This window comes from Sciurus vulgaris (genome assembly GCF_902686455.1).
Source record: "Sciurus vulgaris genome assembly, chromosome: 2".
NCBI classification, from domain to species: domain Eukaryota; kingdom Metazoa; phylum Chordata; class Mammalia; order Rodentia; family Sciuridae; genus Sciurus; species Sciurus vulgaris.
Genome location: NC_136462.1, coordinates 49,722,714 through 49,844,609, shown reverse-complemented (window position 1 = coordinate 49,844,609; position 121,896 = coordinate 49,722,714). Strand labels below are relative to the sequence as shown.

Genomic DNA, 121,896 nt, shown 5'->3' with positions numbered 1-121,896 from the left:
TATTAAAAGATAGCCCGAGAAGCCCAATTCAAGAGACTAGCTATTCAAAACCAAAAATAATCCTGGGCCCCCACCCTTCCATGGTCATCAAAGCATGCTGAACAAATTGCTCAGCCACAGTAAGAGGCCATATTGTCCAAAGTCAATTTCAGATTTGGCCAAGGATAATAAAAATGGAAGGAACTCTCAAAGGGTAAAGCCAAAGACCATGAAGGACTATGCTCTAGGATATGTGCAGAAAAAGAACTATTTGTTAAGGATCTACAATGAGATAAATACAGAAATTCAGTGTAGGTGTTTAGAATCTTTTCCAGCAATTTCACATAATAATTTTGCATCTGTTGACTAACAATCATTTCCAAATATGCTTTGATATTTATTTTATTTGTCCCACAACTTATTTTTATTGTTTACCAAATATTCAAACTACATTCAATTTTTTAAAAAACTGCCCATAGAATGTAGGGAAGAAGTCGAGATCCCTAGCACACCTGCAAATTACTACAATCTAGAGTCTGGTATGCATTTTCTATTCTTACCCTCTCCATATGGGAACTTGTCTGTCCCTACATTATCCTATGCATTCAAAATGGAGTGGGAGATGATGTATGTCTAGACCAGGTAAACAAATTGTCACTACTGGGCATCACTCCAAAATCCTGAACATTAATTGTGACACAGTGACTGGAAGGGATTTTTGGTTTATCTCTACTGGGAAGAGTCAAGGATAAGTTACATGTAGGATGTAAATGATGTGTTGACTGAATGTTGGACTGTCCAAATGTTCCTAGTTATCTATACATGCTAAACTTATACTTCCCTGAGTTTGCACCAGCCATAACTTAGTTTTGTCACTGAAATGCAAAAGGTGACATAGCTTCTGAACGGTCTAAGAGTCAGTATACATGTGTCAAACCTGATATGCTTTCCTTCTGCTATGATGACTGATAATACTCAAAATGAGGCCTTCTTTGTCAACCTAAGTCCCAGAAATAAAACAAAATGGAGCAAAATTCCCAGTTGACTCATTATGAACATAAAACAGTTTTTTTTTTAAATCCCTGAAGTTATGGAGGTGTTATCGCAATACAACCTGCCCTATCCCTATTTGTACACCTGGTCTAAGTAACAGGTAAGAGGAGAGTGACTAAAACCCAAAATCTCCATTCTAAATTTCAAAGAATTCACAGGAAGTTACCCATTTCCATTATAGGAAGATTCTAAAAGGAAAGATACTTCAAGATGCAACTATTACCACAACAGGTGCCAACAGCAAAAGAAGGAAGATGGCACACATAAGTGTCACAGAACATTTGCCAGTACTATACACATACACCTCCAAACTTCCAGCCTGGGAAGGGGTCTTTAATTCTTCTCACTCCTAAACTCTAAACAAGTATGCATGCAAAGGTCATTTAAAAGATGGAAAGAATGGCTGACTTGAAACTAACAAGGTAACAAGCACTATATGAATGGGTCAGTGAGGCTATAGTACAAAAAGAGCTCGAGCTTGACCCCCCCCCCCAAAAAAAGCAAATGGCAACAAGAGGGGTTTTTGTTGTTGTTGCCTTGGTTTTCTGGGGATATTTTTTGTTTTGGTTTGGTTTGGTTTGGCACTAGAATATTAAGAAAGTCTCCAGAGGCTTAAAAGAGGAAGTACTTCAAGTGAAAGTGAAAACCACTGTCTTCCTATTAGTGAGGAGGCAGATGCAAATCTACATTTCTGTGTTCCTTAGGCAGGTGGAACAACTGGTACTCCTCCGTTAGCTAAATCAGTCCTATTTTGGGATCATATCCTATGTACAGTAATATACAGTTCTTCTGCTTTTAAAGAGTAATTTGCCCTCTCAGAAGTACAATATCCAACCTTTGTGCATTTGAATTCATTTAAATTTTACAATATCTGGCAGTAAGCTTTTCTAGGAGACTCTTGATGAATTTCCCCTTTGTAGGCCTAAAGTTCCTTCAAGATTAACCATAAAATTAATTGCTTTCCTTGTCAAGAAAAAGAGGAAGTTAGCAACTATAACTATTACATAAATTATGTCAAGATCTGTGTGTACCATTCTCTGGGAAGAGACACATTTTATATTTTCCAACAAATGGGGCATATAATGCTTACAAAGTTCCTATAAAAACATTCTGTCAAAAAATAGCTTACTTACAGTTTAATGCTGCTCCTGGAGAACAGAACCTGCTCACTGAACCAGCCCCTAATAAAATGTTGATTAAATCTCAATACAATTTATTATTTCATAAACCCAATGACCCAAAGGAGGCAATAAAAGCAGTCAACATCTTGCAGATAGGAAGAAAATCCTGTATTTATGCCCCCCAACTCATGCCCCGGCAAAAAGGGAGAAAGATGTCCAGACTTGCTCTTACACATGGGGAAAAAAAGTTTCACAAGCAAAGTCGTCTGGGTACTAACTGGAAGTTTTTTACCACCATTTCCAGCAGAGAATAGAGGAGGGAAAAAAAAAAAAAAAAAAAAAAAAAACCTCTTCCTGACCTTAAATTCACACTTCATTGATCATGGAAGATGCACAAATAGGCCATGCTGGAGAATAGGTGGTAATCTTGATTTTGACAAATGCTTAAAATCACATAACTAATTTTGTGCTTAAGTACACAACTGCATTTACCTTACTCCTGTCATGAGCCTTCTATCACCTGTTTTAAGGGAAACATGGACTACCCTAACCACATTCTCTAAGAATCCATGAGGTGATTCTCTTAAGTTGCAAATAATATGGGATCCTTCTTCAAAGTACTGATGCTAACTTCTTACAGTAAGTTGTAGCTTACTGTACCCTACACTGGTCAACACGCTCCACTGAATGTTTCATCTGAGAATGTCCACATATTAGCTCAGGCACTATGCATCCATCATTTTGTCATTATACCTAGAAAGAACCCACACGGCAGCAGTACCTGGTGCAGGTGAACTACTAGCCCAGAAACTGGAGTACAAAACAGTACTCCAGTTAAAGTCTCTGTGGACCACTTACCTGAGAAAAAAGGAGAGTAACACTCTTCCTGGGTAAAGTATAGGGCACAGAATAGGAAAGATTGTCTTGGTTGCTCCAGTAAATGTAGCAGTGCCTTTTACAAGGATACTGATTCTGTGATGTGTTGTTCGTTCCAAGAACACAAATTATCTCCTCTTAATTTCTCACTACTTTGTTCCCTTTATTTCCAAACACACACAAAAAATAAATACTATGTGTACAATATGTGTTGGGAGAACTATTTATTTCTCGCTTATAAATAAGCAGTAACAGCATTTATTTTGTAGCTCGCTTAGTCCCAGGAATAGCGCCACCATCTCCTATATTGAGGAATAAAGCTTCAACGCATGTGGGATTTAAGGAGCAGACTATTCTTCCTCTCTGGACAATCATCAGTTCTGTTTCTGCGCACCCGTCCCCCAACCCCCCCCCCCAAAAAAAAAAAAACCTTATGCCCGAGGCATCTTCCCAAATTCTGTTTCGAAGAACAACCTTCTCCTACTCACAGATCGCTTCTACATTCGTCTGATCCCACCACCATTCGTTTTTAAAGGCATTTCCAAGGGAAAAGGTCTTTTAACTCAGAGTTTTGGTTCACCCGTCACCTCATTCCACCCGCTCATGCCGGTTTCCTACAGTTCACACATGGAAAAAAGAAAGCAAAATGCCTTTCAAAAAGGTCCAGGTGAGGCCCCTCGGTGTCCCCGAAGCAGGTGTTTTTTAAGTCGGAATCCACAGTTCGGCTGTGCAACCCTTGCTAGAGGAAAGTCGCCAGGTATGAATGCCCATTTCTGCAGAAAGAAACCGCAGAACCACAACTGAAGAACCCGCGCGGCTACCTACCTGCCCAAGACCTGTAATATTTATATGTGCAAGACCTGCGGGGATGGACCCCGGCTGTACCCACGGACGACAATTCCTGCCTCCTGAGACCGAGGTGGAGGCAGAAAGAGGGGCAGTGGTCAGCTTTCCAGGCTGCTGGCAACCGCTACGCCTACCTGTGAGGACTTAAGGCCCGCACCCTCCCCGCCTGTAACCGCCACCCCCTCGGTGGAATCGGTCACCGAAGCAAAAAACAACGTCCGAGGCTCCTCCTTCTCCTCGTGCTTCTTACGTAAAGGACTCCCCAACCAATGGGAAGCGCAGGGGGCGGAGCGAGAGCCTCCCCAGGTGACAGACGACAACCGAGTCCTCCCGCCGGCGCGAGCCGGCGGTGCAGTTGCTGGGCCAATCAGCAGCGTGGGTAGGGAGTGAAGTGGGGGAAGAAATCGGAGAAACTGGATGCCCAATCGGATCTCAAGACCTCGGAGTGACGGGCCCTGCGGCCCGTGGCCTTCCGAGCGCGGCGCTCGGGGGGCGTGCCCGCATGGGCCAATCGGTGCGAGCCCACGGTGCGGAGCGAGCGCCTCAAATGCTCGGGTTTCTCAGCTGATTGTCTCCAGCCGAGAGTTGTTTTTTGCAGCTACGGAGCCGAGCCGCAGCAGGAGGAGCCGAGACCCCCGGGGGGGAGGGGGGGCGGAGAAGAGAAGGCGGGGTCGGGGGAGCCGCGGCTGCTCTGCGCGGGGCTCCGAGTCCTGTCACGGCGCTTCCAGGGGTTGGAGGCTGGGGTGGGTGGGGGGTAAGAGGGCAATCCTTCTCCCCCTCGACGGCGGCCCAGGATCCGACCCCTTTCTTCCCGCGCTCCCTCTCTCGTCCCCCAGCCCCCTCATGAGGGTGTCGGTGCCGGGTCCGGCGGCCGCCGTCGCCCCCACTGCCGGCCGCGAACCCTCGACGCCGGGCGCGGGCGGCGGAGGAGGCGCCGTCGCTGCTGCCTCCGGCGCCGCGGTGCCGGGCTCCGTGCAGCTGGCGCTGAGCGTCCTGCACGCCTTGCTCTACGCCGCGCTCTTCGCCTTTGCCTACCTGCAGCTGTGGCGGCTGCTCCTCTACCGCGAGCGGCGGCTGAGTTACCAGAGCCTCTGCCTCTTCCTCTGTCTCCTGTGGGCAGCGCTCAGGACCACCCTCTTCTCCGCCGCCTTCTCGCTCAGCGGTTCGCTGCCCCTGCTCCGGCCGCCCGCTCACCTGCACTTCTTCCCCCACTGGCTGCTCTACTGCTTCCCCTCCTGTCTCCAGTTCTCCACGCTCTGTCTCCTCAACCTCTACCTGGCGGAGGTAAGGCGGGAGGACCGACATGCGGGAGCCCAGGCGGGTAAGCGGAGCCGCCCAGATCAACTCCCGCCTAGGGCCGGCGGCCTGGGGGCGGGGGACAGTGAGAGGCGGACTCGAGACCAGCCTGGGTAAACTGAGGCGGGGCCCTTGGAGTGTGCACCAGTGTTTTCGCCCTAAACTTAAGCATCTGGTTGACTCGGTTACTGAAGGGCTTGGGGGCGTGCGAGTGCGAGAATGTGTGTTCTGTCAACTTAAAAACAGCAGGACAACCCCTTTTGTTCGATGTCCTAACCCTGTAAGGTAAGGGGTTGGTGGCACCAACAAAGTAGCATCGCCAGAAGTAGCAGCACCGGTAGCTCCGCCGAAGCTGGACTGTGTTGAGGGAGGTTGGATGCTGAGGTAGCAGCAGCTCTGCTGAAGCTGGACCGCTGCCAGCCATTACGTCACCAGGCAGAGCTGTTCCTCTGCTATTGTTGCTGCGTTTCTTTTATTAGAAGCTTATATTCCCTCCTGCATCTCCTTTCCTGTGGCTCAATAAGGCTAACACAAATTCCGTTCGATGGTTCCCAGTAGGGTTAACCATCAATAACCAATGCTGAGGGTCAGTCTAAGGACCTCCATAAAACCCTTAATGTTTGCTCCAGATGCTTCATGCTTTGGTAATTTATCCTACCTCTTACGGTATAGCTTTTTTTTTTTTTTTTTTTTTGAGCTAATTAAGAAAGAAAATACTAGTTTAGCCTGTGCCTATTGCAGAAACAAGCCACCAAACTGTTTTTGCAATAACTTGCTTAATTGCTGGAACCTAATCACACCCCCTTTCTCTTTTATGGGGAATTGCTGGTTGGATTGCATTGTTCTGCAGCGCTGAGTATTTGACCCATTTCAAACAGGTTTGGGAGTGTAAGGTTGTCAATCATGTGTGTCAGCTAGTGGTATTTAAGCCACAGTATTTTGGGAATTGTCCCAAAATATACCCCCTTCCCTCAAAAGAAACGCTTGAGGAGGGAAGGAAACAAGGTGACATCATATGCTTAATACTGACTAATATAGAACAATATTGGTCTATGCAGCTAATCCTCTCAAAGGCTTTTGGAGGTGATGAGAATTAACATAATTCCAAGCAAAAGCAAAAAAGAAAAACATTTGAGGCAGATTAGGTGTTTACATTTCCTTCGTAAATCAACTCTTTTCTCAATAAATAAAAAACAATACATACTTTTCAAATCATGCTCGTAACTTCAGCTATTTAGCACACTAAAAACAACAGTTAGGTAACAAAACCCATTTAACTTTAATTCTTTTTCATCTCAATTCTTTAGAAGTCCAAGCGATATAATAAAAAAAAAAACCCAAACAGCAAGAAGCAGAAATAAAAATGAGTTATCAAATGATCATGCTATAGTCATGTCACTTATTTGAGGATGTTCTAATCTTCTAGTTAAAGCTGTTTTAACACTTCTATAAAGAAGTTTAAGTTTGATAGCTTATTAGTGACTTATCATTAAAGCCATATGTAGCTTCAGATACAATTAATTTACCTGAAAGTGACTAGCAGTTCGCCTGCTGAGTATCCAGATTCATTTTTCCCCCATACATTTTGACTTATAATATCATATTAATGATTCATTGTAAAATAGTTGGCATTTCATTAGTGACTAAATGCTTTACTTCTTGAGATATAACTTGTACCATAAAATGCATAATCTTAAATGTACAGTTAAATTTCACACGTGTACACCCATGTTACCACCACCCAGAATATAAAGCATCTCCAGGGCCCTAGAAGATTCCCTGTACTCTCTACCAGCTAGCACCTCACTCCAAGATAAAGTAGCTAACATCACAATAGAAAAAAGCATCAGTATTTAAGGTCAAAATTCTAAAAAGTATGCTTACACAGCATAAAATACACAAAGTATCTAGATCGGGTTTTGATACTTTTGATTAATATTCGAAGGTATAAGGGAGAATTTTGAAGTTTAAAAGTCTTCCTAGTAAACGAATCTCATTTATGTTACGTACTTTTATTGAGAGCAATAAAACACTATTGACCTAGAAAACATAATTTGGAAATAAAATGAGCTAAAGCTTTTTTCTTTTGTAGTGTCTCCTAATAAAAATGAGTCATCTATTTTTTTTGTAATCAAACAATTTTAGAACATATAACAGTACTTAAGAGAATATATTTTCAACTTTTTGGAAATCCTATTTAAAAAGAGATATTTTAATCAGAAACATTTTCCCTTTTAGAGAAAAACCCAGAGGAACCTGTATTTAAAAGATTATCTGAATCAAATTTTTAATATCAGTTACACATAACTGGAAATGTACTTCCCATTGACCACTCTGAATTAATGAAGTTTTTTTTCTGATGAGTTTTTCATATTATAGCAAAGTGGTAGGAAAAGTCTGACCAATACAAAACTGATATTTGATTGTTTTAACCCAAGTTTTGTGTTTACTGTTTGTCATATTAAAAATAATTCCATTTTACTTTTGACTTATTTAAAGCATTTGTTGTACTTTTCTTACTAATTAAAAACATTTTAACTTTAAGAATTTAGGTAGAAAAACCATGGATCAGCAAAAAATGGTAAAGCAATTATTACTACTTTGAACACATTTTGGTGGGTCTTCCAAAACTCAAGGTTTTGAAAAGAAATGCCTAAACCATTCTTTCTTTAGGTGACAATATTTGGATGGAATTGAGATAAGTAGCCCTTTCTCAAACAATTAGGCTTTTCAACTTCTTAACCTCCTGGAAACAGACTATTGGAAGGAAAAAAAAAAAAAAAAAACAAACAAAACTTTACACTAATCTAAAAACACGTTGAACTTTGGCAAGATCAGTAGTATGTGAACATTACCAGACAAGGGTTTACACTCCTATACTTTCACTGAAAAACTCTTCTGTATCTAAAGCAGATTATCTGATAAAACTGATGTTCTCCACCATTAGGACATGTAAAAGGACTTAAAATGAGAGTTAGTACACTATCTTTGGAGCATTGCAATGCATGCCAAAATCAATGAGTTCATCTTTGAGGACCATATTGACATTTTTTCTTGCAATTTTGTATTATGAATGCCAGTTGCTTAGTCAGGATAAAATACAGTGACTTAATCATAATGCCAAAACACCTAGGAAAATTAAATTTTAAATCTTAACTCTTACATTCATTGATGTTGTTATTGTTCCTTCCAATGAATAAGCTCTTCCAAATATTGATGGGCCTTTAAATAACGAAACTCAACTCACAGGTATGTTGGTTTTGTCACGTTTGGTGATTGCCCACAAAAATATTTTCATTAAATTGGAAATTCCTTGAGGATAAGAAGTTATTTTATATTTTTTACCATATAGCAACTAGAACAACTGTAAATATATTATTGAATGATCTAAAAAGGTCAAAACCTAGAAAAGATTTACTCATTGAATGTGTGTGGATTAACTATTTTAATGAATATTTGAGGTGAATTATGGACTGTCTGGAATCTTTATATTTCCTGTCCAAAAGATTTCATGTTATAAATACTAAGATTCTCTTAGATTACCTTGGTTTGATTAAAAGGATTTTTATTCCTCTGGGTAAAATCTCACTAGTGAAACTACTTTTTTAGAGCTTTGTTAAGCAAAAATATTTTCATATCATGAAAAATGGCATATAATCATCAAGGTTTTGCTAATTTGGTTTCAACAAATTCTAAACAGAAAAATCTAAGTCTTATGAGTAGTTACTATTCTCTGGAAATAGTGGCTGAGTTCAGTGTTTGCCTTTTATTTGTAACTGTGATTATAAACTTTTTTTCTGAATCTGCTAAACTGTATTTTTTCCACTAATGTGATCCTGTTTTTCCTAAGACTAAGACCAGAATTTTAGATACATATAATTTGCAGAAAACATAATGCCTTACATTTATTGCATTTAATATTTTCAAAACATTTTATAGCTTTTATGTTCATAGCTCCTATGGAACAGATAGAAAAGGGATGTGATTTGTCCAGGGCCATATGGCTAATATGTATCAGATGTGAGACTACTGTATAGTTCAGATTCTGTAAAGTCTTGTCAAGTAAATCTTCCTCTACCATGAACTTTCCTGGATACCATTATTTAGTGCTTCTCCAACTTTTCCATTTCACATTGTTTCAAGCCTTTTCCTTGTTTAGAAAACCTTGTTTTCTGCTGTCATCTTCAGCATATGACCCTTACCTCCTAGTTTAAAGAAGTAGAAGCCGAAGCCATCTGGCTGACCAGAGATTCAGAGAAATGCTTAAAAATGCTTCAGAGGGTATTTATCTTTTTTTAATGCATGATTGAGCTTGGTAAGTAAAGAAATTCCTCAGAACCACACACACACACACACACACACACACACAAAAGTGCAGAATGATAAAATACCACACAGATGTTTGTCTTGGGGTTGGCAGTGTTTATCAACTGCTTCCTGTTAGCCCACAGTCAAAATTTTCATTTCATGTGCTGGGTATATAGGGAAGTGACATTGGAGGCCTATGCCTTGTGGGGAGGTCTTAGGTGAAATCTCTCCCCCACAGCATAATTCCAGAATTCTCAAAGTGTACACCTTCAATTGATGAACCAGGAAAATAAGCAGATCTTCAGAATTTGATAGTAGAATTTATGCCTGTCTCTGCCTTGGATCTGGGTGCAAGGGATACAAATTGGTGAAAGAAATGTTTTCCCTGAGAATGTGTGACCAACTAGTTATTGCATAAGTTTAAAGAGAGAGTTCACATCAGTTCTGTGATTTTAGTGGTCGGCAGGGAGGCACAACCTGAAAATGTGAAGTTATCCTTGCCTGGTAATAATCTCAAGCACCTGGAAGGAGCAAATGTAAACCATCTGTGAAGGAGTATTCTTTAAACCCACAATCCTAACAGATAAAATTCTAGGGAACATGCGCTCAAAATAAAAAATCACCTTGGTGAATCTTACCTACAAAGATCACAGATATCAGAGTTATCAAATGCATACAGGTTGAGCATTCCTAATTGAAAAACCTGTAATTGAAAATGTTCCAACATCTGAAAAATTTTGAATACCATTGTGACACCACAAGTGGAAAATTCCAAATATAACCTAATGTGATGGATTTCAGTCAAAACCCAGGTACAACAGTTTAGATAGAATTACCTTCAGGCCTTGTGTATAAGGTATACATGAAACACAAGTGAATTTTGTTTTTAGACCTGGATTCCATTCTCAAGATACATCCTTATGTCTCAATATTCTAAAACTGAAACAATCTGAAATTTATATTGTCCCAAGAATTTTAGATAAGGGATAGTCAACATGTAGTATAAAATATTCACTTACATGAATCAATAAAACTTTAAAATATAAAACTAATTCACACCTGTAATACCAGCCACTAGGGAGACTGAAGCTGGAGCACAAGTTCAAGGCCAGCCTCAGCAAATAAGCAAAGCCCTAAACAATTTAGCAAGACCCTATGTCAAAAAATAAAGGGCTGTGGATGTGACTCAGTGGTTAATATCTTCCTGGGTTAATTCCCAGTAACATTAAAAAAAAAAAAAAAAAGTCAACTTGTACATTTGGAAGTTCTGGGAATTGAACTCGGGGGCACTTAACCACTGAGCCACATCTCCAGCCCTTTTTTGTATTTTATTTAGAGACAGTCCGAGTTGCTTAGGGCCCCACTAAGTTGCTGAGGCTGGCTTTGAACTTGGGATCTTCCTTCCTCAGCCTCCTAAGCCACTGGGATTACTGATTTGTGACACCATGCCCAGCTAGAACTGAAATATGTGGCTAAACAAATACAATTAAAAAGAAATTGGTTGAACTAGAAGATCTTAGGGGGGAAGATCACCCTGAGTCTAAAGTATGAACAAGTGGTTAAGAGAGAGTAAGCAAGTCTAACATGTCTAATTGAGATTTCAGAGAGATATTCAAAGGGATAATGACTGAAAGTTAACCCAGATTTCACATTTAAAAAAAATCCAAAGCAGGATAAATGAACACTTACAATAAAACTTTTAAGATACCACCACCAATATTTTTTAAAGTAATTAAACACTACTGACAAAAGAATGAAAAGTAGAGTGTTGGTGCCTAAAATTCTACCTGCAGTGAAACTGTTAAACATAGGAGTGAAATACATGGAGATAAAAATCATTTAATAACCCTAACAAAAGGAAATCCTAAAGCACATGTGCCACAAAGTTCTAAAATATAAGAATGGTGATCAAAAGAAAATGTTACATGTATAAGTAAATTGAGACACAATAAATGTATGAGACAATTTCTAGGTATAAAAATAATTGAGAACCAAAATCCTATAAAATGGCAGGTAAACCAGGATGCTGGAGTAATGGGGTCAAAGCATTGTGAGTTCCTACTGTTGTTTGGAGGATTAACACATCAGTTAAATTTCAGGTCAAATATGCTTTTCCATATTTTTATTGGTGCATTATAATTGTACATAATGGTATTACCTATTTGTACATGCACACAATATAATTTGGCCAATATCATTGAATGTGCTTTTTCAAATGAAAAAGTATATAACTTTCAAACTATGGTGGGGTTAAGTTTAAGGATAGTAGGATGATGATAAAATTTATAAGTAACCAAAACCAAAAACATTGAGAAAGAGCAAATGATACAAAAAGTTTAAAAGAAAATATTTTGGGATTTGGGCTGTGACTGGTAGAGTGCTTACCAAGCATGGTTGAGGGCCTGGGTTCAGTTCCCAGCACCACAAAAATTCCAATTTTATGAACTTAATACTACAACATAATGAAAATATTCATTTTAAAACAAATTCAGCTATATGCTACGTACAAGAGACAGCCCTAATACAAGTACCTAAGACAAAATGCTTAGTAAAATGGTATTGTGCCTTGTTAACTAAAAGAAAGCAAAAATTAATAGAGCTGCAAAGAGAAATCAGCAAATGTAATGTTTTATTGGAAATTTTGACATACATTAGATAAAATTAACAAGGAAATACCAAATGGCCATTTATAGAAAAATTATCTTACAACAGGGTATACTTTCTTTTTATCAACACTAGAACATTTTTAGAAATTGACCCCATACTAGGATATTAAAGCAACACTCAACAAGTTAGAAGCAATGAGAAATACTTAATGCATCTCAGTGACCTAACAGCTGTGAGACCCATGCAAGTTTTGAATTCCTAGTTGTCTCTGAAACTGTGGATAACAATGTCTACCCCCATAGGATTATCATGAAAACTGAATTATCACAAAACCAAAGACACTATGAAAAACAAATTTCTCATGAACATGTACAAAAATCCTTAGCAACTTTAATCAACAATTAAAAGATTACAAATGTTTCATTCCAAGAGTGCTTTGATGGCTTAATATTTAATCAATTAGTGTATACACCATATTTGCAGTATGAGGGAGAAAATCCACCTCAACAGATGAGGGAAAAATTTAGGAAAGATATTCAATCATATTTTTTTTTAAATTGACTTCACAAACTAGGGGAAAGAAAGGAAATTCCCCAATCCAATAAAGAGCATCTACCAAAAAAAAAAAAAAAAAAAACTACAGCTAATGTTATACTTGATGAAGGATTGAAAGATTATTATGACAAGAACCAAGTGTTTCAAAACAGGGCTTGAGGTCATAGCCATTGCAGTAAGGCAAGAAGGGGAAAGGCTTAAAAATTAGAGGACAAATAGTGTCTTCATTTGTAAATGACAATTGCTAAGGTAAAAAATCTTAATCTACAAGAACTAATGAGTGAGTAAATTTACAGGATGTGACTGTTTATAAATACAATTAGAAAAGGATAAAAATTCCACTTACAAATGCCAAAAATTAAAATACTTAGAAATTAATAAAAGATACGTAAGATCTTATCTTTTTAGTGAAAACTTTAAGATAATATTGAGAGAAATTGAAGGACTAGGTAAATGGAAAAATGTACAGTGGATGATGATGCCTTATTTTTAAGATGTCACTTCTCCTCCAGTTTGACTTATACATGTAGTCCCTATTAAAATCCCTAGTATATATGGACATACAAAAGACTTAGAATAGCTGAAACAAATTTGTAAAATGATAACAAAGTTGGAGAATCATAATACCTGAATTTCAAGATTGATTACAAGCTCTTGATCATAACAGTGTACTACTGAGGGAAAGATAGATCAATGGAGCAGAACAGAGGATACAGAATTAGACACACACATAGAGCTATGTGGATAGTTGATTGAGTTTTTACAAAGATGCCAAGAAAATTCAGGAAAACAACATTTTGTCAAAAGATAGTGCTGTAATAATTTAGTACCTATGTGGGGAAAAAATGAACACTGATTCTTACACTGTAATTTAAAATCTGCTTGATATGGATCAGGGACCTAAATGTAAAAGTTAAATTGTAGGAGATAATCTGTTTTCTTGAAGGAAGCAAAGATTTCTCAGGAAACAATTATGAAACAAAATTGACAAATGAGATTTAAAAGTTTTTGTTGCAAGAGAAAAAAGATAAGTCACACTGGGAGAAAATATTTACAGCCCATACATTACAAAGTACTTGTCTGTAGAATATAGAAAAAACTCTTAGAATTCATTAATGAAAACCAATAAAAATGGACAAGAGTTAAGTAGACCCTTCACAAAAGATGTGTCCTTGGCCAAGAAATACATGAGAAGATGCTTAAGATCATTATCAGAAAAATGAGTTACCACTAAATACTAAAAGACTGGCTATACCATATATTGGCAAAATGTGAATTGTACTTGTCAACTGATGACAGAAGTGTACAGCCACTTTGGAAAACGGCACTTTTTAAAAAATGAAGCATAAACTTATAAAATCTAGGTGTTTTAATCTTAGTTTCCAAGAGAAGGGAAAGGTAATGTCCATATGAAACTTAAATGTTCATAGTAGCTATTTTCACAATATCCCAAAACAAATTAACCTAAATATTTGTCAAAAGTGAGTGAATAATATGTGCATTCATAGAAAGGAATACTACTCATAGTTTAAAAAAAAAAAAAAGGAACAAACTTCTGACAAAATGAGCAAATCTCAAAATCAGAATGCTGAATGAAGGAAGCCAGGTCAAAAAATGAGCTTTCACTATCATTCCATTTATATTAAATGTTAGAAAATGCAAACTAACCTTTAGTCACAAAAATCAAATGACTAGTTGCTGAGGGTCTGGAGTAAAAGGAAGAATGTACAACAAGGGGCAAGATGAAATCTAGTGGGTGTGGAAACATTCTGTATTTGTTGGGATGGTTTCATAGCTTAGACATATCTTTCAAAACAAACTTAGGTTTCCTAATAGCATGCAGTGTATTGTATGTAAGTAATTCCTCAATGAAATTAATCCCCACCCCCTGCAAAAAAAAAAAAAAAAAAAAATATATATATATATATATATATATATATAAGACTTCAGGAATAAAAGCTGAAATGAGAAATAAATGTAAAAAATGTAGCACTATCATTTATCAATTATGCTTAACTTGGTAAAATTACTTGGGTAAACTATTTTACTTCTTTGCATTACACTGCTTATAAAAATGAGATTAATAGTAGTATACCTGACTCATAATATTATTAGGATTAATTTATACAAAATTTTTAGAAGGGTACTTGGCATATAATGTTGGTCATTATCTATTACTAAATTTCAAATAATTGGAATTCTGTAGACTGCCTCTAAAGCACTTACCCCTAAGATATTAAGTTAGAATTCAGTAACAAAGATAATTTGTGGAAGTTCATTTAGAAAATTCAAAAACCCAAATGAACACACAGATGAAGAAGTTGCAGTGGAATTTAGAAAATGACAAAATATTATGTATCAAAACAAATGAAACCAGCTAAGTTGGCATGTAGAAATAAATTGAGAACCTTGAATCTTTACATTAGACAAAGCATCTGAAATTTAACAATTTAAATGTCTGTTAGAACATAATAGGATAAACCCAAAAGAAATAGTTAAAAACAAAATAGGAAATATGCAATTAGAGATTTGACAAAGCCAGACCTACGTCATACCACTCTTCATAATCAGATTTCTTCAGAGGTGACCATGCACACGTCACAGTTTTCTCACTTCTCCAGACATTCTAATGTGTCTTTGCCTTTCACTGTACAGATAATCTGTGGCTCACAATAATCTTCATGTTAACAAGTTCATTAGATGTTTTTTAGTTCTCTAATTTTTCAGCAGCAAATGACGACTCTTTCTCCTTAACGTTTTTCCCTTGCATGGTATGCTCTCCTGATTTTCTTAATATCATGCTAACTTCTCTTCAAGCTCATCTGCCTATGCTGTGCCATCAAAGGTTGACATTTCTGAAGACTTTAGCCTAGACCCACCCCCTCTTCTTCCCAAGTGATTGTGTCCACATTCATGGCATAATGCTACTTAAAAGTCAATGACTCACACACTTATCTGTGATTCTAACCCAGAGTGCTCCTCTGAGCTCTGGCTTTCTATAATCTACATCTCTTTGACATCCTCTCCAAAGATGTCTGAAGCACGTAGATTCAGTATGTCCCAAACTGAACTTAGGATCTTTTTTCCTTCCTCCCCACTCTACATCTATCTCTACCAAAACCTGGTTCCTATTTCAATGACTGGCATTGCTCTCCATTTATTTACATATTTCGGAAACCTCAGAGTCATTTGATGCTGCCTTCTCCCTCATACCTCACATTCATACCATCACCAAATCCTAACATCCTTAGTCCACTCCCCATCACAATCGCTGGTTCAAGCTACCACCATCTATTGTCTAGTCCATAGCAACCTTTCAACTGTTGAGTCTGTCTTCGCTGACCCCCACAGATCTATTTTCTACACTGTGACCAGATGATCCCTTTTAAACAAAAATCTATTGAATATTAAAAGCCCTACACCTAGATTCCTCCATGGCTGTAATTACTCTTTACAATAAAGATAGTTTTATACACGCTACCAGGCTGTTCATGGTTCCACCCTCATCTCTACTTCACTCCTTGTTCCTCATCACTCCAGCCACATTAAATGTTCTTTTAGTCTTTTGTGCCTGCCAAATTTTTTTTTTTTTTTTAATCACACAGCCTTTCCATATTTTTTCCTTGGTGCTTAGAATGTTCTTTCTTCCTTTAGTCCTTAGTTAACCCCCTCAATTCCTGGGTGACACTTCTTCAGGGATGCCTTAACCCAACTAGCCAAATAAATTACAGACTAACAGTTTTATGCTTTTCTTCTTCATGTCATTTACACAATTGTTGTTTATATTCATGTGAACCTACTAGACCATAAGCACTGTAAGAATAGGAATAAAGTCTATTCTTGCTATGTCCCTAGAACCTAATTTAATACCTGACATGTATTAGATGTTCATAAATATTTATTGAATGAATGAAAGTTTTGTTCAACATAATCCCAAATATTTTAAGGGAGAGGAATCCCTAATATATAATTTCACAGCAGAAATTTTTCTACCTTTATTTCCTTTTTCCCTTTATTTCCTCTTCTTAAAAAAAAAGGGGGGGGGGGCAAATTACTTTAAAACAGAAGTCCCAAACTCAGATGCCTGGAGGGGCTTGATGCTACTGTCTGAGAAGGAAGTTGTGGGGACTGAATCAGATCACATGTCTAAAGAGGACAGTTGCATTAATTCAATTCCAGCTGCAGGACAACATTGCCTAATCATCTGATTATTCAAGAGAATTGAAAATTCAGAAATTCTTAAAAGGAGAAATCTACTTTTTAATGATAGGGGATTAGAACACTACAATAATATTGGATTAGCCAAGCTAACTAAACATTTTTGTGGGTCAGACCCAACCCATGAACAACTGATTTTGACTTTTTCCTCTTCTTTTTCCCTCTTCCCTCTGCCTCTGTATTGTCTTCTTTAAAGGAATAAAATAAGTAAATCATGTATTTATAACTTTCATAAAACTTAATTACATTTAGTACTTATCAGTATTAGTTAAAATGAAGGTCTGGGTAACCTATATCTTATGGAAAAATTGTGGTCTAAGTCTGACCAAATATAAAGATACCACATGTCATGGCTGTACCATTGACATCTATCTGCTTTCTCCAGCTATACTGTAGAATACTTTAGGTCAACCAGTATTTTACATTTATTTTGAAGGAAATTTTGCATGCCAGTTACCTAGCATTGTTATATATGTGATCAATGCATAATGGCTTAAATAGTTAAGCAAATCAGTGGTAAAAGAATTCAGAAGAGACATTTCCATGTTTACGTTTCCCCCGAAATCAGAATCTAATTTAGCAACATGAAACTTTTCATCTAATTTGTTTAAAATAAAGATAATCTTTTGAAAAGTAAGTGTCCTTATGCCCAGTGTGGTGGCACATGCCTATAATCCCAGGGACTCAGGAAACTGGGAAAAGGATCACAATATCAAGCCCAGCCTCAGCAACTTAGCAAGATCCTGAGCAACTTGGTAAGATCCTGTATCAAAATTTAGAAAAGGGTAGGGGATATAGCTCAGAGGTAGAACTCCCCTAGGTTCAATTCCCCAGTACCAAAACAACAAAAAAGTAAGTGTCCTTGTAATCTTACTATTTTAACTATGTTAAAACGGTATGCTTAAGATACTATAATTTCATCAGTAGTCCTGAACTAGAAGTATGGGAACCTGAATTCCAGTTCAAGTTATACTCTATTTGGCTAATTGGTAGCTACCAAATCACTGCTTTTGGGGATCAGTTATTTAATTTGTAAAGTGGTTGATTTCAATGATCTCTGAACACCTTTATTATTTTTTTTTCAAAAAATTTTGGTTGTCAATGGACCTTTATTTTATTTATTCATATTTGGTGCTGAGAATCGAACCCAGTGCCTCACACATACCAGGCAAGCACTCTACCACTGAACCACAACCCAGCCCCCACCTTTATTCTTATAGTTTGACACTAATAAATCAATCTGGAGTTTGAGAACTTTTATTAAAGTCCTTTATTAACTAGTTCTGAGTTATACAGTGTGTGAATTCTCTCTTTGAAATTTGGATGCCATTAAAGTTATACACACCATGTTAAAACTAATAAATTAGTTTATTTGGGGCCTGGGTATCATCTGCTTTCTAGAATAAGATGTAGTTGGATATTTCAAACTCGTATGTTTTCACAATTCAATTATAGCTGCCATTTTTCGTTACCATATTAATCACATTTTATAATTTGTTTTTTAGCCTCAGTCTCTCAGTATAAAATTGCCTAATAATAGTTTCTTAGAATTTTGTACACAGCTTCTAAGACTGTCCGATTGCTGATTCAATTATTTCGGCTGCTTTGGGATGATGTGGTGGATCTAGGGAGGATATAAACTTACACTCCTTTATAGCCTGAGGAGCCCTCTCATACCCTTTCTCACTTTCTGAGGGGTTCTATGAAAGAGAAAGTTCATTGTGAGTGTAAAATACTGAAAATAATAGGTACCAAAACGTAGTAAGACTCAAATGTTAGCCATTGTTATTATCTTAGGGGAAAAAGGGACATGAGAGCATCTCTGAAATTAAGATTCCCTTCTGTCTGGTTTCATTCTTACACATAAACTTCAGACAGTAGAACACTTTTCCCAGTCTATGGTAATGTATGTGATACGTGGTGCCCTTAATTCCTTACTGTCTGATTAAGATAGGTTCTTAGATATCACCATTTTTCAAATGACTAACTAATGTAATGGATTTACACTAACCCACACTAGAAACTAGAAGATTTAGAAAATCAGGTCTTTGGGCTACACTGATGCTTTTTCTGTCATACTATGGAATTAGCAGGTTTTAAACTCATGTTAGTGATCATCACTACCTACATTCAGATTGTTGTTGTCCTTAAGAAATCAAGGTGAAAGATCAGTAAGCAGCATTCCTCTGCCTCTTTCTCCCCTGGGATATTCTATTCCTACTTCTAATACATTCTGCCCTCTTTGTCCCCACTATTATCAGTCATGCAGATATTCTCCAATGAATCTGGCTCCATATCCTTACAAAAAGTAATTCTGCTATCTTCCTAACTTAAAAAGCATGAAGGGTTTATCAGTAATTGCATAGTATAGTGTTGGAAAACTTTTTAAAGGACAGCATAATCGTAGCACAAATTCAATTTGAATCAAGTTTTCCAGGGAGTCTAAGTCTTTACTAAGACCCTTAGTTCAGACATAAGTCCTTTATATTCCTAAAGCATAGGCATGTAGGCAGCCTATGCCAAATGCATACAAAAAGTCCATACTCCCAGAAAGAAATCAGGTATTCATTATAAATATTGTTTTTGTAAAGTGTTTAGATACAGTGAAACACCCTGATCATTTAAGAAATTATCAAAAATTATTTTTAAGCAATTTGAGGGAAAACAGACTAAGCAAAGAAACTTAAATTTTTAAGGTATTAGAATATTAGGATACTAAGAGATAAAAGAAGATACTATATGCCAGAAACAAGAACAGACTGTTATAAAGTAAAAGATACTTAGAAGCTAAAAGTTCTTAAAAATGAAACAAATGATAGGCTTTGAAATAGAACACATAAAGATAAGTATGCTATTCAATTTATAGCTAAAGTATCTTAGAAATTTTATTTTATATATAGGCAATGGCAATGGTAAGCTTGGGAGTGATGTACTACTCTTCATAGGAACTTAAGCAATTGAGATGTAGATTGTGAAAAACTGCTTCTAGAAAAGCAAGATATGTATTTGGATGTGCCTGTTCACCATGGGGAAGAGACTATGTCTACCACAATTCATTTTTTAATGAATTTCAAATTTTATACCAATATTTTCTCCAGTAAAGTTTCCATTTCAAATTAACAAAACTGGGGAAATTAACTCAACAAAAATTCCACAGAAAAGCATTCATTCTGTTACTATTTTAGCACTTCAAAGCAATATAGTCTACATGTCATGGGGGGGAAATAAATGGTACACCTCCAGCGTAAATCCTTTGCTTTGTACATTCAGGCTGCTATAACAAAATGCCATGAACTAAATAACATATATAACAACAAAAAATTATTTCTTACTATCTGGAGGATGAAAAGTCCAAGATGCTAGCAGATTGAGTGTCTGGTGAAGACTCATTTGGTCGCTCATAGATGGTGCATTCCCACTGTGTCCTCACATGATGAAAGAAATGAGGGTTCTCTGTAGGGTCTCTTTTACAAGAATGTTAAACCCCCATTCATGAGAGCTCCATCCTCATGACTTAAGCAACTCCCTAAGGCCCCATCTCCCAACCATCACTTTGCCCACCTCCCAACCATCACTTTGGGGTTAATATTTCAACATAGGAATTTGGGGGAATCATAAACATTCAGACCATAACACCATCCTCAAGTTTTGAGGTATTTATACTAATAAACTTACACAGAATAACATTCACAAATACAGTTGCTATATTCTCACCTTTATTTGAGGAACTAAATAAAAAATAAAATGGAAAAATCATATTTTTTATCTATGGATTAGTTATTACAAAATAAAGTTGTTACTGATATTTTAAACATTAATTCAGAAATCCTAAATCAATATTTTCTAAATTAAAAGCCACTAGTTTATATATGGGATAAAGGTGGATTATATAATGAAAAACATTTTGTGTCCATTAATCCTTAAAATTCTTATGCAAAGAAAAATATAAAATGACCCATTTATTCAGTTTTCCTGGTATTCGGAAATATGGCCCATTGGACATAAATTAATATCAGTAAGTCTTTTAAATATATGTTGTCTTTCTAAACTTGAAATCTGCATAAAGCATGTGTTTATTTGTGCTTTATGAATTATTTTCATTATCTTAACAAAGATATATAATTACTTGCATTTTTTATATTACTATTTCCCCCCACTCAGGAGCACCTCCTGTTAGATTTATTCTATAAAATACTTAGAATCTATTAATATCAGATTATTGCTTTTAATCTTACTACAATCTGTGATTTAAGCACCTGTTTATGTTTATGCAGTGCATTGGAACATATTCTGCAAATTCAGGGTAGTAATTGACCTTTAATTCTTTCTTTATCCAGCTCAACTCCTGCTCACACCCATTATTCTATGACCTGTAATTTTATGAATTACCCCTCCTACCCCATGTACATTCTTTTCTTTATGTGATCCTTTTAAATGCCTTCACTGAAATCTAGCTTTTCCCAGATGACTTGTTATGCCTTTTGTGGAAAAAACAAGCTGCCCATTTTATGCTTCCCAGTACTCCTTACTGATGTTAGACCTTCATCATCTCTCTGAAATCTGTGCCATCTGATTAGGTCATCATTGGCTATAATAACTTCTACCTTCCTGGATGAATCAGCACTTTCTTCATTCTTTCCCTGTCTTCTGTGATATATGACCATTTTCAAAGCCTGTATTGACATTCCATCCAAAGTCTCAATTCAGTGGTTTCTCAGAACTCTAAAACCTTCCATTTCCATTTAAGCCATCCATTAGCATGACCACACCTTGGAACAGCTCTATAAAATGGAGCTGTTCTTTCTGACCAATGTCTTCCATATTTTTTTTTCTTGTACTTCTTGAATTCATCCTTTTATCTGTTTTTCATCCTCATCCTAACTTTCAGACACTCTCTCATGCTTTCCCACCCCATTCTCTTATTCCTAATCTCTTGACATTTTGTTGTGTCAACGTAGTTCACTTGTTAGAATAAGTTCTTTCTCTAACATAGTTCCCACATTTTAGTTTTTAATTAATGCAAGAAAAAAAACAGCCTAGTTAAAGTTGAACTTTATAATAGCATCCATTTTTTTTTCTTTAGATTGTTTCAATTTTAAAATCAAGAATCCTTGGTGACTATATGTACTGTCAACAACCTGATATTAAGTGAACCTCTCTATATCTTACTATATTATTTTGTAATGCTTCTACCTGTGTTTTCCATATTCCAAGTGCTTAAATCTAACTTTGCTTCCCAGGAGATGACCTTTACTCCTTTACTAGAAAAACAAATTAGAATTAATTTGCCAAATTCTCTCATCTTTCTTCTCTATATGAAAATGTCTGAATCCACACTGTGTCAGATTTTCTTATTTTAACAAGCAGCTGGTTCATGAATTATTTCGAATGTTCTACTCAGACCTACAGGTTGTTCTTCCTTCTTATTTAAAAAGTATGTCTTCCTTTTCAGGGCTAACTAACCTCTGCTAAAGCCCTTTTCAACAGCTGAACTCTCTTCCTTTCTCCACCTTCTCCATCTTCTGCCTCACCCTTTCTATTCAGTTCATTTCTGACCAACAGATATTTAAATCAGAAACTGTACAGGGTCTGTTACCCTACTTAAAATTTAACAGGTTAGTCTCTCACTATTTTATATACTGATAGAAATCATAAGTCTCGTGGGTCAGAGAGAAAGATCATTTATCACTCATGGCAAAGCAATGCCTTACATCAGGTATACCAGTTCCAATCCAGAGGGTAACACTGTGGGATCCAATGTCACCTACACATGCAGCAGGGTGTGTTACACTTGCCCTGGAATGGAACCAAATCATCACCAGGGAGGGAGAGACTTCAATCCCCTGGAATGTCCTCAGGGAGAGAAGTATTCTCTATTATTACTAGAGAGAAATAAATCTCCCTCTGACTTTAAGGTAAACACTATCTCTAGCTTTCAAAGAGGTTTGCTCTGCAAACCCTTTTGCTCAGAAGATCTGAACCATGCAAAAACATAAGATATTCATAGAGAACTGTCTCCTAACAGTGTATCCCAAGTTTCTTTTAGCTTCTCTCAGCTTATCTATACTCACTGCTTCTGTTGTCTTCCTATAACTCCTTATACTTCTGTGCTCTATCATTATGCTGAAAACCACTCTTTGCAAGGTACCAGTGACATACCAATCACACAATCAAATGGAATTTTAATCATTCTTGACTTTTTGCAAAATTTAACAAGGGCTATGCTTTCTTCCCTTTAAACTCTTCTACTGGTTTCTAATCTGATTCTGTTTCTCTCCTCTGCCCGTTTCTTTGTTCTTCACTGTTGTGTTTTTTAATTCTGTCAAATGTGAACATATCAGGGCTGGGGATATAAATTGGTAGTAAAGCATTTGCCTAGCATTTGTGAGGTCCTGGGTTCTATCCCCAGTACTGAGAAGAAGAAAAACAAAATGAACATATCAAGGGTTGACTTCTCATCCTATATTTTTTCCCTCAAGTGTCTTCTGCAGTTTCAGCTGTCCCCTGTGCAGATAATTGTAATTTCTTTCTTACATTCCAAAACTCACTTGTCTTTATTTCTGCCTATATGTAATAAGCTTTAAAAAATAAGAATAAATTCTATGACCTGACTTTTAAATTTTTTTGCAGTTGCATTGCTTTGAAACACGAGTCAAAACAGAGGAATACTATATTATACATTTTCAAAACTTTTTTATACTCTCTTTATAGGTTATATGTAAAGTCAGATGTGCCACTGAACTTGACAAACACAAGTAAGTTTCATGAGTATCAAAATCTCTATCTAAAAGATCTAAAGCATTAATTCATTAATATTAATGTTTAGTATCTAAAACATCTAAATAAGTATTTAACAGTAGACTGCTCAAGGTTAAAGGAAGGGGCTATTGAGGGTACCTTAGCAGTTTTATAGTAGTTAGATTGGTTCAAAGGAAGTAAATTGAGTAGCCCTCAGTTCTCTCCCTTCAGCCATGCTGCTAATACTTTTTTTTTTCCATCTCTGCTACTGCCTCACTTCAGATGTCAGATGATGCATCATAAAATCCACATATGCTACAAAGTTAGATTATGTCATTTGAAATGAGAATGTATAGTATAATTCCACGAACTACATAATGTTCCAATACTGATTAATCTCAATAGTGTGAATGCTAAACAGTCAAGTTAAGAGATGGGTTTCAGACCTAATTCTTCCACTGACTTACCAAGTGTCAAACTTATTTACCCTCTCCATGCTTTGGTTTCCTAAACTGCTCTAATTCCCTAGATATGTAATTTCAAGCTCCTTTTTGGATTTCAAAATATGTAACTCTTATTATTTAGTCTAAGGGAACATTAAAATTTAACATTTCAAACTAAAACCTTCGTGCTTTGTATTACACTTCAAGTTTTCTTGTTCAGATTACACATTACCTTCAATTTATCTTGTGTAAACTATTTTCAAGGGCAGATATCTATGATTTCCACTATTAAAAGTGATCCAAAATAGAAGATACTAAGATGCAAAATAAATTTCTGGATCATGTGTAGTTAACTTGGAGATATAAATATATTTGAACTGGGATTAGTTTCATACAGAGAGCTATGACTACTACTTCATGCAGATGGCCATAGCTATCTGGAGAGTTTTTATGAGGTGGTCTAATTTTTTTTTAAAGAGAAGGAAGTTAAGCATTTCATGTGCAAGCTGTGCTCTGTGCATAGTAAATATACACCTTTATAAGAAGATGCAGTAAATAAGTGCTTGAAATTCTACTTCTTGTCCTTATGTTCTTTAGTCAACTTCGAAAGCATTGTTTGCTAGATATAACTGGGGCTTCATTAAGATTAAATGTTGTTTTAAGATATTTCCTTTACCTCTTAATATTATGATTAGATTTAGATATAGCATATTAATTTTCTATGTAGTATTTAATAGTTAATTATCAGGATGGAAAGGTCAATGAAAATGTGCCCAATAAATATAAAAATTAAAAAATTCAAGATTGCTTGAAATAGTATTAAAATAGTCCTATATTTATCTTCCTGGTAGAAGCAACTGAATTCAAATTACTTCTGGTTTAATGCTTTAAAATCTATACCATCTTAAAATGATTTATATTCTAATTTCACAACACAGATAGACCATGTAACCCTAATGATTATTAAATTTATATTTAATGAAATTATAAATATTTTAAGCTGAGGATTCCCTGTTCTGTGCCTTACTAACTTCTCATTAGTTTATAAACATCTAATAAACTCTTTTTTTCTTTCAGAATTCTTCTGCATTTGGGCTTTATACTAGCAAGTCTTCTCTTTTTAGTGGTGAACTTGACTTGCGCAATGCTAGTCCATGGAGATGTCCCAGAAAATCAATTGAAATGGACTGTGTTTGTTCGAGCATTAATTAATGATAGCTTGTTTATTCTTTGTGCCATCTCTTTAGTTAGTTACATATGCAAAATTACAAAAATGTCATCAGCAAATGTCTACCTCGAATCAAAGGTAAGTATATTTCTTAAATTTGCACTTGAAAATCTAATTTCAAATTGCTTTTTACATTTCTCAACTATAGTCACATTTTTTAGCATGAAAGGATAGTCACTAGAAACTACAGGGTAGTCAAAATTTGGCCCTTACTAAACAATGGTTTGAATAAAAGAGTTTATACCAAGGATGTTGTTTTCTGTGATTTTGCATTGTTGGCTAGTTAAATGATATAAACCAGAATGTATGTAAATGGATTAAAAATAGTTTAAAATATAAGCTGCAATAGTAACTTAAGATTTTGTCCAGTAAGGGTAGCAGTATTGCCATTAAACAAATTTACCCAATTATATCTACTTATACTTAGATTAACAATATAAAGATGTCATATAGGTAAAGTGCTGTTTATTTATATGAAGGTTTAAAAATGTTACTTATAACCCTAAAATACAATGTCCTAAAATATGATATTTGAAACAGACATGCCTTGCTTCTCTCTTTTCTTATACTTGGGGAAAAAAGCCAAACGTTATCTCTTTAACAAAAGATGATGTAAGTTTCTGTTGTTGATGGACAGTGTGGTTGAGCAGTGAATTGGTCATCATAGTGTTTGTGGCACTGGGTGTGAGGATGTAGACATGTAATGTTGGGGGCGGGTATATACATACAGACATTTTAGCAATCACTGGCACAGGAGAGTTTTCTTTAATTTGGCATCATTGCCTATTCACTGAAGATAAGCAAGATAGTATCTTAAACTGAACAGTTCTCTGAAATATTTTTAGACTTCTACATTGTCATTATCCGTAACATAGTCCTAGTACTATAATTAAATATATGGTAACCCCTTGTCCTTTAAATTTAGACAGAGATTTTAATTTTACACTTTCAACATATTTCAGTGGAACACTGGGGGATACACATAACACACATATTGTTATATGTGTGTGTGTATAGTAAGAAAGAGGCAAACTTTCAAACTAATTTATCATACCTTAATTATTTTATTCAATTTCTATTCTACAGAGTTCTTAAAATTTAAATATTTTAGTTAATTCTGACTTCAGTTTGACTATTAAGAATAATACTGTCACTGTTATGGTCAATAATCTTGTAGGCAACAATAGCATCTTTACTTAGTATTTATATTATCATAGAATTCACCCTCTTGCCTGTCTAGTGACAAAGCATAAACAGATGTGATTGAATCTAAAGTGCCCCTTCTCTAGATAACTTAGTAACTTTCTAAGTTTGGTTTTACTTGTTTGAAATGGATAATGCTCTGAATATAGTTAACAAACTGAAAAGAAAAGATCATCTGATAAATCCTCCGGAGTTATTTCAAACATCTTCCCCTTACTATCATATGAAAGGTATTCACTTTTTATTATATTATTTTTTAAATCTTAAATTTAAAAGCTATATGGATTCAGAATTATCTAGGAACACTGCTGAGAGACATGTTCAGATAAAGTACCTAATAAGGCAGATGAGATATTAGATTATTTGTATATTATCCTGTTATGTAGTTCTTGATTTTTCTAACTAGGTTATAAACTTCTGTGTTCAAACAGCATATCATCTTGCTTTCACATTATTCTTATAATCACTAGACTCATTTTTACTTTGTACTTCTATAACAATACACAGTAATAAACATTTCTTTTATTCTGTTAATTGTTGAGCATCCACCTTTTCCACTTTCCAACTGATCTTTTTTCTTGCTATCCCTAAGAACATTTCCTTAAAGCTCAGACTTTGGTCTTTTATTTTCCTCTTTTTATTCTTTCTTCCTTCTTTACATTCTTTGTGTGAATAAGATCCTCTCTAATTTGCCTCAACCAAATCTTACCTACCTGGTTTCTGAATGACACATAGAACACCTTCCTTTCTCTGCATCCTCAGGCTGTTCACTATCCAAAAATGCATTTTCCCCTCCCTGTGCATTCTGTTCATATCTTACCCAAATAAGGACCTAACCCCAGTGGTTCCCCATTTATAATCTTAATTTGGTCCCTTCTCCCAAGCTCCAAAATAAAATTTAGAAATAACTCTCTGGATTGTCTTAAAACTGTGCTTGTTTCCTTTGGTGTGCTTCTCAATTTATACTAGATGCCATTTGTGGGTACATGTCTGATTTTCTGACTAAAGTCTAAGCTCCTAGAAGGAAAACTATTTACTATTCATATCTCTCTTCATGCCTCACAGTTGAAGATTACTGAGATTTTTTGAATGATGACTTACACATTTTTATTTATATTCAATTCTTTACCTCAACTGTCTTTGGGTTATTTCCACCAGCTTAAATACTTCATTTTCTTCCTCCCTGCAATCTGATCCTCTCTCTCTCTCTCTAATTTTGTCATTGTCCCCTTAATTCAGACTTACATTTGGAATATTTTGATATTTCTTCATTCCTTTTTTTCCTAAAACTAAACCATCAACTTTTTCATTTAGAAAACTATTTTTATCCATTTGAGAAACTCAATAGAAAACAAAGTTAATGAAGGAGCATAAATCACTATCTATTACGTACCAGACAGTTGCTTTTCACATTATTTCATTTTCTGGTTGCTTTTTGGTGTATTTCAAAATGATTCTGTTAGGTGGTCTGTGATATCATGATATAATAAAATATATATATTGAGTCTCTGTCCCTGATTCTTGGCACACAGGAACTAGAACCCTTGAAATTCTTAAGAGTGACAAGTGTTTTTTATATGCAAGTAAGGTAACATGTGACTGGGGGCCCTAGATAACTTCTTAATAGGGGGCTAGTCACCCAAAAGACTAAAGCAGGATTAGCAGGCTCGGGATTTTTAGCTCCACCCCAGCACCGATTTCTGGAGAGGGGATAGGAGCTAAAGGTTGAGTTTGATTACTAGTGGCCAATGATGTGATGATCAATCATGTTTACATAATGTAGCCTTGATAAAAATGCAAAAGGATGGGTTTCAAGGAGCTTCCTTGAATATATGAAGATGCTTGGAGGTTAGCAGAGAGGGTATGTAGTGCCTGGAGCCCCACCCCCTCGATCTTCCCCTATGTATATCTTCCATCTGACTTTTTATCTTTATCTTTTGTAATATCCTTTATAATAAACTAGTAAACATGTTTCCCTAAGTTTTGTGAGCCACTCTAGGAAATTAACTCAAGGAAGTAGTATTTGGAACCCCAGTTTGCAACCTGTTATTCAGAGCTATTGTTGACAACCTGTTCTTGTGATTGGCATTTGAAGAGTGGGGGTGAAGTCTTGAGGGACTGAGCACTCAACCTGTGTAATCTGATGCTGTCTCTAAGTATATCATGCCAGAATTGAATAGCACAATCAGTTGGTGTGTGTAGGAGAATAGTTTGGTGGGGGGAAATCCCAACACGTTTTGGTGACCAGAGGTGAAGTATTATATTGAGTGGTTAGTGGCATCTGAGAGTAGAGTAGAAAAATACTGTACTATTCTCCATCCCCCAAAAAAGGAGAGGGGATGGATCTTAAGAGGCAGAGGCACTGTGAACTTGACTTTTAATCTGACTTGTCTTTTAATCTTCCTGTTACTACCACTGTTCTCTTCCTGTTCCTGCCACACGGGCATTTATTTGTTTGTTTGGTGCCTTAGTTCCTTACCACAAAACACCTACTAAGTTTATCCAGCTATGTAACCTTTGTGTATTTTGTTCTGTCTGCCTAAATTATACCCCTATAGATATGTATATGATGACTTCTTTGTATCTAGGTCTCAGCTCAGATGTCACTTTGTCAAAGCTGCCATTCTTAATCACTCATATGAGGTTCTCATTCTGATTACAATATCTGTCCTCTTTATGGCAATTATCAATAGCAAAATTATTGTTCATTCATTTGCATGCTTATTTTTTGCTTCTCCATCCTAAAGTGTAAACTCCAAAAGTAGTTCTCTTGCATGTTTTGTTCGTTTTTCTGTCTCTTTTGTCTAAAATAATGCCTGGCATAAAGTAAGTGTTCAAAACATACTTGTTGAGTAAATGCATTCTGTGCTTGCATACAATCTTTGCCAGAGCAACTTTACCCTAATAACTGTAGGGAAGTTCAGACCTTCCCTCCGAATGTTTGGCAAACAAGTCTGCTTAGATAAATTAAAAGGAAAAAAGAAGGACTCTAAACCATTAGCTCAACAGGATTCCAAAGGCAGAGAGATCCAGGAGACAAAATTTCTTCTCTTTGTTGCCATTTCATCAGGTCCTAGGATCTCCCTACGGCAGCTTCTGGAGGAGCAGAGTGGTTTCAGAGTCCTACCAACTCTGCCAAAACTGGAGGGGCGAAAGGAGTTTCTCCCTCTCTCTCTGTAAATCTGCTGAAATAAACCAGCAACAGACAGATCAACAGGAGAAAAAGAATATAAATATATTCATGTGTACAGAAGCCATATAAAATACAAAACTCAAAGAAGAGAGATGGCTGAGATTTAAATATCATTTTTATAGGGGTGAAGGAAGTGTGGTATAGTATGGAATTTTATAGGGGAAGATTGAAAGATTAAATGATATTTAGGGGAAATGCACAGACCCAAAGAACAGACAGTGACCTGAGACAGAGTTCCTTGAAACTTTTAAGTGGTGTTTGATTTTCAGTACCTTCTCTAGTGGTCAATCCTTTCTGGCCAGTGAAATTTCCTGACAATTTCACACCTGAGAAGGAACCCTTTGTCAGATAAAGGAACTTCGTAGAAAACCTTTCCCTGACTTTGGAGAGAAAAGGGATCAAAGATGAGATAGGGTAGGAGAAAGTCAAAGAGACCTTAGTTCTGAGACTATTTCTCCAGTTCAGTATGTCAAAGTGCCACACTTCGGGTTGTCATTTCTGAGCCCCAGTGTTCCAAGTAGAACTTTCACAACTGAGTTGTGCCAAAGAAAACCGAATCAAAAAACATGCCCAAGATCACATAGTTTAACCAGCTTGAAACTCATGTCTGACCACAGTCCTCCTAGTGATCATTATTCTTTATAACCACATATTGGCTCCATTTAAATCATCCCATGTTTACTTATAATCTTTAGATATGTTTAAATGATTATAGCTTACATATATATTTGTATGCTTTCCTTTTTACTTTCTTCCTGTGTTGGGGATCAAATCCAGACCCTTGTGCATACTAAGCATGAGCTATGCCTCCAGTTCTGTCAATATACTTATCAATGACATTATTCCATGTAAACCTTACTAGATTTTGCCATACTATACTCCAAATGAATAAATCATTTTATAATGCTATCATCAGTGTATAGTGTATCATTTATCCTTCACTCCATCAGTATTTGCATTCAAATTTTACTAATTTTGATTATTTCCATTGATATACCTTAAAAGTTTTAATTTAGATTTATTCATATGCATATAAATTTCCACATAGAGAATTACTAACCATTGTTTCTGTATGTGTAAAATATTTCTCAATGACTTACAGAATAGAATCTGAGTATTTGTTTTATATGTATTTAGCATATGTTTTATGTTCATATATTAAAATGTTATCATTCTTTGTTAAGAATGATAGCCTTCAGAAGCCCAGCACAGTAGCACACACTCAGTAATCCCAGTGACAAGAGGCTAGTCGAGAGGATCCCAGGTTCAGGGCCAGCCTCCCTAACTTAGGCCCTAAGAAACTTAGAAAGACCTTGTCTCAGAATCAAAAATTTTAAAAAGCCAGGGGCAGCAGGGAGGCTGGGGATATCACTCAGTGATAAAGCACCTTTGGGTTTTTTGGGTTCAATCCCTAGTTCTTAAAAAAAAAAAAAAAAAAAAAAAAGGCTTATAAGTCATGTGTGTTTACTTAAGAATAGATGTTTAATCTTATGAAATATAATTTTTCTATTCTACGAATATAGTAACTTATTTGACTGCATTTCCTGAGGTTTGAATTTTAAGGATAAAATGTTATTTTGTTTCATGTTTTATTTCAGCTATTATTTGAAATTTGTTGACTCTAGACTTGAGTAAAATTAAACAATTTTTTTTTTCGATTTTCGGTGTTCTTGTGAAAATACAAGCATATTTCTCTCATAAACTGAGAAGGGTAATACACTAAGCAATACAAAGTAGTAATACAATTCAATCTCTAGGGTTGTCACCCAGGTTTTAATCGGAGCCCTGACATTTATTAACTCGAAGGTTTTAATCTCTGTCTGTGTTTAAACTATAGTTAACTATGCCCATCATCGTGTTATAAGGATAAAAAGGTACTATGTGGCAAGTCATAGTATACTACCTGGCACTAAAAATATGGACATTGTTTGCCATTATATTCATCAGCATATTTTAACATACTTTATAGAATAGACCTAATCTTAGAAAACTTGAATAAATCCTTCCATCAGCTTTTGCAGAAGGTTGTTCTTTGGTAAACATTGTTTCATTTTTTTTCCCTGTTACTGGTTTATTCATTGACTGGGTTTATTTCCACCAAATATATAGTTTTCAGTTTTATAGACAGTTTAACCATCTTAATGTTATTATATTTTAAAATTCTTTCTAATTATTAAGACTTGGCAATATGAAAAAATAACCTACCTCAGACTCAGTTTACAAAGCACATAAGTATCTTTTATCTTTTCTCATTTCTTATTTAATAATTTATTTTTTTAAATTTATTTTTATTGTAAACAAATGGGATACATGTTTTTCTGTTTGTACATGGAGTAACAGCATACCATTTGCATAGTCATACGTTTACATAGGGTCAAGATGTTTGATTCATTCCGTTATTTTTTCCTTCCCCCCACCCCTCCCACCCCTCTTTTCCCTCTATACAGTTCCTCCTTCCTCCATTCTTCCCCCCTCCCACCCCCCATTATGTGTCATCATCCGCTTATCAGTGAGATCATTTGTCTTAGATTTTTGAGATTGGCTTATCTCACTTAACATGATATTCTCCAGTTTCATCCATTTGCCTGCAAATGCCATAATTTTATTATTCTTTATAGCTGAGTAATATTCCATTGTATATATATACACCACAGTTTCTTTATCCATTCATCAATTGAAGGGCATCTAGGTTGGTTCCACAATCTGGCTATTGTGAATTGAGCCGCTATGAACATTGATGTGGCTGTGTCTCTGTAGTATGCTGATTTTAAGTCCTTTGGGTATAGGCCAAGGAGTGGGATAGCTGGTCAAATGGTAGGTCCAATCCAAGTTTTCTAAGGAATCTCCACACTGCTTTCCAGAGTGGCTGCACTAATTTGCAGCCCCACCAGCAATGTATGAGTGTACCTTTTTCCCCATATCCTCTCCAGCACTTACTGTTGCTTGTATTCTTGATAATCGCCATTCTAATTGGGGTGAGATGGAATCTTAGTGTAGTTTTGATTTGCATTTCTCTTATTACTAAAGATGGTGAACATTTTTTCATATGTTTATTAATTGCTTGTAGATCTTCTGTGAAGTGTCTGTTCATATCCTTAGCCCATTTGTTGATTGGGTTATTTGTAGTCTTGGTGTAAAGTTTTTTGAGTTCTTTATACATTCTGGAGATTAGTGCTCTATCTGAAGTATGTGTGGCAAAGATTTTCTCCCACTCTGTAGGCTCTCTCTTCACATTGCTGATAGTTTCCTTTGCTGAGAAAAAGCATTTTAGTTTGAATCTATCCCAGTTATTGATTCTTGCTTTTATTTCTTGTGCTTTGGGAGTCATGTTAAGGAAGTTTGCTCCTAAGCTGACATGATGAAGATTTGTACCTACTTTTTCATCTATAAAATGCAGGGTCTCTGCCCTGATTCCAAGGTCCTTGATCCATTGTGAGTTGAGTTTCGTGCATGGTGAGAGATATGGGTTTAGTTTCATTCTGTTGCATATGGATTTCCAGTTTTCCCAGCACCGTTTCTTGAAAAGGCTATCTTTTCTCCATTGCATATTTTTGGCACCTTTGTCTAGTATGAGAAAATTGTGTTTATTTGGGTTTGTGTCCATGTCCTTTATTCTGTACCATTGATCTACCTGTCTATTTTGGTGCCAATACCATGCTGTTTTTGTTACTATTGCTTTGTAGTATAGTTGAAATTCTGGTATTGCGATACCCCCTGTTTCATTCTTCCTGCTAAGGATTGCTTTAGCTATCTGCAAAGCTGATTCTGGGTTTCTTATTCTTCCAGATGAATTTTACAATTGCTTGCTCTATATCTGTAAGCTACGTCATTGGGATTTTAATTGGAATTGCATTGAATCTGTATAGCACTTTTGGTAGTATGGCCATTTTGACAATATTAATTCTGCCTATCCAAGAACATAGGAGATCTTTCCATCTTGTAAGGTCTTCCTCAATTTCTTTCTTCAGTGTTTTGAAGTTTTCATTGTAGAGATCTTTTACCTCTTTGGTTAGATTGATTCCCAAGTATTTTATTTTTTTTTGAGGCTATTGCAAATGGGGTTGTTTTCCTCATTTCCCTTTCAGCTGTTTCTTCACTTGTGTATAAAAATGCTTTAGATTTATGAGTATTGATTTTATAGCCTGCTATTTTGCTGAATTCATTGATGAGGTCTGGAAGTTTTCTGGAGGAGGTTTTTGGATCCTCTAAGTATAGAATCATGTCATCCACAAATAGTGACAGCTTAAGTTCCTCTTTTCGTATTCGTATCCCTTTAATTTCTTTGGTCTGCCTAATTGCTCTGGCTGGAGTTTCAAGGACAATGTTGAACAGAAGTGGTGAAAGAGGTCAACCCTGTCTTGTTCCTGTTTTTAAAGGGAATGGTTTCAGTTTTTCTCCATTAAGAATGATGTTGGCCATAGGCTTAGCATAAATAGCCTTTACAATGTTCAAGTATGTTCCTACTATCCCTATTTTTTCTAGTGTTTTGAACATGAAGGGGTGTTGTATTTTGTCGAACGCTTTTTCTGCGTCAATTGAAATAACCATATGATTCTTATCCTTAAGTCTATTGACATGATGGATTACATTTATTGATTTACAAATGTTGAACCATCCTTGCATTCCAGGGATGAACCCCACTTGATCATGGTGCACAATTTTCTTAATATGTTTTTGGATACGGTTTGCCAATATTTTGTTAAGGATCTTTGCATCTATATTCATCAAGGATATTGATCTAAAATTTTCTTTCTTTGATGTGTCTTTTCCTGGTTTGAGTATGAGGGTGATATTAGCTTCACAGAATGAGTTCGGTAGGGTACCCTTCTTTTCTATTTCCTGGAATACTTTGAGAAGTATTGGAATGAGTTCTTTGAAGGTCTTGTAGAACTCGGCTGAGAATCCGTCTGGTCCTGGGCTTTTCTTGGATGGTAGATTTTTAATGGCTTCTTCTATTTCATTGCTTGATATTGATCTGTTTAAATTGTGTATGTCCTCCTGGTTCAGTTTGGGAGGAGTATATGTCTCTAGAAATTTGTCAGTGTCTTCAGTAGTTTCTATTTTGTTGGAATACACATTTTCAAAGTAGCTTCTCATTATGTTCTGTATCTCAGTGGTGTCTGTCGTGATATTTCCTTTTGCATCATGTATTTTAGTAATTGAAGTCTTCTCTATCCTTCTCTTTGTTAGTGTGGCTAAGGGTTTGTCTATTTTGTTTACTTTCTCAAAGAACCAACTTTTTGTTTTATCAATTTTTTGAATTGTTTCTTTTGTTTCAATTTCATTGATTTCAGCTCTGATTTTAATTATTTTCTGTCTTCTACTACTTTTGCTATTATTCTGTTCTTTTCCTAGGGCTTTGAGCTGTAATGTTAGGTCATTTAGTTGTTGACTTTTCATTCTTTTCTGGAATACGCTCCATGCAATGAATTTTCCTCTTAGTACTGCTTTCACAGTGTCCCAGAGATTTTGATATGTTGTATCATCGTTCTCATTGACCTCCAGAAATTTTTTTATCTCCTCCCTGATGTTTTTTGTTATCCATGTTTCATTCAATAGCATATTATTTAGTCTCCAGGTGTTGGAGTAATTTCTCTTTTTTATTTTGTCATTGATTTCTACTCTCAGTCCATTATGATCTGATAGAACACAAGGCAGTATCTCTTTTTTTTTTTTTTTTTTTGCATTTCCTAAGGGCTGCTTTGTGGCATAACATATGGTCTATTTTCGAGAAGGTTCCATGTGCTGCTGAGAAGAAAGTGAATTTGCTCGTTGATGGATCGAATATTCTATATATGTCTATAAAGTCTAGGTTATTGATTGTGTTATTGAGTTCTATGGTTTCTTTGGTTGGATTTTGTTTGGAAGATCTATCTAGTGGTGACAGCAGTGCGTTAAAATCACCCAGAATTACTGTGTTGTGGTCTATGTGATTCCTGAAATTGAGAAGGATTTGTTTGATGTACACGGATGCACCATTGTTTGGGGCATAAATATTTACTATCGTTATGTCTTCCTGATTTATGGTTCCCTTAAGCAGTATGAAATGTCCTCCTTTATCCCTTCTGACTAACTTTGGCTTGAAGTCCACCTTATCTGATATAAGGATGGAAACCCCCACTTTTTACTGAGTCCATGTGTGTGGTAGGTTTTTTCCCATCCTTTAACCTTTAGTCTTTGGATGTCTTTTTCTATGAGATGAGTCTCTTGAAGGCAACATATTGTTGGGTCTTTCTTTTTAATCCATTCTGCCAGTCTATGTCTTTTGATTGAGGAGTTTAGGCCATTAACGTTCAGGGTTATTATTGAGATATGATTTGTATTCCCAGTCATTTGGCTTATTTTTGGTTTTTAAGTTGGCTTGGTTTCTCCTTTGAGTGGTTTTTCTCTAAGGTAGTTCCTCCCTTTGCTGACCTAAATTGTTTTTCAGTTCCTCCTCATGGAATATTTTGTTGAGAGCATTCTGTAGTGCAGGCTTTCTATTCGTAAATTCTTTTAACTTTTGTTTATCGTGAAAGGATTTTATTTCATCTTCAAATCTGAAGGTTAGTTTTGCTGGGTATAGGATTCTTGGTTGGCAACCATGTTCTTTCAGAGCTTGAAATATGTTGGTCCAGGCCCTTCTAGCTTTTAGAGTCTGGGTTGAGAAGTCTGCTGCTATCCGTATTGGTCTCCCCTATATGTATTCTGATGCTTTTCTCTCACAGCCTTCAAAATCCTATCTTTATTTTGAATGTTAGGCATTTTCATTATAATGTGCCTTGGTGTGGATCTATTGTGATTTTGTGCATTTGGTGTTCTGTAAGCCTCTTGTAGTTGATTTTCCATTTCATTCTTCAGGTTTGGGAAATTTTCTGATACTATTTCATTGAATAGGTTGTTCATTCCTTTGGTTTGTATCTCTGTGCCTTCCTCAATCCCAATAATTCTTAAATGTGGTCTTTTCATGATGTCCCATAGTTCTTGGAGATTCTGTTCATGATTTCTTCCCATCTTCTCTGTTTGGGCATCTTTATTTTCAAGATTAAATATTTCATCTTCATTGTCTGAGGTTCTGTCTTCCAAGTGGTCTAGTCTTTTGATGATGCTTTCCACTGAGTTTTTTATTTGGTTTATTGTTTCCTTCATTTCAAGGATTTCCATTTGGGTTTTTTGTTTTTGTTTTTGTTTTTGGTAAAATCTCCATCTCTTTGTTGAAATGATCTTTTGCTTCCTGCAGGTGCTTTTTCAGCTTATTGGTATTATCATTCATTGCCTGCATTTGCTCTCTTGTCTCATCCTTTGCTTTGTGAATCATCTTAATCATGTATAATCTGAAGTCCTTTTCTGACATTTCTTCTAACATACTGTCATTGGATTCTATTAATATGGAATGTAGATTTGTTTGGATCATTTTCTTCCCTTGTTTTATCGTGTTGTTCATGTATCTTCCCCTCTAGCAGTGCAGATCTGGGGTATTGCAGATTCCCGCCTATAGGCTTATAGTGGCCCTACAGGTTTCCAAAACCCTTTCTTTAAGGGGAGATCAATATTAGCAGTGCCCAATTTAGACACTATGCAATCCTAGACCAAATAGCCCCTATGAGGACAATAACAAAATTGTCACAATAAACAGAATGAGTTCAAATATTATCTTCAGTAAAACAAACAGGTTTGCAATAAGGTCTGCAGTTTCTAATGTAGGACAAAGAGGATGCAGAGGGATGTAGAATGTGTTAATGGGATAAGAAAAGAATATACAGAAGTTCTAGAAAATAGGGTGAGAGTGTAATCAAAAGTAATTGGATATTAGCATACAAAAAAGGGAGAAAGAGACTCTGAGGGAACAGGTAAACAAAAGGAAAAGAGAGCAAGAAAAGTAAAGAAATAAAAACAAATTTTTTAAAAAGGAGAAAAAAGAAAATCTACAGTATAACAGTCATATAGTAATGAATCCTCCCAGTGTTCAGTAGCCTGATGCATGAGAGGTACCTAACAATGAGCTTCAAGCCTCCAACAGGCGTCTCAGGATGGGTTTTGCCCCACCCAAAGATCGGACCTCCGGCTTCCAGGATTATCCAAGATGGCCGCTCTGGCTTCAAAGTGTGTTGGCAAATGGAGAGCTGCAGCTCAGGGGTGGACGTGGTCAGCTGGAGGTCCTGGAGACGGGATGCAGTTGGTCAGGCAGAGATCCTGGAGGTCCGGTGTGTTTGGTGTGGTTGTGGGATCCTGGATGCTGGGTGCAGTCAGTCTGGGGTCCCAGTGATAGGGCGCAGTCAGTTGGTCTCGGGATCCTGGCGGCAGGGAGCAGTCAGTCGATGTGAGGGCCCCAGAGGCAGGGAGTGATCGGTCGGGCTGAGGTATCCAGGAGACAGGGCTCAGTCAGTCCAGCCAGGGGTCCTACGGGGCCTGGCTGTTGTCTCAAAATGGCAGCAGCCACATGTAATCAAACCTGCAGGTACTGTAACAGTGAACTTCCAGGCAACAGCAGGCAGCTGGTGCTCCACTGGCGGTCGTCGATCAGTTTGCTTGACTGTTGTCAGATGATCGGGAGGTGAACCTCGTGCGTTAGGTGATGGATAGGTGTAAGGCTGGCGATAGACAGGCGAGAGGCAGGCAAATGGCGGATGATAGACACCTGACAGTGAGCAATCTGCACTCAAAAAAGGCGTTGATATGCTGGCAGACTGCAGGTCATCACAGCAGACAAATGGGGTAAACACCAGGGGATCGATAAGCAGCAAAAACTGCCTCACCGAGAAAGAGATATCCTCTGCTTGAAACCAGAGTTACGGAGCGACAAGGAACGCAGCCTCCCTTTAGTCCACCATCTTGGATCTCCGCAACTTATTTTTTTAAATGGACATGTTTCCTCCTCTTCTTCTCTCCCTGCTCCTCCATAATCTCTTATTTTTTAATTTATACTTCAATTAGCACTGTGATCTAATTTTTTTCAAAGTAGCACTTTTTTTAAATACTAGTTGTCAATTTGAAGTTTGTTTTCATTTTTTAAACTTTCTCGCTATTTAAGGATGTTACTTAGTTCCATGTCTCTATGCTTATATAAATATTTAATTCATTCTTTTACAAACAGAAAAGTATTGAGATCAATGTTTTTTCAAATACCACTTTGGCAGCTTTCTATAATCTTATAACGTAGCAACATCCCTTATTTAATAAAAACAAAATTTGTTTGAATTTCATCCGTGTCTCAACATCTAATTACCTATCAGTGTGAATTAAATATTATCTTTATCAACTCACCTTGGAAGAAAATCTAAAAACATCAGACATCTTTCCTAACCTTCTAATTTTCATACAAAGTTATAAGTTTTACCTTCTGCTTGATTGTCCATGAACATGAATCTGGCCTACTACATAATGTGGAATTTCTGTACTCTAGGATCTTGTCAGGGAGAATACTCTCTCAACCATTAAATTCACAAAGATGACAAGAGTGTGTACTGTCTGTTCATTTTACTATCTATTCTATATTTTATGCTCAGGCCTGTCTAAATCACTGCAGAGTTGTACTAAGACTACATTGTACCCCAGGTAGAGTTGTCCTTTCCCTCCTATGCTTGATTTATACCTAAATCAAGATATTTGTAAGAAACTTTTTGTAAAAAAGGTTTATTCTGAAATCATCATCGTATATTGTTGAGGTTCTTTCCCACATGTGTCCCCAGAAAAGATCTTTTTCTATATTCAGTACCAGGAAAAGCAGCATTTGATAAGATCCATTTTTCCTCTGGTTATTATGTTGTTCAGAGCAAATATGTGGCTTACCTCTACCAAGCGTAAACATTAGGATACTCACTTTCGTTTCTGAATCTACTTCATTTCACTATCTTCTCTAGCCTCTATCACACACATATATTTCTATACTTTTTGGGGGTGGGTAAGTGAACTCAGGGTCACTTAACCACTGAGCCACATCCCCAGCCCTTTTTTGTATTTTATTTAGAGACAAGGTCTCACTGAGTTGCTAAGTTGCTGAGGCTGGCTTTGAACTCAATCCTCCTGCCTCAGCCTCCCAAGCTGCTGGGATTACAAGCATGCACCACCATACACGGCTTCTATACTTATTTTTTGTATTATCTCTCTAACTGCTTCAAGTTTTCTTTTGCAATGAAAGTGGTCCAAATTAAAATCTGGATTGAATATACTTTTGAATATGTTTGCATTTCTTTTTTGGATATGTTGATATTTGAAATTAGTATGGAAAGAGTGTAGTGAGAGAAAGTGTATCATAAGGATTAAAAGGTAGAAACCTGGAGTTAGAGGAGGATGTAAATCTCAGCTCTACTGCTCTTGGGCTGTGCAACCTTAGGCAAGTAATAGCATCTCTAAGCCTCACTTTCCGTATCTGTCAAATGGAGATAATGATAGTGTTGATCTCCTGAGTTGCTATGAGGATAAGAGTAGTGTCTACCTCACGAGGTTGATAGAAGGATTAAATGGAAATGCATATGAAGTGCTTACTACAACTATGCCTACCACTGAGGAAGTACTTAAAAATGTTGACTTTTGTGATCCTAAACAATGGTAAACTAACTTTAAGGAGTTCTTGAATACCTGAAAATGTTGGCAAAATTTACCTGGAGCGGGGTCCCATTTATTTAATGAAATTCTCAAAGGGAAGAATGATCCCTAACAAAGAATAAAAATCCCTGAAGAGCAGTATTTCTTTTTTGAATAGTTTATGTAGCTCTATTTACCATTCCTCTCTGATTTTGTTAAGAGTTCAAGTTTCTAATTACATTTCATCTAATATGTAACTAGTTTTTCTTAAAATTTTTTGGAAGAAATTTTATTGAAATTATGAAATGCCCTCCTCTTTTTAAAAATTTTGTATGTTTATCTCTCCCAGGAGAATAGAGACCCCAGGAGGGCAGGGCATCTTCTTTGCTCAGAAATCTAGAAATATGGAACACTGCAAATTTCCTTGGCATCCTTTCACAGGGATCATGCTAATCTTTTCTGTATGGCTCCAATTTAGTGTATGTGCTGCCAAAGCAAGCACTGAAATGGCCTCTTTAATTATGGATATTTTTGTTCTGGAGTATACTGTATCTTTTACTACAATCTGTTTTTTCATGTTTGCATTGGTGTAACAGACTTAATACTATCCATTAATTTTTTTGTCCATTGGTAATATTTCAAGTGTATCTCCTTAACTTGAATAAAATATCATGGAATTTATTTTTTAATTGTAAGTGAGCAAGTCTTTTTATTTTGTTTTTTGGTACTGGGTATTGAACCTAGGAGCATTTAACCACTGAGTCACATCCCCAGCCCTTTTTATTTTTTGAGACATAGTCTCACTAAGTTGCTGAGGCTGGCTTCAAACTTTTTGATCCTCCTTCCTTAGCCTCCTGAGTCACTGGGATTACAGGTGTGCACCATGGAACCTGGCACAGCAACTCTTTCTATAGGGTGGGTCAAATAGTTATTGGCATGATCATTATTTTGGGTCTTTTTCTTCCTTTAAGCTTTTTTAGGGCTGGGGATATAGCTCAGTGGCAAAGCACTTGCCTACCATACATAATGAAGCTAAGTTCAATCTCAATACCACAAAAAAAAAAAAAAGTTTTTAAATTGCTGATTGCCTTTATATGATTTTTGTGGTATATTTACATCTATTTTTATCAGAATTATGATTTTCAACATCAAAATATATCCTAATATATCTTTTTATTCTAATATTTTTTCTTTCAGGAAAAATAAGTTTATAAGAATATAGAACACATATCACTTTTAAAGAACACAATAACTCATGAGCACAAAATGGTTCAAATCAATAATAGATATCTAGGGCTGGGGAGATAGCTCAGCTGGTAGAGTGCTTGCCTTGCAAGCACAAGGCCCTGAGCTCGATCCCCAGTACCACACACACACAAAAAAATAATATAAAAAAATGATATCTAGTCCCCGTGATGGCTGGTTGAGATTCTTTGTATTAAAGATCTCAGAGACTGGGTGAGAATAAAAATAAAGTTTTTAAGGTCATATGTCTGGCCAGGGAATGCACAATTTATATCTGCATGAGAATATAGAAAAAAAATCATTGTCTAGTCCTCAGATTAGATTGTTTACCAGCCCAATATGCAATTTGCAAACACTGCATTATCTCCCTCCTGAATTCCTAACAGTTCAGCCAGGCCCTCCAAAGCCACAGGTTCTACATCTACCAGTTCAACCAACTGTGAAACCTACTTGTTTCCTCAAAGATATTTGAAGGAAAAGAATTGTATCTGTACTGAACGTGTACAGACTTTTTCTTTTCATTATCCATAAATAATACAGCGCATAGTATTTACATTGGTTTAGGTATTATAAATAATCTAGCATGATATAAAATAAACAGGAGGGGGCATTGTAGGTTATATCCAAATACTATACTATTATATATAAGGGACTTGAGTAGCCACAGATTTTGGTATCATGGGGGTGGAGGGGGGCGGGTCCTGGAACCAATCCCTATGGATATATAGCCTTCCTGTTCCATGTTCACTCTATCTCTGATCTTTACCATTGAATGAATTGGGATGGGAGGCAGTAGCAGCATCTTTCAGAGACGTTGTAACATTTAACCAAACTCTTTCTGACCATTCATGTAGATCAACAAATCCTGTAAATCTAAAATAGTGGTCTGTGGTAATTTAGTCATAACTAAAGATGGTATGTATATTATTAGTGTTGCTCTTCTACCTTGAAACAGGACTTAACTAGAATTTGGGGTTGATGGAAAATATAAGCTGCACCATTCCTGTTATAGATATGATTGTCAGCTTCCCAGTACTCTGTTATAATTTCTCTCTTGACTTACTGGGAATTACTCTATCCATCTCAAGTAGATCTTCTTTAGTTTGCCCTTGTTACTCCAGTTGTAATACCTGACTTTTTTTTTTTTTAATCTTTTTGCTGGACTGATCTACCACACACTTGTCCCATATGCAAAATTCCTACTTGTTTTGTTAGGTTCCCCCTTTCCCCATAATAGAGTTCAAATCCAGTGCTCCACCACTGAGCTACATGCCCAACTCCTACACTTAGGTTTATATCATATATCATTTATCTATTCCTAAACTTTTAAGTCATTTTTCCCTTATATTTCAAGTATCCACTAGTTAGTATTTTCAGAATTGTCTCATTTTTCCATCGCCAGAAAGTCCACCCAACAAAAGCCATCTATTCTGTAAAGCCAGGGTCATAGGAATCAGAGATCTAATTTCATTGTGTCTTAGCAGCATGAAACTTTGTGAAACTGTTCAAGCCTTATAATTATCAAAACATTTTAAATTTTTAATTGAGAATATTTTGTTTATATTTAGTCATCCTAATTTCAAAATAGAAATAACATTTGTGAGGTAATTTGATAAAATATATGCAAATTTCTGCTTCTGAAAATGTCTGAAATTGTTCCTATTGGATCATCCTTCCCCAAATAGCAATGGTAAATTTTGAACAAAATATAAAAAGCACTGAATTTACTGGAGAGCAACACTTAGAAGAAGGGAATGACACAATGAGATTCCTAGTTTTTACAGTTTCTTGCCTAAGGAAAGTTCCCATCCATGGGCCAGCCAAAACTTGAAGAGAAATCTACTCTTTCATTGGTTTGAAGAATCAGAAGATAAAATTCTACCAACTGGGTTGGGGAGATAGCTCAGTTGGTAGAGTGTTTGCCTCGCAAGCACAAAGCCCTGGGTTCAATCCCCAGCACTGAAAAAAAAAAGAAAAGAAAATTCTACCAACTACTACAGGTGAAAAGTGGGAAATCTCGGGAACAGGACAGTTCGGCCAAGGAAGCCCCATATTCCGATTATACACTTTCAAATTTTTGATATCGAAACTTCACATGTGAAGACATACTGTAGATGGCACAGTTAATGATAAATGAATTACACTGAGATTTCAGCTGCTCTTTATGCTTGGGAGACAGTTTGGGATCTGAGTCCAAACAAGTTTGTTTTTTACTAAAACTAAAATTAGTTCAGAGGAATAAAATAAAATCCAGACTCTGTAAAATATGTCACCCAAAATATCCAGAACACAATCTGAAGTTACTAGGTATATTAATTAAGAAACAGGAAAAATAAAACTCATAGTCAAGAGCAAAATAAAAACTCTAAATCAGCAGAGACAACCCCCACTCTACTCCAGCATGACCTGGATTTGAGATTTATAAAGCAAAGATTTTATAATATGCTCAAGGACATAAAGGAAAACATACCTGAATGGATAAATAGAAAATCTCAAGTCAAAACTATAAATAATGGAAATTCTAGAAATTTAAAACTAACAAAATGAATAAATCACAGGCTGAGGAAGGAGGATTTCACATTCTAGGCCAGCCTTAGCAACTTTGTGAGACCTGATTTCAAAAAGGGCTGGGAATGTAGCTCGGTGGTGGAGCGCCTCTGGGTTTCATTCCCAGTACTGCAAAACCACAAGAAAAAGAGTCACTAGATACCATTAATGGTAGATCGAAGAGGAAGGAAGAGCTGGTGAACTAAAGATAAATCAATAGAAATCATACAATCTGAAGAACAGATGAAGGTGAGGAAAAGGTAAAAAAGTGAACAAAGCCTCAGGGTCTAATATGTATAATTAGTGTAACCAGAAGAAATAAAAAGTTGGAAAAATATCTGAAGAAATAATTAAATTTTCCAATTTTATTAGAAGACATAAATGTATAATTTCAAGAATCTCACCACCCCCATCAGGATAAATATAAAGAAAACTTCATCCCAATTCATCATAGTCACACTGTTTCAAGCTGAAAATATAGAAAAAAAATGTAAAAGAATTAAAAAACAAATCACAGACTTACATCAGAGAACGAATTCAAATGATATCTCATTTTTTATCATATGAAGAGTTAAAGACATGAAAACATCTTTGAATGCGAAAAGAAAGGATTTCAACTCTGAAATCTATATCAAGTGACAATATTCTCTATTACTATCTGTGGTAGGAATTGAACCCTTGGGTGCTATACCGCTGACCCACATTTCCATTTCTTTTATTTTTGAGTCAGGGTCTCACGAAGTTGCCCAGGCTGGTCTCTAACTTTGCAAGCCTCCTGCCTTAGCCAGCTGAGTAGCTGAGATTGTGGGGGTTCACCACTGCACCTGGCTCCAGTGAAAATATTCTTTAAAAAAACAAATAACTTTTTCAGATAAAAGAAAACTTGGGTAATTACCAGCATACCTGAACTACAAGAAATGTTAAGAAAAGTTCTACAAAATGAGAAAAATGGCTTGAATTCCAGCTGTTTGGGAAGGAATGAAGAACACAAGAAATAGTAAATATGATTTCTTTAAAATATATAAGACTGTGCAAAATAATATAATATGAGGCTTACATATGTAGATGCAATGTACTACTGTTACATATAACAACTATGGCATAAAGGACAGGGATAAGACCATAAAAAGTTAAGGATATGTATCATAATCTTTAGAGTGCTGGTTCTCAAGCTTTTTGGTCCTGAGACCCTATTACACACCTAAAAATTATTAAGGATTCAAAAGATTTGTTTTTATGTACATTATATCCAATGCCACAAACATTAGAAATAAGAATTGAGAAATTATAAAAATGTTTATTCATTTAATTCAAATAATAGACCCATTACATGTTAATATAAATAGCAACATTTTGTTAAAATCATATTTTCTAAAACAAAAAAGAAGATTGGCATTATTTTACATTTTGCAAGTCTCCTTGGTGTCTGGCTTAATAGAAGACAGCTGGGTTTTCATGTCTGCTCCTGCATTCAGTGTGTTGATTTGTCGTTTAGGTTGAAGTACATGAAGAAAGCCTCTCTCCTTTTCCAGTATATGTAGCTGGAAAATGGAGAATTCAATAGACTTTTCATATATCTGTGGATATTTTAATACTACAAAATTAAGAAATCAAGGTTCTGTAAAGGTCAGTGGTCATATAGAATCTAAAATCGTATTAGTGAGCCTTGTGTACTCTCCATCAACATATCTTGCACTTTGAGTAATTCTGTAACATCAAGCATTGATCATTTGGAAAAGAGTGGTAACATATCTTCTACATGTTGACATATTTCATTACAAAATGTCCAAAATCACATGTGCTAATATCACACCATCTCATCAGTAAAGGTTGGTTTGGAGAATCAATTATGGATACAAGTGTGTACAAGTTTCCCAAAATTCTATTTTCTCTTGAAAGTTCAAATTTCATATTGGCAATAAAAACTTCCATAAGCTTTCTTTGAAGTGATAGTCTCATTTTGTTTATTTTGGGAAAAGCAAACAAACATGCCTAGTTGCCAACTCTGAATACTGAATAATCGTTGTTTGTCTGCCATAGTTTCCATGAAGTAGAAAGTGGTGTTCTATGAAGAAAAAAAAAAGTTAGTTCCACTCCCAAATCAATCACATAAATAGTTTTCCTGTAGAACACCACTGTATTTAGGATAAAGCAGAAGTGCATTAGGGGTAACTCATCACACAAATAACCTAACACTGTAGGGTTGATATTTAATACATTCACTGCTTCATCAAAGATATTCTTGAATGAATGTTTTTAACTAGGAATGCATGATAATGAAGCATACAATCACTTTAAAATCATTTACATTTTTAACCTGAAAAAAAATTTCCAGTGACTTTCTCATTTCTAATATGAAGAGTTATGAAAACATTATTTGATGTTTAAAGCATTCATCACACATGCATTTAAATTTTCAATTCCTTTTGCTTTAAGCTCTGAATGGTCTCAAACGATGCTGTGGCTTAACTTGGACCATAATAGTATTCAAAATGTTCTCTTACAGACGACATAATAAGGTAAATTCTTCACATTTATGATGCCTATTGAAACATAACTTTTATAATATTTTTGTCTGTTATCTATATATTTCCTTTAAAGTGGATTCTTCCCCTCAGTGAGTCAGAGCTCTCTGGTACTTCCATCTTTCTCAGTATCTTAGCGGTAGAGAGGGGAGCTATGTGTTGAGAGATTTTTTTTAATTATACTAAAATAACATGAAATTACCATTTTAACAGTTTTAAATGTAAGTTCAGTGATATTAGGTACATTCATGTTGTGCAACCATACGACTATCCATTTCCAGAACATTTTTCTCAAACTGAAACTCTACCTGTTAAATAATAATTTCCCATTTCTAAGACAACAATCTAAAGTATGAAAAAGTTTTTTTTCATTTTAGAGTTAAAATGTTGATTTTTTTTTTTTTTTTTTTTTTTTTTTTTTTTTTTTTTTTTTTTTCCTGCCCTACTCACTTTATTCAATCAAAAGCATCCTTATAATCTGGAAAGTCAAAAATTTGTTCCTTCTCCCATGATTAATGACCCTACATGAATATTTGTTCATCTTCTACTTTCAAGTTCCATATACTGAGAGGTGTGGACTTTGTGAGCCTTAATTATTTGTCAGTTACAACCTCTCTTAGAGCCAATGATTGGATTCTCACTGTATCTTCCTAACAAAAGAGACCACCCAAGCTTCCTTCCCAGAGATCCTCTCAAAAATTATAAAATGTTGATTTTGAAAATGAGTTTCATACCAAATGAGTTTTAAGTTTCTGAAGAAAATTCTAAATATTGTTAAACACATGGTGTATAAATTCTTGTGTTTCCATGTAGTTGCAAGAAAAAATTGGGGATTTCAAAATAAAATTTATTAAATGATAAAAGTTTCAGTGGTATAGTAGTATGATGGAAATAGCAAGAACCCAGTAAAAGTACAGAGAACAGTTAATATCTGAAAATGTTAGATATTATACCCTAACTCAACTGTATCAGAAATCATAGAAAACAGAAGAACAACATGCACACAAAGAGATGACACCATCACATATCATGTAGCTTCAGAAAACAACACTCAAGATAGAATGAAAGTCAAAAAAAAAAAAAAACACACTCACACACAAAAAGAATAAAGTCATACTATTTTCTTGTTTTAATTTTTATTTTTGAAGTACCGGAGATTGAACCCAGGGGTGTTCTACCAGGCAACTACATTCTCAGCCTTTTTTATTTTCAGACAGGGTCTCACCAAATTGCCCAGGCTGGCCTCAAACTTGAGATCTCTCTGCCTCAGTTTCCCACGTGGCTGGGATTACAGGTGTGCACCACCATGTTTAGCTTAAGTAGTTTTTTTCGTTTGTTTGATTTTGATCTTTAGGGTCCTTTTGACTCCACTTTAAAAACTGCTGTCCTAGAGCAACACTAACAACATAGTACAAGAGGGGCAAACAGAAAACAAAGTAAAATATAAGATCCAAACCCAAACATAGCCCTAATTATATTAAATGTTATTTGTTTAAAAATAGACCATCAAGAACTGGGCAGGCCAGGTGCAGTGGTGAACACCTGTAATCCCAGCGGCTCAGGAGGCTGAGGCAGAAGTATAAGGAGTTCAAAGCCAACCTTGGCAAAAGTGAGGTTCTAAGCAACTCAATGAAACCCTGTCTCTAAATAAAATACTAAGTAGGGCTGGAGATGTGACTCAGTGGTCAAATGCCCTTGAGTTCAATCCGTGGTACCCACCCCCACCAAAAAAAACTGGGCAAGTAGTATGGACCTATAGTCCCAGCTACTGAGGAAGCTGAAATAGGATTTCCTGAACCCAGAGATCCAGGATAGCTTGGGCAACCTAGTGAGACCCTGTTTCAAGTATGAACCACCCCCCACACACACACCAAAAAAAACCAGACAACCAAAATTGATTTTTTAATTTTTATTTATTATTATTATTTTGGTACCAGGGTTTGAACCGAGGGACACAACCACTGAACCACATCCCCAGTCCTTTTTATTTTTTATTTTGAGACAGGATCTCACTAAGTTACCCAGGACCTTGCTGAGACTGGCTTTGGGTTTTGTTGTTGTTGTTATTGTTCATTTGTTTGGATTTTTTGGGTTTTTTTGGTACAGGGTTTTGAACTTGGGGGCACTTAACCACTGAGCCACATCTCCATCCCTTTTTTGTGTTTTATTTAGAGACAGGGCCTTGCTAAGTTGCTGAAGCTGGATTTGAATTCACAATCATCCTGCCTCAGCCTCCCAAACTTCTGGAATTACAGGCATACACCACCAAACCTGGCCCCAAAACTGATTTTTTTAAAGGTCATCTATATCCTTGTTCCTAAAATGTACTTTAAATATATTTAAAGGCATATAATAGGTTGAAAATAAAAAGATAGAAATCAGTATGCATTCATTAAGCATAGAAGGCTACATTCATATCAGATAAAATAGACTAAGAGAGTATTATCAAATATAAAAATGTATATTTCATCAGGGAGCAGAAACTACTACCAGATATAAAAAGCTATGTTTCATCAACACATAATCATAAACGTGGTTATGAAGCTAAATTAGTAAGAAATAAAGGGTAAAATACATAAACCAACAATCATAGTTGGAGATTTTAATACCCCATCCTCAGCAGATAATAAAACAAACATCAGTATACATAGAAAATCTGAACACTATCAGTGCCTTGATGCCTTGTAACTGGAGAAGAAACATTTCTCTCAATTGATCATGGAAATGGTCATGAAAACAAATCACACAATGAACATAAGACAAATCCGAATGCATTCAAAACTGGAATCAGAATGCTCTTCTCTGGCTGTGATGCAATTAAATATTAGTAACAGTACATTTGCATATGTATATAAGGAAACAGACAAAACCCATGGGCAAAAGGAAATCACTAGGGAAAACATTTCAAACTGAAGGCTAATGAAATACAAGATATCAAAATTTGTGGGAATGCAGCCAAATAGTATTTGAAGGGAAATTTGTAGCTTAAAATACTACATTAGAAAAGAAAGATAAAAATCAATGACATAAATTTCTTACTTAGAAACTGGGAAGCAGGTGGAAGGATCAAGAAAATAATAGAAACCAATGAAAGAAATGAGAAATTAAAGCCAGAAGTTGACTCTGAATAGATCAATAAATTTGATTTATACAAAAAAAGATTAAAATACAAACTGCTTATGCTATGAATAAAAGAGGGAGATCATTCCTCTTGATCTTATTAAAAGAAAAATGAGTATTGTGAACATTCTTTGCCAGTGAAGTTGACAGATGAAATGGACACTGTTAAAAAAAATACAACTTGGGACTCAGGGTGTAGTTCAGTGGTCTAAGGCCCTGGGTTCAATCCCCAGTGCCAAAAAATATATACATAACCTTAAAAAAAATGATGAAATGCAAAATCTGAGTAGCCCTATATTATTAAAGAAATTAAATTTGTTATTAGATGTTTTTCTCAATGAAAACTAGAGACCCAGAAGGTTTCACTGGTTAATTCTAACAAATATTTAAACAACAAATAGGTCAGGCACAGTGGTGCACACTTGTAGTTCCTGCTAATCAGGAGGCTAAGGCAGGAGGAGGTCAGCCTAGACAACAACAAGACCCAGTCTCTAAGGGGGGAAAAATGTATAAAAAACACCAAAACTAGTTTATCATCTGTGATCCAGGAGACTTCTTGGGACTGCAGCATGGTGGAGCTTACGGAAACTGAAACCCGGATTTATGAGATACTGGAAACCTTCAGGGACACTATAAGCCTACAGGCTAGAAACTACTGCCTCAGATCCCCATGGCTAAATGGGAAGACACACAAGCAAAATGAAAAAAAAAAAAAAAAAAAAAAAAAAAGGAATAAAGCGCTCTGAACAATCCAGGATGCTCCAATTATAGATTCCATTGACAACACGGTAGAAGAAATGTCAGAGTTCAGAGTTTACTTAGTAAAACAGCTCCATCATTTTAAGGAGGATATAAAGTGAAATCAGAGCTGTGCTTCAGGAGATGGAAGAAAACTTAAATAGAGATGAAGATCCTGAAAAGACATCTAGAAGAAATCTTTGAAATGAAGGAATCAATAAACCAAAATAAAAATTCAATGGAAAGTAGCATCAACAGAGGAGACCACTGGAAGACAGAACCTTAGGCAATGAAGACAAAATATATAATTTTGAAAATAAAGGTGACCACACAGAGAAGATGATAAATTGCATGACATTCCCTCACCCAGACACAAGGCTGAACAGCAGCTGCTGAAGCCAGGGGAGTGGAGCTACTGTGACTACTTCTGGGCTGATAAGAAAGACCCCCCAAGGCAATGGCACCATGGTGGGGTTCAAACTGCTGCTCCAAAAGCAACTGAAGGGCAAACAAATGCAGAAAGAAATGTCTGAGAGGATAAAGATTGGAGAATATGCAAAGAACTTGGCTAAGCTCTCTCAGAACTCCTTGACTGTACAGGAGGAAGCTCCCTGGGAGAAGCGTGGGCTCAGGTGAAGAGCCTGGCAGATGAAGCAGAAGTTCATCTCAAGTTCTCTGCCAAGCTTCACATCAAGGTAGAGAAGCCCCTAATGAACTTCGTGAGAACTTCAAGAAAGACATGAAAAGGTATGACCACCCTGTCTTTGACCTCTGAAAGCAACTTGCCAGCTGCTGTGCGTTGGTCAAGAAGGCCCAGAAAGCCCTCACAGAGCAACAGAGAGACCTGGAGATGAAGGTGCAGCAGCTGGAGATCAAGCTGAACAACAAGACAGAGGAGGACATCAAGAAGACACGGTGGAAGTCCACACAGGCTGATGATGACCTCATGTGCTCAGGTGTGTGGACCTCTACATAGTCCAAGTGGTTTGAAGAGATGGTGACCATCACTTTGGAGCTGGAGTGGCTGGAAGTGGAGAAGGTGGAGATGATCCGGCAACATTTGTGCCAGTACACACAGCTGTGGCCAGAGACGGACATGTTCAACCAAAGCACAGTTGAACCTGTGGACCAACTGCTTCAAAAAGTGGACCCAGCCAAAGAGAGAGAGCTGTGGGTCAGAAAGCACAAAACAGGCAACATTTGCCCTGTGGACATGGAGATCTAGACATGCCTGTGTGATCCTGGGGGTCCTGCCCAGAAGAGGGGCCAGGTGTCCCATGGAGAGGAGATGGTGGCTCCTACTGGGTGAAGCTGCCCTCTCACCCACTCTCCTGTCCACTGAGGAGAGAGGAGAGAGCTGGATGTTCCAGAAGGGTGATCTGGGTGGCCCAGCTAGGGAATCCCAAATATTCCCATGCCAAGAAGACAGACCTGCAACCCTGCCCTTGTCTCTAGGACTGAAACCCCCAAACCCCATGCCATGCTTCTTGCTCTGAGAACAAACTGAGGCTGGAACTCTGTGGTCCCTGCTGAGTTCCATAGGGGTGGCTGTCACACCTTGTGCCCTTGGATGCCCCAAGGCCCATCCTCTAACTGGTCCCTTTATCTCCTTAGGGGCTTTGGAAGATCTGCCTCTAAGCCAATGTCAGGATCAGAATCATGAATAGAAGGCACCATCAGCTCAGCCTGCACCTAGAGTCCTTTACAGCCCTCTATTTTTCTCATTGCATTCTGGAAGCCCAAATCTAGCTTTTCTTGGCCACTTTTCATCCCCATGAGTCTTGGGAAGGCCTGTTTTCTGTCTTCCCAGACCAACCCTGCCTATAGAAGTCTGGATGGAACTACCTCATTTGGCAAATTAGCCCCAAGTCGGAGCATTGAATCATAATTCCTGTCGGGCCAGGCATCATCTCTGAAGTCTCTGGAAATCCCAATCCATCTATTCCTCAGCTGCTTTCTCAAGGCATTCCCCACCCCCACCTTGCCACCCCTGCCCAGTCTCACTAGAGGGAGCTTTCCAAAGTCTCAGCCAGCAAGACCTCCTTCAGCTCTATACATGTCCAAAGGCTTTGAGGGATAGAGATGAACCAGCTCACCTCAGAAACCAGATGGGGTCTGTCTTCATGGTATCGTGTCCAACACTGGGCTACCCTGACCAATACTCTCCCAGGCTGCCCACCATGGGCTTAATGGGGCTAGGTCAGTCCCACATGGGAGACAGGTTAGGGCAAGTCCCTTTGTCATTCCTCTCATGGCTCCATCTGCTTATGCATGATGGGGTTTGGACTGCTCTCCTTGTATGAGCATTGCAGACTCTCATGGCCATAGGAGTTCATTACTATCCAGGCATATCCTGACACCTGGGACTCCAGCTCCTCTAAACTTTCCAGAGCCCTATGTTAAGCCCTCACTTGGTGCCAGCACCTCCTTTCCCTCTGTCCATCTTCCCTGGAGAAGCCTGGGCCAAGTGAGATTCTGGAAGCTTTTCAACACTGCCACTGGGTTCAGCCCATCACTTCCTTTCTCTACTACAGCAAACATGATCACTATATTAACCTAGAGAAATCAGCCTGAGGGGTCTGGGAGAAAAAATTGACATAGAGAGCAAGGAGCAAATTCTAGCCAGAAACCCATGCTCTGAGGGTCCATCTTTCATCTTTCTATTAATGACTTTGGGTCGACCCTTACATCTCCCATGAGGGCAAAATTCTATGAGCACAATTCACTGATCTTTCCTTCAGTTTTACATGCTAATGATAACATTAATCTTGAATCTTTTGGCATCTCTTCCATTAAATTGGAATTGCTTTCTCATAGTTTGTATTAGAAACATGTCCAATATACTAAAGAAAACCAAAAGAAAAAAGAAATAAAACCACTCGGTAACAAGTTTTATGAGCATTACCCAGTACCAATACCTAACAAAAATATTACAAAATAAATAAAAATTATAAAATCTTACCCTTCATTTATACTTACAGACTAAAAATCTAATATATCATGACCATAGGAATTTATCCAGGAATTCAACACTGCTTTAACATTTGAACAATAATAAATGTAATTCACACAGTAAGAGAACAAAGAAGAAAATCCACATTATTTCAATAGTAGTAAAAAAAAAAAAAGCATTTGGCAAAATTCAGCACCCTTTTAAAAAATTTACAGTCAATATCCTACTTAGATATTACAATCACTATCATACTTAAATATCAATGTTCTGTTCCTAAGTTTGGAACAAAAAAGAATGTCAACACTCACCATTTATATTCCATAGTCTAATATAGCTAGAAAAAGTATAAAATTATGAATTAAGAAATAAAATTGGGGCTGCAGTTGTAGCTCAGTGGTAAAGCACTTGCCTAGAATGTGTGAGGCACTGGGTTCAGTCCTCAGCACCACATAAAAAAAATACAGATAAAATAAATGTATTGTGTCCATTTACAACTAAAAATTTTTTTAAAAAATTATCTTTCATTGCAGAAAACATGACTTTATGGAGAGCATCTTAAGGAATCTATTAACTACTAAACAGTGAATTTAGCAAGTGTTCAGGTCAAAATGCAAAAATTAATTATATTTTTTAATATACCAGGAAGAATCAATGAGAAAATTAAATTCAAAGACAAAGTTACAGTAGTATTTTTTTAAAAAGAGATTGAATAATTTTTCTAAAAGCATGATCTCTATCCTGCAAAACTACAAAATGTTTCTGAGAGAAACTAAAGAAGACCTAAATCAATGAAGAGCTATACTATGTTCATGGATTGGAAGATGTAGTCGTTAAGATGGCAGTTCTCCTCAATTTGATGTATATATTGAATGCAATCCCCATCATATTTTCCCATGCATTTTTTAAAAAATAGAAATTGACAAGTTGACAAACTCATCAGGTTGTATATGTTAAATGTGTCCAATTTTTGTATGTCAATCATATTTTAATAAAGTGGTTTTGAAAAAAGAAATTGAAAAATTGATTCCAAAATTTATATGGAACCAAAGATCATAAAATATTGAAAGTAGTGCTTTTCCATAGAATGTTCTGTGATAATGAAAATATTCTATACCTGTAATATTCAGTATGATTACTAGCCATATATGATTACTGAGCACTTAAAAAGTTCCTGGTGGGCTGGGGATATAGCTCAGTTCGTAAAGTGCTTGCCTGTCAAGTTCAATCCCCAGCACCTCAAAAAAAAAAAAAAAAATTTACTAGTGCTGGGTGCTGTGGCACACACCTGTAATCCCAGTGACCCAGGAGGCTGAAGTAGGAGAATCACACTTTTGAGGCCAGTCTCAGCAATTTAGAGGCACCCCATCTCAAAAACAAAAAGGACTGGGCATGTAGCTAAGTGGTTTAACATCCCTGAATTCAACCAATCCCCAGGACCACCCTCTCCACCCTCCCCACAAAAAAAGTTTCTAAAAGAAAACTTGAGTACAAAGATTCCTTAGGTCATAGAAAGTAATAACCACAAAAGAATAAATTGATAAATTAGATTTAATTAAAATTTCTCATCAAAACAAAAAATGCAAAGGCAAGCCACAGACTTCAAAACTTATTTGCAGTACACATATCTGATGAGGAAGTGGTGTCCAACATGTATAAAGACTGCCTACAACTCTGATTTTTTTTTAAAGAGACAACCTAACTTAGAAGTGGTCCAAAAATTTGAGTAGATTCTTCAAAAGAAGATATACAAGCCAGGTGCAGTGGAGCATGCCTGCAATCCCAGTGACTCAGGAGGCTAAAGCAGGAGAACCTCAAGCTCAAGACCAGCCTCAACAACTTAGCAAGGCCTTAAGCAATTTAGTGAGACTCTGCCTCAAAATAAAAAAAGGTCTGGGGATGTAGCTTAGGGCTTACGTGCCCCAGGGGGGTTCAATCACTGGTACCAAAAAAAATGAAGAAGAGGAAAATACACAAAAGGCCAATAGCACAACATTATTAGTCATCAGGGAAAGATAAACCAAAATATTACTATACATCCATTAGCAGAACTAAAATTAAAAGATTGGAAACCCCAAATGAGTCCTAGGATTGGACAGTTGAGTGAAGTAACTGGAATTCTTATACTTTGTTTGAAGTATAAAACTATCCCTTTTGGAGAAAAGGCAATTTCTTAATACAGTTCAACTTATACCTCCCCTATAATCCATCAATTCCACTCTAAGGTATTTGCCCAAAAGAAGTGAAAGTACACACACACACAACTGTACAAGAATGTTCATAGAAGATGCCCATTAACAGAAATATGGATAAACTGTCCTACGAACAAGTTCTATGGGTCATACAGTGGAATTCATATAATTTAACTGTCCTGGTTTGCTTTGGAGTTTTGCTTTGGAGTTTTCTCGAATGTAGGACAATGAGCATTAAACCCAGGAAACTCAAGAGCAAACAGGAAGACTTGGTCATCTCAGCAATAAAAAGAACTAACCACTGATACATCCAACAACATGGGTAAACCCTAAAAACGTGGACTGAATGAAACCTGCAGGAGTTCACATTCTGCGATTCCATTTACATGAAGGTCTAGGGCAAGCTGCACTAAGCCATAAGAATAGAAGCAGGGGAGTATTTATACCTGGGTCTTTGGCTGATGGGGAAGGGGTAAGCAGGAACTGGGTATCAATGATAATGTCCTGTATTTGGGTAGATATTGGGGTTACACAGGTGCTGGATCCTTATTTTTCATTTTGTAATCCTGTGTTTTACAAGATGAATCTTATTTCATTTTCTAAATCTATGAATTTCTTTCATTGTTTTATGTATATAATTTGGCTACAGGTTGTTTTGTTTTATTCTATGAGTCTTTGTTTTCTCACAACCTTTTAAAAATTTTTTATTAGTATTTACAAATTTAAACAGAGGCTGTCCATATTATAACATATTTCTTTCCAGCTATCATCTTATTTGTCAAAGTAGTGAATATAAACTTTTTATGGTTATTTTAGATAATTCTTACAGAATTATGTTTTCTTGTTCTTGTTACCTTTCTTTTCTTTAATAGCACAGTACTTTTAAAATTAAACCTGAGCAGAGAGCAGTGCTATGCATCTGTAGTCCCAGCTATCAGGAGACCTGGGCAGAATAGCAAGACACCATTCTCAAAAAAAAAAAAAAAAAAAAAAAAATGTGGATTGGTTTTAGATTAACTTTTTTTTTTGTTAACATTTATTGTTTCAGATTTTTGAACATAAATGACATTAAAGAAGGTATTGTATCAACATCTTTCAAATGTATAAAATACACATCTAACATGTATAAAATATACATTATATAAGGGAGTCATTTTTAATAATGATTCACAGCAATGCCAACCCCAGTACAGCCCTCTAGTAAAAAAAGTTTTAATAACTTGTTTCTATCTGAAATTAATAATTTTTAACCTTCTACACATATAAAATTCAACATAATTACCCTAATTGTAAGATTTTAAAAGGCGATTGATAATTATGCCAATTATAAATTGGGGCATGATATACTAGTCAGATGTTTGTGTCTAGACATAGAAACCATGAATGGGCCAGTTGCAGATATAGAATGTTACAGGTATTTTGCCTTGGTCACATATGCCAAGTAGTATTGCTGTCAATGTCAGCATTTTCTGAAATATTCGGACAACTCTTCATAAAACTCTGACCAAAACAAAGCACAAATTTCCCTTAATTTACACATTATATGTATTTTCTGGAAATTATTGCATATGTTTATGCAAACATAAAACTTTATTTATATGTGAAACAGAGTTAATTTCAGGCCCAGATAAAAAGCTTCTTCATCTTCATGAATATTCAGGAAGACATTTGAAAGTTACAAAAGTGAGGGAACAATTCTTCATTTGGAAGATTCCCCTGTAAATTTCAGGTCATATAACATCCCTGGACCTTGTGTCCCAAATGTCATAATTGCCCCTTAGTCTCATGACAATCAAAACACAGAATTACAAAACACTCTACAGGGATCTCTTTGAAAATGGTGTCACTTCTCAGAATGGTTTTAATGCATAAGATAAAATACATAGAATTACAAAGGAAACCAACTGTATTGAAATAAAAACCCCAAGTTAAGAATCCCTGCAAAAGGTGATATGTACACTCCAATGTACATACTACAGTTGAGAAATACTAAGTTATAAGGGCTTTCTATATTTGGAAAAATGGTGAAAATCATGGGCTTAAAATGTTATGTATTTGAAAGCATATTTGAGTGCCTAGATCATTTTATCATCCATGTAATGGCATAATAGGGAACTAACATCACCTCTCTAATGGACTGGAATCCATAATAGCTGAGGAACTGACTTTCTTTTCTAACTTTTTAGCAGAAATTAAGCATATCAAATGGACTGATGCTTGTTTTCCATTCATTTCTCATGACTAAACTATCTGATTAGCATGAATTAAAGTTCAGCTCCTTTGCCAACTTGTCTATTCATCTTTTACTTAAGGGAATAGGTAACCTTGGCAGAACAAAATCATCCTCCAGCTGCCATTTAGCAAGTTGGCAAAAAACTTACACACATTAGCTTACACATATTAAACACAACATGTAATTCTAGGAATAGGAATTGTAAAGCAAGATAATCAAGAGTTTATTTCAACAGGAGCCCACTCAGTGCTTTCTAGGAGTGCTTTGCAAGAGGTGACCATGCTACTGTGGACAAATAACTTGTGATGACTAATGTACAAAATGTCATAATGATGAATTTTATTTCTTTTAGGGTATGTCTCTGTGCCAGACTGTCGTCGTAGGTTCTGTAGTCATTCTTCTCTACTCGTCCAGAGCTTGTTATAATTTGGTGGTGATCACCATATCTCAGGATACATTAGAAAGTCCTTTTAATTATGGCTGGGATAATCTTTCAGATAAGGTAAGTACCTACCACATATTGCCAATCTTCAATTAGTATAATTGATAATTAAATTAGCCTTAGCTAGAACATTTTAGTGTTTGACTTATGCACATATTTATGAATCTCTATTCTCAGAAATCATGCTTAAAGCTCATGTGACACTTGAAATCTTTCTTCAGAGAGAACTTTCCGAGGAATATTTCCTTTATTTTTGTAAATAATAGTGTCATAAGCCAGTTGATCATAAACCATCATAAAAGGATGGTTTTTAAATAATACTACATAAATTAATGGCCTGTCATTAGACAATGAATATGAGTATGTCTTTAATTTTTTGGATGAAATTAACTCTTCATTCCCAAGAATTACATATAATTAATATTTGGTTTTGTTTTAGATATTTAAATAGTGAGTTTCTTTGAAATACGGCATTACCAATCTTGATCACTGGAGAGCATTTATATTTCCTTGTGTGTCTAGGTATTTACTATAGTTATTGCCAGTACACTAGCTGTACATATTCAAATCCCCAGCATTCTCCATCCCCTTCCTAAAAGTACAGTTGGACAAACTATATGTCATATCTTTTTATTAATTTAACTTTGTACTGAATTCAAGGCAACCTAGAAATACCATGTTTAATTTACCTTTCTAGGGAGAAGGAATTTTCACATGTGGTTCCATGTGGCAGATTCTCTTCACTTTTTTTTCCCATTTCCCTCTCCCAACATCTGGTAGAAAAGAAACAAATTCAATACATAGATTAGGCCCCCAAAGCATATTTTAAGTAGCTGTGAGCTGAGTGATTTAACATGTTACAGGTCTAACTCAGAATAAGTGCTGGGGCTGGGGCTGGGGTTGTGGCTCAGTGGTAGCAGGCTCACCTAGCACATGCGAGGCCCTGGGTTTGATCCTCAGCATCACATAAAAATAAAATAAAGGTATTGTGTCCACCTACAACTAAAAAATACATATATTTTTAAAAAATAATGAGTGCTGTTGTGCCAGTGGAGCAGCTAAAATAATGGTCTCTCTATAAGTAACTTTTTCTAGACAATGGGGCCTAAAAATTAGATCATTCCTTGTCATCCAAAGATTAAAACTATTTTCATAAATTAATGCATTGAACAAATTAACACCTTTTATTTTACATAACATCAAAGCATTTTTATGTCCCTTAAAGGATAAATATCATTAAGAAACCACAAAATATAGAAAATTTTAGAATTTATAGGCTTGTAATTGATGCATTTTAACTTAACCCAACCAGAAGCAAGACAATTATGTAGGGTGATTGCTTATACCCAAAACAGGTACAAAAATTGCTCTGCCATACTCTATTTTCAGGCTCATGTAGAAGATGTAAGTGGAGAAGACTATATTGTATTTGGAATGGTCCTCTTTCTGTGGGAACATGTGCCAGCATGGTCAGTGGTACTGTTTTTCCGGGCACAGAGATTGAGCCAGAATTTGGTATGACATCATACTACTCCCCAATGCTCATTTTCCTTACTTTTAAAAATTTTGGAACACATTGATTTTCTATTTTTAGCAAAATTTTAAACTAAAAGTCATTATAGACTCGAGCCTCCTTTCATAGTTAAATAGCATGTACTATCTAATACTTTATTCACAGGCACCTGCTGGCATGATAAACAGTCACAGTTATAGTTCCAGAGCTTACTTTTTTGACAATCCAAGACGATATGATAGTGATGATGACTTGCCAAGACTGGGAAGTTCAAGAGAAGGAAGGTAGATGTAACAAAAAGTACTTATTCTGAATTTAATACTGAAATAGCTTGAAAGAACAAATCTAAGCTTTAACCCAAATATTAAAAAGATGATTTGGTGGGATATGTCAATAAATATGTCATGTAATACTGAAGCTTAAAGCAGTAGATATTTAATCCATGTGGGAACTACCATCTGACTCAAAGCCTATATAATACCTTAATTTGAAAAATGTATTTGGGGGCAAAATGCATTTCATTTCATTTTCAGGACCCCTTGTTTTAAAGCTGGGAAGGGTAGAAAAGGGATGAACAAGGAAGGAATACTGTTGTACTGATTACATAACTATTTCTATATTCCTAGTGCTGTTCCAAACCCACAAAGAAACCCTAGATCAATTTTTTGGGAAGTTTAGGTGCCAGAGGAAATTTTCCCATGCCCTCGTGTTCCAAAACTATTACAAGTCTTTAATTAGTGTACTCTTAGCTCTGTATCAGGGCAAAGAGAAAACCTTAATGCACACCTGTGCAATTCTTTCAACTTGATAGAATATTTTTGGTGATTTTAACTTCATTCGGATAAGTTCCTTAACCTCAGTTCTTTGAGCCTATGTTTTCATCTGTAAATAGGGAAGATAACAGAACCTAGCACATAGGATTGTAGGGAAGGCTAAGTGAGTGTACGTGTGTTTGTATACATACATATATATGTCTTAGAATAGAGCCTAGCATAAAATAAACACTATATTATTATTATTATTAATCATAATAAGTTAATAAGTTCTACCAGTTCTGAAAGGCATGTATACTTTTTGTAATACAGTGTGATACATATCAAAGATATTAGATAAAAGTCATTGGATTTTATAAAAAATCATTGTTATTTGTCAAAGATCATTTCAGCATATTTGATACTGTTACGAAATTCATTGAAAATGTTAAAACTGCCAATGTGATTTCTCACATACTGATCAGTCTTTGCTTCTTCGCCCTTTTTTTATTTTTTTTATTTTTTTTTTTTTTTGCAGTTTATCAAATTCGCAAAGTTTGGGCTGGTATGGCACCATGACTGGGTGTGGCAGCAACACTTACACAGTCACTCCCCACCTGAATGGACCTGTGACTGATACGGCTCCTTTGCTCTTTACTTGTAGTAATTTAGATATGAGCAGTCACCACAGCTTATATGTAACACCACAAAACTGATAGCATTACCAAGTTGTGATTCTCAAATTGTTTTTCATGAATATGTATATTCGACGTGTTTAAATCCCATCTACATGAACATTCCATTATCTGTTGCAACTGAAAACAAAATCTGGAAACCTGGCTGTGTTTGGTGAACAACACAGCTGTTACTTTTGACCTCTGCTTAGTAAAATCAAGTAAAATGGAAAGTTTGGAGCAGGAGAAGAGAGATTCAATTTTAAGGCCTCCAAACATCCTGACTTAAGAACATCAACCACATATTTGCATATTTGCACTTTTATCTTTGTTCTGAAAGAGTACACTGCAGTCCCCAATGTCATACTCCAGTGTTCACATTAGAATATTATGTACACCAAATTGGAAGGCTAGTTTTCTACAAAAATCAAAGCCTATATACTTTGTGGTGTACTCTGTGGACTTTTTACTCAATACAATTTTATGGTGTGAGCAGTGCACAGTTAAGGCATAAAAATACATCATTCATTTTAAAATTCACTAAATATATGTAATCATTGAAGACAGTTCTTTTAAGCATGAACTTAAAATACCAATTGAAATAATTCAAACAATCATTTTAAACAACTAATAGTAGTAATCCTTTACAGTGATGACCAGCAGTGTTCTTTGGAAAGCCACAGTAATTTCTTCAAGAAGAAAATATACCAGTGAAAATTCTGTGGCTACTTTGAGTAGAATTGGTCAAGTGATTATTTTGTACAATTAAGATATATATGTAGTAGTTTAAGCATGATTCTTCAAGAAAGCAATAGTGATTTTTGCATAGGGAGATTTTGGTAGAAACTTCTTGGGACTAAACAAGTTTACAGATGCATTTAAGAATTGTTCATAAAATATGCATCATTCTAAATTAAAATGCAAATATTTTCAAAAGCATCTGATCTAAAACAAAATAGTTGATCTTACCTATTGAATCAGGATTGTCCTCAGGTAAATTCAATCATGAAACATTTTTGCAGTGATCTTAAGTGCAATACTTTGTAAGGCATATAATTCCTCCTTTAGTTTTTACATTTTTATACATTGTATATGGTTTGGAAAATAAATTGAATTCAAATTAATTCCAGCACTATACTAAATGAGCAAACTTAACATAAAAGTATGAACTAAGTATGTATAAAACCAGAGGTTAACAATATTGGAATATTTTAGAATTACATTGAAACTGTATTGAATGAAGAACCCCAAGTCTAAAACATATATACATATCATAGGCTAAGACAATACAGAATTTTAAAATGCACTTTCTACCAGTGTCTATATGAAAAGTAGACGCTGAATACCTCAAGAAGCCAAGGGAACAGGCAACAGGGAAGTTGTTACAACATGCTTAAAGATGATTCTATACAATTGTCTTCTAATCTTTTTCTTCAGAATTGGAACTAATACAACTGTCCTTTTTCTTCTACTTTGATTAGAAAGTTGTTTTATTTCTACTCCTATTTAAAATATCTTTTAGCTTTTTAATAACTGATACAGGAACTTCACAAAAGTTTAACAGTAGATGAAACTCTTAAGGAAAAAATGAAATTGTTAATGCTTTTTATCTTTAGGGAGGCTAGTACAAAGCCAAACAAATTTTCTCTTTTTATGACACAAAGGACTTTAAATTCAGTAGATGTGCTGCCAAATTGAGCATGAAAGGACTTTAAATTCAATCAGATGCATACTTATAAATGTTGCTTGGTATTTATTTATAAATTCTCTTATACTCAAATTATTTAAAATTTTATAGTGAAAAAGTTAACCTTGGTATTAAGATGACAACAAAACAGTATATTTTTACCACATCCTCACTTACTAGATTTCAGAATGCCAACTATTTATTTTGCTGATGATGTTCGGTATCTAAATATCTACAGCTATCTGAAAAGATCTGTGTTGTCTTTGTTAAGCCTCAAGTTCAAGGTGATAAAATAAATTTTTTTAGATCAAATTTCCCATTTGACCAGGTAAACAAAGATTGTTTAATTTTTTTCTCAGATAAAACTGCTTGGTTCTTTTAGCTGCACTAGTTGATTACATCAAATTTGGAACTTGTATGTTTATCCTGTTATCACTGACTAGGATACCTAAATTCTTACATTCTCTCCTGATACACATCTCACACAATACATCACCAAAGACAAATAAAGTTAAACTCTGGCCCAATTTTTGCTTAAAAATTCCAAAGCACTAGGAGCACTTTAAGTTTGGTCTCGAAAGGAGTTGTTTATAAAATCAAAGGGCTACCGATTCCCTGTTCATCCTGCACTGAAGCACATGATGACAATTTCAGACCTTTCTTTTGTATTCATTAATTAGGAAAGTGAATTTCATTGCTTAAATGTGTAATTCTACAGTGACTAGCAATATTTGTTATTTCATTTGGATGGTCATTAATTTCAAAACTCTTACCATTCATTGTAGCTGGTTGTAGTTTTATGGAAGATGTAATTTATAGCTAAAGTGGCTTTTTTATGCATAGCTGCCTTTTTTATTGTTTAACAGTGTTTCTCAGCTATATAATCAGTTTTAAACTGGTTATAAAAGTATAGCTGTGGCCAATGAATGTATTTATTTGTTGTTTCACTAAATTGTAACAAAACACTACTATTAAAAATAAAAGTGTTTGTGCTTTTGTTTAAGGGTCTGGTCTTCTTGCATTTTTTAAATTAGAGCTTTATGGTTGGGGGTCTGACTTTCTTAATATCCCTTAAGGAACTATACTGAGTTTCTATCCCAGGATAAAATCCTAGTGTTACTATAGAAAAGAAAAAAATATTAGAAATTAGATGACAGCTTTCTTTTAGTGATCTCACAATTACTTGCATCTGAATTTTATGTTGCTTAGTATTATACACCAATTTGATATGAAGTGCCACATACTCTACTTTAAAATACCAATGTTATTAGGTATTACATATTTAAGCTAAGAAAAATTCTTGTATGAATTTATGACACCTCCCTCTTTCCCCTTCGCATCATAAACAGAAATCAATTTATTTAACCCATAATCCCAGCTATCTTTCATTATTCAAGAAATTCCTCAGTGATGCTGCCTTTTCCTCTGAGAGTTCTCCACCTGCTCCCAGAATAGACCCCTTTCATGGCCCACCAAAAACCACACCCAATTTCAAATTGAACTTCAGTTTTATTGACACCCTAAATTCCATGAATCCTTGGGAGTCTACTGACCCTTACTGTAGAGTGAAGTGAGTGGAGGTATTTGGAGTGAAGGTATGACCTGTCATATAATAAATTTGTCACTTTAAAAGCAATTTATTCAACAAATATTTATTAAATGTTTATATGCCAAAAACTATGCCATGGAGATGCCAGAATGAATAAAGTTCCTTTTCCTGCCCTTGAGGAGCTCACATTCTAGTAAAGGAGACTTTAAAAAAAAAAAAAATACAGTACAGTAAGTGATACAGTAGAGGTAGGTTATAATTACAGTGGTGACACAAGAGGAAGTTAGATGACTCTCCCTGGATATAGCAAGGGGGCATTCACAGAAGGAATGCTAAAGCTAAGCCTGCAGGGATGCATGGAAATTTCCAGGTGGGCAAGGATGGCTGGGACACTTGAGGCAAAGAATATAGCCTTCACCAAGGTGTAGAGGCCCAGCCACATGGGGCATGTGAAGAACTACAAGTCTGTTTTACCAGTGCATTGAGTGGGAAGACATAGGAGAGGAGCTTGTAACCAAAGGACTTTGGCTTTCTCTAGAAAGTTCATGAACTCACTGAAGGGTGTAAAGTAGACATTAAAATTGTCAGAATGCTCCTAGAAAGCTAATTTGATAACACTCTAGAGCACCAAAGAGGGGACAGGTTGGTTATAAGTAGTCCTTCAGGTAAGAGCAATGAAAATGGGAAGAGTGATGCATTAGAAAGGTGGAAGAAAAACAGTATACCCTAGACACTAGGGAGAAGGTAGAGAAAGGAATGAGCCAATAAGGCTTAGAAGATCCTGATTGTGAAATTAACCAAAGTAAGGGAAATAGATTTAAGAGTAAGAAGAAAAAGCATTTAAACACACACATAGGTAACTGTGGGACAACTAAGTGAAGTACATGCAGTAGGCAAACAGATGGAGAAGTGTGAGCTAAAGATAAGGATTTAGGAATCATTGATTTGGCATTACCCAAGAGTGAGAAGTGGTATAGTGATTAAGAGACCAAGAATGAAAGTCTGAGTAATAACATTTTGGGAATAAATTAAGATGTCAAAAAGAGGGGTCTAGGAGCAAGTAAAATGAGGAAACCAAGGAACAGAAATTTTTAAAGGACATTATCATCAGTAGTGTGAAACATGGAAAAAAAGTCAAATAAGAAGTAGTTTGAGTCCCCAGCCCCCCAAAAAAGAATGAAAATAGTTTGTGAACTGAACTGTGGATTTAGAATTAAGATTTTAGAACTCACAGGAAAGGACTGAGAATAACTAGGGCCAAATGCCCAATTTTAGTTCAGGGTCAAGGGGGACATTGAAAAGCAGTGGTTTCAAAACAACTGTCTGCTAAAAAAGCAGGGAAGGGAGGTATACACACAAAAAAATATTTAAGTTCATCTACCGTATTTTCAGAGCATGAGAAAGATCCTTAAATATTTATATATGGAGATCACTTCATAGTCCTTTGAGTCTCCAAAATAATTGACTTAATTAGTGGGTTAATGTCTTTTTTTTTCCTGCCCTATTCAGAGAAAATGGGGAGAGGGGGCAGAAGAAGGAAAACAAAACAAATATTTTTTAACTTAATTCAGTGATCATTCATTTAAAATATACCAAATACATATTCATACATTCATTTAACAAATATTTATTGGATACCAATTATGGGCTTGGCATTATTCCAGGCCTTAGGGACGCAGAGAGGAAAAAGTATACAGCAGTGTGTAAAGTGACATTTCTCAGCCATTATGTAAATAAACCCTGCTTTTCTAATACCATAACATCTCAACATGTTATCCCTGCTAAGATTTATAGAAAGAGGGCACATAATTTTGAGGTATACAGTTTCTTTTTCCCCACAATTATCATATGACATTAATTCCTAAGCTCCTTCAAATATTTGTATCACTGAAGAGCTTCCACTAATGAAAATCTCCCAAAATTATGGTTCACTTTTGGGGAGACAAAGGAAATGAAGTTCATGTATTAAAAACAGAAATTGTATGCTCTATGACTATACAGATTAAACATATAAAGGGTGACAAAACTTTAGATTGGGACCCCAAATGATTCCTTATTTTAAGGCTTATAGTACTTTAGTTTCAGATTTGTAGGGGGGCTTTGGGGCTTTCTTTCTAAGAAAATCATTTTTAGAAAATCATTCAGTATTACATACTAAAGTGTTTAGGGTTAAAAGGGCAAGATGCCTGTAACTGACTTTCAAATGATTAAGGAAAAAATAGCATGTGTGCGTATCAACACAGAGAATATCAAAGACAAAAGCAAATGTGAACTGTTGGCGAATCTGGGTAAAAGAGTGTACTATTTTTGAAACTCTTCTGTAAATTTAAAATTATATAAAAATAAAAAGTTTTCCCCAAATTTTATTCAGTTTCAGGGAAAGTACTATGAGAATAAATATATAATCTATTCGACTTTTCACAATGCTTAGAAATCTCCTAGGCCTTTGACTTGTTATTGTAATTTTTACATACCAAACAACCCAATCAAAATAGCAATATAACTCTCAATGTGATTTGTTTCATACCAAAGTATCTTAGGGTTTCCAAATAAAACATGGGGCTCCCAGTTAAATTTGAATTCCAAATAATGAATAATTTTTAGTACAAGTATGTCCCAAATATTATATACAACATATTTAAAAGAAAACTAGTTGTTCATCTGAAATTCAAATCTAACTTGGAATTCTCTATTTTTATTTGTTAAATCTGGCAACCCTAAATGTATTTAAAAATTCTAGACCATTATGGGCCATTCATAAACCTCATTAGCATTTTCCTATTAAATGCTTGCCACATTACCATAGTTTATTTTTGTTTCATCTTCTTACATAGAACTCTGTTTGAGAAACATTATTCACCTAGTTTTATCATATTTGAATCTGATAATCCTGCTTTTATTCAATATTAAACTTTAAAAATTTGTACCACATTATCAAAGTATTACTTTTACTCACAATAATATTAAACATAGACTTAGCACAATTAAAAAAAATTTACTTAAAACAATATAATTCTCCTTTACAAAAGCAGCTTTATATAAAATGTTTGGCTTAAGACTGTCATTGCTTTTATGCCTTTGAATGAAATTCCACTCTTTGGCCTCCATTGTCCAGAAACAGGCATATTCAACTCGTTTTCTTTAATGAATATTTTGTAACAAGTTCCTGAAGTTTTCTAATTCTTTCACACTTGTAGAAATTCTGTAATCAAAAAATATTTTACTCAGAAATCATTTTAGAAAAATTTGTTTTGTAAAAGTTATTCGCTTTGCATTTTTAGAGTATACAAAAATTTTAATTTATTTCAACAAATCAAAAGGTACATAAACCATTTAATCTATTTTAAGGTACGTTAGTTACTTTGACATTATTTTTAGTATTAAACAAAAAATACATAATTATGAAGTACACAAGTATTGAAACACTTATGTACTTTAAGTATTCGAAACTACATTCATTACTTAATATTAAGGTATTAAAGTACATGAGTATATAAAAATATAAGCACATAAGTATTTAAATGCTTATGTTTTTATATAAATACTCATGTACTTTAGGATAATGAATTCCATTTTACATCTAATTATAATGTACCAATAAAGAAAAAAATTATTAACATTTTTATATAATGATGACTTCACAGAGAAACTTACATGTATGCCTATATTAAACATATGATTTTTCAATGATCTGAAGAAAAATAACTGGATAGTATAAAAAACACTTTTAAACAATTAGAAAAACTTCACAAATTCAAAAAAGATGAATATTGAAATCTAATCAGTAAATTAATCATGAATATAAGAGTTAACATATAAAAATAAACAATCATCACTGATTGTATTCATCTACATTCTTGAAGTATTTCATAAGATCATATAATTCTGTAATAAGACAATTTCACTAAAAAGATATTTCTTATCTAGTTTTATCTGAGAGTATACATGTTGCATTAGACTTACTTGGCTAGCAGAAACAATTTTAGTACATTCAAACTAACCTTCCAAATGCATTAAATAATGATACTATTTCTTGTCTGGTTAGATGGAATTCATAACTGGGTCCACTTTCTGGCATATTGGCTATCAGTTTCTCAGAAAACAAGATCTTCAGAGCAGTCCCCAAACCCTGAGTCTATAATAGAAATAAAGAAGAGAATAAATAAAGAAACTAAGAAATTCTTTGTGCAAAATATAAATGAAAATTAGGACTGAACTAGAATTACTTACCTGAAGCTTTCCCCACAGTCGACATTTAAAACAACCAACACAATCCATGATTCTTGAAATATTTCTAAAATGCAGTCGAAAGTCCTCCTAAAAACAATTTAACAAAATTTTATTAGGATGTAATATATGGTCAACTAATAAGTATTTTCCAAGTGCTTTCTATGTGCCTAATACTGGGCAAGGTACTATAGGGTACCTAAAACATTTAACTGAACATCTACACACTAGAATTTTACATATACACTCATTTAATGTTCACGACAAATACAAAAGTAAATATTATTATAATCTACCCCTAATGAATTAACAAAACAAGATTCAGAAAGGTTAGATACTTTGCCTAAATTCTAGTATATAACAAACTTTGAATCCAGGCCTGCCTGACTCCAAAATGATATGCAAAAATATGAAAAGTTAACTTGGTTGATGTGTCTTGTTATATGCAATTATTAACTATGTGTCACTATGTAACAGGGGGAGATATTAGAAGGTATCATTCACCAAACAAGAGGGAAGGACAAATGGAGGAAAGCTTTTGGTTTCATAAAAGTTAAATTACAGGCCTTCTTTCTGGTATTAACTAGGTAAAACAATCAGATATTTTAGTATGAAGGTTAACATTATTATTAATATACAAAATATAATGAATATCCATGTACCTCCCACCAAGTGTTAGAAAGAAACCACTTCAAGTACAATTAAAGCTCCTTATGTATTGATCCAAAGAACTGTATTCCATCCTATATCGCCATGCAAATTCAGTGTTTACTGTTACCTTTATGTTTTTATACATTAATTCATATGTATGTATATATCCATGAACACTAGATTATTGTATTGTTTACAATGTGGCAACATGCATCCAGCTCATCCAAAAATAGCATATGTTCTTAAGGAATTAAAAAAATAAAGGAGTGAAGCCAAGAACACATCTTTCTTTTACTCCAAGGGAAATTATTAATTGATCCTCCAAGTGACTCTCTCTGTCCTGGAATCCCTCAGAATTTTAAAAACTTTTAAAAATTGTCATACAATTCAAATAGACTATCCCTTTTTCCAAATGACCTGTAATTTTGAAAGCATATAGTATTTTTCTTTTTATAATGTAATAAATCATACACTGGCTCAACAAGATGAGAACAGGAGTACATATCTAAAACTAGGATTAAATCAAAGGCTGGCATCTACTATATTCAGAACAGACCTCGAATTGCTCTGGAGACAAACTCTTCCCAGTTGCTTTATTCAGCTGAAGACCAAAACAGCTATAAGATGTAAATGACTTTTACTAAGATCCCAGATCTTGTGTCTTTATTTAGTAAAAAGCCCAAATTATTAATTGTTCCTATATGTAAACAATATTCTCAATCTTTTATTTCTGTGTTTGTTCAATCAGAGGTAATGCTAATTTGAAACCCACTTTTAGGAATAACTACTCAACAAAATTACTCTAGATAGATTTCATGATTTAAGGTTTCTCTTAAACTAGTATTTGACTTTAACTTAGGGCACTTATGATTGCTTATAGTAGCCAAATAAATATTATAAATTAAACCCAAGCACCTGAAATAGCATGAATCTCCTACTTAGGTGAACTGAACACACTGGAACCAAATTAATAAGACTAGAAACTGACTAGATCAGAATAAGAGAAAGTCCTTCAAGACTTCCACAAAAAACAATCATGTCTAAGAACTTGAGACAATGTGGGAAGCCATCCTTATCTAGCAGAATCAGACTATGTTGAGCCTCATGACACAGCAGGCTGACTTCTCAGAACTGACAGACTCGGAGGTCTGTGCCAGATTTGGGGGTGGGGGGGTATGTGGCACTGTGGGGGCGGTTCCCTATCTGGTTCTATGATAGTTTCCCTGAGCAAACTGGCTCCCATAACTCTACCCCATCCTGTTCATCACAGAAGGAGCCCCTCCCATTCTGGGCCCTTTTACCTGTGTGATTATAAATAAAAGAGAGTTGGGCAACTCCATGTTGTTAGAGGCAAGAACTGGTACGGCCAGACCCGTGACACCTTCTTCTCATTTAAAAAGAATACTGGCTCTTGTGTTGTTGTTGATTAGATAAGTTTATGGGTAATTGACTGATTTATAACCAACATCATCCTCCAGCAGTTAACCCTTCTCTCATCCATGCAGGATGTGGCTGAGAGACCCCCCACAAGACAACTTCAAAATTATCTCAGATTGGAAAAAAACTGGAATCCTAAATAACGTAAATCACTTTCAGTTTCCCCTTGTTCAGGCATACAGTTTTAGGTCATTGTTTTAAACTACAGTCATTTAACAGAATAATCAAATACGATATAGTTACAAGCTGTGATTTATATTCAGTGGCACCAACTGACCATTTCTTGCCCAATTTCTCAAATGTTTTATAAGCCTTCAAATGCAACCCTGTTGTATTTTGAACAGTAAATAACTCCATTTCATGCAAGTCCTCTATTTCTAGCCATATATGGATAGAGTATAACAGGAGTCACAATGAGATTATTTGAAATGAATTTACGAATATGAGTATTCAAATCCAAGTGTACCAGAAACTACTTTTTAAAAAGTAAATATCTGATAATACCATGTTTTCCTATTTTTTCACTTCTTTGTTTTATTTCTTTGTTGTAAAAGATTCAGAAAAATTCTGTTAGTAAGGACTCTATATAAACCTTGCAGGACATGAAAGCTGAGTGTTTTGGAGTTTTGAGCAAATTAAAACATTGTGAGAAATATTTCTAATTTGCACAATCTAAAAAGAGCTGATGCCAAAACACTCTCCACTAAGCCAGCAAGTGAACTAAAAATAAGGAACATATTGAAAATAGTAAGAAAAAGAGAAGTCTTATTGCAGCATCTTCCCCCTCACTCTCAAGTTCCTGGAAGCTGTTTGGGAGGTTATATAATCACTGAAGTATGTTTTTGCAGCAAGAATGCTTTAAGTAGGAGATAGATGGGAGGTCAAGAATAACTATTATCTAACGGGAAAAAAAACGAGCGCAAAAAAGTACTTTCTTTGCTAGCTGCATAAAATCAGGTTCTTTCATCATGGAAAGAAAGAATAAGAAATGGGAAGATTGTTATAAATATTCTGGTGAAATCAGATTGAACCTAGAGATTCTAAGTGCCACCTGCTTTTACTTACCAGTAGATTTTGTTTTTTTTTTTTGGGTGCTGGGGATGGAACCCAGGGCCTTGTGCTTACAAAGCAAGCACTCTACCGACTGAGCTATCTCCCCAGCCCCACCACTAGCTTTATAAAGAGAAGAGTAACAGAATTTCACTTAACCCCCAAAATATTTTGCAAATCCCTTGGGGGTAGGATATTGTCAACTCCTAATAGGAGTTGTCTATTCCTTTGATGACAAAAAAATTATGCTCTATACAAAGTGTTTAATAAATCTTCCTAGTAATATTTTATATTTGTGGTTTTTTTGAGGCAAATACATATTCAGAAGTGGTCTTGCCTAAGGTTGTACCCTTGTTAAGAAGCAAGACAACAACTGGACCCCATTTTCTGGGGTGTCATGTCTGTCCTTTCCCCAACAGATGCTGCCTTTAAATGCCAGTAAATAAGATAAAGATGACACACCACAACGTGCCTGTTTTAGAACTATCTGCAGCAAAAGACAGATTAATATTGCCACTTTACTCTGGATCCCTTTCCTTTAATTTATAACCTCTATTTGTTACATAAGACCATCAATGTAAAAGCCATCTGTAAAGTATATAGTGATACACATCTTCCACTTGTTACTCCAAACATGATGAAAATGAGACCTTAACTCAGACTTGCCTATAGAATTCCATTTTTTAAGGAAAAGGAAAAAAACACAACTCCAATTTTTCTTGGAATTTCAGAATGTGTATCAAGATCTATCATTAGTATAAATACACAGGTTTATTCATTTTTTAAAATTGACAAATGTTAATTAGATATACTTATGGGATGCAATATGACATTTTGATATATGTTTACAAAGTAGAATGATTAAATTAGGCTAATTAACAAATCCATCACCTCACATATTTATTTAGGTGTGGTGAAAACACTTAAAATGTACTCTCATTAATTTTTATAATATACATTATTTATTGTAGTTGCCACTGTGTACAACAGATCACTGAAACTTCTTCCTCCTGACTGAAACTTTGTACCCTTTGATCAACATCTTGTTTGCTCTTCTATTTCCCCCTGCAGCTTTTGATAAAACACCATTTTACTCTCTACCTCTATAAATAATACATGAGTTCATATTCATACTTGCATGTTAATCAGTTTTTAATCTAATAATTAAGTTAAACTATAATATAATTACCTTTAGTTTGTGTGCTTCTTTTTTATCCCCAGCAAAAAATGAATTCTCATCAAAATGCAAAGGAAATGACCTGCATTTTAAAATAGAGACTATTCATTTTATGTATTATTAAAATTATAGGTCCAGCTAATATAATATTTTACAAGTCAGCAATAAATAATATAATTAAAATATAGTAGAAAACAAAGTAAAACCAACACTCTGATGCAAACAAATTCTTATCCTCAAATCTAAATGCTAACTATGTAACATAAAAGTTTGGTCCCAAACTCCATTTGCCCAACTAAATATAAAAATAAGTATCAAGTACTAAAAGAATGGCTCTTAAAACTAAAAATGTGTGTTTTTTAGTACACAGAGCAACACAAAAACAAAAACTCAATTCTAAAAGACTGATGGGCAAGACTGGTTTTGAATTATTTAAAAATAGTTTTACTCTGTTTAAATGTTTAAGCATTTAACTTTGGCTATTGCTTGCCACTCCTCTATTAATGCAAAGTTGTAATTTACTTGATTTCATGAAGTATTTCCAGAAGTAACATTTTGTTTTCTGCATCCTGAATTTTATTTCCAGTGAAGAGTTGAAAATCTGGGCGCTCAAAGAATGGCAACACTTTAGACAAAGCCCTTAATTCTATCAAGTAGAGAAAATATAGGTTCTTCAGTCTTCTTGGACCTTCTCCTTCAGTTAAAACTCCATCAAACCGCTGTTGAAACTCTGTAATGTTGTGTCCCCATTTCTTTTCCAACCAGGTATCTGAGAAGTAAGAATTACATAGTAAAAACTGAATTTTATAACTAATTTCCACTTAAATTACATAGGCTATTTATACCTGCAGAAGTTAGTTTCATTTTGTATTTTAAAATATATAATGAGGGGTTGGGTTTGTAGCTCAGTGGTAACGCACTTGCCTAACCCATGTGAGGCATTGGGTTCGTTCCTCAGCACCACATAAAAATAAATAACACAAAGGTATTGTGTCCATCTACAACTAAGAAAAAAATTAAAATAAATAAATAAAATACATAATGAGGGCTGGGAATGTAGCTCAGTGGAAGAGTGCTTGCCTGGCATGCATGAAGCGCTGAGTTCAATACCCAGTACCACAAAAACAAAAAAACAAAAATCAAAACAAACAAATCAAAAAACCCACTAAAATACATAATGAATACAATCAAGAAAGCTATTTTTTTCATAATTTAGCCTGTAAGTATTCAATATTGGCATTTTATCTTCTAGAATCTCCTTAAAACTAAAATGAATACAATGATTTACCAAGAAAGCAGGTTTTAATAAAAAATAAAATTTCTGCATGTATAAAACTGAAATATATAAGTGATCATCTGAAGTTAGTAATGAGTTTGAAGAGCTGTTTCAAATTCAAGTTACTATATTTTGTTTATAAGAAGTAAAATCCTGGGCTGGGGATATGGCTCAGTTGGTAGAGTGTTTGCCTCGCAAGCACAAGGCCCTGGGTTCAATCCCCAGTACTGCAAAAAAAAAAAAAAAAAAAAAAAAAAAGCAAAATCCTTTAACTCCAAAAGAAATATACTACTGATTAAAACCAACCATTATCTTATTTCCCGACCACATCCCTAAAGAATAAAGAGCAGCATGACATTCTTTACCCCTGAAAACTAGCACATAAATTAAAAAGGTGCTGTTATAATAATATTTAATAAATAACAAAATGTGCTTAGGAGCTATTTGAATTATCAGAACAAAACAAAGAATACTTCCAAAATAATGTGTCTAAATTTGAGCAGCTTCTTAAAAGAAGGAAGAGAGTTCCCATGTTCCCTGATTACTACAATTTAAGAATGAATTTTTACTGCCTAATATTCAATCAGGTAAATACCAGGAACTTTTTGAGAAACCTGAAAATAAGTGTGGGAAAGTGAATAAAAGTAAATGTCACATACCTTGTAAAAGATATCTCGCACTCAAATGCACATTAATGCTTGCATGGAGGCCAGATATAAGTCTATAGAATGCCCTTTTTTCTACACAAAGGCCTAAAAAAAAAAAAATCAGTGATTTGCAAATAAAATTTCATATGTGAGTCTTGTAACTATAAAATTAATTTCATGACTGTAACAAGAAGGGAGAAAGTCATTTAAATTTATTTAAAAGTTTCTAATTACCTTCTAGCCAACTGTAAAAAGCATTCTCTGAAATTAAAAGAAAAATAAATTTAAAGATTGTAAAAATACCAAAATATAAGTCTTTTAAAAGTTTAAAAGCATTATAGCAAATTTATGGCAAACACTGTTTTAAAGATTGTTCAACCTAAATAAAATCTTATTTGCAATTTTCTCAAAGGAAGAAGAGAAATTCTTGAAATGATTCAGTTCAGTACCACTCTAAAATAAAGATTTTAGCATCGCCTTGGGTAGCCCCATTCTCATAACTTTCTGGATAAACAGTTCATATGTCAAAATATAGGAAAATACCTAACTTAAATAACAATTCATGCATGAGAATTATTGTTAGAAAAATAAAAATTATAAAATCATATTAGAAGTATAGTAGTTGTATATAGTTGAAAACATAATGTGCCATTTGCCTTCATAACTCCATAAACAAAAGCAAAATGCAAACAGCAAACTACATAAAATGTACGTTGCAAACATAACAAAGGTATAATGTCCTAAATGTATAAAAATCTCATAAACTGAATAAAATCCTAAAATGCCACTAAAGGTGGTACAGAAGATGAGTAGGGAAAGGAAAAAACACAAATCAGACAAAAACTGATCAATCTTGTCAGTAATAAAAATTCCAAATTAAAAGAAAGCTATATCACTTTTCCTATCAAATTAGTAAAGATAAAAATATGATACGACTTAATGCCCACAAAGGTGGAAAAAGAACATAATATGTATTTATATATTATAAATAATGTAGGTATGTATATATGGAGAAATATATAGAAAATAGCAAAATGTTAATAGAAAAGTGGAGAAAGGTAGTAGCCAAGAACATGGTCCCTGAAGCCAAACTTCCTGACTTGAAATCTAACTGCTACTTATAAGTCACCTGACTGTAGCCAGATTGCTTCTGAACCTCTCTGGGACTCATTTTCCTCATCTATAAAATGGGGATAGAAAGAATACCTCCTAGGATTGTTGAAAGAATTAAATGAAATAATACACTGCCTAAAAGAGTGCCTCTCAAGTAGTTACCATTATTACTTTGGGGTTAAAAGTAATTAACTCCTTTATAAAATCTTTTCTTTTTTTCTTTTATTTGACCAGAAATTAGAGGGCTAGGGATAACACTGCTTGGGACCTAGACTCCTAATGACATTTTCAATTCAGTTCAGTTTTATAATCCCCAAATAGCTGTTCTCAACGTGACCTGACTGTGATCTAGTTCAACAAGCACCTAATATGACAGCTGTCAGTGATAATCCTTTGACATTTGGCCAAAATCAGTTTGGCACTTATAAATGAGATAGTTTCTCTAAGAATTGCTCCCACAGGTTAGTGATCTTTTCTTTGATAACAAGAGACAAGTCATGGTCTTTAGATTAGTTTTGGAAAACCAAAGTAGCCTTCTCTAACACAGCTGTAGCACAGAACTAAGTTAATGCCCAAGGTGGAATAAGGTTACTCAAAACTGAAAACCACCTCCACCACTAACAAATGAAAAGCAACTTTGGAAAAATAACATTACTGCTAAAAATTTCTTTTTTTAAATTTTATTTTTATAGACTGCATTTTGATTCATTGTACACAAATGGGGTACAACTTTTCATTTCTATGGTTGTATACAACGTAGATTCACACCATTCATGTAATCATACATGTACGTAGGGTAATGATATCCATCTCATTCTACTAAAAATTTCTCATTCAAACAATTCAGTTCTGATGTGGCATATCACTTACTGCTACAGTTACTATAATATAAAGTACAATGATAAAATAGCAACGTTATCAGACTTTATTGTTTTGTTATTTAGACACAATACAAAAGTAATTCATAAAATCATGTTCTGAAAATAGAAGATTTTGAGTAAGAGAAATGTGATACTTTGTATTTTAGCAGTTTCATTTAGATGGGTTAAAACTAAGCACTGATTCGGTCTTTTCACATTGTTAAAGCATGTGGTTTTAAGAATAGCAAAAGTCATTCGAATTTTACCCTTAAAGCAAAATGATTCTCAAAAAGACAAAATGAACCTAAAATAGGTTAAAAATTCTTAGCATTACTATTAACTTAGATTTGGCAAGAGCATAAGCCCTAGATGCCAGCTCTGGAATCAACATTCCAGTCATGTCCAGGACCTTCCTATGTGATACCAGCAGCATATCCCAGACTTCAAGCAGTAGAGAGGAAGAAGCCTTCCCTGCCAGAGTATGTGTGGGGAGGGGAAGGGGGACAGCACAGTAAATGTGCAGCTGGGCTGTTGGCTGAGGAAGGATCTCCAATGCTGAGCACAGACACAGCAGTCACTGTCCTAACCTGTGCTTTCACCTCCAGAATTTTAGATAAAGTAATAAAAATTAAGTTCTTCTGAGTCTCAGAGGTAGGAAGGAAAAAGAGTTTGTCATTTTAAACACCCAAATATATAAGCAATGTCATGTATGTAACATATGATAAAGAAATTATACTTACCTTTACTTTTTCCTGAAAAACAAAACAAAATGCTTATTATTATAAATTCCTTCCAGCTGCCCCTTTTCTACTGCTGCATTTTCATTAAAATGAGACCTTTTTAATAATGATTAGTTTTAGTCCATCGGTTCATCCCCACAAGAAAAATCTGAAGGTGACACTCATGACAGCAACTCTACCGAACAGTAGTATGAACAGTGCCTGGTTAAACTAAATGGCATTTTCTCCAGGAGCATGCATGACAAGTAGCTCCAGATCACATAAGATTTAATATGGGTGACAAAAGAGAAAAATCAAACCCATATCTGAGTATTCTAAAATATCTCAAGGACTTATGTTTATGTGGCTCAGACTCTTTTCCACATTGATTATCTTAAAATTATAACATAATTTCTGTTAAAGATTTGCATTATTGCTTTTAAACCTGCAGAATGACATTATAAGATTTAGACTTAGAAATATTTTCAAAGACTGAGATTCAAACTATACATGATGTAGCAGTTTGTACACAGCTGCTAATTTATGATCTCAGAAGATTTGAGGCAGGAGGACTGCAAGTCCCAGACCAGCCTCAGCAACTTAGTGAGGCCTGTCTCGAAATAAAAAATAAATAAATAAAAACGGATGCTATATCTATAGCTATATCTATAGTTCAGTGGTAGATTTCGGCTCAACACCCAGTACTAAAAATAAATATATAAACAAACAATCTTCATTTTTACCATTTTTGTTTAATGCCATCATTGTTTATTAAACATTCATTGTCAATATATGTTTATTTTAAAGAACATATATTTCTTAAATAATACATGTTTAAGAAGAAAAGAGACAAAATAAAGTTATCCAGAACCTCCTCCCCTCACCATTTATACTATTTAAATTTTGATAAATGTCCTTTATTCTTTGTGTATGGATATTTAGAAATTATATTTTGGTTTTATAAAAATATATTACACATACTGCTTTTATATCTGCTTCCTTTCCTCAGGATATTGTCAAACATTTTTATTTAAATGGATACAGATCTACAGCAACATTTATTATGGCTTTATTTTAGTATGTGGCTATACCATAATTCAACCTGTCCCCAATGAGAAACACTTAAATGGTTCCCATTTAGCTTTAAAGAAAGTGAGGGTAGCTAATTACTTTATTGAGTCCTCATGTGAGTCCCTAGTAAAGATCACTTCTTTCCTGTGGATTTACATTTCATCTGATGTTAAATCAATAGCTTCCACTGAGTCACCTCATGTGACTCTGCAAAAACCCAAGAGACTTGTTTAAAAATAATTTCTTTCTTAGCCTAGGAAAGCCAAGGCTGCCAGCATTTAAGGCATGATGCAATCTCACTGATTTACAGGAAGAAATTTATATTTATTGACTATAGGACTTCAGCATCTTTTCACACAAATTTTAACACCTTACACATTTGCTAAAAGCACAACAAAGATTGTATTGGTAAGCATATTTTTAAAAAGAGCAGGATATATATTTTATAAGGAAAAAGTCATAAATCATACACTGAAATGGTTTATTCAACAAACTAGTCTGCCTATTATTGACCGGTCAGGGTTTGTGAGTTTCAATTTTACATTCCCTCTGGCAGCTACACACAGTGCCTAGCATGTGGTAAATGGTGAGTAATCATTTGTTGTTAGAACAAGTGATTTTCACTGATACAGATAAAACCACTCCATGAGGAGGGCAATTTTCAATGATAACAACTACTCCATATATTAGGTGTTGGGTTCTATAATAGGGGAATAAAAAAGACAAATGCTGCCCATACATCCAAAGTACTAGGGTAGATCGACAGATTTATAAATAACAATAAAATAATGCTGCACAATAAAAAAGGCTATAAGAGATAAATAAAACAGTTCATATTTAATGAAGAAGGAAACATTATATCTGGTTAGGAGGATCAGGGAAGGTTTTGTGAGAAAGGTAGCATTTGGATCACACCTTGAGTGTAGAAAATAAAAAAATTTTAATGCAATATAAAGAGTGCAATATATGGAGTCTACATATAATTTCAAGGTTTTGGAAAAAATTTAAAGTTTTTTTTTTATATTCATATATCTAGAAGATGAGTAAAAACTAAAAGAGGAGAGCACACCCATCAGTGTGTCCACAAAAATACCTAGAATAGCTGGGCACAGTGGGGCATGCCTGCAATCTCATTATCCAGGAGGCTGAGTTAGGAGGATGGCAAGTGCACGGGAAATTTAGCAAGTGCCTATCTCAAGATATAAAATGAAAAGGGCTGGGGAACACCCTTAGGCTCAATCCCCGGAACTGACAAAATAAGTAAGTTAGTAAGTAAGTAAGTAAATAGATAAATAAAATATATACTAATTTTTATCTTATGATAATCCACGAACTTCATTACAAAAATACTCCTTATCAAAATATAAATATACCTCTGTGTGGGAAAGGTATAACCTCTATGGAAACAGGATTGTGGATTAATTAACTCCATCTGCTCTTGCCATTTATCTTGCCTTTCCTTCTCCCTAACTGAAGTTCATCAACTGATAAATAATATAATAATGCAAACAAATGGCTCACCTTGACCAGAAGCCAAAGGATTTAAAGGCCTTTTAATTGTCTGTGGCCTAGAAACAAAAGAATTAGAAGTACTGTATGAAATACAAATATGTTACCAGTCATGTTATAATTATTTAATTGAAGTGATAATATCTCAGAAAGTTGCTTAATGATTATATCTAAAGTCAAATTGTTTTACTGAGATTATAAAATATTTAATTTTCTCTAATTGCTTTTGAGAAATTATTGCCTGTTATTTGTTTTAGTGATAACAGATTCCTGATCTTTTCCCATTATAATAGTCATCAGGTCATTTCCTAATCACCTCTTCAAACAGAGGAAGAAAAATAATATCAGTCAACTCTTCTCCTAGAGTCACTAATATGCTTTTATATGTATGCAGGAGTGTATGTTGTATGGTACAAAATGCACCCTTAATCGAAAGATAAACAATATAAATATCTAATACAAACATTAAAATTGAACATGAAAATATTAAACGGTGCAGGTAGATTATTTTCCACTTAGGTACTCTTAGACACTTCAGTGTACCCTATGGCCATTAAGTTTATTATGATTTAAATAAAAGGTTTTTTAATAGGAAAAAAAACAAAGTTTTCTAGATAATGTAACTAAGTGCTTCTAAATCTCAAAATAAATATACATTCATAATGTATTATGAGATAATTAGGGATTATTTTAATGTCCATAATTTAAATTTTAAAACTTTATACAAGTTGAGACATTTTGAGAAAAAATACCATAAGCTATATTTTAACATAATAAATGCCTCCTACGATATTTATATTGTTAGAAATGTTATAGGAATCAGGATATTAATTAGAAAATGCCATAAAACCAAAACAAATCTAACAACTGCTTCATAAACTTTTCTAGTTCACATTAAAACAACCTCCTAAAAAGAAAAACCCTTTAAAAACAAACTTTCAAGTTAGTAAACCAAATATTCCTAGTAAGAGTCAAGAGAATTTACACACACACTCTTAACCTCTCTGGTTCTCAGATTCTCCCTCTGTAAAACAGCGATGACTCTAACACAAAGTAAATATGACTCAGCTATACCACTTCTTGATATCCTAAAAAATTAAAGGTCAGCATACTACAGCAATACATGCATACCCATGTTTATAGCCACATAATTCACAATGGCCAAACTATGGAACTAGTCCAGATGTCTATCAATGGACAAAGGGATATATAAAATGTGGTATATACAGCCATAAAGAAAAATGAAATTATGTCATTTACAGAAAAATGGATGGAACTTGAGACCATCATGTTAAGCAAAATAAGACAAACTCAGAAGGTCAAGGGTCAATGTTTTCTCTCATGTGTGGAAGTCAGAAAGGATAAAAGATGGGGTGGGAATCTTATGAAAATAGAAGGGAGATCAACAAAGTAAGGGAACCAGGGGGCTGAAAAGGGAAAATACTGGGAAATAATATTGACCAAATTATATTGTTATATAGTATGCATGTACAAATATGTAACATTAAATCCTACTGGCATGTACAATTATAATGTACTAATAAAAATGTGGGGGAAAAAGAACTAGAGAAGAAAACGGATAGAACAGTTAACACAGAGAGCAGGTAAAATAACTACAATGACAGAAAAGAATGTAGAGCACCAAAAAGAGAATTGAGAGCTGTAGATTCTAATCCACATGCTGCCACTAACTACTTGATCTTGGAAAATCACGTCAACTTCCTTGGCTCTGCCTCCTTACATACAAAATGAGATTCTACAATCTAATCAAGGAATATCTGTTTGTACCTACAATATTCCCATTAAGTTCTAATACTCTTCCCAGTCTTTCAAAGAAGAAAAAAATATTTGTTCAAATTTATGCCAATGTTTCCCTGAAAGGGAACTGGATTAATGAAAGGTACGTTTCTATGTCTGAATGTACCTTTTAACAAAATGAACTTGATTAGTAAATTTAAATCATTATGATTTTGTTTAAAAAGAGAAATCACCGCCTCTTACAGGAATTTCTAAATGAAAATGATACATACTTAAAACAGTTTTCTTCATAGATGACATTCCATATCTTCCAAGCATCTGGTCCCTTATAACCAGTGTAGCGCTCAGGATTAAGGAGCAAATCCACATATTCAGCATCAGGGGAATGTATGTCTATAAAATAAACATTTCCATTAAATCTTTCTTATCTTTAGATACCTTAAAAAGTTAGTATACATATAAGACTATGTGCCATTGATTCTAAGGCATCACAAATGTAACAATGGATCAGGGATTTTAAAACAACTTTCTAAGAGAAAGGAAGGAAAAGAGGGAGAGACAAATGGCCATATTAACTGTGCACACTAATTGCAAAAGCATCCTGATTTTAGAAATGGTAAAAACAGAAATCTGTTCAGATTGAAGAATCATAATCCAATTCTCATAGGCTTTTCCAACAATAAATATAATAGACTCTTATTTCCATGTTAATCAGAGCAGCTCATTGGTAACTTAGGCAAGTGAAGAAGTATTAGTGCCATATACTATTTGCTACCAAATACTTTCTTCTTCAATGACCACCATCAGGATCCACTACCAAGCTGTCCAAAAGATATAACACTAAATAAGCAAAAGTTGTATGTAGGATGATTCTGTGTCAGCATCCTTTATAAAAAGGAACACTGGAAGCAACCTAAGCACCCAACATAGCAGAGCAGTTAGAAGGCTGGACTCTGGAGCCAGAACGCTTGGGTTAGGATCCAGGTCCTGCCACCTATTCATAATTTAAAACCGTTAAACTTTGCTGGGCACAGTGGTACATGCCTATAATCCCAGTGGCTCAGAATGACTTTGGCTCACAAGTTCAAAGTCAGCCTCAGCCATTTAGCAAGACCCTAAGCAACATAGCAAGACATCGCCTCAAAATTAAAAAAAAAAAAAAAAAAGTCTGGGGATGTGGGTCAGTGATTAAAGCAACCCCGGTTCAATCTCCTGGTACCAAAAACAAAAAACTCAAACTTCAAAATAGAAATGATGGCCCTAGTCCTTCAGTGGTACTGGGAAATTATTTAACAGTATGGCAGTATATTACTCATCTATAAAGTTTAACAGTATGCACCAAAATATGGGCAAAAATGGCCTCAAAGCAGAGTAGATGACAAGAAACAGAGCACAAAGTTCCTTATAAGAGTCCATCAAAGGATTGTAGATCTGTGGTAGAGCACTTGCCTAGCATGAGTTTGATCCCTAGTACTGCAAGATAAAAAAAAAAAAAGGAAAAAAAAAAAAAAAGCAAGTGAGCAATAGAGAGTCCATCAAGCTCTCAACAATACCTACTTCATTTTATTAAAGAACAAAGACAAAAAAAAAAAAAAAAGAACTGAGTTTAGTTATTTTTATTCCAATTCACAGTATAATAAAGGCATGAATTAGGGAGAAAATAACTTCTAGAACCAGCATTTAGAAATAACTGAACCCAATGCAGAAGTAGCAATTAAAACAACTAGAAAAGCTGGATGCAGTAGTATACACCTATAGTCCCAGCATCTCAAGAGGCTGAGGCAGGAGGATGGAGATCTCAAAGCCAGCCTCAGCATGTGGGAGGCGCTAAGCAACCCAGTGAGACCCTGTCTCTAAATAAAATACAAATTAGGGCTGGAGATGTGGCTCAGTGGTGGAGTACCCCTGAGTTCAATCCCTGGTACCCTCAAAACATAAATAAAATACCTAGAAAAATAAATATAAGAACTTAAAAAATAAATTAGCAGGGACTCATCCAGTCAGAAATGGACAACTGTTCATTCCAATTAATACTAAAGGCAGTTACCACAGAAAATTACACTAACTTGATTTTTAAACCTCCTCTTTTTAAAAATATATAAATAATCCTCAATGTCCTGTACTTTAAAACACAAAACTAGCCACCAAGATATGATTAATTTTTTTTAATATTCTGCCTAGAGATAAACATTTTGGCCTCTTGATTTTTACTTATGACAACATAAAAAATATATTTTGTTATATCCATATTTTGCCACAAGACTAAAGCTCAAAATTCTTATAAGGATTTATAAAATACCCTCTATACTTCACCCACCATTTGCATATATTATTTATTCCCTATGAAGCTATGCTTTTTAAAAATACTCATCTTTTAACAGAAGAAATGAATGCAAAGGGGCAAGTGATTCACCAAACTCCACCATGTGAGTGAGTTATTGGTTCTCAGTTTGCACTCACAGTGTAGTCTCAAAAGGATAGCAGTTCATTAAAATGGAAGGTAAAGAATTACCATCATTTTCCTAACATTACATGCCTAAACAATTTTGCTACACACTATAAATTTAGTTTATCTCATATAATACCATTTAAGGCCCAAAGATCCTTGTGGAAAAGGCAGCAAAACAAAAAATGTAGGAGAATGTTTTCATCTCCTTCCTTTACTAGTCTAAGTCTTGATATAAGTCTACAACCCCACATCTAACATCCCTGAGAACAGATGTTTGGGAACTGAGAACAAAAGCAATACAGTGCGTGCAACATACATTAAATATTACTCCAACAGGGTCTGGGGCAGCAATCCAGAGGCGTAGAGGCATCGCATGGAAATAAAGGCGTCAACTGGTATGAGAAAGGAAGCCATGAACTAGTTCCTCAGGAGGCCTAGAAATAAGAAATGGCTTCTAGGCAGCAACGATAGTTAATATCACTAATTTAAAGTGAGACCACAGGGCTGGAACTGGAGCTCAGTGATAGAGCACTTGCCTAGCACGCTCCAGGGCCTGGGTTTGATCGCAGCATTGAACAAAAACAAAACAAACAAAACCCCACACACATACACATTTCTGCAGTGAAACACATGAATGTTCACACTGAATGTGTGTAAAACTTAGGAGGAAAGATGTTTATTTTCCAGATTTTGAAAATAGAAAGAAGGTATTATAGATAAGTATATACCAAAACATGGTCATGTTTCCTATCAAGGAAAGCTCTTCTTTTTCTTTTTCTTTTTTCTCCCTTCATCCATTCTTTTTCTTTCTTTCAAAAAGAAGCCACAACATTATAAGTAAGCACTTTCCCTCCCTTTCTCTTTTATGGGAATTGCAGGCTTCTCTTTTACTTGTAACTTTAATGACCTGTATTATTCTTTTCACTAGTTTTTTAAAAGATCATTAATACACTACAGAAGGATACCAAAACTCAATTTGATTAAATTTTGTTTAGACGATTAAGAGGCTAACAATCCAACTTAGGAAAACAAAGAAACAAAACAAAACAAAACAAAAAAAAAAGAATGGGAGGATCCATAAATGTAAGCTGCTAGAGTTTAACAGCACCAGCTGTGGATTAGTTTTAGATGCTGCAGGTATGACTCTGTGGTGCAATATTCTCTTTTATGACAGCAACCAGGTCATCATTAAGGAAAATGTAAAACAATTCAACAGTAATATAACAGAAGTAAGTATTTTTAATTTTTGTTTTGTTTTTGTTTGGTACCAGGGATTGAACTCAGGGGCACTGAGCCTCATCCTCAGCCCTTTTTATGTTTTATTTAAAGACAGGATCTCACTAAGTTGCTTAGGGCCTCACTGAGTTGCTTAGGGCCTCACTAGGTTGCTGAGACTGACTTTGAACTTGCAATCCTCCTGCCTCAGCCTCCCAAGCTGCTGGGATTACAGGCATGCACTACCACACCCAGCCAGAAGTAAGTTTTCTTAATTCTTACATTTTAGCTACTTATACAAAATGCACGTGTATATTACAGAAATTACTACATACTCAGAACTGTAAAACTTAACGAGGTAAATTTTTTTCTAGGAATTGAGTTTTCTTTTTAAATATTTTTATTGTGGTAAAATATATATGTAACAAAATCTGCAAGTTCAACCATATTTAAGTATACACTTAATCAACATTAATTACATTCACAATGTTGTGTACCTGTCACCAGTTAACTGTTTCCATCACCCCTAAGAGAAACTCTTTAGTCATCTAACAATAATTCCCCATCTCCAACCCTGCAACCTCCAGTAACCTCTGATCTACTTTCTGCCTATGATTTGCCCATTCTAGATAATTTATATAAGTGGACTCATACAATACTTGTCTTTTGTGTCTGGTTTATTTCACTTAGCATGTTTTCAAGGTTCATCCATGTTATAGCCTGTGTCCAGAACTTCATTCCATTTTATGGCTTGATAATATTCCATTGAATAGATATACCACATTTGCTTATTCATTAATCTGGTGATAGACACAGGTTATTTGTACTTTCTGGCTACTATGAATGATGCTGCAATGAACACTGCTTTACTCAAATCTGTTTAAGTCTCTTTCTTCAATTCTTTTGAATATACACCTAGGAATGAAACTCTTAGATCTCATGGTAATTCTGTTTTTAGAATTTAGCTTTTTTGAGGAACTGTCAAACGTTTAGAAACTGAGTTTGTTTGTTTGTTTTTTAATTTAAAATTTTTTCTGTAGGTATAATTTTAAGCACAATGTATACTATAAAAAAATGTTTTACCATCAGCTTCACAGAAGTTGTCAGAAGAATCATCATGCTTGGTCCACTGAAGAACAGCCTTCTGTGTTTCCTCACTATAAAGAAAATGAACAGGGTGATTCTTTTTGCAAATTAACATGTGATATGAAAGAAACAAAGCACCACTAAAAAAAGAAAAGAAAAGAAAAATCACACCTCAGCGATTCATCCACTGCTCCAAGTCGTTCTGCTTGCTCACATTCTTCAATGAGATTATTGGCTTCTTCAGAATACTGAAAGGAAAAAAGAGAGTAAATAGAATACAACTTACTACATTAAAAAAAAAAAAACAACTAGGAGTTATTTAAGGCTCTCTTGATATCTGGCACCATCATCTTGACTTCAAAACTAAAAAAAAAAAAAAAAAAATTAAGTGCTCACATTCCTCTTGAAGTTAAAAAATAAAAGCTTTCCCTTTAAAATGTCCATGAAGAAAATTTTTGTGGTATAAGGAAGCCATGTGGCAAGTAGTCAAAAGATATTGTCCTGTTTTTCTAATGGCCTAACAGGATCAGTTTTCTCTTTCATAAAATAAGCAGTGGGAAGATCATGCCATGATGCTAAGAGTACCTTGGAGCTTCCTGAATCTTATAAAAAGGATTCTGACATCTTTAGGCATTTAAAAGATATTCTTAAGCAATCGTACTTCTTTTTAATGACTAAGTCTAATCCAAGAGCACTTTACCACTGAGCTAATTTGTAGCACTTTTATTTATTTTATTTTTTTTATTTTGAGACAAGCTCTCATTAACTTGCAGCTTAGCCTTGAACTTGCCATCCTCCTGCCTTAGCCTCCAGAGTCACTGGATTATAGGAATCTGTCACCATGCCCAGCCTCCAGTAATTTGTTTTCAACATCAGCTTCATCTTAAAAACTTCATGGTCATTAACTTAGTATGTATATAATTTGATAATTAACATTTTTATCTTCATTGGTAAAATTTGAACACAAATATGAGTTATGCATGTGTCTTCATGACAAATCCAATTCTGCACCTTGGATTTCTTGATTTAGGTAATATACCATTTTTACCCAGAAAATTATTTTTATCAAAATCTATGTGTGTATTATCACCACAAAAAATTATTTTATCTTTAATTTGAACTTTAACTGAATTATACCTGCATTCACAAGAGTGATAAAAATTTTCCTTCTATAGAAGAAACTTTCAAAAGTATTTGTTATTGTATTCAGATTTTGTATGTTTTGTTTTGCTTTTTGGAAGTACATGGGATTGAACACAAGGGCACTCTACCACTGAGTCACATCCCCAGCCCTTTTTATTTTATTTTGAGATAGGGTCTCACTGAGTTGCTGAGGCTGGCCTCTAACTTGCTATCCTCCTGCCTCAGCCTCCTGAGTCACTGGGATTTATAGGCATGTGCCATGATACCTGGCTCAAGTTTTACTTTGAATAAACTCAAAGTAATGAGTTCATTAATTGAATGAAAAAAGTCAAACAATTTTTTTAATTAAATTATTTTCTATTTGAAACAGTTAATACATCATTTAACTACGCGTAAAGTTCTCTCATTAAAGTCAACAAGTCAACGCTGTGAGTTCATACTTCAACTCTTCATGTGTACAAGGAAATATGGAATCAAAAGTTAACAAAATTAGTTTAGGATCTATGGTGAAACGTTCAGAAAGTGGTTGCCTCTGGGAGAAGAGTGGGGATTCTGGTACAGGAAAAGGACATTAGGTGAAAATTAAAGAAATCTGAATAAAGTGTGAACTTTCGTTAGTGAAAATGTTTCAGTGTTGGTTCATTAATTGTAACAAATGTAACAAAGTGGGGATGTGGCTCAGTGATAAGAGTGAGTCCTTAGAATGCATGAGGCCCTTGGTACAATCCCCAGTAGCAACAATTAAAAAACCCACAAATATACCAAAGTTATGTAGAATGATATGTAGGATGATACTTATAAAGGAAATTGGTTGAGTGTTATATGGGAACACTAAAATACCTTCTCAGTTTTTTGGTAAATCTAAAACTGTTATAAAATTAAAAGTTTATTTTAAGTCAGGTATGGTGGGACACGCCTGTAATTCCAGCAACTCAGGAGGCTGAGGCAGGAGTTCAAGTTCAAGGCCATCCTCAGCAACTTAGTGAGGCCCTCAGGAACTTAGAGAAATCTTGTCTCAAAATAAAACATAAAAAGGACTAGGGGATGTGGCTTAGTAGTAAAACACCACTGGGTTGTTTAATCCCCAGTAAACCTTCCCACCAAAAAAAGTTTATTATAAAAGAGAGACATAAAAGACATGTAAATCAAATGCAATGTGTGGGTCAAATATGAATCCTGTTTCAAACAAAGTATTAATGTATTTATGAAACAGCTGGAGAAATATGGACCTGACGGAATTTTTTAAAAGAGTATTTTTGTCTTAGAGGTTTATGTGAATTATGTGTAAACATAATGATTTATCTGAGATTGGCTTTAAAATAATTGTGAAAACAAAGTAAGTGGTACAGATGAGGCAAGCGCGACCATATGCTGATAATTGCTGAGTGACAGGTATTTTTGTTTATTTTTTCTCTACTTTTGTTTATTTTTGATTCTTTGAATAATAAAAGGTTAAATAAAAACAAACAAAGGGAATTAGAGCCACTGAATAAAAATAACGTTCATGGGATTTCACTGTAATGAGAAACAGAGATGCAGGTGTCTAGATGGCAAGGGGAAATGGGCTTTTCAAGTTTTCCACTAAGATACTAGACACATCAGTAAGTATATGTACACACCTTGTAGCTCGCAGATTTAATACCATCAGGAACTTCATCCTGAAAAAGAAAAGATACGTATTTTTTTTTAGATAACGTTTATTCTATCTTCTGAAAAAAATTTAAACTTCTATAATTTATGAGAAAAAAATCATGAAAAAAATTATTGAAATTAACAGGTTATTTTTAACTAAGAATACTCAGGCAGTTTTTATATTATTTCTTAAAAGTAAATAAAAATTCAAAAACAAAGTAAAATAATCACATAATACAGCATGGAAATGTAAAAACAGTTATTGAGCCATTATTCTTTTTTGATGTTCAAATTGTCCCTCTGTAAGTCACTAAGTGCTGACTTAATCTTAGCATCTATATCCTTTTGATATTACTTTGATAGTCCTTAGTAGCACGTTTTGTTTTGTTTTGTTTTCTGTAACGACAAAATATTTCAGGTTCATCTTGTGTATCTCTTGCTCCACTCTTGGAATCAATCATATTTTAAGGAGCTCCAGTTCTTTTCAGAAGAAACTAGAACTGGCTTTTAGCTGTGTTGGCCACTTACTTACTGCAGGAACTATCTGCTTACCCTCAAAGTGATGCTGTGGGTAGATAAGGATGTAGCATAACACTAAACTCTTTTCCAGTACAAGGTATATTCCCAGAAGGGTACACAACACTTTATTGTGTACATTTCCCAACTAGATCAGAGGATATTCTTTTTCAATAGCTACAAATTTGGAAGATTTCTAATTTTTTCACAAAACAAAGAATGTCAAATTCATAGAAATATTTCAGTAGAACTTACATCTATATAATATTCAGAACTGCTTTATGGTCATCTTTGAACAATTACTAAATGAAATTCCTAATAGGATTTCTAGGTCAAAGGGTATGTGCCTTTTTATTTTTGATACATTTTGATACACTTGCCAAAGTATCTCCAAAAAGACATAACCACCACAATACTTATTTCTTATTCCCAGACTAATACTGAATATTGTTGCTCTTTTTCTGCATTGGTCAATCAATAATGGAGGTGAAAGAATTGTTGAATTATAAAGAGAAGAAATGACAGAAAGATTCCAGCCTCGCGATGGGAAGACCATCTGTATCACTCAAATCTCTGGAATCAGGGTGCAAATCAAGAGATGTAGTTTTCAAAGTGTCCAACGTAAGGAAGAAAACATCAATTTTTACTATTTTTCTCACTCATGCTGGGTCACAGGGCATAACCTGAACTAAAAAGGGAAATCAAAGTGTTGACAAAAACAGAACTGGTCTTTGTCCTTTGTTCAGTCCCAAAAGGCAATACCAAAGCAGCAGCAGACCATTTGTGTAGTGAGTTGACTGAGTTTCACTAAATGCTTGTATTAGTTTAAGGAAGAACTGCTCATTGTTTTAGGGGAGAGGATGGCACTCTGGTCATTAAGTAATGTCCCTTCTACACCAAAGCATACAATATTGAGATGTTGATATATCAGGAGTGCACAATATAAATGCTAGGTCTGAAAGCTGATTACTTAGACTGTAGCAAATATTTCAAATGACTCAAAATGATCTTTAATTACTCTTTGTTTCCAACACACCACCCAATTAGGAAGTATTAGAACTGAACCCAGGTTCGTCCTAAGAGGAAGAAAAATAATCCATTCCCACTGGCACTTGAATTGAGTTTCTCCCACTCTCCCTCTGCTTGCTCTTCCTCTCTCTTCTCAGTTTGAATATTTTAGCCTATAATTAGGCAATCATACTTGTGTTAAAATGATCATTTAGTGTTTCTCTGCTCTACTAAACCACAAGCTTCTCAAGGTTACAGCTAAGCTTGTATGCCCAGGTTCCAGCACCTAGTAGGCCCTCACAAAATAATCATCATTGAACCAAATTTTATTCAAATCTAATTGATATTACTTTACCAAAATCTCCATCTCCTCATGTTTTACACACACTCACACAATACTGCCAGTCATAAAACTCAGGTCTAATCATGGTACTCCTCTGCCAAGCTTACATATTTATAAACCAAGAATGTTTTCCAATTACCTTCCTTAAAAAAAAAAAAGTAAAAAAACCTTCTCTCCATTACAATATCAGTTAAGAAAAAAGCAGCCATATTGACATGAAAGGGTCTCAGTCCCAGTTTTTGTTTTTGTTTTGTCCTCCATTGGTTTAATGAATAATGGTGTCTTCATGCTATGGAACAGTATGCCACCACAACAAAGAATGGGAAGCTTTTTATATAACTCAGCCCCAGCTCTGCTGAAGTTGAGGTAACTACATCCTTTCTCAGCTTTTCAGTTTAATAAGTAAAACAGGATGTTGGTAAATTTAAATACCCCAAACTAATTTTTCCTCTTACTAAAATATAAGGTCAAGAACTTATAAAATATAGAGAAACATTTAAGCTGATAACATTACTATAATGATATGTTCATGCTTTCAAAACAGTAATCGCTATGGAATGAATTCTGAATGTCCCCCAAAGGGCCATATGTTAAAGGCTTGGCCCTTAGGGAGGCCCTATCAAGAGGTGATGGAACCTTTGAGAGGTGGGTTTGGTGGAAGGCCTTTTAGGTCACTGGTGGAGTGCTCTTGATGGGGCTTCTACTGGCTTCTTCCTTTTCTTCTTTTTTGCTTCCTAATCATGAGGTGATTGGTTTTGCTCTGCCACATACTCTCCACCATGGTGTGCTGCCTCGCCACAGGCCCAAAGCGACAGAGAGTCAATCATGAACTGAACCTCCAACATTGTGAGCCAAAATAAGCCTTTTCTCCTTATAAGTTGGTTATCTTAATTATTTTGTGATAATAATGGGAAGCCAACTAATACAGTAACATAAGGTGTTTTGTAAGTTAATCCTTGAGTTTTCACAAAGTTGTGTCTCTAAGGATTAATATAACTAAAAACATGCTTCTCATTCTCACGATAAAATATTCATAAATAATATTTTATATTTGCTTTAATAGTACATGCTAGATATGTCTATGTAGCAATGGTTAGATATAAAAAAATAAATCACTCAAAAAACAAAACACCACTTTCACCTGATAGGATTGGTATTACCCAAAAGACAGAAAAATCAGTATTGTCAAGGATGTAGAAAAACTGGAACCCTTGTGCACTTCTGGATAGGAATGTAAAATGGTATACCCACTGTGGAAGAATTTGGCAAGTGTTCAAAAATTAAACCTAGAATTACCATATGATCTAACAATTCTACAAAATTTGAGAGCCTAGGGATATAGCTCAGGTAGAACAGGTGCTTAGCAAGCTCAAGGGCCTGGGTCAATCCCAAAAAATATTGAAAATACAGATTTGAAGAGATAGTTATATACACATGTACACAGCATGGGCAATAGCCAAAAGGTAGAAATGATACAAAAGTCTATCAACAGATAAAAAGATAACAAAATTCAGTAGAGGCATAGAGTGCAACATTGAAACTTGACCTTAAAGTGAAATAAAACTCTAATAAATACTATAATAACATATATCAGCTTAAAAACATTATTCTACATGAAATAAAACCATACACAGAAAGACAAATATTGTTATTATTTCCCTTATAGGAGGTGCCTATAATGTCAAATTCATAGAGAAAAAAATAAGAGTGGTGGTTGCCAAGGACTGTGAGGAGGGAGGGGAGTTAGTGGTCAAGTGGCAACAGTTTCAGTTTGGGAGGATGAGAAAGTTTTGGAGATGGGTGGAGGGTGGCCAGCTGCACAACAATATGAATGTACTTAATGCCACTGAACTATACACTTAAAATGGTTAAATGGTAAATTTAATGTTATATGTATTTTGTCACAATAAAAATAAATAAAATGAAAATATACTTTTTTTTCTTTGGTGCTGGTGATCATACCAGGGCCTTGCATATAGGCAAGCATTCTTATCACTGAGCTACAACCTACAACCCTATATACTTTTTTTTTTTTTTTTTTTTTTTTTTGGTGCTAGGGATTAAACCCAGGGTCTTATTCATGTGAGGCAAGCACTCTACCAACTGAGCTACATCCCCAGGCCCCTATATACTTTTAAAGGGGAAAAAAACCTACTTCATTTGAAAGTATTGTAAAAATCTCTACTTTCATAGAATACTTCAAATTTTAATGCTGCAGGTTCCAAAGTATAATCAGGTGTTTTGTCCACTCTCAATCTCTACCCCAGGATATCCAAGGAAAAATTATACTGAAAAAAGTGAAGGAATTTTATTTACACTTCAATTAATTCCCTTTGACTATACCATACATATAACTTTTTCAGGTAAGATAGAGGGAAAAAAAACAAATATCAAGCCAAAAGAACTATTACTCTCCCTAATAAATCAAAGAGTTATATTAACTGCTAAATTCTAATTTTATCATTACAAAGTCAGTATGATTCAAAATAGGTTTTACACTTAGATGTTTAGGTTTGTAATATGTAAATATCAAATGTTATATTGAAACTAAGGATTGAATTATTATTTGATTATCTTGGCACCCTTTAAAAAATTGTAATGGATAAAAAAAGATGCAATAGATACTAAAGGTACACAGTTCTTACAGATTGGCAAGGTCTGACTGCACAGTCCCTTCTTCCACACTGGCTGATATCATTCCAGAAAGGACATGGCCTCTTCAGGTTTACCTGTAGAATAAGAGTAGGAGTTTTAAAAATAAGAACCTCAAGATTATAAATGACAGCTGCTGAATTAAGATGCTATGAACTAGTTATGTGATATGTCGCAATCATGCTATTTCTTCCACTTACCAGTGGTCCAGTTTCATTGGCTGTATGTGTATAGCTGGCATAGGCAAATTGATAGGTGGTTAGAAAAACACAGACAGCCACTAACCAGACCCTGAATGTATGGCAACCAGGAGTCCAAACGGCTCATATCATCACTATTCAACTCATATTTTTTAAGGCAAGAAATAGTTACCCAATAGAGAAAAGTTAAATTGTGAATGTGAACTACAACTAAAGACTCCAATGATCAGATTTTCTAAATTCTTCCAGAAGTTATCTCAGGATAAAGTGCTACAAGTGACTTGTTAAAATAATATGAGTCTAAATAAAACCATACTGCTCCTAAAATTTTTTTAAATTATCTTAATTAATTAGAGCCGATCTGATATTTGAGAAAATTATGAACTCACTGTTTAGATAGCAATGTTTTTGTTCTAACTTCAATTTATCCAGGTAACTCTAGAGTGCAAAACTATCATTGAAATTAAAAATATCCAATTGATGAGTTTAAAACCAAATGGTTCACTAATATAAACTGAATTTCCTGACTAAAGCTTCTCTCAATTTTAAATAATAACCACAATTTTGAAGCTTAGTAATTCTTAAGAAAATGTAATTACCCATTAAAAGCATTCTTATACAAAAATTAAAATTAAAAGTACCTTGTAATATCTGAAGTAGTCACTTTCAAGAAGTCTTTGTAGTCGTGGGAAAAGTCTGTAGTTATTAAATCTATCGATGGTTTCAACATCACAAGTACAATCATCCAAGTAACCACTAACCTGTTCCGAAGAAAATGAAATATTAAATCAAAATGTCCTAGATGCAACAGATTCTTTTTCCTCAGATGGTTATTACAAAAATACCTCTTACTCAACCAACCTTTATCCATGCCTCATACTTTTCTGAGATGGGGCATAATCTAGTGATACTGTTGCTCTTTCTATATCCCTAACCCAATGCAGTGGATACTTTCGTAGGGTATACTGAGTTCATGAAAATACACACACACAGAGCTGGTCCCCTCACCGTCATTCTGTACCCCTGCCCTCCAGACCCCAGTTGACTAGACCAAAGATGGGCACTGAGATAAAAGGGAGAGATGTAGCTGCCTATGACCTGACCTGTAAACACATAAACTCAGACCATATTCTAGCATGTGAACAGATGCGCATGTGAGCCAGTCAGCAGAGAGAGGAAAGATTTTAAAAGACACTCCAAGAAGCGCTGATAAGAGACAGCACATGTTACTCATATTCCCTAAGGGTTTCCCACTTCCCCCACATCTTTCCTGAAACCCAAGTGTACTCCCATTCTTGGTTTTCCTGAGACTCTGTATTCTTATAAGTTTCAGTTGTTTCCATTTTTCCTTTAATTTCCAGAGTATGTATAGGTCAGAGACTTGATGACTATATAAAAAGAAGTGACAATTTATTTAAAAAAAAAAAACAATAAATCACTATAGACTTCTAACAATCCCTAGTTAATGGGCCATAATGATTTTTATAGGTTTGGAATGGTGCTTAGAAATGATTTATCATTAGCAAAATTGAAATAGCAAACTGACCACAAAGCCAATCCTGATCTGCTCAAGATTGAGGTCTTAAACCCTAGTTACTAGAAACTATTAAATGTACCTTTATGAGGATACAGTGGGAAGTTATATTATAATGATGTCATATTATATGATGTTTTCAGTTGTGAAACTAAAATTCCTAGATGTTTATTTGGGGCTAGGCAAACACCTAATGGAAGTAATTAAACATTGCTTTTAAGTAACAAGCACATAATGATTCCAAAAAAAATTGGTGGCGGGGGGAGTTGTGAGGACAGGAGGAATGCTGTAGAAAAACGAGCTCGTTCTTTAGTCTCAATGTCTTCATTGTAAACTACATTGGATTATATTTTAGGGATCCCTACTACCTATAAAAACATGTTAAAATCTACTTGTAAGAAAGCAAGTAAAAATATTTATTGAAATACTAAAGATGTTTCCCCTTTGGAATATATAAAATACTACAATAACTTAATTTGAGAATATCACAAAACAGTATTTTCACCTGAGAGACGAGAAGCCTTTGAATGATCACAGCAACATTCAAAAGCTAAGATTTTCTTACTGATTTTTCTAATCTTATTTGTTTGGAGCTAATTCAGTTTCTAGAAATCTGATCTACATATTTTGTCATATAATAACTGTTTTCATTTCATATGCAAATGTGTCCTTGTTTCCTACTGAAAATTCTGAGTACACCATAATCTTAGAGTCCTAATTCTATGTGCGTGCACATGTTTGGTGTAGGGGGTTGAACCCAGGGCCTGAAGCTCCTGAAGCAGCACTCTAGCACTGAGCTACACCCCCAGTCCCTATGAATCTTAATTTTGGATATTAACAACATTAAAGTGCTTTTAATCTAGATGATTCCATTTTTCACATTTTCTTTTGAAGCTTTAAAGCAAAACTTCTAAGGACAAAAAAGTAGCTGTTTCTCCCCTTAGGTACAAATTATTATTCAAAGAATAACAGGCCTAGAAAGACCACAAAGGCCAAAAGGACACAAGCAAAACAGACATTAAGTTACAAAATGAAACAACTGAACAAGAGAAATCTGAGAGAGTTTGAAGCAATCCATTTTTCCCCCAGAAATTCATTTTCACAGTAAAAATATATCTTCAAGACCTAGCTCAGTGTCACCACTTTACAGAAGCCATCTCTCAGGAATACCTCACCACTGTTGTGTTAACTGCTTTTCCCGGGTGCTTCCAGTGTATCCCACATACTGCTATAGTATAAAAATGCCTCACTGTGCTGAATTTACTGTCTCCCTCCTGCCCATCAGAGAGCAAAATCCTTGAAGGCAAAATCATGTTTGTTCATCTTTGTGTTTCCAATACCTGGCACCATGCTTTTAGAAAGTGCACTGTAGATGAACAAGAATTATTTACAGAATGGGTGGATGCTGTCCACTGGTACTCCTCACTGGAGAATAGTGCCACACTCTCTAAATGTACCTCTGTACTAACATGTCGCCTGTGATGGTGCTCAGTGCCCCAGAGCACACAAGCACATTTGGGCAGGAAGTCACTTACCACAGTAAGATAAGCAGGCAGCTATGATAAGCAACCCTTCACACCCAACATTCTACCTATCTATATCCTAAATACAAAGGAAGTTCTGAGAAGCCCCCAACCAGAAAAAAGTGCAGATCCTCCAGAGCAGAGGTGACATGTGGGGAAAGGAGGCAGGTCAAATGGTGGTTTTTAAGTCTCCTGCCCCTTACGTTAGATATGGAATAGGAGGTGTTCTCCACTATAAATATAGGTAGTAAGGCAGATAAGGAAGCAACATAAAGATGGCAGAGGTTTCAGTAGGTGAAGAGAGTCCAGCAAAGACAAGACAGGTAGCTACTTGGAAATCCAAGCCATCTTACAGTTCAAGTGAGCCTGCCAACAGCAGAACCTGATCCCTAAAAGGAAGCCTGGCAGGTATATTGCAAGGTCCAGTTCTAATAACTAGAGAACAAGGCATGTTAGCAAAACAGAGTCACAGGAAAGGGCTAAGGTAGAAAACCTGTTAATGGAAACAGGATAGACTCTTGGAAACAAATCAAAATTCTATTACCTAATCTAAGACCTTTAAGGCAGGTGCCACTCTATAACAAGGATGACTTTGTGCTGAAGTAACTATGCACTGTCTCCCAGTGGGAGACAACTCTGGACCTGCCTCAAGAATCTGAATTTTTAAAAAGTTTCTCCATTCCAAAATGTATAATGTATGCTAAAATATGAAGCTCAGTGTTCTTGACTTCATTCATGAAATCATCAGCCTTGGGTAAAGAGCCAAAATAATAGGTGGAAATAAAAAGGCCCTGATTAAGGGATGGTAGGTATAAATACCAAGGTAGGAGTGACATGTAACATCACCCAGTTTAAAGTCCTGGTCCCTGAAGAGTTAGCTGAAAAGTCTTTGAAGGCCTTCTATTGCAACCTCTCAAGCAAAACAGCAAACCCCTCCATAGATGTCCCTCAAGGAGGAGACAGTGTGTATCAATGGTTAGTATGCATGCTCTGGAGTCAGACCTTCTTAGGTTCGATTTCTACTTTGCCACCTAGCTAGTTTGTGGCCTTATCCAAGTTAGTTAATCTCTCTATTCCTCAGTTCAATATCTTAATGGAAAATAATAATAGGTCTCATCTCATGGATTTGATATCAGTATAAAATAATACAAAGTAAATGTTCAGTAAATGTTCATCATTATTATTACCCAATCTCTTTAAATGCTTCTGCTTCTGTGACATTTTCTTAGGAAGAAAAAAATAGGGTAAAATTGTAGTTAAAATTTTCCAAAAATTTGACTTCTGTCTCCAATGGAATAAAGGACTACATATAAAAAATTAACACTGGAGGGAGTCTCAGAAACTTTCCCCATTGACTCTGGGAAAAGTCAAATATAAAAGAGAAAAGAAAATTACACTGGTCTAGTTGTTCACTACTTTCTAGTTACAGATATTCTTTAAATATTTTCTAAATACCTTCTAGTTTTCTTCTTAAAATATCAGCAAATTCTAGTCCTACCATAGATTATCACTTTAGGTTTTCACTCAAAGTACTGTAAGACTATACTCTTCGTACTTATTTTTTTATGAAATGACTTTAAAAGTATTCAAAGTGTTGACTGGGCAAGAAAAAGAAATAAAAGGTACATAAATTAAAAAGGAAGAAGTAAAATTGTCTCTGTTTACAGATGACATGATCTTACAAAGTATGTAGAAAACCCTAACTACTCCACCAAAAAAATTGTTAGAACTAGTAAATAAGTTTTAGAATACAAAGTCAACTACAAAAATCAATTTCAGGAATCGGGGTGGGGTAGCTTAAAGTGCTTCCTAGCATGCATGAGGCTCTGGGTTTGATCTCCAGCACTGAAATAAATAAATAAATAAACAAACAAACATCAGTCGAATTTTTATTAACTAGCCGTAACATATCTGAAAAAGAAATAAAACAATCCCACTTACAATAGCATCAAAAGGAATAAAAATACTAAGCAAGAAATGTAACTGAGAAAGTGAAAGAGCTGTATTCTGAAAACTAAAATATTGATGAAAAATATTGAAAATGACACAAATAAATGGAAAGATATCCCATGCAAGGATTTTAAAGAATTAATATTACTAAAATGTCCATAGTATGCAAAGTAATCTACAGATGCAATGCAATCCCTCTCAAAATTCCAATGACATTTTTCACAGGCATAGAAAAAACAATCCTAAAATTCATATGAACACAAAAGACCCCAAATAATTAAAGCAATCTTAAGCAAGAACAGACCTGGAAGCAGCCTTCTTCTTAATTTCAAATTATATTATAAAGCTATAGTAATAAAACAGTATGGTACCAGCACAAAAACAGACACACAGACCAATGGTACATATGGAGGGTACAAAGACAAGCCTATGTATACATGGACAACCAAATTTTTACAAAGGTGCCAAAACCCACAATGAGTAAAGAATGGTTTCTTCATTAAATGGTGCTGGGAAAACTGGATATCCACGTGCAAAAAATAATTTTTTTTAATCTTACATCACTCACATTAAAAAAAATCAACTTAAGAATTAAATACATAAACAAAATGCTAAACCACAAAACTACTAAAAGAAAACACAGGAGAAAGTTCCACAACATTGGTCTTGGCAGTGATATTTTAGAAATGGTAGCAAAAGCACAGGCAACAATAACAAAAATAAGTTGGAGTAGGCAGTTAGTCTCGTGCTAGCTTTCTTGAGAAGGTGGCCACTGAGAATTGTTGGGGCATACAAGAAGGGGTTGCAAGGTACAGGCAGCTCCACCTAGGGACTCCTGAGAACATGTGTGTGGACGATGTGAATTTCTTCATGAAACAGCCCAGGAATGAGACTGTAGCTACAATACTAAAGAAGCTGGAAGAACAGTACCAAGAATACAAGAAACGCTTGAAAGAAAAGGAGGCTAAAAGGTCAGATTCCTGAAATGAGGCAGATTTTGTAAATTCTAAATCACATGCACATGAAAAAAATCATCCACCAGTTGACTGGAGACCAGATTCTTACTGACAAATAACCTGTACTGCAAAGCTTTGTTTCCTCCTAGTGATAGTTTGTCTGTGGCTGGAGGCTAATGTAATGGTTGAATATGATACTGGTGAAGCTCAGGCATTGTTGGAAAAGACTTTATCTACTGCCACTAAGAATCTGTATTCTCTTGAGGAAGACCTTGACTTTATTTAAGATCAATGTAGTACTACAGAAGTCCAAATGGCCAGGGTTTAAACCAGGATGTAAACAGCACAAACAAAGATGATTCTACCAAGAACAAAGCATAATGCTGACAATTAAAAACGTGGTTTACTAGCATTTATTCTTAAAGATGGACATAACTGAATGATTTTATAAATTTTTTTAGTTGCAAATGGACCTCCATTTTATGTATCTATATGTGGTGCTGAGAACATGCTAGGCAAGTGTTCTACCACTGAGCCACAACCCCAGCCCTGAATGTTTTTTAACAGCAACAGTGATTAAATAATTGGGACTACATCAAACTAAAATATTTCTTAACAGCAAAGGAAACGACCAAGAAAATAAAAATACAGTCTGTAGAATGGGAGAAAATTTGCAAACTACTGTCTGATGTGGGATTAATATCCAAAATATACAAGGAATTCATACAATGAGAGAGAGAGAGGAAAAAGCCGATTAAAAAGAATGAAAAGAGGTTTGTTGCGGATGTATAGGAATGCATTTGATTTATGGGTATTGATTTCATAACCTGCTACCTTGCTGAATTCATTTATGGGTTTTAGAAGTTTTCTGGCAGAATTTTTTGGCTCTTCTAAATATAGAATTATGTCATCGGCAAATAGCGATAGTTTGAGTTCTTTTCCCATTAGTATCCTTTAATTTCTCTGCCTAGAGTTTCAAGAATGATGTTGAGTAGAAGTGGTGAAAGAGGGCATCCTTGTTACAGTTTTTAGAGGGAATGCTTTCAATTTTTCTCCATTTAGAATGATGTTGGCCTTGGGTTTAGCATACATAGCTTTAAAATGTTGAGATGTTTCTACTATCCCTAGTTTTTCTAGCGTTTTAAACATAAAGGGGTGCTTATTTTGTCAAATGCTTTTTCTGCACCTATTGAAATGATCCTATGATTCTTCTTTTTAAGTCTGTTATGTTTATTGATTTCCTTATGTTGAACCAACCTTGTATCCCTGGGATAAACCCCACTATGGTGCACTATCTTTTCAATATATTTTTATATGCAATTTGCCAAAATTTTATTGAGAATTTTTACATCTATGTTCATCAGGGATATTGGTCTGAAATTTTCTTTCTTTGATGTGTCTTTGTCTCGTTTTGGTATCAGGATGACATTAGCCTCATAGAATGAGTTTGGAAGGGTTCCCTTTTTTTCTATCTCATGAAATACTTTGAGGAGTATTGGTGTTCATTCTTCTTTGAAGGTCTTGTAAAACTCAGCTGAGAATCCATCTGGTCCTGGACTTTTCTTGATTGGTAGGCCATTGATGGTGTTTTCTATTTCATTAATTATAATTCATTTGTTCAAATCGTGTATGTCCTCCTGATACATCAGTGACAAGTCTACTGAAAGAGAAATTAGGAAAATTACCCCATTCGTGATAGCTTCAAAAAATATAAATACTTGGGAATCAATCTAACAAGAGAGGTGAAAGACCTCTACAATGAAAATTACAGAACACTAAAGAAAGAAATTGAAGAAGACATTAGAAGATGGAAAGACCTCCCATGCTCCTTGATAGGCAGAATTAATATCCTGGGTTTTTTGTTTTGTTTTGTTTGTTTGTTTGTTTGTTTGGTGTTAAGTTTTTTAAGTTCTTTATATATCCTGGAGATTAGTGTTCCTACCAAAAAGGCCATCCTACCAAAAGCATTATACAGATTTAATGAAATTCCAATTAAAATCCCGATGACATTCTTCATATAACTACAAAAAGCAATCTCACACACAAGTGTGTGTGTGTGTGTGTGTGTGTGTGTGTTACTCAGCCTTACTCAGCCTTAAAGAAGAATGAAATTATGGCACTTGCTGGTAAATGGATGGTGCGGGAGAATATCATGCTAAGAGAAATTAGCCAATCCCCAAAAACCAAAAGCTGAATATTTTCTCTGATATGCAGATGCTAATTCAAAATGGGGGCAGGGGTTAGGGAAGAATAGAGTTACTTTAGATTGGATAGAGGGGAATGAAGGAAGGGGAAGGAGTATGGGGGTAGGAAGGACAATAGAATGAATCAGACATTATTACTCCATGTACATATATAACTATACAACTAGTGGTATTCTACATCATGTATAATCAGAAGAAGGAGAAATTATACTCCATTATATATGATATATCAAAGTTCAGTCTATTGTCATATATAACTAATTAAAACAAATTTTAAAAATTTTTTAAAAAGAATGAAAAAAAGGACCTGAATAGACTTTTTTTACAAAGACATACAAAGGACCAACAAACAAATATGTGGAAAATGTGCTCAACATCACTTACCATGTAATCATCAGGGGAATTCAGATCAAACCCACAATAAAATAAATAACAAGTATTGATGAGAATGTAGAGAAACCAGAACCCTTATACATTGTTGGTAGGAATGTAAATTGGTACAGTCCCACTATGGTAAACAGTATGGAGTTTCCTCAAAAAAAAAAAAAAAAAAAAAATAGACCTATCACATGATCCAGCAATCCCACTTCTTGATATATAGCCAAAGAAAATAAAAATCTCTATTTCAATAAAGAGATATCTGTACTCCCATGTTCACTGCATCATTATTCACAATACCTGGGATGTAGAAACAATCCAAGTATCCATCAAGGAGTGAATAGATAAAAGAAAAAATACAATATGGCACATGATGGGTTATTATATCACCTTTTAAAAGAAGAAAGTTCTGCCGTTTGTAACAACCTGAATGAACCTGGAGGACATTATGCTAAGCAAAATCAGCCAGACACAAAGTCAAATGCTATTGTGATTTCATTTACTTGTGAAATCTAAAAAACAAGTCAAATTTACAGCAACAGAAAGTAGAAGAATGGTTACCAGGGGTTGTGGGTGCTGGGAAGTAGGGAGACGTTAAAAGATGAATAAATTCTGGAGACTTAATGTACAGTATGGTGACTACTACTGTATAAGGTCATGTAATGTATCATATACTTGATATTCTTAAGTAATCTCACCATGCAGGTATACAAAAAAGGTAACTATGTGAAGTAATAGATATGTGAGTCAGTTTTATTATAGTAATCATCTCCCAAAATATATGTATATCAAAATATCATGTTGTTTTCCTTGAATATATGTAATTTTGTCCATTATGGCTCAATACAGAGGAGGGAGACACAAATAAATAAATGTATATGCTCAAAGTGTGCTTTATTTGGTACAGAGCTTCAGGTATATTTGCTTTTATTTTGTTCTGGGACCATAAAAAATGAAATTTTTAAAATAAATCTTTTGTGCATATTTAAGATATGCAACATGGGATGTTACATATACAGATATAGACATGTAGTAAAATATTTACTAATGGGGCAAATTAACATATCCCTCATGTCACAGTTTTCCCCCCACCCCAAACCCCATAGCAAGAGGAACTATTATCTACTTATTTAGCAAAAATCCTGAATATGATACACTATTATTATCTATGGTCCTCATATTTAGATTTCTAAATACCCACCCACAAATGGATAAAGAAAATGTCACACACACTCACACGATATTAACCATAATCTGGATGGACCTAGAAGACATTATGCTAAGTGAATATGCAAGACAGAAAAAATATTGCATGATCTTATTCATATACAGACTTTATGGAGGTAAAAAAGGGAGCATGGGTGTTCAAATATAGAGACTGAAACTGTGGTTACTTATGGTGAGGGGAGAAGGAAATGAGAAGATGTAGATCAAAGGATAAAAAAACAGCACAAGCGTAGGAGGAAGAACATGCAGAGGATTCACTTATTGACAGTATACTAAGGCAACCCTGTCAATGGGAGCATGGAGATGCCAAAGTTCTATCCCAGGTAGAAGGACAGGGAATGGTAAGAGCTACCAGCTCAATAGGGTTGGGGGTGTACTCGGCAGCTGAGTCCATGCCTAGCTTATAGGAGGCCCTGGGTTTGGTCCCTAGCACCACAAAAAAATAGGGGGGAAACAAAGAGTTACTACCATTTTAAAGTCTGATGTCTCTCTAAAACTTTGTTATATATAACCATTATGAAAATATTTGTTTTACACACTTTTATTCAGAAAAGCCTGGAATGTAGCAGGCACTCAGAGTCAATGAACACCTCTCCAGTAAAACCTGTTTCAAAGATCAGGTTTTAATTCTGGGCTTATTTCCACTCACCATCCAAGGTATTACCAAGTGTCTCTCCCATGGCTCTGTCATTCAGGCTGACAATTATATCCACTTTAAAAATTGACCTAACAAGACACCTGACAGGTTAAATCTACTAAAATACCTGTTTGCAGAATATATATACAATGTGCTTCAAACTAAAAATAATACACTTTTGGAGAAGTCCCTTCAGAATATCTGAGCTACTCTCCTCTCATTGGCTTGATGAAGATCTACCACACTTCAGTGGCTCTGAGTGTTATTAGTTCTTGCCATACTAAGATTGGAAAAACATTGTGAGTACATAGGAGTTTATAGTCACTTAAATGGAAAAGATGTCCATACTGCATCCATACTGCCTCCATACTGCCTCTGAGGTTATTTCTTTAAAATATATCCTAGGATTCCATTAATTGGGACTAAAGTTCTGTCATTTCATTTTTTCTAATGGTAAATAATGGGACAGTAACTGGCAAAAATAATAAACTGCAAAAGGACTTCATTTGCCTTAAGCCCATACAAATATTACAAATATTATTTTGGTTTGGTCCTGGTTATAGGGTTGTTTATACAAACTATACACATATTAAACTTCATAGGCTTATAAATTCAAATAAAATAAGAGCCAATTTTCTGTAAATTTGTTAAAATAGAATGGCTTAAAAAAAAAAAAAAAAAAAAGCAAGGGTTAGTATACAAGGAAGATTTACAAGTCCCAAGCAATTAATCATTAGTTGTTTGAACAACTAACACTGAAATACTATTACCAAAAGAATTTATAACATATAGTAAAAATGGGTTTAGTAGGATTTGATATCAACTAACAGGCATATATAATAACTGACCAAGTTCATATATAATAACTGACCAAGTTCAAACAAAAATACATTTGTAGCCATCAACCCATTCTGAAAGAATTATTCCAGAAAAACATGCAAATGCCTTGCTTATCAGAAAAAAGGTTTTAAAAAACACTTCTACTGGCATAGTGCTTACATCTTGTACCATAATTTCCCTAATATATGCTGAGCACCAATCATAAACCAGGTTCAGTATTCTGGAAGTTAAAATCCTATTTAAATTCTTTTTTTTTTTTTTTTTTTTTTTTTTTTTTTTTTTGAGATGGTAGGTACCAGAGATTGAACCTAGGGGCACCTACCTAGGGATGAACCTAGGGATGAGTCACATCCCTAGCCCTTTTTATTTTTCGTTTTGAGACAGGGTTTCCCTAAACTGCTTAGGAGCTTGCTAAGTTGTGGAGGCTGGCTTTGAACTTGGGATTCTACTGCCTCAGCTTCCCCTGTCACTGGAATTATAGGTATGTGCCACCATGCCCAGTTTTTAATTCATTTTTTGATCTCTCAAAACTTTTTGACAGTAGGCCTTAACAAATACTTATTTAAATTAATCTAATCATTTGTAGAACTCTATACACTTTTTTTCAATGACTTCCTAAAGTAGAACAATTATATGCTGCTCTGGCTCAAATCAGAGCTGATATATTATAAACTAAACCCCAACTCTAAGACAAGCACCCATGCTACTATAAGATGGTGATGTGGTAACCCAAAGCAGAAGTGGCAAAGACAGATAACAGGAAGGGACAGAAACATAAGACTAATAACAATACAGAATTCACAAGTCTTTGCAGCTCATTGGATACCGTAAATCAAACCAGAGAATATTTTAAGTTGTATTTCCAAACATTAGGTGAAATTTTAGTTTTTAATATATTTTCTAGCAATATTTACTAACTTGTTCTTTTAAGTGCCTAGGATCTGTACCTCCTACCAGCTCCCAATGAATATCACTCACCAAACTACAAGCTCTTCAAGGGAGTGAGCATACCCTAATTATTTCTGTATTCCAAACTCTCCGATCATGAACACAACAGTTATGTTTGTTGAATAAATGATTTGCACTGCTCATCTCTTCTTGTCTTTTCTCCATTTTTTTTTTTTTTGTTGTTGTTGTTGTTGTTGCTGTTCTCTCTCATTCTGTTTTTTTATGCATGTCCGTCTCTATTCTCTGCTTGTCTATTCATCTCTGGCCATCCCACTTCTCCTCTCACCCTCATTCCTTCCATTTTTGGTCACAATAGAACTAAAGTACACTTTTATTTGTTTTATTTATTTAATTATTCATTCATTTATTTTATTTTATTTTGGTGCTGGGAATTGAACCCATGGCCTTGTGCTTGCAAGGCAAGCACTTTACCGACTGAGCTATCTCCCCAGCACCTGTTTTATTTTTTAAATGAGAATTGATGATCTCTGTTCTTAAGTACACCATTTTAAATTTCTCTTAAAATTGTTTTTTGCTATGCTACCTTGTTTACTATTCCGTTTTGGGTTTTTTTGTTGTTGTCTATTTTGGTTTTTGTTTCATTTTGTTTTGTTTTGCTTGAGACAGGGTCTCTCTAAATTGCCCAGGCTGACCTTGAACTTACAATCCTCCCGTCTTAGCTCCCAAGTAGTTGGGATTACAGGCAAGGGCCACCACACCCAGCTAGTTGACTATTTGTTAAAGTTAACTCTGAAAAACAACCAATCTTGTCTAAAAGGGGGAAAAAAAAAGAAAAAGAAACCATATTTTTATGTTGGGAAGTACACCAGAGGATATTAAGAAAGAGGGAAAAAAAAAACCTTAATCATTAATCGGGAAAAAAGTGTAAAAAAATTAAAACTTCCCCAATTTTAAGCAGATCTCTAAAAAGGTTACTGGAGAGAAAGTGAAAGTCAAAGAGTTAAATAGAACTGCTTTTCATTATCCAAACCTCCAGAATGTCATTGAAAATGTTACACTAGACATCTTTAAGCACTGAATACATTAAAGACTTATTTTTACCTTCCTTATTTTTTGAATGTTTAAAATTTGTGTATGTAATATTTGCAATCAGAAGGAAATAGACTTTTTCCTTTTAAGTACTTGATTGTGTGCTGTTTGCAATCATAGCAGGTTATAATGTCTTAGTTGTAATGCAGCAATTTTCTTTCAAGTTCCATTACAGGTTCCCAGATAACACTCATCTCTACTCCCAAATCGCTCAGCAAAATGAGATCCAAGAATTTAAAGCAGTGAAAGGGATGACACCTCTTGCTCCCATAAAGTTCTTCTTTCATCCATGATATAGCAACATACCCCTACACCCATAAATGTTACTTCTGATCACAAATAATAAAATCCACTTGAATAATTTGGATGCCTCAATTTTGTATAAAACGTAATTTTTATTTGATAGAAGTCCTCCAAAAGGTGACTTTAAGGAAAATGACTTTGAACTATCAAATACTGAGATACAAGAAAACTAAGTTTTTTTGAAAATATTTTGCTCCTGGAACTCCACATCTTTTACTCACAGAAGGAAATAATCATAATAAGCTTGTAATCGGACTCCTTGGCCATCCTTCCATTCAGACCACCTTTGAAAGTGTCACAATAAGAGATCATTACATTCAGGAAAAAGAAAGCACAGGGCGAGAAGCCATAGGGCAACCAGAGCCCCAAAGACACCAGGCAGCTGGGCTTGAACACAGAAACAGTCACACAAAGCCATTCTTCCGCCTGACAAGAATGAGAGCATCCCCCGCCTACAAAAGCCTGTCCTAGCCAGAAAGGTTGGCGGAGACATCCAGCACAGGTCCGGGGTACACAAGTTCCAGGTAAAGTTAGAAGTTAGGAAGACCCAGGTTCTGAGAAAATAGGGAATACTGAATGTGGGTGCTCACTGTCAGTACACCCGGGAACGGAAGGTCAAAAGAGATGCATAAACCAACTTGGTAAAAACATAGAGCATGCACCCACACCCCTCTCCTGCAGCCGAGCTCCCGAGGGCGCGCCGAGGTCCAGGCAGCGGTGGAGGACCTGTCCTCGCCCACCCAGACCAGCTACCGGGGACTAAGACCCCGGTGACGAAGCACAGGGGGCTCGTTCCAGGAAGAAGGAGGTGCAGTGACGCACCCCATCCTGTCACCTGCCGGGGTCTCCACACCCAGCGAGCAGCCGGGGCACGGAGTGCCAGGACCCGCAGCACCCACACGCACACCCTCACCTGGCAGAAGCACCTCTGCGCCGCCGTCTCCGGGGGCTGCTGCCCGCCGTGGCCCGAGCACAGCAGCCACACAGCACCCAGAAGGCCGATCAGGAAGACCCAGCCGCGGCCCATAGCCGCTCTGGCCGTTCGTCGCCCCGCGCCTCCGAGTCCCCAGCACTAAGCGCAGGCCGCGCGCCCAAAGATGAAGCCCGCGCGGGCCGGCCCCCGGCGGCGCCCCACCTCCCGGCCGCCTCCCAGGCCCGCCCTCGGCTCTCCCGCCTCTCAGCGGCCGCCACCTCTCCGCAGAGCCTGCGGACGTGCGGCGGCGCCCGCGCTGGCCGCCCGGGGCCTGGGGCCGGCTTCCTTCCCGCCGCGTGAGGCTGACGCACGAACCCGCTTATAGGCTCGACCCCGCCGCGCCCGCCCCCAGGCCCCGAGTCCCCCACACCCCGGGCCTGGAGACTCGGCCCAGCCCGAAGCCCCCAGACCCCGCGCCGGTGTCCGGGTCCTGCCCACCCGCTGAGGAAGCCGAAGCCCGAGGGGCCTGTGTTATCCTGCGGGGTCACCGCCCCCGCGCCGCCCCGCCCCAAGCGGTTCACTGCCGGCCAATCCTTCCGTATCTCAATGCAAGGAAATCGACCGTACGAATTACGTGTCCGTAGTGCGGCTGTCAGAGTCTTAAAGCTGAAAAGCATATTAGAGTTCATTTAGACCAGGGTTGCATATGTAATTCGGATTTTCTGGTAGCTACATCAAAAGAACAAGAAGAAACAGGTGAAACTGTTTTAAATGTTTAAATGTTTTGTTTAGTGTCCAGTATGTGCAAAATATGTCAAAATGCAATCAGTATTAACTTTATTCATAAATATTTCACTTTTGTTTTTAAATCCAGTATGTATCCTATACGAACTGGGCACATTTCATAGCCAAATGTGGCTACTGCGAACTGGATTGTCAAACCCACCTTCTCATTTAACAGGCAAAACAAGCCTAGAGAGGTGAGATGATGTGAACAAGAATTGACAACTGGGCAGCGACAGATCCAAGTCCTCTGATTCCTAGTGCCTTCAATCATGGGATCAGTCTATGAATTTTTGTTGTTATTGATGTTTTTAAGAAGAACTGATACTTTACAACATCTTGTACATTAAAAGTTGGGATATTTTGGACATGGGGTGTAGCTCAGTGGTAGAGTTCATCTCACATGGTCAGGTTCAAGTTCTGATGTCCCGCTCCCTCCATGCACTGAGGGGTTGGGCAGGATTTTAAAAATTGAGAAAAGAAGCTAAACAGACATCTTTCCAAAGAATTCATACAAATAGCTAACAGGTATATGAAAAGGTAACCTCATCACTAACCATCAAGGAAATGCAAATTTAAAACACACCTGTAAAAATAGCTATTATCTGAAAGACAATAGCCTGGTGCAGTGGAACAGGCCTGTAATCCCAGCTGTTTAGGAGCCTGAAATACCAGGTAGTTGGGAGGCAGAAGGAGCACAAGTTCAAGATCAGATGGGCAAATTAGGGAGACTTTGTCTCCAAATAAATTAAAATGGGCTGGGATATAGCTCAGTGGTTCAGCACTTGCCTAGCATGTAGGAGACCCTGGATTCCATCCCCATTGAGAGGGGGCAGGCACCAATGATGACCAACTTGGAACATAGTATGGAGATTCCTCAAGAAATTCAACATAAAATTACCATATGATCTTTTGAATCTATACCACACATCATATATACGCACATGAATTTAAATCAGTAAATCTGCACCCTCATGTTTATTTCAGCATCACTATGTAATCTTATGACGTTACTCCTTCAGCAAGGATTATGTCTCAAACATACCTGAGAGTTCCAGAGATACTAACAAGGAGCCTTTTGCCATGTTTTGGAGTGAATGACTTTCTTATGACCAAAGTATTAATCAAAGATTAGGCCATCAAAAATAAGACACACACTAAGAAAAGGGGAACCTAAATTAATAAAGCTTCAGAAGGAAGCATGAATCAGCTTAAGATTTCACCCTGCTGCAACAGTCTGTAACCTGGGGAAGTTTAAAACTTTCAGTATCCCCATGATAGTTCTATCCCATAAAACTCAAAATCTTGCTCAGAACAGATTTCTAACAAACTTAAAATCAGAAATAATATCTATGCAAGACATACATTTTTAATTTATCATCTTGATAGTTATAATTGTTTTCTTTCAGATTTGTAAGAGATTTTAGACATGTCTAATAGTTTTATGCATGTGGTTTGAAAATCACTGAAGCTCCCTGAGAGTCCTCTAAGTCAGTCTTTTGTGTGAGTATACTTCTTCAAATAGTCTTACTTGGGCAGTGCTCATCTATGTTGGCCCATGAAATAACTGGTTAGTCATTCAATAACTATTTCAAGAGCACTCACAGGGTACATAGTTCAACCTTTGATTTCTGAAAGCCTAGCCTCGCATCTATTATGACTTTACTAAACAAATTTTTTAGAGATGAACCTGATTACAACCTTGTTATTCTAATACTAGTGATTATAATAACACACAACTTAAACTTAATGTACACAGCATTTCTTGATGGAATTCTGATTACTGTGCAAATGACAGCGATTATTTATTTATTTTCAATGACGAAAGCAGGAAATGGCTTGAACCCAGTTTCTCAAAATGGGACATGGAGATTTCTGTGGGAAGTTTCTGAGTACTTAAACTTTTTCCAACATTCAAATAGACAGGAAAGGAAATAAAGTAAAGCAGAAAAAAAATTATCAAAGAAAAATGGCCAAGTAAAAATTTAAGAGTTTGGCACTATTTGATTAGAGCCACTTATCTAATTAATCTTTACTAAGTATAGATGTGCATGTTACATTTCTGTATGCTTCTCTTAAGGTGCTTAGAATCCCCTGAGATGGGAAGGCAGGCCACCTGTTTTTGCCTTTACCTCGAGTTCCTGAAAGAGAAGCTGTGTATAGCCACTGATGCCACTCCTTAATTTCCATTTCATGCCTTAACCCACTGGTTTCTGACTCCACCCTCCTGAAACTCCTTTTTATGTGACATTCTTATTGCCAAAATCAGTGACCATTTTTCATGGAACCTCTGCCGTGTTTTGATAATGCCAATTCTTCTCTCCTTCAATTCCATTTCCTAATCACTAACGCTCTCTATACTTCTCCAATATTATTTAACTGTGTTCTCTATGAGCTTTTCCCCAACCCACTTTTAGGATGTGAATATTCCCCATGATTCCATCTTTTGTTCAGTGTTCATCTAAGCCTACCCCAGGAGGAAGTCACCCAGTCTCCTGATTCTAAATACCTCCTCTATACCCATCACTCCCAAATCTGTATCTCCAGTTCAGATCTCTCCCTTGAACTTCAAGATCCAACTGTCTAATTGGACACATCTTCTGATTTTCTCAGAAACATTTGGTTATACCATCTATATCTAGGCATCTATAAAGCAGGAAGCTATTTTCAATTTCTGCTGCTCTCTCATTTCCCATGATCTGTTGATACATCAAGTCCTGTCTGCCTGTTCTCTACATATATCTTCATTGACTCCTTTTGCTCCATCTTTATGACCAAGGACTTTATTGTCCCTCACCTGATTTATTTCTTCATTCCCTTAACTAATCACCCAGCTTCCAGGCTTCTACTCCTCAAAAAACATGCTACTCACTAGGTTGATTTCTCAAAAATGTAAATTTTTGAGACCACATTATACCTCTTTTAAAATTTTCCAATGCTTCTAGTTGTCTGAAAAATTAAGCTCAAGACTCTTGTAATGTCAGTCAGGGTCCCCCATGATCTTTCCCATCTACTCCAGCTTCATTTTCAATAGCTCTCTGTCTTAAAATCATCCAACTGCTAACATTCCCCTGTACATGCTTGTTGTTCCCAGCCTTGACATCTTTCTTACCTGAAATGAGCTTCCACTCCTGTAATGTTTACCCTGCCCCAAGCTATAGGCCTCACTTTGGGTGACTTCAACTACCTTAAAATTTTGCTCAGGCCCTGTTACCTCCATGAAGTCTTCCCTAACCCTTCCTCTCAGACTGAATTAGTTCCTCCTCTTTGGTCCATAAGGTTGTATAATGTACTTACCATATGGAATAAAATATATGTTTATGTATAGGTTTTCCTCTATTCAACAGGTGGGTAGAGAATTTGTCTTAGTATTTTCGGTTCCTCAGCACTTAGTAGTATATATGTGTTTCAGAAGACAACTTGTGAGTGAATTAATGAGTGTACAAATAAATTAGTTAATTAACAAACCTGAAAAGATAATAACAACCTAATATGTCACAGGGCAATGTGTTGTTTAAACAAACATAGTCAAACAAATACTATAAGCTTAGAAGCCAAGCAATAATTTTGGACAGTAATTTTGGGTGAGGGATAGGACACAAAAGAATTCAAATTGACAAGACAAATATACACAAAAGGTGCTGCAAGAAAACCAAAGACAAAGCAGAGGTCAACTATCAGTTGATTCACTAGAAAAAAAAATTAAGGTTTCTAAGTTCATTTAGAAAATATTTCAAGGTCAGTATTATCTAGTTCAGAGTGGCTACAAACTCTAGAGACCCTAAATTCAGAACGATTCCAAAGAAAGGAGAGAGTTCTGAACTGAAAAAAAAGTGGATTATCTGAACACTTCCCCACCAGGTGCTCCATGTTAAAACCTCTCCCTCACTTTCCCTGATAGTGCTCAGCTCCTGGACTGCAGCCCATATCCCCGCTTGCTTTCCACTCACCCCATTCTGCCCAATCCCCTCCTCTCCCATTCTGAAAGGGGATTGTAAAATTCTTCCCAGAATAAACAGTGGCATGGAAAATAACAAGACAGGTACCACCCCCCCCCCCCGCCGAGCCTCCCCCGCCCCCACCACACACTCATTAAAAATTTCACTGCCTTTATAGTGCCTCACCTACCCTTAGGATCAGAAAACCAAGGCTCTGAGGAAACCCTCCAACATGAAATAGAACAAAACACATAGGAAAAAGGAACCAAGGAAAAAGAAGAGTGAAGAAAGAAAAGCAAAGTGATAATTAAGATCCTCAAAGACATGAAATGAATTCTACAAAGGGGAACAACCAGAGAACAAGAGTGGGCTCTTGTAAACTAATTAAAACAAAAGGCTTCAAACAGAAACACTGAGGAAGTCTCCTAGAGAGTGGAATAAATAGACAAAGAGGTAGATGAGAAAAGATGACTAATTAGAGGATTAATCCAAGGAGAACAGACTAACTGAGAGTATCACTAAGACAAAACAAGAAAACAGAGAAAAGGAAATAACCTTAGAAGTAATTCAAGAGACTAACCAAAGCTAGACTCGGTGGTGCACACCTATGCCCAGTGATTTGGGAGCCTGAGGCAGGAAGATCAAGCAACTTAGTGAGACCCTGTCTCAAAATAGACAATAAAAAGGGCTGGGGATGTAGCTTAACAGTAAAGGGACCCTGGGTAGTACCACCCCCCAAAAAATAGCCAAAATTCAAGGATAACTTTTTAGATTGATAGGGACCATGAATCTTTACTTCAGTAGGTTGAAAATGGTCCTAATAGAGACAAAACTTTCAGAAAAACCAGAAACCTGGTCTGCTGCCAAGAACTAAGACTCAGAAGGGTGCTTTAGAAGCACTTGAAGCTACAGGACAATGAATCGAGGCCTTCAAAATTCTGAGAGAATTCTACAGTCAGGCACTCAAGTGTTAGAGTAGATTTAAGATATATTTAAATATGCAGGGTCTCAAATGTATAGCTTTGAATCTTTTTCAGAAAATTACTGAAAGTATATGATCCAACTAACCAAAGGAGTGAACCGAAAAAGACTGGAGTATCAGGAGAGAGAAGATAGCACTTAGGAGAGGAGTTAGAGAAGTTTAAGAGAATTTAGAACAAGAAGATTGAGACTCCAGAAGCATCATCCATAGGTGAAAAGTAGAATTGGGGAATTCAAGATATGACTGACTTTCTGAAAAGCACTATTCAGAGGAGGTTTACAATTGTGCAGAAAAGTTGGGGAAAATAAAAGGTTAAATAAAACAAAACTAAGCCCATTTGTTAAAACAAGGCAACTTTTTATTCCAGAAAGTTAAAAAAAAAGTTTTATAAGGGAAATATAACTAAAGCCTTTTACTTGATATACATAGCCCCATAGTAAAATTATAGATAGAAGTAGGAAAAGTGAGAGTCTAGAGTAATATGAAGGTGGTAAATCCTTACCTTCTTACCTGGAAAGCCAAAAGATAAAATCTGGGGCTGGGGAGGATGTAGCTCAGTTGGTAGAGTGCTTGCCTCACATGCACAAAGTCCTGGGTTCAATACCCAGTACCACCAAAAGAAAAAAGAAAAAAGAAAGATAAATTCTGGTCAAGCTTACTTACAATCCAAGTGATTTAGGAGGCTGAGGTGGGAGGATAGTAGGTTAGAGGCCAATCTCAGCAATTTGGTGAGACCCTAACTCAAAATAAAAATTGAAAAAAGTTTGGGGTGCAGCTCAATGGTAAAGTACCCCTGGGTCCAATCCCTAGTGATACTAAAAAAAAAAATCCTAAGATTGGTATATCCAGAAATAGCAGACAGGCTGGGCACAGTGACACACCTTCATAATCTCAGCAGCTCAGGAGGTTGAGGCAGAAGTATCACAATTTCAAGACCAGTCTGGGAAACTTAGTGAGACCTGGTCTCTAGGAAAACTAAGGACTGGGGATGTAGCTCAATGGTAGAGCACTTGCCTAATATGCATAAGGCCCTAAGTTTGAGCTCTCATACAGAAGAAAAAAGGAAGCAGTATATGCTTCTTATTTAGAAATATAGGGTAAATATAGAAGATTCATGTTTTTTAAATGGAGAAATGGGACTCAGGGTTACAGTAGGGAAGGGTAATAGGTTCCTTGTTTTCAATCCAATCTTTGTAGTATATTTAAAAATCATAACACATATTATAATTCTTATTTTGGTTAAAAGAGTAGTATTTTCCAGAATCCTAGAGACTCAAATCTCTAGTCCTACCTCAGATATCTTTCTGCTTAGCCTTAGACCTATCTAATGAACTACATTCTGGTAGGTGTTTGGAGTACATATTTGGGATGAAAATTTCCTAAAAACTCAAGAGTCTGCTGGATATGGTGGTTCATGTCTGTAGTCCCAGTTACTTCCATCTACCAGGGAGACTGAGGTGGAAGATCACTTAAGCCCATGTGTTTAAGACCAACTTGGGCAACATACTGAGACCCCTGTCTCAAAACAAACAAACAAACAAGGTTATTGTTGATTGTGAGCAAAAGTAGTTGCCACTTGCTTTCATGGTAATGTTTCCTAATTTCTCTCTAGAAAAAAATATGAGTTCCTAGTGTGTTAGTTACCTATCCCTGTGTAACAAACTGCTTCAAAAGTTAGTGACTTACAACAACAAACATTTGTCATCTCACATTTTTTATGGACCAGTGATTTAGGAGCTGCTGTACCGGGTTGTGTGACTCAGTCTCATGCTGTTGCAATCACAACTAGGGCTGCAGTCATCTGAAGTCATCCTAGGGGTGAGTGATCCACTACCAAGACAGCTCACTCACACACCTGCTGACAGGAGGCTGTCCTTGCCATGCAGGCCTTTCTGTAGCTCTGCTGATGCATCCTTATGGCATAGAGCTGGCTCCCCAGAGGAAGTGCTCAGAGGGAGAAAGAGGAAGGCATAATGCTTTTTATGACTTTGTTCCAGTAGATGCACTCTGTCACGTCTACTCTATTTTATTCATCATAACAAGTCACTATGACAGCCCGGTGTGGTGGTGCATACCTGCAATCCCAGCAAGTTGGGAGGTTGAGGCAGGAGGAGTGAAAGTTCAAGGCCAGCCTCAGCAATTTAGCGAGGTCCAAAGTAACTCAGCAAGATCTAGTCTCAAAATCAAAAATAAAAAAGACTGGAGATTGCCTCACATGCACAAGGCCCTGGGTTCAATCTCCAGCACCCCCCCCCCCCCCCAAAAAAAAAGGGCTAGGGATGTGGCTTAATGCCACCAGGTTCAACCCCTGGTACAAAAAAAATAAATAAATAAAATAAAAAAATAAAAGTCTCTAGTCTTGGAAAGAGCAAGCAAGCTTAACGTAGAAAGTATAAAAAAAAAAATGTGTACGTATTTTAAAACCAGCACACTGATCAGTACTGGATTATAGGAGACTATCCTTACATGCTTTATGAATGCCTAAATCTAGCTCACTGATTTTTGTTATGACATTACTTTTTATGACTCCAAAATAAACTGATATTGCCCTACTTTCCCACATCTCTTCTATTCTGATATTTTAAATTCCTTGAGTGCCAGTGATATTTCTTAGTCTTTTTTGTATCTCTGTTTACGTATATATAATAGTGCTTGAAATATTCATTCATTTTGAATATGTATATACACTTACATATGTCTCCTAATCTACTTATATGTGCATATAAATATATATATATATATATCTTCTATTTTTAGACACTGTGCTAGATAGCAGGGATACAGTCATAAGCAATAATCACAATCCTCATATAACTTTTTGGGTTTTGTCTACTGGAAGAGGGGATGACACTAAAGGTTAACACATTTATGAACATACGATTACAAATTGATCTATATTAGATGAAGGAGAGAAATATAGTCTTATAGGTGCATATAAAAAAGGAACAGGGTTAGTATAGCCATGGGGAAAATAGAAAGTTCATCAGAAATTGAATTTCTCCAAATGGGTATAAAAGGAAAAGAACAAAGATCCATAGGAGTTTAAAATATTAGTAAGAGTGATGTTAAATAACTCTGCTAGTATGTGCTCATATTTGTTGATTTAAACCAAAACTGATCTTTTTTCTCTGCCTTATCTTACCTTTTTCTTGAAGTCAGAGTTGACATATTTTGGTATGGACAGATTAGTCTAACCAGATTAGTTATAACTGAGTGGGAGAAGGGACTATCCCTGCCCAATTCATCTTCTTTGTTCACTGTCTACTGCAAACAAAAAAGTCATATTAGAAAAAAGAATATTTACACATTACCCATATGATCTTTTTCTAATAAATTTGAAGATATCCTTTCTGTGACATTTGATAATCCACATAAATTTGCACCTTGCTTGTAAAGTGTAGTGCATATATATGTGTGTGTACATATATGAACTTATCTGTTTATTTGGCAGTGCAAGGGATCAAACTCAGGATTATTACACATATCAGGCAAGTGCTCTACCACTGAGCTATACCTTCAGCCCAGAAATAACAATTTAAAAGAACACTATTGAGTGCTTACTATGTGATGGATGTTGGGTTAACAACTTTAGGCACATTATCTTACTTAATACTCAGGGCAACCTTTTAGAGATGTCCAATTATGCTCATTTTACAAAGATAACCAGAGGTTAAGCAATTTTTCCAAAATCACAGAAATATGACAGTTTTACCACAGCTCAAAAGTCCCTGTCTTAGCCACGTCAGCATTCTTATCTTGTGCTCCATCTCTCTACTCCACCACCTTCTGGTCTCATTGAACCCCTTTGTTTCTAGAAGTAGCTGAGCTCTTTTTTCAACTCAGAACGTTGCACTTGCTCTTCCTCTGTTCAGAAGGTTCTATAGTTTGATTCATGGCTGGTGCATTCTCATCTCAGATGGCTGTTCTAAATTAATCATCCCCATCTGATACTATCATCATATCACCGTGTTTCATTTCCATCACAGTATTTAAAACTTTGAAATTATTAATTTCTCTACCAAATCACAAGCAGATCTATCAGTACCTCATTCATTCACTGAAACCTTCTACTTGTTCTGTAATTGCAAGTGTTATACCAAAAGGCTATCTGTGTTACACCGATAGGTCATCGGACCTATTTGGAGGTAGATATATTCCTCATTCAACTCCCTTCTCAGCTTATGCCGAGCTTTCCACGGTTCCAGCAAAGCAGTGACAACACCAAGGCTTTTCGGTAACCCGCGTCCTACTTTTCCCTTTCTGTCCTGCAGGATGCGGCATAGTAGGAGGTCTTCTTTCGTGCATAGGGGCACTCTAGGCGAAACAAGACACAGAGACGAGAGCCGTAGAGTAGCGAGGCGGGGCTAACCGGAAGGGGCGTGGCCATTCGAGAATCCGCCCCTCCAGGACTGCTCTCCCCGCCTCGCCCCGCCCCTTACCCCGCCCGGGCGGCCATGGCCATTCCCAGCATCCCCTATGAGCGACGGCTTCTCATCATGGCGGACCCTAGAGATAAGGCGCTTCAGGACTACCGCAAGAAGCTGCTGGAGCACAAGGAGATCGACGGCCGTCTTAAGGAGTGTGAGTGCACTTTTCTTTTCACATAACCTCTTCCTTGGACTCAATTCTGCCTCTGACAAAGAGGAGGCCTTTGACCAAGCCCAGCAGCCGAGCCCTGGGGATGAGAAGGCCTCGGTCCAGGGATAAGGCGCTTTGTCATCCGGCCCAGAGCTTGGGGAATAGTACCCCGTCAGGTGGGGAAATGGCCCGGTCCAGCCCGAGTGACATAGAGAACATCCAGGGTTTTGAGATGGGACTGGGAAAGGACTAGGGAAGTGGGAAACAAGTAGGCTAGGGATGTTTCCCAGATTGTTGTGCCAGGAGGCAGTATTGATTCGGGGATCCGGAGAGGGCAACCTCAGGAAGGCAGATTGGCTTGTTGGTGGAAGAGAGAAGGGGTCCAGTGATCGTAATAACCCTTCTGGTGTTTCCTGTTTTACTATATCAAGCATCTAAGTTTCCTTTACACCCTGAGCACTTAACTTTTTGTTATAGTGCTCCATGGAAAATACTGAGAGGTTTAATTAAATGAAGACCACAACCGTATGAGTCTATAATTTACTGATTAAATCATTTGGATTTGTAGTAGCAAATCCTGAAGTGTCAGGATATCTATCTGTAAGAATGTAACTTAAAATTTGCTTAAACAAGTATTGCAGATCAAAAAAATAAAGATATATTGCTTTTTTTGTAAAGTTTATTTTTACACTTGTTACCTTTTCATTACCAATGACAATTTCTTTTTGGCTTGATATAATGGATATGAAACTTACATAAAGTCAGACTTAAGTAAATGTACTAAGATTATTGTTCAATTTAAAATGTTTAAATTATGTTGTTTCAGTAAGGGAACAATTAAAAGAACTTACCAAGCAGTATGAAAAGTCTGAAAATGATCTGAAGGCCCTACAAAGTGTTGGGCAGGTAGGTAATGGATTCAGGGGTGTAGAAAGTGATGGTATTTTTTAGCTGTTGGCAAAAAGTAATGCTTTTTTTCCTTCCTTAGATTGTGGGTGAAGTGCTTAAACAACTAACCGAAGAAAAATGTAAGTGGATTAACTTATTAATTAGTAAAAATAACCAGTTCTTCCCCAATTTTTGAAATGCTTATTACTTTAGGGACAGTAATGCAGGGAGATGGTATACTTGTGTGGACTATGTTTTAACTATTGTCTACTTGGAGGACAGAAATAACACAACTCTCCATTGATGTGGAGATACATACACACACATACACATGTGTTTTTACTCTTTTTCAATTTATTCTTTTGTTTTCCTCTTCCAGTCATTGTTAAAGCTACAAATGGACCAAGATATGTTGTGGGTTGTCGACGACAGGTAATACCTGATGTTTGTATAGTGCCTTATAATTGACAAAAGTGCTTTCATATACCTTATATTTACATATTGAGATAAGCAGATCAGGCCTGATGCTCATAAGTCCCAAGGGTGATTTGTTCATACAGAGATAGTTATTAGCAAAGCATGAATTCAAATCGTGGTTTTTGCCTCCTGGTGTTCCATATATTCTACTGTATCACATTGCCTTAGTCAAATCCGCATACTTAAAAATCAAGGAATTTTATAACTGGAAAATAGATCTTTTTATTTTAATGTCTTTTTTGAAGAGGACTTAAAAAGTATTAGACACTATGAGTTACCTATGTTTTACATTTAAGCATTCAAAAATCTTTCTTATGTTCTATATTAGGAGCTAAGTTAATTTTGTTAGAGGTCATTTAGATTAGAAAAGACAAATAGAAACAACTCTAAATGCATGTTAAAGTCATCAAAACCTGCCAACAGATAGTTTAGAATCATTCAGTAGCATCTGAAATAAACTTATATTTTATTCTATTCTTTAGGAAGTGACCTGAGGTAGAGCATTCTAATATATGCATTGAAAGAACTTTATCTGAGTGTATGTTACAACAGGTTCAGGTTTTAAAACATTGATAACAACATGGATGTAGAATAGAATTTAACCCAGGGAATAAATCTCATATTAGGATTTTACCTAGCATATAAGTGAGTAACATTTTTCTAAGTCAGATATTAGATTCCTAATCTGACAAGGGATTTTTATTTCCCTTCAGGGCCCTCTGGATGCCAAAAATTGGCATTTCTAAGATATTTCATGTTTGTATGAGGGTATAGGAATATTTGGAAAGTGGAACATATCAATATATCAATGTATATATTCCTTGTGGGTATAAATAAACATTGAGATAGTTTCATATTGAGTAAAAAAACACTTTTTTCAAGGACCTCGCTTATAGGCAATATTTTTTGGCTTAGTCCACGTGTCCCCATCCCTGCCCACTCCCAATACTGGTAATTATACCCAGGTCCTTGTGCATACTTGGCAAATGCTTTACCACTAAGCTACATCCTTAGCTATTTTTATTTTTATTTTGAGACAAGGTGTCATTAAGTTGCACAGACTGAACTGGAACTTGCTCTCCTCCTCCCTTATTCTCCTGACTAGCTGGGATTCTACCTATATAGAATATATACCTTATATTCTATATATACCTATAAAGAATATATATGCCTTATACCTTGGCTAGCTTAATCCATTGCATTAAACCTAATATTTTGCCTATCATCACTTCATTTTAATTAGCACTCAGTCCTTAATTTCTAGCTCTTCGTAAAATCCCATGAAAAGCGGTCAGAAACTTGTATTTGCGGAGTTGTTAAAACTATCAAACAGCAACTTTAGTTTTGAAAAGTAAAATCCTGAGTGTATTCGATAAGTTTATGCAATTCTAAACAAGTAAATTACCATGCTTAGATATACCAATAAATTGTTTAGCATGATTCACCGTAATATATAATGTGCCTGGCTTAGTGTCTGGTGTGTAGCAAAGGCATGAATGATAGCTGCTGGGTTTGGGTTTGTTTTGTTTGTTTTGCAGTTTTGTTGTTGGTTCTTTATTTTTTTTTCTTTTTGCATTCTTTAGTATGTTAATAAAAATTGCAAAGGGGAAACAAAAGTCCATAAATGCATTTCCCCCAGTTGCTTGTGAATTTTGTAACACATTTTTCTTCTCAGAAGTTATACTTTTCAAAATAAATCTAAGGGGCGCCTTTA

General features: G+C 35.7%; 3 protein-coding genes, 1 long non-coding RNA gene and 1 pseudogene across 6 annotated transcripts in view; 3 read left to right on the top strand and 2 right to left on the bottom strand.

The window, feature by feature from the left end:
* Positions 1 to 4,610: 4,610 nt before the first annotated feature.
* GPR137C (G protein-coupled receptor 137C) lies at positions 4,611 to 63,782 on the top strand. The gene is made up of 7 exons (XM_079121277.1): positions 4,611 to 5,159; positions 23,571 to 23,614; positions 25,118 to 25,346; positions 58,070 to 58,219; positions 59,549 to 59,674; positions 59,838 to 59,956; positions 60,963 to 63,782. The coding sequence occupies exons 1-7, from the start codon at positions 4,719 to 4,721 to the stop codon at positions 61,138 to 61,140; spliced, it is 1,287 nt and encodes a 428-aa protein (XP_078977403.1). The 5' UTR covers positions 4,611 to 4,718; the 3' UTR covers positions 61,141 to 63,782.
* Positions 44,812 to 59,553, bottom strand: LOC306650048. Its single transcript, XR_013760794.1, has 2 exons — positions 58,849 to 59,553; positions 44,812 to 45,500 (listed from the first exon to the last, which is right to left on the bottom strand). It is a non-coding gene; the product is annotated as an uncharacterized lncRNA (long non-coding RNA).
* A 2,163-nt stretch (positions 63,783 to 65,945) lies between the features above and the next one.
* Positions 65,946 to 108,841, bottom strand: ERO1A (endoplasmic reticulum oxidoreductase 1 alpha). 2 transcript variants are annotated; one of them, XM_079121223.1, is made up of 16 exons: positions 108,537 to 108,841; positions 94,715 to 94,834; positions 93,867 to 93,950; positions 89,342 to 89,380; positions 86,751 to 86,827; positions 86,577 to 86,650; positions 82,102 to 82,222; positions 80,084 to 80,130; positions 77,513 to 77,524; positions 75,034 to 75,060; positions 74,812 to 74,904; positions 73,399 to 73,645; positions 72,889 to 72,958; positions 68,565 to 68,651; positions 68,336 to 68,469; positions 65,946 to 67,536 (listed from the first exon to the last, which is right to left on the bottom strand). In XM_079121223.1, exons 1-16 carry the CDS (start codon positions 108,648 to 108,650, stop codon positions 67,476 to 67,478), a joined length of 1,407 nt encoding a protein of 468 aa, XP_078977349.1. In that variant the 5' UTR covers positions 108,651 to 108,841; the 3' UTR covers positions 65,946 to 67,475. The 2 variants fall into 2 exon arrangements, with proteins under 2 accessions (XP_078977349.1, XP_078977350.1); XM_079121224.1 differs by lacking the exon at positions 77,513 to 77,524 and having other exon boundaries at positions 108,537 to 108,840.
* LOC306649961 (prefoldin subunit 3-like) lies at positions 94,842 to 100,536 on the top strand (annotated as a pseudogene). Its single transcript has one exon. The product of its transcript is annotated as a prefoldin subunit 3-like (transcript).
* Positions 108,842 to 118,681: 9,840 nt separating the features above from the next.
* PSMC6 (proteasome 26S subunit, ATPase 6) overlaps positions 118,682 to 121,896 on the top strand; it is a 16,643-nt gene continuing 13,428 nt past the window's right edge. Inside the window, exons 1-4 of the mRNA XM_079121314.1 lie at positions 118,682 to 118,820; positions 119,644 to 119,723; positions 119,806 to 119,845; positions 120,085 to 120,137. Coding sequence (XP_078977440.1) covers positions 118,694 to 118,820; positions 119,644 to 119,723; positions 119,806 to 119,845; positions 120,085 to 120,137 — 300 coding nt within the window. The 5' untranslated portion in view covers positions 118,682 to 118,693. The remainder of the gene's footprint in view (positions 118,821 to 119,643; positions 119,724 to 119,805; positions 119,846 to 120,084; positions 120,138 to 121,896) is intronic.

Coding starts and splice junctions, on each gene's coding strand:
- GPR137C (XM_079121277.1), top strand. CDS start 4,719: ATGAGGGTGTCGGTGCCGGGTCCGGCGGCCGCCGTCGCCCCCACTGCC. Junction 25,347..58,069: donor ATGTCTACCTCGAATCAAAG/GTAAGTATATTT, acceptor TATTTCTTTTAG/GGTATGTCTCTGTGCCAGAC. Junction 59,957..60,962: donor GGAAGTTCAAGAGAAGGAAG/GTAGATGTAACA, acceptor TTTTTTTTGCAG/TTTATCAAATTCGCAAAGTT.
- ERO1A (XM_079121223.1), bottom strand. CDS start 108,650: ATGGGCCGCGGCTGGGTCTTCCTGATCGGCCTTCTGGGTGCTGTGTGG. Junction 73,646..74,811: donor TGCGAGATATCTTTTACAAG/GTATGTGACATT, acceptor CTTACTTCTCAG/ATACCTGGTTGGAAAAGAAA. Junction 67,537..68,335: donor TTATTTAATGCATTTGGAAG/GTTAGTTTGAAT, acceptor TTTTGATTACAG/AATTTCTACAAGTGTGAAAG.